We start from the raw sequence: 115,853 nt of genomic DNA, 5'->3' as shown, positions 1-115,853 counted from the left end.
GCTCAGGAAAGCGGGTACCCCTGCAGAGCACTGGGTGGGTGAATTACAGCAGGCCTGGACTCCCTCTCACCAGAGCCAGTGTTGCCAGCTGCCTGGGGAGGAGTGCCAAAACAACTCAGCTGCACTCTCTGCGTGGGGCATAGCACCACACTCTTTAAAGAATGGGCCACATGACCAAGAGAAATAAGCAACTAAAACAAACAGCGAGAGAGACAGTACCTAACATGAGGCACACTCCAGCAGTGGCACAAGAAGGGGGTGCACTGGGTGCAGTCCACCACAAGTGTCATCACTGAGGGGGGTGACAAAATGGCAAAAATATGTGTTTTTAAAATAAAATTTTTAAAATTGGGCTCACGACCTTCTTCCACCCACCACCCACCTCTTCCTATGCCACTGGTAGCTAGGCGAGGCAGAGGACACTGGGTGCCACACCGTGGGGCCTGCAGTGTGTGTGAGCCACGTGTCTCTCTTGAAGGGGAGGCAGAAGGCAGACTGCCTGCAAGCTCTGCGCTGCTTTTTCGAGTAGCACAGGGCTTGTGGCTGCCCACTGCGCCCTACAGCTGAGGAGGAGGCTGCAGAGAGGCTCCAAGCAGTGCGCCCTGCCTTGGCTCGCCCCGCCCCCATGGGCAGCTCGCCCCACCCCTGGCTGCAGGATGCACGTGCCACACCGGGCACCCAAGTGGCTAGCTACACCACTGCACCCCAGTGCATGATTACCTGGGGAATAAATACCATAGGGTTGTAGCAGTGGGCATAGTGTGCATAAACATGTAGCCTAAGTAGCATTTGAAAGTTAGAAGGTATTTAGTTAAAACAGAACCCCTTAGGTTCAAAGCAGGAGGACTGGGATTGAGGGTATTTCCAGATGGGAAGTGTCAGTGAGATATTGCAAACAGGTTTCTGGCAACTGTTTTGTTTTTTTGTTTTGACTTATTAGAATTTGTCTAGAAGGGGTAAATCCACATGAAATGGGGAAAGAAATACAGGATGGCATTTTGAGGCCAACAGTATGTGGATTCTAAGGATTGCTTGGGAAATTGTATATACAGTGGTGCCTCGCAAGACGAAATTAATTCGTTCCGCAAGTCTTTTCGTCTTGCGAGTTTTTCGTCTTGCGAAGCACGGTTTCCCATAGGAATGCATTGAAAATCAATCAATGCGTTCCTATGGAAACCGCCTTCAGACCAGGTCCGGGGACAGTCTGTCCCCCGACCTATTCTGAAGGCTGCTGTCCCCCAGCATTTTAAAAGCCCCTGGGACAGCGGAGGAATTCTCCGCTGTGCCGGGGCGATTTAAAAGCCCCCGGGAAGGCAGGCAGGGGGGACAAAGACTTTTGCGAAGCAAGCCCATAGGGAAATTCGTCTTGCGAAGCCGCTAAAAATCGGAAAACCCTTTCGTCTTGCAGGTTTTTCGTTTAGCGAGGCATTCGTCTTGCGGGGCACCACTGTATTAGTCTAAACTTCATCCAAAAATGTGTTTATTAGAATAGATTTGTTAAAAAGTGCTGGAAAACTTTTATAACTTTTTTTCATTGAAAATTGCAGTTGAAATGTGGAGTAGTGAATTTAAGACTGGAAAAATAGCAACTGAGAGAAACAAATTTGACATTCTTCATCCCAAGATGACACTGCAGAAAACTTGCATGCATGAGGAGCACTGATCCCCCAACAGGTCCCTGTCTGGAAGAAGCACCTTCAGTCTCTGAACAATTCAAGGTAAGGTTTTTTAGAACAAAAAAGACAGTATAAACAGGAACTATGATAACTAATTTGTCTAAACTTGCTGATGTGATCAGAATAAGAACTCCTTCCCTGAAACAAAAAATGTCAACAACACACAGGAAAAAACATCAGGAAATACATAGAAACTGGATTGCAATGGATTTTTTTACCCTTCCAAGTAGATGAGATGCTAAAGATAAGTAATTAATCTTAATGAGCAAGCAAGATTATTATGTTCGCAGAACTGGAGATCAATACAGAAAGCACACCAGATGAGGTGCAGGTTCATGTCAGATCTGATAGTATTTGGTGGATGATAAAAGAACCATCCTTTTTTTTTTTAAAGCAGCAGCTTTAAATACCTCAAAACTGGAGAAGGAGGCACATGCACCATGTGTCATGGGTTGGTATTGTTGGGCACCTGAGAAGGTCTACACCACAACAGGGAACCCACTACCATCCCATGGAGACCCCTAGCTCTACTCCCCTTCCTCCTTCCTATTGCTGCTGCCTGTTAATCTGCCTTCACTTACCTTATTCCTATGTGTGTTTGTGTGGATTGGGTCCAATGGGAGAGAGCAAGTAAATGGGTGGTGCCAATAGCATTAAGGAAGAGGTGGTCCTGTTACATTCCAGTCTAGGAAGATGTGAAAAAAATCAAATGTTTACTTTCTTACAGAACTATTCAAAAGTCTTAGAACACCTTCTCTACTACCCCCCGAGTCCCCAAAGTTCTACCTGGTTTTCACTGAAAGGGGAAATAACATATTAACAAACATATTAACTAACAAGTCTTAGATTAAGGTAACTCTCAATTTCAGATTACCTTTCACAGGCCCACTCAGGGAGGCAGTGCACTGAAGGCATCTTGCCTAAGGGAACCCCAAAACTTGGGGCCAGAGCTGCAAATACATTTAAATGAGTTCATTGCATTACTGTACACTGCAGAAGTTGGTGGACAGATTCCATCTGAAGCTTTTTCTGTGAGGGCATCTGGAGACGCTAAATACAAGCAACAGGAGATTTTGTTCAAGTCCAGGGTAATTGACAAATCAGTTAAAGATTAACAAACGGCCTCGGTCCAGTATATCTGAAGGAGCGTCTCCTCCCCCATCATTCTGCCCGGACACTGAGGTCCAGCTCCGAGGGCCTTCTGGCGGTTCCCTCACTTCGAGAGGCCAAGTTACAGGGAACCAGGCAGAGGGCCTTCTTGGTAGTGGCGCCCGCCCTGTGGAACGCCCTCCCATCAGATGTCAAAGCGATAAATAACTACCTGACATTCAGAAGACATCTTAAGGCAGCCCTGTTCATGGAAGTTTTTAATCTGTGATATTTTAGTGTATTTTTTGTTTCTATGGAAGCTGCCCAGAGTGGCTGGGGAAACCCAGCCAGATGGGCGGGGTACAAATAAATTATTATTATTATTATTATTATTATTATTATTATTATTATTATTATTATTATTATTATTTCAAACAATATATATCCAAATTATTAAATAACTCAAATGCGAAATTCATCTTCCAACAAAAAGATGGGGGATGCCACTAAAATAGACATTCCTATAAGAGAAGAGGAAGGTGGTCAAACTACCATCAATGTTTTAAAAAGGGAAGAGGGGGAAGGACAGAAAATATTAAGCCTCTTAGCCCAACATTTGTTTTAGGTAAACTGGAATAAAGCACTGTTAGATCATTAAATATCTAGAAGAACAAATCATAGTGGATGAATTAAGAAAATCATAAATATGAGGAAAAATGAGGACAATTGAAAACCTTCAAAGAGCTCCTGCAGGCAATCTATTTATTGAGCATTTACCCTGAATTGATTGTGGGGTGTTTACACAACTTTTCAATGCATCTCCACGTCACTTTCCTAGCCATAAAAATAATTTCTTTTTAAAAGTTGATTTGTTGTGCTAGGGCAACAGATCACATTAAACCTAAATTTTCATGTATGCATTTGATTTCATCCTGCAGAGTACTGCCAGTCTGGAGATGTTCTGAATGGCCACTTTCCTAGCAGGCAGGCAAAGCTATTCTTCCCCTCTCTCTCCTTGACACCTTATCTCTGATAGTACTGAATTAAATTGTTTCTCTAGGTAAGGGTGCCTGCAAATTAACCACCCATTTAGCTTATATAATGACAGTTTTCATTTGCCTCATTTATTTCCTGCTTTCAGGGTTGTTGGTTTTTTTTTTTTTTTTTTTGTAAATGGGCCTTAATACGAATGTTCACTAACTGAGAAGTTATTTTATTTTCTGAGTAATACCTTATCTACAATATGCGAATAATCTGATTGGAGCTTCCTTCCTGGGTTAATATGGGCTTCGGGGTGGGAATTATTTTTGTCAGGATGGGGAAAGCGTAAAAGCACCCTTCCCTACTCTTCTAATACTGTTCAGGGGTACGGGACCTCAGCAGGTATTTAAGCATGAAAAACTGTGCGTATTAATTGCTTTGACACAATTAACATCATGTGGAGTTCAGCCCTAAGTTTCCCTGAAATAGAAATGGGTATCAGAAGTGATACTTAGACCAGCCTCAGGCTTGGGGTCTGTCTTGCCCTCTGGACTCTCCCCAGACCACACCTCTCATCCGCTCTGCTTCATGCCCCCCTTGAGTGTTTTGCTTTCCTGCAATGTGCCCTTGAACTCTAATGTGTGTTTTGCATTGACACTTATGCGTAACCAACAGTACAGGAGAGGCTCAGGGTCATTTTTTTAATGTCATGTGCAAAAATGCTCAAAACAGTCAGCAGAACAGGCATCTGCTGGGTTAATCCCTTAATAAGCACCGCTCCTCTCTTTCCCTTTGGAGAGCACTTCTGTGTAAACATAGGGGCAGCTGCCTTGAAAATATAGTTTTGAAAAACCTGCTTGCAGTCTGATAACAATAGCGGCAAAGGCAGGAACTGACCTCTCCTTGACCTAAGTCTAGATTAAGACACAGAAGGAATCTCAGGGTCTCTCTGGCAGAGTACACACATTTGCCTACGTATTTGAAGGCTAAACTCCAAGGAATAAATGAACAGGAATTGCTTCTCATCATCAAGAAGGCTGCTGCTATAACAACAAAGAAGAAACTGAAATATCTTGCTTGGCTGGTTATTATGAACTGTGTATAGTCACAAAAGCCACATAATGGAGAGGAACTACTAATGGTGCCGTGGGAAGGGAGGAGGGAGGCTTGTTGAAGCAGGCAGTTTTTGCATCTCTCCAGGTTGTAAAATTTTTAGCCATTCCCCACAAAGCCAGATTGCTGGGTGCTTCCAGATAGGAGTTTATTGCGAGATTGGTCCTGAAATTGGCGTTGCTCATGTTTTCACACACACACCCTCCCAGAGCCACATACCATCCTCAAAATGCTAGCTTGTACTTTTAAAACCTTTGATCCAGATTTCTGTTTGCCATGGAAAACCCAATAAATAAAAATAACCCATTAAAATCTGCCCTCACTGCCGTCGCTGAATACCACCAGCACACTTTTTTGATGTGTGGCTTGTCACATGTGCAGTGACATTTTGATGGGTAGTCTCTATCCCCACACGCAGCGCCAGCTAGATCAGGGTGGCAGTGTGGAGCTGGCCTCCCTGCAGCGATGCCACTACCATACACTAGACAGGGACGGGTGGTGGTGGTGGTGAGGGCGGGGGAGTATTCCTATTGTGTGCCCATGCTACCCTGAACTAAGCTCCACCCTACAGAAACTTTCCAGCCCTGGTAAGCGGCAGTGATGCTGCTGCCAGAAGGCCACTGCTGAAGTCCAGGGCGCCCTACCAGCACCCCCAACCACATTCCTACTTCAGTTTGCTCCTGAGCACACACTAGCCATTTTGTTTCTGGTGGCCCAGATAAAATGAGCATTTCCAGCAACTGCTGCATGCTGAAAGTACTCCCGAAATATAAACCTAGTTTGTAGGAGTTATCCCCATGCAGTACATGTGAGTGATTATATCATAGATTATAAGTGCAGTATATACACTGGTTTTTTCTTTTTAAACAAATTAATACAGAAAGATTACACAAAACATATTTCTTATTCATGTGCAAGCTTAGGTCAGGCAAATACCACTATGGTACAGGTATTAATAATAATAAAAATCACCCTGCCTCCATTCTGCTCATTGTGAAACATGATAACAAAGTTTGGTATAACTTTCTCTTGCGCTCTTCATACTTCCTGGGAATTATTTAAGGGTGTTTGTCTAAAGGTACAAAAATACCTTTGCGTGTGCCTAGAACAGAAGAAGGCAATGGAGGGCTGGCAAAACCCCGGGACACATTCCATCAGCCTTCACCCACTCGTGTGGATGGCAAGTGGTAGAATAGCAACCCACATCCATGACTGAAAAAATGGGAATGGGTGGAAGACAACATGCCAAATGTTCACATAAAAGAAATGGATCTGAATGATACGTTTACAATATAATATGCAGGGAGTTGGACTAGATGACCCTTGGGGTTCCTTCCAACTATGCAATTCTATGATTGTAGAAGAACCCTTATAGGCCCAAACTATCACAGCTGCACTCTTTAATAGAGTGTTGGATACCGTCCAAGGCAGATCAAGGAGTCCAGTGTGGTTATGGATCCCTCCAGTGGTAGAAACTAGAAATGCTGAATGTATATAGTGTTTACATTTCTGGTCTTGTGTGTGCATATCAACATTTATGCTACAGATTTCACTGTAGTTACTTCTCTCCAGGGAAGCCTGTAAACTGATTCTATTAGATGACAAGGTTAGAGAAATCAGCGTTCTATGCACCACCCCTCACACTACGACTCCCTAGTTTATAAGACTAGTAAACAGGTATGATATTATGATATGTGTATTGGCATTTTTTCTATTAAAAAAACCAAACTCCTTTCCCCCACTTAAATGTTGGGGTGTGGGTGCTTCCAGTCAAACTGTTTATTGAGAATTAAGGTTGATTTGTTTCCAGGCAGATTAAATAACACTGGTTATTTAATGAGCATGCATACTGCTTTGTTTGAGGGGAGGTTAGAAGATACCGTGTAAAAGCACGAGTTATCCAGTGGGCTTCCTTATGTCACTTTATCACAAAAAGTCTGATTTTTTTGAATAAGCAGATTTGTTGTGCAAGATCAACTTTAACTGTGCAACCTGATAAGTGATTGAATTCCACCTGAATAAAGCAACAAGTGAGCATGTTCCTACTCAACCAAATGTTCAACCTATTCAACCAAATGTTTGGAAGGTGAGGGAATTTCTACTGAGTGGGTCATTTATATTGCTGCTGTGCTCTGTGGTTCAAAGTCCCAGAAAATGATGTGAAGAGGTGGCAGCTTAGTCCGCTAGGGCAAATGGGGCATGGCCCCAACAACCTCAGTCTGATCTTAGCCTTCCCTCGTCACCCAAGATGTAGGGCATGCATTTTTATGAATTGAAAATATTTCTGTAGGGCATGAATTTTTATGAATTGAAACTATTTCTGTTCTGCCTTTTGACTGTAGTTTTCAAGATGGCTTTAAATGTCCTGGGTGAATGACCTCCCCACAAACAGATCAGAACAAACACTCAATTAAGAGCAGAATCCTATAACCTCCACATCAGCTTTTGTGCAAGCAAATCAGGATGAACGCTCAATAATGAACAGATTATTTTTACCTGGTGCCTAAAAGACATCAAAGTGGGCATCAGTTAAGTAATGTGAAAAATAAATAATGCAGGGAATGCTTCACCTGTTGAATTTCTGCCACCTGTGCAACAGCTAAAAGCATTGGAGCCCTGCCAGCAGCACAACTGACAACCCCAAGCTAAAAGGTAAAGGTAAAGGGATCCCTGACCATTAGGTCCAGTCGTGTCCAACTCTGGGGTAGCTGCGCTCATCTCACTTTATTGGACAAGGGATCCAGTGTACAGCTTCCGGGTCATGTGGCCGCTTCTGGCGAACCAGAGCAGCGCACGGAAATGCTGTTTACCTTCCCGCCGGAGCAGTACCTATTTATCTTCTTACACTTTGATGTGCTCTCGAACTGCTAGGTTGGCAGGACCCCAAGCTAAAAGGCTGCATCAAATAATCTTTGCTGAAAGAATGCAGAGGGGGTGTGTTTATATATACAGAGAACAGGAACAGATCCTGGCAAAGGGAAGGCTGGTTTGCGTTTGGGAGGAAGCAGAAAGACTGGGGCGGGGAGAATTTTCAGCACACTTCCCTTTTCTAAGAAAGAGTCAGGTGGATCACAACCCTAATAACTCTACATTATTGCTAAGAGGAAGTTAGGAGCTTGGCTGCCAGGTGGCTGCAAGAACATAAAGGGCGCTGACAGGTGCCATTGCCCTCTTCACTTCTTCCTGCTTCTGCTAAGGGCAGGAGAAACCTAATATTTTTCCTGTATCCTTTCCAAAGCAGCAGCCAGTCACTCCCACCAATTCTAATTCCTGGCAAACTGATTATATTCCTTGTTCTCCAACACATTTCGAGCTTGCTGTCCTGGGCTCCTTTGGGAGGAAGGGCAGAATAGAAAAGTAAGTAAGTAAGTAAGTAAGTAAGTAAGTAAGTAAGTAAGCCTACCACAGTCATACCTCTGGTTGCGTTCGCTTCATGTCGCGGACTTTCGGGTTGTGAACGCAGCAAACCCGGAAGTATACACTGCGCGCGCACGCGCAGAAGTGATCTGTTCCCTTCGCACAGTGTGCAGAAGCGCTCTATTGCGCTTCTCACATGCGCAGTAGCGGCTCTCTATTTACGGACTTTTACTATTTATGATTGCGTTTGTAAGTAGAGGTACCACTGCATTCTAGTTGGTTTCAGTATGTGTCTTGTGTGTCGATTGCGGGGGGGGGGGGGTGATACCTCATCCTTCACCTCAGGCAGTAAAATATCTTGGGCCAGCCCTGAAGTGGGGTGTCCACAAAGAAGTGATTTCAAAAACACCAAACATACCCAAATCATGTGGCATGTCTTAAAACCTTCGTTTTCGAACAGCTTAGTTCTTAACGTTTTGGCTCCCTGAAAGCCCCAAACCCGGAAGTGAGTGTTCCAGTTTGTGAACTATTTTTGGAAGCTGAACATCCGAAGGGGCTTCCGATTGGCTGCAGGAACTTCCTTCAATCAATTAGAAGCCGTGCTTTGGTTTCCGAATGTTTTGGAAGTCAAACGGACTTTCGGAATGGATTCTGTTTGACTTCCAAGGTACAGTACGACTGTACTTAGAAACAAACAGGGCTGCTCATACTTTGTTTTGATGAAGTCCCCTGCAGATTATTCTTTGTCACTCTCCAGCCTGATTTTTAGTCTCCTTTCTGGTGTGTGGTTTAAATTAATAATAAACAATTTCTGTTAATTCCCAGAAACACAGTGACAGAAAAATTCAATAACCAACTTGAATGTCATGATTTTGTGGGGCTTTTTTCTTTTTTAAAAATAAAATACATTAAAAATGTAAAAAAAGAAAAGAAAGAAACAACCCTCCATTTTGTACTGGAGGTTCTTTTCCGAGAACTATAGAATAGGCTGCTTCTGCCACTGGCCTGGCAAAATACTAAAGATAAAAACATGGAAAGCAGTTATACAATAAGGGACAACAGGGTAGTTTTAACAGAACCAGAGAACACTCACAGTAAATTGTACTATTGTTAATTAAGGGAACCCGTTTCCTCTCAGACAGCTGGAGAAGCCACCACATCCCTAGACTAGGGGATCCAGCCACAAAGTAATTCCCCACCCATTCCTAATGACACTCTGTGGTCAGCTATTTTGAGAGTGCTCTGTGAACCCTTACAGAGAACACTTCACCCTTGGGGACCCCAGAGGGCAGAGCAAAAGGTGTGAGAGGAATTAAGGGAATGTGCTTCTTGCAACCAGCCTGAGCGGTTCATTTTTTTCTCAAATCCCCACAGCATATAAGACAGGGTGGAGTGTGTTTTATGCTTCCCTTCTTCCACAAAAGTTGGCTCTCCTTTGCACACTGTTTCCTGTTCTCTGCCAGACGGCAGCAGCTTCCTCTACAGCTGGTCTAAAATGGCAGCACTAAAGCAGAAAGCAGGAGCAGGCTATGGGGTGGGGAGAGGAGAGGTTTAACAAAAAAGTCAAATGCTTGGGTGAACTGTACTTTCCCACCCATATGGCTGTGTTAACACAAACTAGTATAGATGGAACACAGTTGGATGTACACAAAGAAAAAGCACAATACCTTCAGGGTGGAATTCTGCTTGCAGATCACCGTGAAATAGCAACATTTGTTTGTAGTGTTAACCCTGCCTGCCGGAAAACCTCCATGGTGTTCAATGGACAGGGCACCTATTTGATATTTTATTATAAGCAGGAACAACCTAGGAGACCCTCACAAGATGTGCAATCTGAATCACACAAGTACAACACAAAAGACATAGGAAGCTTCCAAATACAGAGTCCAGAATATTGATCCATCTGTCTCAGTATTGCCTCTACTGATTGGCAGTAGCTTTCCAGGGTTTCAGGCAATGCGTCTTTGCCAGCCCTACATGCTTGGGTTTGCATCTGAGGCATTATGCATGCAAAACATACAATCCACCACTGAGCTATAGCCCTTCCAAGAATACTGGCCTCTTCCACACAGAAATACCCTTTGTATATCCTTCAGGATTAATGTGTCATTCAGAATTAATGCAGGCATCCATGTAAACAGTTGTACAAGTTTGCACATGACCGTTATGACTTTGTTTCTTGATCTGTGGGCAAACAGTGCCTACTGGGCACCTCCCTTCCTCCTGTCCTAGGACCAGAGCCTTATTTTGGATCCTACCATGTCCCAAAGACAAGAGGTGCCGATTGCAGTTAATATGTAACTGGCTTCCTTTACCTTTCACCTTTTTCACATTCACCCTCCATTTTCTTCAGCACCTGCCACTCCCACAGTGCACAGACCCAGGAAGAGAGAGAGAGCACACACGCAAACTGGCACAATTCCTGAGGTAAATTATTTTTCTGCCTGCAGGGAATATTTGGGGAAGAGTGAGAACCTGGCAAAGGGAGTGAACATTTTAAATTGCAGTAACTCTCCCTCATGGCAGGACTCCCTGTGCTGTTTTGGTGTGGGGGTTCTCGCCTGACTCCGGCAGTGCCAAATTGTCTGTGTGGAGGCAGGGGTGAAGTCGCCTTGGGCGTGGTTCAGAATTCAAACGCCAGTCTTCCTCCTTTTTTAGCACAAGAGAAGCAATAATACGCTTCTGAGATTTTGTATGCCTTGGAAGCAACAGTGTGAACAACTGCTGTTCTCGCCGTGTGTAAATGCAGCCTGCAGAATGAGTGCAGGAATCTAGTCCTGAAGGTTTGGCTGTCTTACAAAGGGCACCTATTAGAATCGGTACAACTGCTGTATCTGTCTAGGCTCTTCTCTTCATTCATTATGATTGCTTTGCTAGTCTTTGAGCTCAGATGCTTGCCATCTGTCCTGTTTCTGTACACTACTTGATTTCCCCGTTTCCTGTTCAGGTCTCTGGCACTTGGCCATTCTCCATTCCAACCTCAATGTGATCTTTCAATGTTCTACTATTCTTCTTAAGGGCAGAGGGTGCCTCCAGGCTGTTAGTATTTTGCAGGAGGTATTGAAGTGCATTCTCAGACTTTAGGGTCTTGTGCACATTTGAGTATTATTTAGCTGTTCGCTTGCTTACAGCCCTGCCCAGTTGGAATTAGACTGGAGTGGTTCACACCTGCACATATTTGAATTTGTGTATCAGGAGTAATTTCAGCCTTTCCCTTTCATACCCTTTTGTGTGCATCCATGCCTTCTAATTTGTTGATTCCATTATATGCCGATTAAGTATTAACAGGGCATGCACACAGATAATTTGTGGTTTTGAAAAAATTCCCTGCCCAAGTAGTGTGCAGAGACACACAGTCAGGCAATTGACGTGTTCCTGAGCTGTGGCTATGCTCCTGAGGCGCTCTTATTAGCTTGCTGGGAAAGAAAAAAAATTGTAAATTCTCAGTGCACTTTTCAGATTGCTGCCAAATACATCTGGTGTAGAATTTTTAAATCTAGTCTGTTTGTGCAGTTTTGTGCAAATCTGGGGGACCAAAAGGGGCAAAAATAATCCATTCAGGAGTGCATTGGAAATAGTTATGAGGACAGCTGGGAAAGAAATGTACGTACTGAGGAAGTAGTAGGCATGGACAGGCGAGCAACGTGTGACAACTGACTCACTCACCCCCCAAACACAGAAAAATACTTTATGTGACCCCAAGTGAATTCTCCCTATATTGAGTAAACCTGGATTTACCAGTGGGGGTGGTGGGGATGCATCAAGTTGTGTGTTGTAAGGTCATACTGTTGTAAACAAAAATTGCCCTTATGGGGTATCCAAGAGCCCATATAGAGTCCTTACATAGGTTCCCTATTGGTAGGAGAGAATAACAGAGGCCAACCAGAGAATATTGAGAAGCAAAGCAGCTAGTAAGCTTGATCTTTATTGATCTGTTGCAACAGGGTGCTCCCTTCACACGCAGGAAAGGAGGAGGACCCAGAAAAATGGTGTGCAACGCCTTATAAAGACTTTTGAAATTCCCATCCTGTAGATCAAGACCACCCCCAGAAACATCATACATACATCACAGAAGGGGTGTAACCTAAGACCACCCCTCAGATACATCACACCTACATCACAAAAAAGGCGGTCCAAAATAGAAATTTTAATATTGTTTTTCTCCTGTTTTTGTTTATCTCCTGTCTGGCAGGTTACTTGATTGGATTTCCTGGGTAGCCTGGCCAGTCTTTTGTAATGATAAATACTTAGTTCCTTGGCCAGGTCACAGGCTCACACCCTATTCAAACAGGGAAAGGATTTGTGAAGGAAAAGACAATGGGGAGGCTTTTCCATTTTGACCTTGCAGAGAAAAGATTTTGTCAGTTTAGGAATCAAAATGGTTCCAGGTTGGCCTTCCTGTGCTGATCTATGTATGTGCTTGGTTGGTACACTTATGAACATTACCATATATCTAAGACCATAAAATTCCTATTACAATACACAAATTAAATGGGAATGCAAAAGGCTGCAAACACACAGTAAGCTCCAGCATGCACAAGCTGTTTGTGCAATTCAAGTGCTCTGTTGCCCTTGTGCAACAAATCCACTTTAAAAAACAACAGACCTCTTGAAATTTGAAAAGTGATGATTAGGAAAGAGTGGGATAAATGAATGATTAACAAGATGTGTGAACATCTCACAAGCAAATCAAAATGACTGCTCATTGTCATATAACCACTCAATAACAAGTCAGAATGAATGCTCAACAAAGACCAGACTACCGTGTAAGCTTTGTGCAAACAAATCAGAGTGAATGTTGAACAAGCACTTTATCTGGAGGAACTCAAAGCTCATGGCTTTTAGATCTTTTATTCATTTTGTACTTCTTCCTTCAGTTTTCCTCTCCAACCTGATGTCTTGGCTTTAACTATGATTCTAATCTGCTAGAATGGACTCCTGATACCAAATTAGTTTCTGAAGGCCAGATATTGCAAAGTCCACCCATACAGTTCATTTCCCCACGTTAACTGCAATACAAAGGAATCTGCATTCACAGCCACGGAGTTGAAAGGCACCAGCATTTCTTAATGATAGAGAAGCACCCTGAAAATTGCTGTGCCATATCCATCCTACCCACATCACCCGCTTCTTACCATAGAGCAGGTCTCCAGGATTCTTGTGTCACCAACTGTGCCATGGCATTCCTCCTTTTCTTTTACAGCTTCCTGAAGCAAAATGAAATATGCCTGGTATTTCTGGGTCTCCAGCATGCTCTGGGTATGGACTGTTGCATCAGGACATCCCTGCAATATTGACAAGCAGGTAAGCAAGATATACATCTGTATATAGTGAAGAATAATCTGAAAATTCTTCATCCTGGAAGATCTTGATCAGTTTATCTGATTAAAGTTTGGCTGTATGTGATAATCTCCAGATTTTTCTGTTCCACTTCCCACTTTTTTAAAAAAGTTATGCATTCTAATAACATTCACAATTAAGGCATACACTATTGTAAAAAGTAAAGGTAAAGGTAAAGGTACCCCTGCCCGTACGGGCCAGTCGTGTCCAACTCTAGGGTTGCGTGCTCATCTCGCTCTAGAGGCCGTGAGCCAGCGCCATCCGAAGACACTTCCGGGTCACGTGATGAAGTTGCAGCTGGTGAGCCAGCACCAGTGCAGCACACGGAAACGCCGTTTACCTTCCCGCTATAAAGCGGTCCCTATTTATCTACTTGCACTTAAGAGTGCTTTTGAACTGCTAGGTGGGCAGAAGCTGGGACCGAACGATGGGAGCTCTCCCCGCCGCGGGGATTCGAACTGCCGACCATACGATCGGCAAGTCCTAGGCACTGAGGTTTTACACTATTGTACAGAGACTTATTCTTCCAATGGTTGTTATTTATATACGATAATGAACACTGTCATGAACTGTGTCCTGTAGCCTGATCCAAGGCTCAGAAGTCAGTGAAAGTGAACTTACTTCCAAGTATGTTTGCACAGGATTGCAATCCTAGTGAAATAACTACTCCAGACATAGCCTGGATTTAACTAAACTGGATCAATATGTGATTTAGCTATTCAGCTTTATCAACACTAATCCCCATACTGATCCCTGCTACTCTAAAGGGCAGATTGGGGAGATTAACAAAGTCAACAGGAGGGCAGCCCTCCTGTTGGTATGCATAATCTCTGCGTAATTGATTTTGCCAGTACTTCTTTATGCATTTCAAGTATGTCACTAACATATGTGCGGGAAATGTCAGCTTGCTTCAGCTTTAGAGCACTCTAGTTCAAATTTAACACTTTAAAAAAAAAAAATACATGAGATGTTGCAACCTGCAAAACATGGTTATTTGCTAACAGTAGCATGCAAAAGCAGCCTTAAATTTGAGCATCTATATACTTGGCAGTCAGTCCCAACCACTTTTAATTGAGGTGAAGGCAAGCTGCAGAAGCTTTTCTGTCACCTAGTAGCTAAATGATTCTGTTAGGGAAAGATCTCAACCCAAACTAAATAATTGATTTGAATGATGATGCTTGAATGTCTTGAGGTTTCATGCTGGTAGTATGATTCTTCACAGGGATGGGCAGCCTGCAGTGGAAAGAGCCTTCTCCGTGCTCCAAAATCTCTTCCCAGACATATCACCAACCTGGACCTGTCTTTTAACTCATTGATAATGCCCAGACATGGAACATTTCTGAGAAACTTCCCTTCTCTGCATTCTCTAAACCTCTCCAGCAATACCATTCCTACTCTCTATCCTGGCCTCTTTTGTAACCTGGGTGCTCTCCACCTCTTGGATTTAAGCAGTTGCGGCATTTCCAACATGCACTCAAAGAGCTTCCTGGGCTTGAAAAACCTTCACATACTGCTCCTGAAAAACAATAAACTTCAGTATCTGGAACCCTCTGTGTTTCCTGTCTCTGGAAACCTCGTCCATCTGGACCTGCAGGACAATGAGCTGTTATATTCAGCTGAACTTGCTCGGTTATTCGTGCAAAGAATCCACCATGTTGAGCTTCAGGGGAATCCCTGGGTGTACAGTGCCTCCATCACTCCTTCCCAACAGGGACTACAACAAACAGAAGGTGAGTCAAGCAATGGGAAGTGGGTTGTCGAGTGGACAGTACTCAGAAACATGGAGCTCCAGATACTCAGTGTTCAAACCAAAACAAAAAAAAAGCAGCAGGTTGCATCCAACTAGAAAGCACTGTGGTTCTCTGGGTATGATAGAAGTTTATAAAAGGGCTAGTTAAAAGAAAAGCAACCCTTCTACCAAGGAAAATGGCAGAGCAGTGGCCTGTCCTCTTCAAGCAGGCCGCTCGCTTGCCTATATGGAACTCTATACTGTATGCCCCTGCTTGAGGCATATAATGGGAAAACATGCACACAGTCTCTGATAATTGGTTTCTAAATAACAACAACAACAATTTATTTATACCCTGCCCATCTGGCTGAGTTTCCCCAGCCACTCTGGGCGGCTCCCAATCAAGTGTTAAAAACAATACAGCATTAAATATTAAAAAACTTCCCTAAACAGGGCTGCCTTCAGATGTCTTTTAAAGAGAAGATAGCTGCTTATTTCCTTCACATCTGAAGGGAGGGAGTTCCACAGGGTGGCCGCCACTACTGAGAAGGCCTTCTGTCTGGTTCCCTGTAACCTCACTTATCGCAATGAGGGAACCGCCAGAAGGCCCTCGGCGCTGGATCTCAGTGTCCGGGATGAACGATGGGGGTGGAGACGCTCCTTCAGGTATACAGGACCAAGGCTGTTTAGGGCTTTAAAGGTCAGCTCCAACACTTTGAATTGTGCTCGGAAACGTACTGGGAGCCAATACAGATCTCTCAGGATTGGTGTTATGTGGTCCCGGCGGCTGCTCCCAGTCACCAGTCTAGCTGCCACATTCTGGATTAATTGCAGTTTCCAGGTCACCTTCAAAGGTAGCCCCACACAGAGCGCATTGCAGTAGTCCAAGCGGGAGATAACTAGGGCATGCACCACTCTGGCAAGACATTCTGCAGGAAGGTAGGGTCTTAGCCTGCGTGCCAGGTGGAGCTGGTAGACAGCCGCCCTGGACACAGAATTAACCTGCGCCTCCATGGACAGCTGTGAGTCCAAAATGACTCCCAGGCTGCGCACCTGATCCCTCAGGGGCACAGTTACCCCATCCAGGACCAGGGAATCCCCCACACCCGCCCGCCCCGTCCCCCAAAAACAGTACTTCTGTCTTGTCAGGATTCAACCTCAATAATAAGATTAAATACTCCTGTTAAAAAAAGAGGATATAAAATAGAATCAATGGAGGGCAGGTTTTAGTGTGTCACTGACTACACCCAATAAGATGTGTTCATGACAAGCTCTCTGCACAACTGCAGTATTTCTGCTTATATTGAGGGAATAGAGGCTTCATATCTGACAAAATGAAGACTGAGGAATAATCCCAGAAAACCAACTCGATTTAGGCAGTCTCAAACCGGGAGGTGGGCAAAAGGTTTTGCCTCTCATAAAACCACCTAAGATTTGTATTATCTCAATGGAATGAACCTAGGATGGAAAATAAACTGTAATCTCTCAGTGTGAATGGGCACTAACAGCTTTTGTGTCCTCTAGCTGAGCTGATCCATGATTCACGCCTAGAGCTCCAGACTAAAGAGACTAGAACTCTGGACTATCAGGACCAGGGACACAGAAGAAAAGTGAGGGCCCCTCCGGATGAACATTCAGCTACTGGCAACCTGACATCTAAAAATTACAGTAAGTGAAGCAAGACAGGCCACTTCCAGAGTGTCACCATTTTCAGGTGGGATTGAATAACATACCAGCAGATTCAGGTTTTAATTGATGTAACCCACCCTGGAATCTTAGGGTAAAGGATAGGCAATAACTAAATAAATAAATGCAGGTTGGGAGGTCTTGAACAACAAATGTGCTTCTCTCCAATACTGGACTTTTGTGGTTAGGAAAGTGATGGGAAAATGCACAGGAAAGCATGGCATAACACAAGCTTCCTCAACCTCGGCCCTCCAGATGTTTTGGGCCTACAACTCCCAAGATCCCTAGCTAGCAGGACCAGTGGTCAGGGATGATGGGAACTGTAGTCTCAAAACACCTGGAGGGCCGAGGTTGAGGAAGCCTGGCATAACACTTGCTTGACCTAATGACATATAACCTCCTTGCAAACAAAACTGTATGAGTGTTCAAGAAATAACCAATGTCATCTAACCTCTCAGCAACCTTGGGGCAAACAAATCACGACAAATGCTCAATAAACTGGGGGTCCTTCTGATGAGCTATAACACCCATTTTGTAATTTTTGCATTTGACATTTTTTCTCCACCGAATCCCAGAACCATCACTCGCTGGTGTTCCCCTAGGAGAACTTTCTGTGAGAATGAATTAGAGTCGCAGTCACCAGTGCAAACAGCATGTGTTAGGGAGGCCAATTCCTGCTCGTTTTTTGCTGATCCAGGCATACTGAGATGATTTGGCAGGGTTGACAGAGGTATCCCATTCTGATTAAAATCATAAAGGGTAACTCTAAACCCTGGTAATGAAAAATGTTTTTAACGACATGCTTCTTTCTGTGTTTCCGGTTTACCAGCATTGTTGCTCATGAGATAATTAGCTGATTCTAGCTACCAGCTTCCACACAGTTATGAGCAGCTTACAATGATGATCCCAAGGCAGGAAAAAAACCTCAAATCAACCCAACCCTAAAAGAGCCAAATCTCTATGAATGCCTTCATCCACAAATGAACAAGGTAGAATTTTAGGCTTTGTTTTGCTCTAGATTAGTTAGCTGGGGCTGGATCTGCAGATTACTCTCAGCAAACTTTCTTCTAGTCACATTGTGCTGTGTTTCATGCCACTATTGTATTAAGCCAATATTAGATAACCTTGTAGAAGGGAAGGATCAGGCACGGAAGGTCAGTGACAGGCTCCACTGTAGTCCCTGACTCAGTGAATGAAATGCTTGCTATACTACTCTGTGTTGACATCAATAACTTCCAATTTCAGCTTGATATGCTTAGCCCAGGAATGGGTGCCATTTGCCAGGGAGAGTGGCTCATATCTCCAATGACCTCTGTCACTGTACTATTTTCATCAAAGGAAGGACATAGAACTATTGTTTCCCCCTGTTCATACCTATTAAGAAAAAAGACAGAGGTGTGCCATGCAATTCAATGCATGCTTACTCACAGGATTTATTCCTGAGTTTTTACATAGGTTTGTAGTCAAATATATTTCATGAATGAGAACATGGGTAGTGAGTGTTTTAATTATACACCAGCTTTCCCTTCCTTTGCAGCCTCTACTACCACACTTCCCCCTGGAAAAGTTGCTCATAGCTGGCCATACTTCGCTGCATTTGTGCTTTCAGCTATCGCCATCTCCATTGTGATTGCGTTGGTTGCTAAATGCAAATTGTTGCAGAGGAACCGTGCCAGCTACAACCATCAACGGCTGCCTGATTCCCGCTCCATTGGAAGCAGCCATGCTGAGGAAGCTGACATGGATGTGGCCTATGGGAGGAACCAAGGCATCCCTAGAGTAGCTGGGTGTCCTGCAGAGGATGATGATGGTTTCATTGAAGATAACTACATTGAACCCAATCAAGGCTTGCAGGAAGAAGAGGAGGAGGAGGTGGCAGAGGAGAAAGAGAATGAATTGGAACCCCATTTCAAACTTTGAGAGCATATCAGGAACCAAGCACCAATTTTGCATATTCTCCAATACCTTATCACCCCATTTTCTAGGAGCTTCCAGTTATCTCTTACTTGTTACAGATTCTCCTACCTGCTCTTTGGCTTCAGACCAATATCTGATCTACAACCCTTAGCTTCTTGCCAACAACTATATTTCCCCCCGTTTTCTGTACACTGAACTGCAGTAGCTTCTCAATACATTTCATTTGTGTAATTTGAGGTTATCCATGGATTACCTCCCACATTATTGTGTACTAGACTGCAGGTTTAGGCTATTGAAAGACAGGCAGAATTTTAATGAACCCAGCCCACTGTGGAAGCAGTTTTTAAGTGTAAAAAACCCCCAATTATGTGGTGGTGTTCTTTAAAGTCCTAGCATACACTTGATCAGATAAATATTCAAGGTACATGAGGAAAGGGGACGCAGGTGGCGCTGTGGGTTAAAGCCTCAGCACCTAGGACTTGCCGATCGAAAGGTCGGCGGTTCGAATCCCTGCGGCGGGGTGCGCTCCCGCTGCTCGGTCCCAGCGCCTGCCAACCTAGCAGTTCGAAAGCACCTCCGGGTGCAAGTAGATAAATAGGGACCGCTTACCAGCGGGAAGGTAAACGGTGTTTCCGTGTGCGGCTCTGGCTCGCCAGAGCAGCGATGTCACGCTGGCCACGTGACCCGGAAGTGTCTCCGGACAGCGCTGGCCCCCGGCCTCTTGAGTGAGATGGGCACACAACCCCAGAGTCTGTCAAGACTGGCCCGTACAGGCAGGGGTACCTTTACCTTTACCTTTTACATGAGGAAAAGCTGCATGTAGTAGAGGTGGGGAGAATGGTGAAGAGCAGCTTTTCCCAAACTGATGCCCTCTAGATATTGTTGGACAACTCCTATTGTACCCAAGCTAGTGAAGAGGAAGAGCTGCACTAATCCACAGAAAGAAGCCAGACTAAAAAGTAAAAAGTCTAGACTAGCACCCATCATTACTGTGTTTATGCATGGCCTCTCTCTAAAACCAGTGTCAAGTTTCTTAATTTTGTAGTGGTTCCAACGTATTTCAAGATGGGAGTGGAAATTGTGAGAAGAGCCTTGCTGTGAGATTTTTGGAAGATATGTTGCCAACATGTGGAAGAGAGATGTGCCTAAACAAAGAAGTTATTCTAAGGATAATACAGGAATGTGCTAGGAGGGACACTTGGTTCATTCACATCTTGCTTGTGGCCAACATTTTTTGAGTGTTGCCTGTGATAAGTGAGAAGTGCACGTAAAGTGCTGCAGGCAAGCGGCTCTAGGATGCAGCTCTTGCAAACTTTGTAGGAATTAGTTCAAAACAGAAGCAGAATTACAAGGAGCATTGCAGCATCTCACTTTCTGCTGCCACTGACATCACTCACACTGAGGCAGAGGTGTGTTTTGCTATCTAGGTTTTGTTCCATACCCTGGGCTGCACATTGTACAACCAGTGTATATAATTCCCTTATACAATCTCTTTTATCTGTGTATCAAATGATATTTATGCTTCCAGGTAAGCCATCCACTCTGTGCTTGGTATAATTGAATTGAGAACTGCCCATTGCAGTGGCTTTAGAAATGTAGCAGCAGTCCTTCCTCTTACTAATTTCTCATTATTCTTCCTTCTGATTGTAGTTTTCTTCAACTACCTGTTGACCACTGGTAGTTTCATCAAGTGTTCAGCTTTAGAACCTCTCCTGTTTGATGCAAGATGTTCAGATGACAGTACATCATAGGCCCTTCAGATTATGTGGGCATGTACACCTCTTCCCTGAAGCTGTGCTTCTGTCAATATAGCTTTTGACCAGTACTGAAACCACAATGGTTTCACTACTGGAGAGTCTCCTGTTTCTCATTTCTGCTATCCTTTTCTGGGGATGACAGCAAGGTTGCTTCCATTGCAGCCAAGAGTTTCTCCCTCCTCCTATGAGAGGGCTTTGTAGCAGGATCAAGCAAAGGAAACAATGGCACATGTTGTAGAATCAGGTATAGCCTCATAAACTCCAAATCCTATGTTAGTGCAAAACAAAAAATCTTGCCCCATTTGCTGTTTCAATTCCTTCCTGATATGGCAATGTCAACCCAGTGTTGTTTTGGGTGAACTGAATAAGGCTTTGGGATCAGAGAAGGCAATATGTTTCCCAGTAGGCGAACATCACCTTTATTACAGTAACTGTATCAATAAGAAATTGCTCATTTAAGTGATATGAAAGTATTTCTATGATGAAATACAAGGGAGACTTGAATGGAAATTATCTCCACCAGAATCTGTGCAGTGGTGTGGCTGTTTCACAATTAAATACACTCCAGTGTTTTTAAACAAATGATAATATTGTGAATTTAACCCTGAAAATGGGATCATTTGGGTGTTTATTCTCAAGGTTTATAAGATTGTACAGTGTTTTCCCTTTAGCCAAACAAAACACTGAGCTGCACCTTCTCTTTACTTCTCTACAGCAAGCGGATTCTGTGCAAATACCAAGACTCCACATTATGCCTTAATCAGATATTTCAGCTAGTCGGGCAGTATTGCCAGAATTATTCATAGCAATAAATGACACTCCTCATTTTTAGCTGTTTTCTCCCTGTTTGCTCAGACTTCTGTCCCTCACTGTAGAGTTATGGTTCAGTTTTGCAGCCTCACATCAGAAGATGAAGAGGTGCTGGAAGCAACCAGCTTGTGTTCAATACAAAAACTGGGATATAAACAAAACAAGGCCTGCAGAAGACATCTATAGCAACACACACAGGCTTCACCCAAAGAAGTCATGAGCTGCAGCTACTTCCATTCCCTGTAAATGTCTACTTCCATCAAGGAAGCAGAAATCTGAAGTGACGGACATCATGATTCTCCAGCAAGAAATTGTCCATGTGCAGACAAGAACAGTGGAACTATGCAAAACTTAATTTAAACATCTAAATAAAGTGGGCTGGGTTAGAGGCTTCCTTTTGCTGCAGGATATCTATAAAAATACATTTGAAGCTTTTTTTAAAAAAAACTTGAGTCAAACTAACCCAATTTCATCTAGTTTGACTGGAGCAAATGCATTACCAAAAGAAAGTCAAAAGAGGTAGGATCAATCAAGACATTTTGTTGCCTGAAGCAAAAGACAAGACAGTGGTTCCCCGTTGTTATTTTCAGGTGGGATTAAATCACCTAACGGGAAATTTAGGTTGCACAATTATAGTTGATTAGAAGCTCTTGCACAACAATCATAAAGGTAAAGGTAAAGGTACCCCTGCCTGTACGGGCCAGTCGTGTCCAACTCTAGGGTTGTGCGCTCATCTCACTTAAGAGGCCGGGAGCCAGCGCTGTCCGAAGACACTTCCGGGTCACGTGGCCAGCGTGACGAAGCTGCTCTGGCAAGCATACTTCCCCCAAAGAGTGGACTTTTTGTGGTAAGGAAAGTGATGGGGAAATGCACTGGAAGGTGTGGAGTAATACTTTGAAATAACATCACCTTACCTCCTTGTAAACAAACCAGGATGAATGCTCAATAAATAGACATCTTTACTCCAGCACTGGTGATGGGACAGCATCCTCCACCACACCTGAGGGCAGCAGGCTAGTTTAGAGGGCACAGGTCATCAGATGGCCACATGACACACGCAGCTCTAAACAGCTTGGTGCCACTACTCTACCCCCTGGAAACAGCTGACGGGTGTAGCACCCTCACTCAACCTAATGATAGCAGGCTCTGAAAAATGGGACAGAGATTTGTATATACTAATGTATACTAAGAGGCACACATGAAGAAATTGCTACTATAAATGAAAATAAAATATATCTCACCACTGTGGCGTAAAGTCTGATCACGTGATCAAGGTGTCAAGCTTGTGTTTACTACTTATGGGCAACTTCTAAGTTCCCTGTTCTCTCTTCTTATATTCTTTATATTTAAAAGGCTTGGACTGAATAGTCCTTCAAAGACAGGCCTCTTTCAAAAGACTCTAAAGCCAGATGTATGGTCAGCATAAGCCCGCCCCATTTTTCTGATAATGGCGCTTCATTTTTCTAACTTCCTGCCATAAGGGGCAGAGGAGTAACAGTTCACTGGCAGAGTACAGGTTTTTTGGCAGAGTACAGGTTTCGCATTCAAAAGGTATCAGCTGAATCCCGAGTAGGGCTGGGTGAAACTGCTCCTAAAACTTTGAAGAACCACGAGCCGCCAATGAAAAAACCGCCAAATAGGCACTGAATTAGGTGGACCAAAGGTCTGGTTTTGTACACGGCAGCTTCCTATGTTTCTACTTGTTACCGAACTTTGCCGAAATAAATTTGCTAGTATTTAAAATGCCGGGACACTAGCAGAGGGAACTCCCCCTCCACGCGCCCGGGAGGCGTGACTGCTCGCAGCCAGTCGCGCTGATTCAACAGTGCAAAATGGAGCCTCTTAACTCAAACAGGAAACCGGAGAGGAGGCGGCTCTGCTACCAAGATGAACGAGGTAGAACGCCTTCCGGAAATGACGCCGCGAAGCGGAAATCGCTCGCGCCCGGTCGAGGGACTGCCCGCTTAGAGGAAGGTGCTGGCAATGTTCTGGGCGTTTGCGCGTGAAGCGCCTGCAGGTGAGTGACTGCCTTGGGTGGGGCGGGGGGGGGGGCGAGGCTGGGGAATGGGAGAGAGGCGCCCGCAAAACAACCCGAAAGGGATAGAAGGAAAAGGATCGGGCCACAAGCAGGCGGTTTCCCGCTAACTGCCCGGTGCTCCGCCCTCCAGCTCTCGAGCTTGGCGAAGCGTCTCCTCCTCGCGCTGGTGCTTTGCAATTTCCCCGATCTCGACCGGCTCGCTTGCTGAGCCAATTCCCTGGCACATTTCTGTAGGGCAAGTTAAATAGGTTGTTCGTTATTCTCTACGAAAATAACTCCACACACACTTATGCCAGCACTTGGAAATTAGACCGAAAACACAAGCTGGAAATTAGGCCTGAAATCCCAAGTATGATCGCTTGAAATTTAACTCCCATCAAAATCCATATCACATATTTCAGAGAATGTTCCTTAGGTTCGGAGCATTAATGTCAGACCATTGTTCCATCTATCACAAGATCTTCTGCACTGACTGGTAGCAATCCCCTCCCCACTCCAGCCCTAACTGGATAGGACAGGGTTTGAACTTGGGACATTCTGTATACAGAGCTCCTCTTTTTATTTGGTGATAACTTAGAGCCGAGTAAGATTGTCTTCCATGAACATGGTCTTAACATTGAGTCCATAAGTGACTGTGGAGGCCAATCCTGGATTCACACATCCACAGTGGGGCCATAGGTTTCTGGGTGGGAAATGAGCATGGTGAGGGTTTGCAAAACGTGTCTTCCTCTTAGCTCGGTTCTCCCTTTCATCCTGAGTTTGAGCGTCTTTGAAGTCCATGACAGCAGCTGCCCAGCCACTGAGCTAGGGCTCTTCCGCATTATTTCCCTTTCAGAGGTCTAACATGGGGCAAAGTTCTCTCCCTGCACCCCCCCCCACCCATATTTTTTTCTGGTTCCATTGTTGTAATCTATGCATGGCTTTCATGCTTTTTCCTAGACTGAAGTTCTACACTGGTGCACAAAATGTACCAGTAGCCCATCTCTGCTTGCTAATGTTTGACCAAGTGTTATTCTCTCCAATCCCTTCTCCAGTTCCCTTGTGCTACAGCACTGAAGGCGGTAATTTTATTTCCAGTTCCTTTGGGGGCAGTTCCTGGCTCCCTAATCACAAATCCTTATTTATATTACTGACTGCAGTCCTAGCTATATCTGTTCAGAAGTAAGCTCCATCCAGCAGGACTTATTTTCTAGCTGAGTGCATAGGGTTGTAGTCTTGAGTTACATTTCCACCTCCCTTTCAACAGGTCTGGTGTGGCTCTCTTGGAATTAGTAGGCAAAGAGCTTGCTAGGTTTATTGACACAACATCTAAACCCACCCAGCTCCGCCTCATAGCTGGTGCAAGACCCAGTTGGGCCATGCTGATTGTCTCTTGTTCTGTTTGTAGACCGACCAGACAAGGTCATGGCAACTCAGAGTTCCACGTCACTGCAGGATTTGATTCGGGAAGATTTTTTGACTTGCAAAATCTGCTATGACCTGTATGTGGTGCCCAAAATCTTGCCATGTCTGCATACCTACTGCCAAAAATGCCTAGAGCCCTTGGTAGAAAATGGGACCATACATTGTCCTGAGTGCCGTCTGCAGTCGGAAGTTCCTGGAGGTTCTGTGGGGCTGAAGACCAATTTCTTCATTAATGGCCTCTTGGAACTGTTCCAGATGAAGCACAACAAGGACCTAGAGTGCACAGTCTGCTCTAGTGCTCAGAAAGTTGTGGCTGCCACTGCCCGTTGCCTGGATTGCAAGGATTTCTTGTGCCAAATATGTTCCCAGGGCCACTGCTGCTCCCGCCTCACTCTGCACCATAAGGTGGTGAACTTGGAAGAGTTCCTTGCTGGGCATTATGACACTGAGGTAAGATTCTTACAGGAATTGTGGTGCCAAGATCACCCACAGGAGGCGCTCCGTTTCTTCTGTGATACCTGCAGCATGTCCATCTGCAGGGATTGTCGCATGCTGGACCATTTCCAGCACAAAGTGGTGTCCATGTCCAGTGCAGTGCAGCGGAAACGACCTTCTGTAGAGCAGTTGATCAAGAGCTTGCAGGGAACAATTACCTGCATCTCTGAACAAGAGAAAGCTGTGGAGGAGGCAATGGACAAACTCAAAGTAGAGAGTGAACGTGTCAAGGAGAAGATCTGCAAGTATGTGGAAGATATCACTACTTACATCTTTGCCCAGAAGGACTGTGCTTTGGCAAAACTGAATGCCTTCCTAACAGAGCAGCTGGAGCGTTTTTGTTTAGCACAGAAGGAGCTGCAGAGTCAGAAGGACAAAGCAATGAACACTCAAGAGTTTTCTCAGCGTATTCTATGTGTTGGGAAGGACTCTGAGATCCTTCACCTGGAAGGAATGATCAGGACTAGAGTTGAGGAGCTTCAGGCGCACAGACTGCCACAACTCCAAAGTCAGATTCCAAAATTAACCATTGCCTGGGATGAACCCCAGCAACTCTCTGAAGCATCAATTTTCAGTCTTGTCTTTCCTGGGGAGCAACCCACAAGAAATGCACAGCCGTTGGAGCTGGGCAGTGAGTCATTGACGTCTCTGGGTGAGGAGAGTGGGGAGGTTACGGGCACTCCTTCTGATTCAGATGAAGACTCCCTCACAAGTGAATCTGACTTTAAAAGCTCTTTTTCCTGCACTGTCTGGAGCAGAAGAGCAGGGTATGCTTTCAGCTTTCAGCTAGATCCATCCCTCACCAAACAAAAGCCTAATATCACTGGGATTGCTGTTGTGCCTCACAGTGGTCAAGTCGTCCTTTTGGATCAGGCAAATGCTGAGATAAAGCAATATAGCGCCTTTGGCCACTTTGAGGGGGTGATTCCTTTGCCTGCATCTAATTCTGTCTTCTGTGGCATCTCTGTGTGTGGAAAGATCCTGGCCTGTTCCTCAGAGACTCATCTTTTTTTCCTGAATCTTGATGGATTATTCCTGCGTAAACTGCAGCTGAGGGGCTCTGAATCGTCCTATCCCCTTGCCTCATATGGAGACTCTTATGTGGCTGTTAGTGAAGGAACTCTCTGTTCCATCTCATTGTATAGCCCATCTGGGGCATGTGTTGGTAGAGTCCAGCCAGACAACTATCATGGGGGGAAATTCCTGTTCATTGCTGTAAATAGCTGGGAGGAGTTTGTTGTCTCAGACTTCATTAAGAAACAAATTGTGGTCATGGAGAAGTCTGGGGTTGTTCTGAATGTGCTTAACCCCTCAACTTCACTGCTGTCCAAGCCATTCAGCATTTGTGTTGATGAAGACAAGAACATTTTTGTGATTGATCAGTTCAAAGTGATACAGTTCTCGCCATATGATAATACTGGGAAGGTTGTGTTCAGTGGCCAGGGTCAGATGGGAAGACCCAGAGTCCTGGCCATTGATAGTAATAACCTCATTTTAGTGAGGGAAGATGGAAACACTCATGTCTTTTACCTATACGGTAAAATTGAGCTATAACTCATTAGAGTATGAATCAAGTGCCTAATTCTGAAATTCTGAGCATCTTTCTGGAAACTGAGCATCTTTCTGGAGACTGGCACTATTGTGTTAACTAGATATTGAGATGGGCTTCAGCCTTTACTAGACCCGAGATCAGACCCTTTGTAAGAAATGCTGTTACACTCAGATGAATATGCATTGCTCAAATCTTCTTGGTATTGTTAGAGCCTGACTTGAGAATAACGGCAGTAGATCAAGATCTTACATGTACCTTTAAACCATGCATTACATTCACACAATTACTATGATCTTGTCTTTGTTCAGACCTCTGGAGTCTGCTGCTTCAATGCAGATCTCAGTCGAAGGACCCATGAGAACAGGTGGCCAGACTTTTATTTGGAACCGACATTCCTACCTTCTCTGACATTGTGGTCATGGCAAATTTTGTAGATGCATCAGCAGGCTTGGTCCTTCATTCAATGAGCAATAGACCAGCTATTCCTTTTTTAATCTGATAATTCAAATTCAGACACCAGGGTTAGTGCTGAGGAGGTCTCGGTCCTACCATTATATTTACAAAGACTATGCTTATAACATTCCACTTCCTTCACCTGCTGCTGTGTGGACCAGGAACTATTGTGCCTTGCCATCAGATTGAATTTTTTTGAGAAGGGGCAGTGTGAACAAGCAACGTAGCTTCTAGTGTAATTTTAACAGAAACATGCATTCAGTGTGTGATTTGTGGAAATGTGGATGTGTTTTCACATACATCTTCTCACAAGCATTTAATGCGCTTGCATAATCCCTGAGTACCCATGGAATTGTAGAAATTCAATAATTCTCCTTGCATACATGTTCCTTACTCAATGCCTACTAAATATGCTGTCTTTGCTAGGGCTTGACAACTGTCACTGGCTCCATAAGCAAACGTGGAGGTGCTGAGACCAGGAATATTGTATTCCAAGCTTTTTACAGGCACACAGCTCAAGGCCCATGTCTTAAGATCCATGCAGATGTCACCTATGAATGGCCATATGCACATGTAGTCGGCACCAAAATCCGTTGTTGGTGAGCTATTGTCTAATCTTCCTGCTGTTCATTTTGGTAGTAAAGTAGTCATCCAGTTCTCTGACTTTCCACATGTATGCCCAAGGATGCACAAATGACTAGTCTTGAAGATGTAGAGCCCAATATCACCTTCTGCAGGCACATGTATTGGACGGTGGCCTTTCTGCTGTCTTTTAACACAAGGCCAAGATTGTTCCTACAGATCATTCCCTTTTTGACCAAGCTATGCTGTAGATTTCCTTTGATAGCCCTGTGCTTGGGAAAGTTGACTAGACATGTATTTTCTGGGGAAAGGAGACCAAAACCTAAAGAGTAAAGGGATCATATGCTGCCTGCAAATCTAGTTCCTGTTACATCTAGTTATCCTCTGATTAAACAGGAAGGAATTTTATCAGCCTCAACATCCTGCACCTATGCTAGGCCCCTGAGCCTCCCTTCGCTCCATTAGTTTTACAGATACTATGGCATTGTTCAAAGAGCAGTGGCCCAGAGTGCTTCAAAGCTGTTGCAGTCACCAACTGGGCTTCTTACCTTTGTCTTTTGGAGTTGTTGTAGCTTGACTTCCTTCCTCTCTTTTTCTGTGCCCTCCTGGAGCAAGGTTGGGGAACCTGTGGTCCTGCAGAGATTGTTTGGACTCCCAACTCCCATCAGCCCCAGTTAGCATGGCCAATGGTCAGGGATATTTGGAGTATCCATCCAACAGCATCTGGAGAGCCACAGGTTCCCCATCCGTGTTCTAAGAAATTGGTAACGGTTGAAGGTATGAAGAGGAGTGCAGGTACCTCTCTGTTGAACGCCATCATGCCTCATGAGTAGCCAGGGTCAAGGGTACCCCATTGTGCATTACTTTATTCTTAAGGAGCTGTTAACATTTCTGCAGTATATGCTTTTGATATTAATAAAATTGAATAAATAACCATTTTGTTGTACATTCTCAAGCCATGTGACTTGGAGCTGGTTTGTAGACAGTAGAAAAGTGCAAGTCTCAAGTTGCCTACTAACTTTTCACAAAGAGAGACACTATGTGCCTCTTTTTGCATATTTACTCAGAAGTAAGTCCCAGTGAGATTACTTCTAAGTAGGCATAGAGGTTTTTGCCATGTTGGAAAAATCTTGAAGGATATACATATAGTTTACTGAGTTTTTGCAGTAGATCCACAGCCTTATATCAAAGCCATGCCTAATTCTTGGAGCATGAAAATGTGTCCTTGGCTTTCACCTTTGTGCGATATAAAGAACAGGAATATGACTTTGAAGCCTTGGATTTGTGGGCTTTTACCTTAAGGTTTAATCACAGATGGTTTCTTTGAGGACATGTGAACACAACTTGGATGGCACTTATAGTGTGGGGGCTGGTAGGGCAGGGGTCATGGGAACATGGTCTGCTTGGGATGCCAACATATTATTCACTAAGGTATCCTAAAGAAATCTGCTATGACAGCACCTGGACCTGAATAGTAGGTGCACTTTTAAGTTTGGGCCTTGAACCAGTTTGGTGAATAACTGCATGTAGCCCACACTCCTAGCAACAAACCCACTACAATTTCTATACTTTATTTCATATTGGTTTTCAGTGCACACATGATCAAATGAGATTTAAAAGGGGGAGGGAGACTGACCCAAGCATCATTATTCCCTAGATACAGCACTGTATCTAGGGAGCTGACAGAGGCATTAATAGATGAGACAAATTTATCCTGCTGCATCGTACTGCAGTAGAATAATAATAAAGGACTGCTTGAGACTTGTATGAGTTAAATCTCTTGCAGCTTATTTCCTCTGTAGGTGACCTCACTACCACCATAACATTTCACACATCTCATTTCCTTACATCTCCTGTAAAGAAACTTGAGATTTTGTATTTGGAATGAAAAAAGCAAACATTAACTTGTTCCTAATTTGTATTATTTACTGTTGAGTGCACAATCTGGAGTTTCTTTGTACAGAATACCTAGATTCTCCAATTGGCATACTGATGGCATACACTTGTATGGTTTGTGTTTGGTATAAGGCCAAATTGTGATGGTGTAGCCTTCTGCCTTGCTGTAGTATATCATGGGAGACATTGCCATGCTTCTGCTTCTATTGTAAGCCTTTCAGTGATCCTGGCCCTTAAAAAAATTATATCAGCTGTTGCAAATACTGCCCTTGCTCTGCCTGTTGAACATCAACTCATTCAGGGCAGAGGCTGTGGATTCTGGGCTCCTTTATAAATCAGGGCTTGGGTCTCACCTCAACTTAAGAATTGATTTAAGCTAAAGAGATATGGTTACACTAGTGTGGGGAAACTCAGTTGGGCACAATTGTGGTCACAAAATAAATTGTACCCACTGATTTTTTTGTATCCTCATGTGAGTCTACTTCAAGACCTTTTGGGAAGGTGCTCTAGATAGAAACTGACAGACAGAGCAAGCCTACTTGGCTGTTAGCTTTGATGATTTCCCTTACAGAGAGGTCTAGAGGTCTCCTGAGTAAGCAAAGTAGTTATTAATTCCTCATACTCTATGAACTAAGTCCCCCAATGCCAGCTGTATTCGCCACTCATACATTGATGCTCATCTTGTATACATGCACACATTCTTGGTATCAATTTCCATGGTCTTGTTTCTAATCCTGAGTACGCAGGAGCATTCAAGCAAGGAAATGTCACTCCCATCCATGTATCCTGCTATCAGGGGCCAGTGCTGGGTAGTAAGGGTGTGTGTGTGCGTGCCTGCCACTGTCTTCACTGTTCTGGCGAGGACAATAAAACTGTTAGGATATATGCTCCATGCAGCTTAGTTCTCCCTCAGCCTCCATGTAACTATCCATTCAAAACAGAACTGTATGCATTCCATGATAATGACAATCACATCACACAAAAACAAGGTTTGGGCACCAAATTTCATTTCCGTATAATTGCATCATTCATTTTTGTAAAAGTAAGTAGACCTTGGGGCTGCAAAGATAAACATTAAGAGGTTGGGAAAATCAATATAAATTATTTTTTAAAAAAGAAAAAGGTTGGGGTAATGCCTGGTGCCACTTCAGAAACGTTGGGGAAACTAATTAGTGAAACGAACATTTGTGTGTGAGAGAAACACTCTATCCAAATTGAACAGCCTCTAGTACCATTTTCACTGTTGTGCTAGAAAAGCCCTTCTTTGGAACGTCGACTATTTCCACACCTTTATCTCCCAGCACTCAGTAGCGAAAACATCTTTATGTGTTGTGGTCTCTGGCCAACAAGCCCAGGCCGCTATCTTGGCAGCACAGCTCTGCAGCAGAAATTCCGGCACATTGCTGAGTGCAGCACAGGAAGACACATCTGGGCCAGGCTGGTTGTCGTAAAGTGCAAATGCCAGTCCAATATTGAGAGTTCAACCCTGTGGTCAAAGGCGGCGGCAGCCACTAGGCGTTTACTTGAGGGTTAAATGAGATTTGCTGTGCTAGAGGTAGGAGCGAGCCGCCGGTCGGCTGAGATGCGTCCCGAGATGGTGAAGAGGGTGCTGTTGTCCCCAGCGTCCCGGTTTGGAGGCACAGCTGAGCAACAAGAAGTCCACATCAAATAGAGCAGCAGGCTGAGCAGGATGATCGCTCCAGAGGCTGTGAGCACAATGCCACTGACAAACATGCTGGCAAGGGGGCGTTGGGCAGTTGGGTTGCTGCCAACGCTGGTGGTGGAAAGCACAGTGAGGACTGTGCCACACACCAGCAGCACCAGGGATGTCACGAGCAACACCGCACAGTCCGAGGCACCACCGCTCTTCAGTAGCGCAACTTGCTCTCGGCTGCGAATGCAATTCATGTCCTGGATGGCCGAGCTCAGCAGCTGCTTCAGTAAGACCAAGAGCGCCAGTAGGCAGAGTGTTGTGCCCACTGCCAGCCTCCATTCCCCAGAGCGGCTGCTTGTACTATAGAGCAGTGCAATGCCACCTACCCCACAGGCAAGGATCAGAGCCACAGCTACCCCATAGCAGACAAATGACTTTCTGGGCTCCTGGAACCACCATAGCTCCACATGTTCCTCCAGGATATTCCTCTGGATCCGGCTGGCGTTGGCTGGGGGTCTGGGCACACCCAGCGGCTCTAATTCAGGCATGCTGGACACTGGATTGGCTCCTACATAAAGGTGGGTTGTGCAGATGGAGCTGCCGCTTCAGCTGGCAAGCCTGGATGGGTGTGACATTTCCCAGCAGGAGAGGGCAGCACCCTTCACTTTTTCTTCCTATGTGAGGGAGCAGTGCCAGAGCCCAAAGCCTGCAGCCGGCGTATTACTGTATGCTGTTGGAAGCGCAGCACAGGAGGAATGTAGGACTCCTCTCTCTTGAAGCCCAAAGTGAAAAGCTGCTTCAGCCTTGTAGCTCATTTGCTTCCAAGCTCACGGGGATCCTGGCACATATCTGAAAAATGAAATGACGGCAAAAGGTTACGAAATGAAGATTGCCTCTAGAGAGGGAAGGGACCCACCTCCTTTCCCTTGAAACTCCACTCCCAGAGTTCCAAAGAAAAAAGAGTCATAAGGAAAATGCCACTCCCTCTGGGGTCAGCTAATGTCCATGCAAGTAAAACCTGCTTTTTATGGGCAGGGCAATAGCCCTGTCCATGCCTTAGGAAAATAAATCAAAATTCTGCACTTTGCCAACCCTAGATCCGCATGCCAAGAAAAGCAGAATTCTGCTTTCATAAGTAAATTGTAATTTGCACTTGAATTATCCATATGAAAACAAACAAACCATTTGGACAGATTTTTCTCGTTTTGCAGAATCAAAATCATTCTGTCATAGAGAAGCTCCAAAACTATACAGGAAATGCGGTTCTCATCTCTGCCTCAGCCTTTATTGATTTTACCATGTGCTGCACACCCATCTTGAGGACAATGTTATCTCCACAGTGCTTAGAATCATTTTGAAAACGATGAATGCTGTTATTCCTCAGGATTCTGAGTTCTACTCTCTGTGTTAACATCTGTGCTGGAGTGAGGCAATTGGGAATTGCACCCAGCTTTGCTTATGACACGAAAAAGAGAGATAGAAAAATAAATAGAATTGGGCAGTTCTTTCATTAGATAATGGTGAAGCGTGAGTAGCCAAAGCAGAAATCCAAGTTTTGTGATTTCTTCCTTTAGTTTATTTTTTCATATTTAAAATATACATGTTATCATATGCTTTTATCATTGGAGACATCCTCCAGTCATATTACTGTCACAGAAGCAATGAAAAAACTGTTCAGAACTTTCCAGTCAATGTTAAATAACTGTCAGAAGACTGCTTCCAGGCCCCTCCATATTTGAACAAAGATAGTCTAGACAAATATGCAGCTCTCTCATGTGTAGCTACACTTAATCTGTTTTAGGGCTATTCTTGCTGTTTCGCATGTACAAAAACCTGCACAGGGTCCTATTGTCTGTGGAGAGAAATAGCAAATGGAGAAATCCACTTTACATGTGTACTGATCAGCACTGGATGCTACTGAACATGGGTACATATCTGCTTTCTTGGTCCAGTGCATTTGGTTATGACGTCATTTTGATAGTTGCATGCAACACCTGGTTATGAACAGCTCTCTGGATCAGGGCCAAAGATGGCCTTGCATTAAATCCAGAACTGCTAAAATCACAATAATAATCATCTTATTTGTATGTTGCCTTTCCACAAAAGAACCATTTTACAAGAAATAAAAATGAACCACATCTGAAAAGCAACCGTCGTAAGAATAATTCCATAATAGCATAATAAACAACAGCATAACTGCAAATCTAAGAACATACAAAACACATTTCAGTACTATAAATATAGCAAGATTACATTAGCAACATTATACCTCCTAGCAATACCAAAAATAACAAGGGATCTTGACAGTTTTGCCTTGCTTCTCCATTCACCTCTCCCAAGATGTTGCTCACAGTTCCTCTCCAGCAGGTTTCCAAAGGCAGGAGGTAGCTGGAAACAGGGGGGAAACTAGGCTTTTCAAAGACTTGGCAAAAAAACCCAACCCATGCAAGTCTGCATACATATGCTTGTACACATACACACAACCTCAACACATTTGATCTTCAAAGGGCAGAAAATGTTCCCATACAGGGTCTTTCTTATCAGGTCTATTATTAAGATTGTGCTGAAATCTTTAAAAAGTTGTACAGTGGTACCTCAGGTTAAGAACTTAATTCGTTCTGGAGGTCCGTGCTTAACCTGAAACTGTTCTTAACCTGAAGCACCACTTTAGCTAATGGGGCCTCCCGCTGCTGCCACACTGCCACCACACAATTTCTGTTCTCATCCTGAAGCAAAGTTGTTAACCCGAGGTACTATTTCTGTGTTAGCAGAGTCTGTAAGCTGAAGCACCACAGTGGTACCTTAGGTTACATACGCTTCAGGTTACATACGCTTCAGGTTACAGACTCCGCTAACCCAGAAATAGTACCTCGGGTTAAGAACTTTGCTTCAGGATGAGAACAGAAATTGCGTGGCGGCAGCAGGAGGCCCCATTAGCTAAAGTGGTGCTTCAGGTTAAGAACAGTTTCAGGTTAAGTACAGACCTCCAGAACGAATTAAGTTCTTAACCAGAGGTACTACTGTATATTGTTGATTCACTTTGCAGTCTATAAATAGATTAACATCCTTATAGCTTTTCACAGCAGTGCAGGAAGGTTCATTAGTACAATAGCACACCTAATGTAATCCAAAGAAGTCATGACCACCAGGGATTCAAGAAAGTAAAGCCTACATGCAGGAGGAGTAGCACTGATGGCTAAGGAGATTTGGGCTTGAAGAGGCAAAGAGAGAGCTGGGTTTCACATACGATTTTTAAATCATCATATCCTACTTTGTCTGCGGGTTTTTAGTTCATTAGCACTCTGGAGAGAATGTGAGGCAAAGTAGCAACATTTACCGTATTTTTTGCTCTATAAGACTCACTTTTTCCCTCCTAAAAAGTAAGGGGAAATGTGTGTGCGTCTTATGGAGCGAATGCAGGCTGCACAGCTATCCCAGAAGCCAGAACAGCAAGAGGGATTGCTGCTTTCACTGCGTAGCGATCCCTCTTGCTGTTCTGGCTTCTGGGATTCAGAATATTTTTTTAATTGTTTTCCTCCTCCAAAAACTAGGTGCGTCTTATGGTCTGATGCATCTTCTGGAGCAAAAAATACGGTATAGATGATGCAAATGGTTTAAGATGATTGTTAATAAACTGATTTTCAAAACAATCTTCAGCCATTGTGGCTTTTCAAAGCTGTTCACAATATCCACGGGAAGCAAGTAATTTAAAACTGCAGGCAAAATCACAACATAAAAAAGCAGATAAAACAACAGCGCAAAGTCAAAAGCTTCAAAAGAGTCAGCAAAAATAAAACCGAGGGGCAAACCCACAATGAGAAGTTAGATTTTTGTAGTGTGCCTACACAACTGCAAATGATTACAAGAAGAGAGTAAAGAGGTCAGTAGCAGCTAAAATTCGCAGTAAAATTCTATGCATATTTAGTTCATCAGCGCTTACTCCCAGGTAAGTAGTTAGAAGACTGCAGCCACAAGGTTGCTTAGGAGCAAAGTTGTGGGAATGGCATGGGGAAGAATACCTTCGTCATGTATCCTACCCTGCTACCATTCAAGTAAGATAAATATTGCTTCTGCACGCTTAACACCTAGAAAAGCAAATCAGTTGCTAGAGATTATTAAGCAAGACAAATCAAAGTAGTCCCCAAATACCAGCATTGCTCCTGTACAAATTCTGCCTACCTCATGAATCTTAGTGGAAGATAACAGGCCTGGTTTACGTGCAGAAAAAAAGCAACCAAAATAAGCAGAAATATGCAATACCTTTCACATGACAGCTTATGAATGTAGGACTACAGCATTCAGAGTAGGCAGCTGGAAAGTTGTAAGTAGTTAGGTTAGAACTTCTTATCAATAAAAATCAAGAATGGTTTGGAAAACAAAAAAAGGAAAGGTGGTATTTTGTATAATACTAGAGCTGGTGATCATTCTGTGAAATAAAAGCACATTTTTTTAAAAAAAACGGCATATCTTATTGGAAAATACATGCAATATGTGCAAAAATAGCTGGTTCCTTAGATGCTCAGGGTATTCAGCATAATGAATAAATAGTAGAAGCTAGCAATCTTCAGAAAAGTATTAGCAGCCCCAGTTGCTACACTTTTTCAACATCTGACCACAAGGGCTAAATTGATGGACCTCATTAAAGCTACCCCTGCAATAAAGCTTCTTCCCAGTGGATACTTAAAATGAGACTCCATCTTCCACAGGGCTGATAAAAGATCCTTCTTTGAAGTGATCTTCCACATGGGGGCCTTCGCAATGACAGCCCACTTCCAATGAGGATTAGGGTTGCCATATTTCAAAAAGTAAAAACCAGGACACGCTGAAGACCCCCAAATCGACTTGCCTAAGATCCAGGACAAAGCGCCGCCTTTTGGAAATTCCCCCCAGATGTCAAATCTGCCTTTGAAATCCCAGTAATGTCTGGGAAAATCTGGACCTATGGCAGCCCTAATGGGGATGGGTCAATGGGCCCTCATAAGCAGCCCCCCCTCCAGGAATTCTAATAGATTCCACTCACTGGTGCTGCAGTCTGGGATCTCCCCTCAGCAAACTTGCCCCTGGTGCTATGGTGCACCTGTCTTGTAGAGTACCTGCCTTGTCTGTCAAAGCTTAGTTGCATTAGGGCTCCTGGATCAGATTGCCACAACATCCCTCAGCTGAGCTGTGCTCGCCTCTGGTGCTGGCAGCAAGGATAGTGGCAGAGGGCAGGGATCCCACACAGTAATAAAGCCCCATTCACAGCACCAGCCTCACATGGTTCCTCATCAGCATCTGCCTCTTGTCACCAACTGGCTCTCCGGCTTGTTGAACAATAGATCCTTGCGTCAAGGCTGCCTTAACCCTTGAGACCCAAGTCTTTGTCTAGGAAGAACGGAGACCTGGATAGGGTGCTAGGACCTTCTGTGTAGTAAGCTCTCCCACCCCTCTGCTCAGATGCAAACCATTTGTCAGTTGTCTCTACATGTAACCACAAGTAAACACCTTGCTCTTCTGACCAGCGGTGTACATTTGGGGGTGTGGCCGGCACACGTCCCAGGGGGCATAGAGCGCCTCCCGTGGGGTGCGTGGCAGGCAGTGGGGGTGCGCAGTGAGCGCCGAGTGTCCCGGGGGGCGGGGTGGCCGCGATGTCACCCCCCTCGGCACAGCACCTGGGCCGGACCACTCCTCATGCCCCCACCTTCGTCCGCCAGTGCTCCTGACGTCTCCCTCCAGGGAATCTCCAGGAAATGGCTGTTAAGTATTCCCATACTTAACAGACAGAAATGCTACTGTCCCAAGCAAGTGCATCCCTGCCAAGGCGACCTTGGAATATCTTTGCAGCCTCTACAGCTACAAACTTTGTTTAGAAGGACATTGAAAATGGCAGGAACAGAACGAAAAAGAGAGTCATTTTCATGAGTAAATGCAGTGCTTGCTAAATCTGCATGCTGCCCCTTAATCTTCTGAAAGCCACTCAGCTTCTTGCTGTCGACCTTTTGCCTAGGACTGACCTGTATTTTACGTACTGTATAGTATAGTACCATTTGTGACTTTATAGCAGGAGTGGGGAGCCGGTGACTCTCAGGATGTTGCGCTACAACTCGCGACATCCCACGAGACTGATGGAAATGGCGAGATCCACAGGCTCCCAATTCCTCTTACAGAGCAGGATAAGGGTTAGGGCCACAAGGGTTAGGGCCTTTACAGCTTGAGGGCCACAAGCCAGAGGTGGGCAAGATCAGAAGCAAAAGTAGGTGGGGCCAGAGGCGTATTACCATTTTAGGATATGTATATTTTTATGTATTTTGTTATGTGAATCATTCAATATGGTTTAACCGTACGTATTCTGTATGTAAACTTCTTTGAGGTGTTTTGGATAGTAAAGCAGTCTATAAATGGAATTTTTAAAAAAAATTTTTAAAGAGTGGACAGAAAATCAAATAAGTAGGCCTCATTCCACATATGAGTAGGCCTTATTCCACACATCTCTCCATCTCCCATCCAGACAAACAAAATCAATCAATCAAGACAGGCCTAGGGCATAGTCCAGCCAAGGCAAAGCACAGAAGGTGTGGGGTAGGACCCATGTGGGGTGTAGCTTAGGGAGAGTCCCAAGGCTGCATTTGGTACCTGGGCCTGAGGTTCCCCGCTCCTGCTATAGAGTATACAGTGGTACCTCGGGTTACATACGCTTCAGGTTACACACTCCGCTAACCCAGAAATAGTGCTTCAGGTTAATAACTTTGCTTCAGGATAAGAACAGAAATCGGGCTACGGCAGCGCGGTGGCAGCAGGAGGCCCCATTAGCTAAAGTGGTGCTTCAGGTTAAGAACAGTTTCAGGTTAAGAATGGACCTCCGGAACGAATTAAGTACTTAACCTGAGCTACCACTGTACAGTAATGTGAATGACTGAAGACAGCCCTTGTGGAGAGGGAGCTTTGTCTCCCACTGTCTAAGCTGGCAGAGTTTAAAGCTTCTTGCACGATAAAGCACCAGCTCACTCTCTTACCATTACACGTCTGCGGTGGAAAAATGCCAAACACTGGTAGGAGGATATGCTAAAAGTAGAGCAACACAATGCTATGATGCATTTTCATTACGATTTTTCACTGTAAAAGCTGCCACTTGAAAGTTTTCACAATAAATAAAATCCCTTACCTTCATCCTCTTTTATCCTTTTTTAAAGGGCCTTTTCACAAATATGGTTTCCCTGTACTGCCACTGGTGTAAGGGGGAGAAACTCCCTCACCTTGAGATGCGCATCCCATTGGAAGCAATGCAGTCCAGAGAAATGACACCTGCATATCTTGTCTCTGCATTGCATTCCTTTCAATGGGAGGCACTTCGTATGTGCATCCCAGCCTGAGGGAACGTTTGCCCTGTTGCTTTGGCAACAGAGGCATGCACACTCTTCCTCCGGCATCCACCTTCTTACAGTTTATTCATCCCCTTTTGCCAAGGATTGTAAAAAAATGGATGAAAAGGCAAGGCATCGTATCAGAGGGGCCAGAGATCTCCACAAAATGCACCACTACCCTGTTTCAGCTCAGCACTAAAGATAACTGCACTTTGGAGATATCAGTCAGGTATCAGGACTGAACATAAGCAGGAAATGTGGCTCATGGGTCAAAGTGAAGTGAGGTCTAATCATACGAACATCTTACTGTTAAAATCCACCACTATCTAAGGCTGCAATCATATGCACACTTACTTAGAAGTCAGTAGGGTCCAGGCTATCTTTAAAAGCCAGTTTAAACTCTTGTTGCTGCGTCAGTTAAGAGATCTGGAAGATGTTCAGTGAAAGTACTACTACTTCACAGGGAACTAAGGGGATAGCTAAAAATCCCTGCTCCTCTTGTAACAGATCCCCTTTATTCTGGCCAATTGCTTAACATCTAGATCAGTGGCTACTTCAGCCTTGCCTTGGCAGAACCAGGTGGTCAGAGAGGGGAGGGGCCTGATCCAGACACAGCCTGACCGTGTCAGGCCAAGCCTGACAGAGCATGAGATCACTGTTAAAACCATAAGGAGAACAGGCTTCTTCAGGGCACGTTGCCAGCTGAGGCTGCATTGATGCAGAAATCAAAGCTCAGTGACTTGTAGGAAGGCCAGGAGGAGTTGAATAAATTCCCCCACCCCCTCTGTGCATCACACAAGCCTTTCCATTCTACCTGTGTGTGAAGTTTGAACTCCTGGAGGAACAACCGATTGTACCCTGTGGATTCATGGGCAGAGGCATCCAAGTCCATGGTTCCATCCACGTCACTTATAGGCCAAGCCGGCAAAAGAGCAGCTGCATGCTCTAAGCGGTACTTGCCTGGGATCTGTGCTGCTGTTGGCACACGATGGCTTCTAACACACTGCTTGCTGTGTTTTGCTGGATTGCCTGCGGCCAGGAAGGGATTACAGCCAGCTTGGATTGTCAGCTATTCAGCATTAACCCATATGGGAAAGGACCTCTCGCACTCCTTCTCATCCCTTCCTGCTTTAGAACCGTAGAATTGTTGAGTTGGATGGGACCCCCACAGTCATCTAGTCCAGCCCTCTGCTGTGCAAGAATCACAGCTAAGTCTATGGGGCTACTGAACAAGGGCAGACATAGCGGAATGCTTCCAGGCACTTTGAGATCATGATATATTAGAATGGTAGAGTTTGAAGGGACCCTGAGGATCATCTAGTCCAACCCTCTGCAATGCAGGAATCTCAACACACAGTCCCCCATCCAATATGAAACCATACCAGACTCAGCTTAGCTCTGCAAATCTGCTAGCAGTTTCACAGGTGCAACAGATGTTTCCTAGGAAGCCATTATTAAATGAAGTTAAAATAATGGTGGTGTTGGTGATCAGAGGAAGAGTTGCATTGAGGAAAGACCCCATCTCCTTCCCACACATCCTCATATCCTGAAGGTATCTGAGCCAAAAGGCGGCACACCAGTCCCTCAGGAATGCCCCTAAATATAGTTGTAGGCTAACAAGGGACGAGCAGCGTGTATGTGTGGAATTTGAAGAGCTTTCAATCCCACGCCAAGCCTTGACTGAAAGGGAAGATGACAGTATGTAGTGGAGACAACCAGGTAATTGCTGGAAGGGACATCAGCTTCACTCACCTAAAGCTGATTCTTCACAGAAGATGCTGTATCAAGTCTTGTTTCTTTTGCCTAAGCTCTTGGACTTGCCAGGATGCTGGTATCGTCTTTTCCTGCTATTATACTTGACGGATGGGACAATTTTCAGGTTGTGGCCCGAGGATAAAATTAAAATAAATCTTCTTCCCTCCCTGCCTGCGTCTACCTGTCAAGCAACAGGTGCAAGTCCCACCTCCTTCCTCAGCCTGTCCTAGCCCAGGTGCCACATCTGATAGGCTCGTAGCATACACTGACCTTTGCCCAGGCAGGTACATTCTCCAGAAGGGTGGGGATGGAGAGACAACCTGCTGTTGTCCTTGGAAGCATTCCAGCCTGGTGACTGTGTGCTTGAGGGAAGCGGAAATAAGAAGGCTGATGGAGCAAGGGAAACAGGAGGATATACAATACAGGTAGAGGTAAGCAAATACAGGTTGAAAGAGTTCTACGTTAACCCTCACCGGACAAGCTCCTTGCCAGACGGGTTCACATTTCCACCCCCTAAGGAGCAGTGCAGTCACATTCTTGACTTTTGCTAAGGGGGAGCAGAGAGGCATGGGGCCATTTAGGATGCAGGGTGGTGCCAGGAAAGAAACACAGCCATTCTGCATTTTTGTGCACCCGTCAGGAAGGTAGGAATCTTCATCAGACTTCTTGAAAAGAGAGCTTTTCTTTTAGCCTAAAGCAAAGCATTTTATTGGCCTTTGGGAGAAAAAGTTCTGACTGGGCAGGATCTTCTGAAGGCCTTGGTGCAGGCATAGGCAAACTCGACCCTCCAGGTGTTTTGGGACTACAACTCCCATCATCCCTGACCACCAGTCCTGTTAGCTAGGGATGATGGGGATTGTAGTCCCAAAACATTTGGAGGGCTGAGTTTGCCTATGCCTGCCTTGGTGTCTAAGTAGTAACGGTATGACTAGGATAGTATGCTATAATCATTTCTAAAAGAGTAGGGACTTGTGGGAATATTGGCTAATGAATGGATCAGACTTTGACTGATGGGCAGCAAACCCCTTACACCCTCAAAGCCTTTCCTCCCATGATAGTTTCATCAAAATAAAGTAAGTGAATAAACAAGATACAGTGGTACCTCGGGTTAAGTACTTAATTTGTTCCGGAGGTCTGTTCTTAACCTGAAACTGCTCTTAACCTGAAGCACCACTTTAGCTAATGGGGCCTCCTGCTGCCGCCACGCCACCGGAGCACGATTTCTGTTCTCATCCTGAAGCAAAGTTCTTAACCTGAGGTACTATTTCTGGGTTAGCGGAGTCTGTTACCTGAAGCGTATGTAATCTGAAGCGTATGTAACCCGAGGTACCACTGTACTTGGTTTTTGGATTAACAAAATAGAGAGACTATGAACCATCTCTCTCCACCCCCCTTCTATCCATTAATTTAAGGTTCCCAAAACCTTTCAATACAGAGGTATATTTAAGTAATACTGAGTGGGTAGGCAAGTACCATTGCTATGGGACACTCAAGATAGTTGGTGCAACACAACATTCAGTTTTTTTGGGGAAGAAGATTGCATATGATATTTTCTAAGACTTGTAAATGCATTGCATTTCATGGGATTGAAGGCTTGACTGAATACATATTTTTATCTCAATACTCCAGTGCTGCCTGTACTTCATTATTGTGGGGGTGGAGAAAGCTTATGATATGTGGTATTGTCATTTCCATTTGATAGAGAAATGTGATAGAAAGAGAACCATGTATATGGTCATCCAGCAAGCTCACGTCAGAGTTCAGCATACCCAACACACGGCCAAGCAAAGTGCCACCAGGGTTTTGAGTGCTAAAAGATTTGTGGTTGATGGTGACAACAGCAGTCTAGGATTGCTTTTCTTCCTTTTTCTCCCCTACCTTGCCATCACAAACCACAAGGCCTGTCTTCCATTGGCTTCACATTTCCTACCTACCTCGTTTCTGACAAAAAGTCACAATTCCAGGTTATGCGATTTCTAAATCATGCTGAGTTATTGGATTCTGTTACTCTTCCCTCTCTTCATTTATTGTGTCTTCCCTTACCCGAGTGTAATACAATAGCACATATTCCTTTCCTATAAATGACAATGGTCATATCTTCAGTTGGAAGGATTTTTTGAACTTCTGGTAGGCTTCTTGCAACATAAACTGTCTGGTGTAATGCCTGATTATGTGCATGACAATTCACATTTCCTTCTATAAATGTGTGGTACTAATTCTCACCCTAACCCTATTTTCAACACCTTTCTTCTGGTTGACTACCAAGTTGCACAACTTATATTACTCTAGAGATACTGTCTGATTTAAACAGGTATGTTTCAGCAGGAGACAATGCTGCTGATACCGTGTGTGAATTGATTCCTGTTAAAAACATGCAAGTTTTATTTGGAAAACACTGGGTGAAATATGAAGACTAAGTGTGCACTGGAATGCAAAGCATGGTTTTCATAGCTATGTTGACACAAAGAAAAATGCTAACATAGCTTCTTGTAAAAAAAGAAAAGAAAAACCTTACCTTGTGATGCAGGTATGACATGAGCACAAAGGATTGTTATGCTGCCTCAGAATCCAAGACATGACTGTAAACATAGCTAAAACATCCAATAAAACCTACATTGCCATTCTGCCTCTGTTCCATGAACTTCCTCTGGTCTAGGAGTAATCTTCCAGCAAGTGCTAGACTCCAAAAGTCCCTTGGTGAGATGGTTTGTCAGCAGTGGGTTGTTCAGCAATCTTTTCTGATCAGGACAACATCCTTATGGTATGCTCTCTATTTACATCTTCTGAAGTGCCTGTGTGTGCATGCACCATGGGGAAAACTTCTCACCTGAGGGCAGCATTGCACCATTGTGGAGCAAAGACTTAACTATTAAGGAGTGTTTTAAGCACCTGTCAGAGGAAGATCACTCCTAGCTACCTAATAATTATCAAGAAAAAGATTGATTCACATCCGCTGCCATTGCCAGAAGAATTAGTGATGGACATACGGAAGAACATGGGATATGAATGATTTAGGAATTGTAGGCATGCATATTATTAATTAGTTCATAGAAAGCATTACATGTAGCTTACTCTGAAGAGCATCTGCCTTGTTAAGGACTCTGCTGATCTTCTAAAAAAGTTTCTAAAGCAGTTATAGCAACTACCCATAACATAGGTTATTGGGGAATTTCAGAAGGCTTTTGATTCGTAAATGCAAATAATTAAGAGAATAGTGAAACTACTTGACCCAGGGTGCTGCAAAGTCTTGTTCTGAGAAGTCAGGGAGGAATAACTTGAAGGGTATAGCTTATCACCAGCGCACCATAAATTGCTGAAGTGCTTTTGCTTTGTTGCCTCATGGAGGACAGAAAACAAATAGTTGTGTTGTGAAAAGGATACGTTACTAAGGAGATTAGATTACAGAACAGTCAGTGTTGGTATCCGAAAAGCAGAAGGCATATTATTGTTGCAAACACAGTCAGCCAGTTTTATTGCATTTTCACTGGCTGTCAATATGCTTCCAACTTCCATTGAAGGCCCTGATGCTTACCTATCAAGTCACCTTACCTACCAACACAAGCGTATCATGGCAAGCATCAGTTGCCCCAAGGTGGAATTCCCCAAGGTCCATTATTCTCCCTCTCTATTGGCATTTGGTGTGCACATGCACATGTGCCTACATATGCAAATATATTACTGTTTAGCCCTCAGTTCAGCCGACAGGTTTGTTGGTTTGTTTAATTAGATATGTTTATTTTGTGCTTTGCAGATTTTGTGTAACTGGTGTATCTATTTTTTTTAACACACACTGCTCTTTGTACAAATGATTTAAATAAATATATTTATCATTACTATCTAACACTCATGGGGATAGTGGGTCCCTTCTTTTCCTTAGTATCTCCCATTTAGCATTATCCACACACTGTCGAAAGGTTTGTCACATTCGTGTTAATAGTTAGTTAGCAAGATATATTTGAGAAGAGAGATATAGGGGTGAGGGGGAAGGATTGAGGACTCCTAGGTTGGGTGTGTGAGTGAGAGAGATATTGCTCAAGTAAGTAGGTTCGCACCTGCAGTCAGCCATGCACAGACTTACTGCTCTGCAAATAGCTGGAAGAGCAACTCAGAACAAAGCATCAATCCAAGTTTTGCTGCCAATGGGAAAAGATGCAGGCAATCGTTTATTTCCCAGACTAGCTCAGGGGACAGAGAATGTGTATTGAGACTTTCTTGCATCAGTGCTAGGCACAAGGGTCCTGTCTCCAACAGGATTTTTGCTTTGAGTTGAAACAGAGCTATGCTGTGCGGTAGAGATATGGCCTCACCTATGAGCAGCCAGCTTTTTCCCTGGTGCTCTGCTTGTTTTTTCACTTGTTTCTCATGTTTGGAGACTTGCAACGTATTAGCAAGAGGCAGACAAATCTGGTCTGACTTGTTTATTGTTTCTTTTCCCTATCCAGAATCAGAGGTGCTAAAACAAAAACAAAGAACCCAAAGGGTCAGGGTAGGAGTGGGTCCTTGCTCTAGAGATGCAGAGAAGATTAGCTAAGTTTGGATGCCTTCTGCACGTGTCAATGTGATTGTTCACGGCTGCTTCTGTCCAGTTCTAGCATGGGAAGTTTCGAACCTGGTGTAGGCCGAACCGCGAGAGTTTTTTCCTGCCCTTGCATTTGATCTTGGAGGTACTTGATTTCCAACCGCTGCATTTCAATGATCCTCTCCGTTTCCTCCTCTGGATTCAACCGTAGGATGGTTGGAGTGTGCCGTTCAGGGGAGGGAGCTGGAGGAAATGGAAAAATCACTTTGCTTGGTTGTAACTGTAGAAAATACCCCAAAGAGATGAGCCAGGATGAGGGTTAGCCATGAACACAACAGAAAGGACAAAAGGAAAACAGGGGTTGGAATTATTGGGCAATTTCCAAGGTCTACAGCAAAGAACAAGGCCCACTGACAGTTCCTGGACACTTCACGACACTGCCTGCCTGGACACTGCCTGTTCACCTGCCCCATAAGCAGTAAGGAAACAGTGAGAGGACTTAAAGAACCTCTGCATGTTTTCATCCTCTCTACCTCTCTCTAGGAGGTGGTATGCTAACTTAGGGAGTGGGAGCTCACTAACAGCATCTTGTTCAATCCTCCTTGCAGAAAAGTAGAACTGAAATTGAATGGGAGTTGGAACACTTAGGCTTTTGCTTTGCTTACAACCAGTTGTTTTGCAAAGACAACTGTTACTGTGTTAATCCCAGAGCAATATGACTGTAAAGTACGTAAGGTGCCTTTTTTAATTGGATCAGCATCTACAATAGCAGCAGAACATAATCTTTTAGATAATCAAAATACCAAAGTGAGTCTAGAACATGAGGGCCAACTTTTGATCAACCCCTCCCACTGGCAATACAGCACCACCAACAGCTGCATGTTGCCCTTGGGAACAAAACGGTTGCCCACCCCTGTTCTAGGGAAAAGGGGCCAAAAGGAAAGAAATGGAAACATATTCTGGGAAAGAGTAGAAGGGGAAAGTGAGCTGAATAACAACATAGTTACCTAAGGATTGCGCCGGTTGCTTCTTGCGTTTCATAAGGAGCCCCAAGGTTGACTGGAGGTCAAGAACTTGAGTGCGGGTGACCTTCAGTTCTCTCCGCAGCTCATTTATTTCCTTGATGAGGCTCACATTTTCCTACAGAAACAAGATGTAGCATAGCTAAGGTGATAGGAAATTTACTCTCTATACACCAAAAAGAGATCGCTGACATTGTGGAAAAGTATACCGATATGCAGAACAAGACCAAGAGCTAAACAATATGTTCTCCATATTTGCCAGGTAAGCATTGTCTATCTATTAAAACAAAACAGGGGTTCTCCTGAGCTCTGCAGAGCCAATTTAGGGGGGCACATGGGAAAGCCCAGTTGTGCCAGTAGAAGTTCTTGTGTTTTGTGTTTGTCCCATCTTCTGCTGATGGGACTCGTTAGGTGAATCCCACCCACAGTACTTTTCAAATCCACATTTGAAATTCATTATTTAAACTGAATTTTCTGGACCTTCTGGACCTGGGAATGGAGCAAATAGAACATTTTTCTTATAGCGGTTTAGAAGAGTGGACCTGCCCGCTTCCCCTCACAGTGCTAGTACCTGCATGATGCGCACATAGTCTGCACGATGTACCTCGCCTTCTTTTATCACCTTCTTTTTCAGTGTTGCCAGGTTGCGCTCAAGATGCTCTCGCTGCCGTGTGTACTCTTGATGCAAGTCTGTGTCAACGCCAACAATTTCCACCTGATGGAGCAAATGAAGTGAGCTCAAAGGAAATATGGTGGGTATCTGCTGCTGAGAGAGAAGAACTTTCACTTACCATATCTGCCTTCTGCACATACTTTTCATAGATATCCCGGATGCTCTCCTTCAGTTTCTTGGGTTCCTGGATGAGGCCTACACAGTTGTGAAGATCTGTTTTAAATCGCTTGACAAGTGCTTCCATGTCTCGTTCCTGCAGTCAGAGGAACACCAAAGCTTGATGCAGCAGAATACATTGCCTGTTGGTGAGGCTTCCTTGCTCTGGCTCAAATTACATCTCACAAATTGTCTGTGGGACAAATACTGGCCAGAGGGTACCCAATCTATCTGGACAGTGGTAGGATGGACCCCGTTAAACATTTCAAATCCCACAATACTTCTTCATCACTTGAATTTCCAGCTCTACATAGCTTGTTAACTGACAGCTGAATGTATAAGTTGTCTTCAGGAAAAAGCAGAGCATTCAGTTTTAGGAGATACAAAATAATGTGAAAGCCTGAAATGAAATGGTTGTTTTACATATGCAAGTCATCAAGTCATGGACAGGCATGTGCAGAGTCACCTATTAAATTATTATTTAGAGCAGCCCCAACACATTTGTCATTACCTTGCTTTAATGTGAAATTTAAACACTAGATTCAGTGGAAGAAAATTTCAATTACCATTACAGAATCATAAAGATGGAAGGAAACTTTAGAGCTCATCTTAGTCTGTATACGACACCCTAAAGAAGGACCAGTTATAATTTGGTGTATCACTTTTTTCAGCTGCCATTTGACACACCTTTTGCATCTCTTTGTGCATCTCCCGGTCTGTGGCTTTCAGTTTTAGCCGTAGCTCCGATATGTTCAGTTCCAGTTGTGTGTTCTGCTTGTGGAAACGTTCCAGCTCTCCTTCCATCTGCACAGATGCATGAGAAGAGAAGAGGTTTTAAAGGAGGCCTGTGGCCTGCTATGGTCTTCAAGTTGGTCCAGCTTCAGGGCTGGGAGTGGGCTGCCTAATCTACTTCTCACCTCCTGGATCTGCTCCTTCATAGCTTTGATATCATTCTCACGCGGCTCTATTTGCTTCTTCAACTCCTTTATTTTATAATCTAGTACAAATTTGAACTTCTCCAGTTCCTGGTTTTTTTTCTTTAGATCGTAAATTCGCTTCTCCTGGGACAAATAAAATAGAGACATGAGGTGAGCGGTGTCTAAAGAGACAGAGGGATCTCTTACAACTTCAGCCCTACATCAGTGGAGTCAAGAGACAATGTGTGGGATGGTAGTGTATGAGAAGGAAAAAGGGAAAGTGCCAGAAATATCAGAGAAGGGATAATGAATTCTAAGCTCCATCCTTCAGACTGGGATTCAGACACACAGAGCCATTGCTTAGTGGGTCAGAGCCTTTGTAGATTTGGACAACAAAATCCAGCTGGGGGTAGAGGGGTGGGAAAGGAGCATAGATCCAAGCACCTCACCTTGTCTTGAATGGTCTCATCTCTTTCTTGAATCTCTCTCTTCAGTCCCTGGATGTCCTTCTCTAAGGCTTTAATGATTCCTTGCAACTTTTGCTGCTCCACCTTCATTGCCTCAATGTCACTGCAGCGCTCTTCAATCTCTTTCTGCAGACTGTTGAACTAGAGAAAAAAGCATAAGGTATCTTTCAGTCTGAAGCCAGTGTCTCACCCAGCAACAGTTCCATGAGAACTGCTGACAGGAATCAGTGAAAGCTGCATGGTGGGCATCTTCATATCTCTGTACAGCTGATGCCTTCAGGAAGCAGAGTTGATCATGGCCCATCAACTGATGGACAGTGAGTTCAAACCTGCAGGATTGGCTGTGCAACCAAATCTCTAATGGGAATCTCGGTCAAACAGCTGATTCTTGCAGAAAGGAGCTTTGCCAACCCTATACTGGGTGCTTGGAAAACGCTGAGCATGCCAAGTACTTTACACAGAACTTCCCAAACACCTAATAGGCAGCTGGATATTGGGAAGTGCTGCATAAGGGAGTTGGACAGGTGGGTGGGATGACCCACCTGTCAATCATCTGACAATTAAAGAAAACAAGCATGCAAGGCCCATTTGTACAATTAATATAACATTTAATTTGGCCCTTTGCTAGCATTCCAGCCTTTAGATAAAACCTTGCATTTTAGGAAATAATTTTACATTAGATGTAAAATTGATTTTTGTTGACATTTCTGTAACACTGTTTCAATAGACAGTTGGGTATTAAAATTTGTGTTGCTTTTTATAATTTTGTTATCTATTTTATTGTCATTTTGTTGACAGAGAAAGTGGTATATACATCTTGAAATAAATGATCACAAACCAGAAGTCTGATAGCCTGAAACAGGCGAGCATACCTTCTTCCTCATGATTCCTGTCTCCCCTTTTAGCCGCAAATTTGATTCTCTTTCCTCACGAAGTCGCCTCTCATACTTAATTTTTATGTCCTGGATTTCTCGATCCTCATCTTCTTCAATTTGTTTCTTAGTTTCCTCAAATTCTCGGAGCTGAGTTCTTGATTCATCTTGAGCCTGAAAGTTAGAAAGGAGAAAGGTAAAAAGGAGGAGTTAAAGGAGCCACACTGTTAAGGGACCAGACTGAAATGATTGCCTGGGAGAGGCAAGACCCTGGGCTAGTTTGGAGATGAGGCAAATTGACACAAGCTCTCCGGGGATGACAATGCAGCAACATGATGTTACAGTGCTGGAGGCTTAATTACATGTTACAAAAGCACTGAATGCCCCAGTTCATAAATTAGTGGTGGGTAAGTGGATCTGACCAGTGCACCAGATTTTTACCTCCACCAACCTTGCAGGTGAACTCTGACAGGTGGGCAAGTCTGGATATAAAAAAGTATATGTATGGAAAGGTGAATGATAGAAACATCCAGCTACTTATGTCACTCTGAGTACAGTAAGGATAGAAAAATGAGAGTTTGGAGCTGTCATTGACTTCAGCCAGAAAGGACAGGTGAAAAGGGTTGAGCATAATCTACTTGAAGAGTACTTTAAACTAGAATCTCTGTAGTTGTGAAATTGCTTAGTAGGATCCCTCTCCAGTAGAGTGGCTCTTTTTTAGGGGGGGTAGTGTTATTGGAATGTTGTTTTTATTTTTATTATATATTTTGTGGTTTTTGTGTTGATCTTTTCTGTGAACCGGCCTGAGACCTCCGGGTATAGGGCAGTATATAAATCCAATAAATAACCTGCCATATACAAGCTTCAATATACAAGCTTCTGGACAATGATTAAAGAATAGTGTTCCTTTTGTTTAAAGTTCTGTATTTTCCGCTCTACAGGACGCACCAGACCATAAGACGCACCTAGTTTTTGGAAGAAGAAAAAATGAAAAAAAATATTCTGAATCCCAGAAGCCAGGACAACAAGCAGGATCACTGCGCAGTGATCCCACTTGCTGTCCTGGCTTATGGGATAGCCGTGCGTAGCCTCTCCTGGCCTTCATCCCCTGCCCAGGCTCCCCCAAGAGAAGCACTCCCTTTAAAGAGCGCACGGAGTGTGTGTGTGGCTCTTGGGGGCTTTTCCCCAAGGAGGGAGAAGGGCAACCCGAAGAGCCCCGAAGAGCCGCACACACGCTCCACATGGCTCTTTAAAGGGAACGCTGAGCAGAGCTTCCCGCCTGCATTCGCTCCATAAGACGCTTTCCCCTTACTTTTTAGGAGGGGGAAAGTGTGTTTTATAGAGCGAAAAATACGGTATGAATGTTGTCATACAGAGACTTTTTGTTGGTGTGGTTTACTTTTACTTTTTGAAATATGGCAATCCTATCTAAGCCAGAAACAGGTCAGCCTGCCTAGGGGTTTTATCTGTCAGAACTGTAAGTTAAACGCACTAACATGTAGCACTCAGGGAAGAAGAAGACTGGAAAGATCTGTGTTTGGGATGGGTGATGGTTGCCTAATCAGGAGGGGCAAGGACAAAAGTGTACACAGATCAGAGCTCAACTTCAGAGCACAGCTAGTGGAAGTCAGAAGAGTGATGAAGGGCTGAATCAGGAGTAACTTCAAGCATAGTAGAACTGTGCCCATCCTTAAAAATAAATAAAAATGAAACCATCACAGCTCATACCTCTTCCAGCTGAGTGGTTTTCTCAAGCAGCTTTGCCTCATAATATTCTGTCAGCTCCTCCAGCGCCTGGTTTTTGTGCTCTTCCATTTCATGAAGCTGCTTCTCATAGTCCTCCTGCATGCGTTGGGATTTCATCTGAAGCTCCTGGTACTTCTCAAACTCTAGCAGAAGCTTCTGGTTATTGCCAGATTCTGACCCAAAGACAGAGTAAAAAACAAATTAATGTGTGGGGTGGGGGTGGGGGATGTATTACAGAGTAAGGTATGTCTTGTCCTCTCCCAGTTATCCTTAGTCTTAGGGAGCTGTTTTAGACCCACATCTTGGTGCCTGCTCACATCTCTCTCCTCTAGCTCATACTATTCCTCGATCACTAGCTTTGAAGCCCCATTTGCACACTCTTTACAGGTGCATCTACATCAGAACTCCATACTCAGTAGTTCTGGCTCTTTAGGCACAAAAGAAAATACTGGGGGATTAACTTCTGTATGCCATCCCCCCAAAAGTGGGAATGATGTGACGTGCATAACGCTGTGCAGATGCTAAGATGATACAGACTACTCCACTTGTGGTGGATTTGCAATGACAGTAATATACTGATGGCCATGGAAGAAGTGTGCAGTAAAACCTTGTTTCTTGGTGGCTTGCAGAGATAAGATGCTTTAAAAAGGTATTCTCAGTTTTCAGAAAGTTACCTATCTTACTATGCCCTGCTTATCTATTGCCCCTTTATGTTCTTCTTTATTAGGTTTACTCATTTCTTCCTGCCTTTATTGGCAGGGAGATATAATTATAATTAAAAAGATGAGTTAATTCCAGTTACATTCAAGCAAATTATTGTCAATATGCCTATGTACTCAGTCCTCTAAGTTGCCCCTTTGCCATGACCGACAAACACTCAGCATGGGAAAGGTTTTCTTTCTTCATCTTTCACCATAGGGACTGAAGCCCTTTCTTACAGTCTGCAGGAAAGTGTGACTTAAAGTCCTCCTAACCTAGGTCTTGCACCTCTCTTGCCTGCTTCTCTGTTAGTTCTGCAACTTGTTCCTGGTGCTGTGCTTCCTGCTTTTCTTTATCTGCTTTCAAAACCTGAAATACATAGAGATGAGAATTACACCTGAAACTAGGCATACCAACCTTCAAATCCCTCAGGTGACTGCATGATGGGAAAAAGAAGACACAATAATGCTGAGAGTTGTAGTTATTGCTGGACCCTCACCTGGTTTTTGGTTTTCAGTGATTCCATTTCCTGGATGAATTTCTCAGTTAGTTCTTTAATTTTTTCATTATAATTCATGTCCTTGAGGCGCAGCTGGTACTCATTTTCCATCTTCAGTTCCTCTACACGTGTTTTTAGTTCTAACATTATCTGAGTCTGCAGGGTAAGGAATCATAAGAAAAGAAATTGGTGGAAAAACATTCAGATATCCAAATTAAATAAAAATCTACTGTACATAGTATCTTGCCAGATCTATATTTTAGGGCTGTTTCATATGTTAAATTTGTCATGGATACACACAAGGCATTTCAGGTGGAATTCAAAATGGTGGCCTTCAAATCGTTCCATTAGTGCAAGCATTCTAGCACGCCAGGCAGAACAATGCCCCCTCTCTTCACCCAGAATGCTATTCTGGGGGTTCTCCGAACCCCCACCGAGCCCATTTCAAGCAGGTGGGGGAAGAAGCCCTACTGCGCAAGCAAAAGTCCTTGCACAGGGCTTCCACTGATGGGTGCCAGGTGAATCCTGCCCTTCACGTTTATCTGAAAAACTATCATATATAAAGACAGCATATATTGTATCTGGCCATATATATGCATTTCCTATAACATGTGAAGTACGTTTCAGGACAGGGAGCAATGTAGCTCATGAGCTACATTTTAAGTGTACAATGTTTGATTCTTGTATTATAAGGCTAATTCAAACCTGCTGTCACCTCTCTACTAGGGCCATGATATGTACTGGGTAAGTGCTGCCCCCATGGAGATAAAGCGCATTTGGGTTAGTTGATACAACGTCTTCTGATGTGTTCTCTTCCCACTTCAAAACTCATCCGTACTGACCTTCTCTTCCATGTCTGTTCTAGTGATCAATACTTCATCAGAGTATGGCACATCTCTCTCCCTTTTCAACCCCCGCCCTTCTTTGTCATAAACTTTCCAGATAAATATACAGCCATCCTCTGCAGATGTTAGTAGGAACTGATCATCAGCTGTTATGGACATCTGTGGAGAAAAAAAGGCATACTGAACTCCAATAAAACACAAATGGAGAGTCAGAGAAAAGAAAGGGCAGTTGGCAGAATCAGAAGATGATGCTGGAGTAATAAGGATCAATTATTTTTAAAATATATCCATCTCTTTGCCTCTAGTGATATCTCTTCTCTTCTTCTCCACTTTCCCCATTATGCTCCAAACATTCCCCTTGCCATTTGTCAGGCTGTTGTCCATTCCTCAGAATCCATTTAATTAACAACTTGCCCTTGTTTTCAGTGGCTTTTCCATTCGCTCTCATTATCAATCTCAGTCTTATCTTTTTAATGAGGCACAGTAGTAGACTGATTTTAAACATGACACCAAGAAGCACAGTCACCCTCACACCCTTGCTCTCAACATTACTGGAACCTATGGTGAAAGTATAAGTGATAAACAAGCCTTCTGGATGAAATAACATTTTAAAAATAGTACTGTACAGCAACAATGTTGTAAAGCACTCCAGCGTCTGAGAAGTTAGCAACCCAGAGAGATTTCCCCTACACTCTCCCAGCTACATACACTCAGCTACATACACTCAGCTTGGAAGAGAATGAGGCTGATGGGTGTACTGTTTAGGTAGAACTCATTCTCATTATTTTCCCCATTACTGTGATTAGAGACTCTGTTGTCTATTGTCATTCTTATTAAGCTACTTTGATACACAATAAATATATCATATTTAGATATGCCCATTTGTGGCTCTTTGCATGATATAAGGTGTGCCTCCTTTCATTATTTGTTGTTGCAGACTCAGAAAAAGAAGGGATAAATAAAGGCTTTGGCAATTAAGTTGACCTGGAGACTGACTTGGCCTTTACCTTGGTGACTGGACCAGCATGGGCTTGGTATTCATTGTATTCCTTGTGCACAGGTAGTGGGTATTTCATGGACCGAATGGTCCCTGCAGAGGTTCCGGCGAACACCATGCGTCCAGAATGAGATACCACTATGAAAGTGTAGGCAACTTCAAAAGTGGGCACTTCTCGCAGTATCTGAAAGAAAGGACACCCACCATGCTTTTAGCAAGTCACTCAGCAAGGATTAAATTTGCACTGGAAAGTGGCAGAGGATACACAAATCCATCATTCATTCTCTCCACTGTGAATGTCCTGTTATCCTCTCAACGCCTCAAGAGTCATGAATTTCCTTCTCAACTTCATAACTGGGAAGAAACCCTCAATTTTTGGCAACCAAGGCAAGGTATAGATTCCATAGATGGCTATACTCTTATAGAGAAGAAGAAGGAAACTATGAACACAACTGTCACTACATGGCATAGGCAACCACTGGTGTTAAAAGCTGGAGGGGGGGATGGAACTGCAAGCCACAGCCACTGGCGGAGGAAGAGGAGTGCGGGGGGAGTGCACCATCCCTGGCAGCGCAATCCCAGTAGGGTGCCATTGCGGCTGCTACCCCCCCGCCCCAGCTGGGCACCCCGCCCCCACCTGCTCTCCGCCCCCCGTTGCCGGAGTATGAAGCTCCGCCACTGGCTACAGCACTGGGTTCACTGAGCTTCACTTTCTTCTGCATTGTTTGCTGCACTTTGATCAGCTCCATAAGTGTCTGCACATGAGCTCACCGCAGAATCACAGATCTCCTTGATGCTATGATCAGATCCGACAGCAAATATGACTTTTGCATCGGGTGATATTGCCACTCCATTGTAGCTGCAGGACTTGAGCACGCACTCGGATTCTCTCTTGCCATTCTGGAGGTTCCATTCATATACTGCCCCATCTGTGCCACAGGAGACCAGTTTATAGTCATCCATGCTCCACGCCACTGCGCGTACCTGGAGGGGCGAGTGAGAATATATATAGAATGCTCAGGCAATCCTTACTTAGGCACAAGAGACAGGTTGCTGCTTGGTACTCTGCCTGTTTACCTGGTGTCATTGCATCAAACCTTTTACATAAGAAACTCACAGAACACAGCCCCTTTTCACCCTGTGTCCTTTGTGCTCACAGTTTACCTGTAAGCAGTTAAGATAAAGATTCCCATTATAATCCAGCAGGTCAGGCTAAGAGGGTCAGGAATTATGTTCATGAACTGAATCCAGAGTTATAACAGCTCACACATTTGGTCTCCAAACACATCATAGCTAATAGCCAGCGGCAAGGAAAGGCCTGCAGATTACTATCTGTCCTTGTAGCTCCTCAGGTTTTGTCCTCCCCTGCTCAAAGTTCTATGCCTTTTTTGACAAATCAATAAAAAGTGAACAACAAAAAACATGCTCTGTAGTTTTTGAACCCATACATATTTCTAATAACTCAGTTAAAAAGGTATTCGCTTCATTTTCACATTCACCTTGCTCTCGTGTATATTGTAGTAACTTAAAAATGTTTATAAATACTGGAGTCAATTATAAAATTATTTATGAAACTCTCCCAAATTATAATAAATTATCTGCCTAGTTGCCTGGAGGCAATTCTCATCACATAAGAGTGGCTGTTTACAAACTTGCTTTATTCTGTTTAACCTTTTCCCTTATCGCTAATAAGTCTTATCTCATTCCATCCCAGATAGTTCCCTTGCTTTCCTTAGCAAAGCTTCAGCTTCTTTCACTATAAACTGGACTCACGAGCACAAAATGGTGAGATAAGAGGGCACTGAACTGCTGTAGGTAATCATGGGTGGAACTTATGGAGCTATCTCAAAACATTTCATAAGCTTGGAATTTACCTATTTGTGATCAATAGGGCATCAAAGCAGGGCTGATGACAGTTCCAGAGGAATCCACTTGCTCCTTAAAATTCATTGGGTCAAAGTTCTTAAATTCAGGGTATTTCAAGTCTTTTTTGCACTGATATTTGGGAGGCCAATTACAGCAAGGGAGGTGGAGGGAATGTCGTCTCCACAGTCATCTAACAGGTTGTTGGCAATTCAGTAAACAAACATTAAATAATATATCTGTTTTCTTGATAAGCCGAGCCCAGACAAACAAAAGTACTTTTAAGCCCTACTATTTCAGCAAGAGAAATTTAAGCACATTCCTATTAAAATCAGTAGTAAGTCCCACTGAGTTCAGTTGGACTTACTCCCAGCTATGTGTGTATAGGATTACAAAGTACTGTAAAAATGCTGGCTTTCTTTTAACCTAAGCTATTGCACATAACAGAGGAGAAAGTTGATTCCACTGTTCGTAAAAAGTGATCCAAATTATATCTGCACTGCCAGAGAACTATACTCAGGAGCACCTTGGAGTATTTTTAATCCTTCACTCCTATTCTTTAGTTTCTAGTGCCTTTGTAATAAAAAAAAGAATTAAATCATAGGCAGAGCCTCAAAACCAGCTTCTTGAGAAATCCTGTTCTTTTGGCATTTCAAATATATTCAGTTTAATGTACTATTTTACTTGTATTGTAGGCATTACTTACTGACCTTCCCATTGTGTCCTTTCAAGTTAATGATGTTTTCAAAACTTATGGCAGAATAAATGTGAATCACATTTCCATTTACTGCTGCAAACAGATGACCTCCTGTACTGAAGGCACACTGTAGACAGAAGCAGGAGACAGCACGAAGCAATGAGACTTCACATAGGTAACCTCTTTGTGAAGGTACCAGATATCCATAATTTGGAGGCCATGCAGAAAACAGCCTCTAATCATCCTTCATCACAACCAGATGCATCTGTTGTCAGAGAGTGGTATTCTGCTATTTTTGCTCCTCCTTTGGCTCCAGATTTTGTCTGGGAAAGTGAGCTATTAAGGACCTACCAAACTAGGACAAAGTTACTTGAGGGTCCCACAGAACTCTATTGAAATGGAAAAAGGGGTATCCGCACACTATATAGTGGAATTATACCTTTAGGTAATGTAACTTTAGGGTTGCGAACACGGCAAACCCGGAAATGTATACTTCCAGGTTTCGCTGCGCGTGCATGCGCAGAAGTGCTCTGCACACCGTGTGTGTGCAGAAGCGCTCAATCGCGCCGTGTGCGCAGAAGGTAGCCTCCGGCTACAAAGATTTCAGGATACAGCCGGGTCTCCGGAACGGATCCCATTTGTAACTGGAGGTACCACTCTATACTGGCATAAGACCTTCTGAAATGCTTAAATGTTGAATCTTCCTTCAAATCCTAGCCTAATTGATTCGCAACAGAGAACCCTGAGACTTCAGGTGTCTGTACAAGAAGTATCCTAAACTCTACCTAACTCGAAGACTCTCCTTATTCCATAGGAAGAAGGCAATAGTCTTTTTGTATGTACCTGGAAATGACCCTTCTGGAATCACACCCTACTCTGTATTCCAGCAGAATGTGGGGAAATTCCTCTAGCATATTTGAGCAAAATCTCCCCCAGAAATTGTGTTCTGGTATGGGTTATTTCCTGAACACAGAAAAATAGTCTGTCGATGTGTAGGGAGAGACCTGTTCCAAGCAAACGTGGTAACACAACTTACTAGTCATAAAATGCCTGTGCCACCTCCCAATCTGGTGTTCCCCATTCAAGCTCCTCCACCAGTTCCTTCCCTTGCACTGCTCACCTCTCTGCACCCTCGTACAGTGAAGTCCTTGAAAGTTCGGATGTCATCAATAAGCAGATTCATAAGTCGGAGTTTGTCAGCAAAACCAACCAACACATACAGCCCACTAGGGTGAAGGGAAAGTGCATATGCCTCTTCTTGGTATTCCTTGTACAGGTCCAGTGTGCTGCAGCAAGAGCAACCATTGCAATCAAAGCACAGATCACGCTTCTGTGCAACAAAGTTGTACCTAGTGCTATTTTTGGTCACAGTTCCCCCAAGAAGGTCAAATGCTGGGGAACAGGGAACAAAGGGGAACAAAGACAACTTGACAGCGTCATACATATACCAGTCCCTTTCAATGCATACATCAGGGCAGCAAAAATAATTTTTCACATGACAGGCAGTTCATACTGTCAGGCAACCAAATTAATTCAGCATCACATGAGAATCAATTTGTATAACCAGAACTATCAATAAAATTGCCATTTTTTAAACCTAAAGTTGATAAAAGAAATAGGCTTTCTAATTTTGATAGCTCCAGATTTTTAATGGATTTTTCTGTATTTAGAACTAGGATTATGTTTCTGTTACATACACAGGAGTCCCATGAAGAAGTACAATTATGTATCTGAACCTTGCCTATCAACTGATTTCTAGAGCAACCACCATCTCTTAATATTATTTTCTTCTCTGAGTAAATATAAGCAGTTTCTTTTTATCAGAATAGGACTGACACTTGCCCTGATGATTGCCTGGGGCTCTGTAGTGAATTGCCACTCACTCATGGTCTGAGTACAATTCATAGTCCGAGTACAAATCAAAAGGCTGTGCAACAGATCATGTCCCCTTACTTGTTTTCATAATTCCAGATGCGGACAGATTTGTCCAGTGAACAGGTAGCAACGAGGGGCTTGCGAATGCAGGTATCCAAGCCAGTAATGGAAGCAGAATGTATTGGGTGGTTCAGGTATTCAAAGTGAGCTGTCTCCCCCTAGTGAAATATCATAAACATGTTAGCTAGAGCTGCTCATGTGATGGTGTAACACCAGGCAACACTGAACTTCTCTCCATAGCAAAAAGGAGGCATTTGATATGTACTAAATTTATCAAAGCACTGGAAAGTCTAGTGACAAATAGGGCATTTGTAGAGAAGTACACCAGTGACTATAGAAAAGTACTCTGAAGAGGTCCAAACAGAAACAGCCACTACTGGAAATTTGACTGGAGAACAGACCTTACAAATCTTGGGGAGATTTTCCGCAAGAGGTATTTAAGATAGCTGAAATGTGTCCTTGCTGTCTCGCAGGAGAACATGACATTTTGAATTGTTTTGATGACGATTGCACCAACACGTCTATGCACCAGGGCAAAGGAGGTTGCAACAGGAAAGGCTGCCACTCTCAATATCCATAAATTGATACTGGCTATGGTCCGGATGGAAATACCAATGAAAGGCCTAAGTGCCGTGAGTTGTGTGGTCATGATATTGCTGCATGGTTATTGGTGCTTTCAATGTGAAGTTGCTATAGGAGTTAATTCAGTGGTGATATCATGACTGGTGAAGGAACTGTGCAATTGAGAGTATTCTTTATGTTGCTGGTTCTCCTTTCAACACTTTTTTTTAGGGTTGCTGAGTAACTGACTTGATGCAGTCATATTACCAGACTGTCTTGGTTTCTTGTTTTTGTTCTGTTCTTTGCAGCACAAGAATATAAAATTACTTTGAACACCACATTTCCAAGTCGTTGCTCAGAACACAGTGCTCTTAATGAACTCACCTTGCTTATCTCAGCTGCTGATATGGAGAGGAGATAGAGCTGATTCTTAGTTGTGCTGATCAGAAGTGTTTCCTCTGCAGGACTGAAGGCAATACAAACAACATCCTGTTTGTCCGACTGGTTTGGATCATTGCTGCACTGGTCTTGTGGAATCTATGAAATAAAGCAGCTTAGTTAACTACTTTCCTAGATACATACTTTCTAGTCCAGTACAATGGCAGCAAGATTACCTTAATAAAGATTTTCACCTTTAAAAGCACAGACCCAAAATGGCACATGGACCAAAAATGGGCAGTTCCAGGGAAGAAAGGGCTTAGTCCACAACCTAAATTCCCTCAAACCCCAATCCTGACCCCTGTGCTCACAATGTTATGCTGGTAAAATAGGGGATATAAAAGAACATTTTGAACCGAACATAATATCCACCCCTACCTTACATTGTCAAACGCTCTTCAGCCCTTGTGTTTTGAGGGATCATAGAATCTTAGAGTTGGAAGAGACCAAAGGGTCATCTAGTCCAACCCCCTGCAATGCAAGAATCTCTGCTAAAGCATCCATGACAGATGGCCATCCAACCCCTGCTTAAAAACGTCCAAGGAAGGAGACCTCTTGTGGGGGTCTGTTCCACTGCTGAACAGCTCTCACCATCAGCCTGGGCAGTGGAGCAGAAGAAATAGTGGGGCAGTGATGTCCTTCCAGCAGCAGCAGGATGAAGTGGTGGTGGTGAGGTTGGGGAAGCATTGGGTTGGTGCCATTGGCCCTGCAGATAGGTGTACACCTACAAGGGTATTTCCACCATGGAGCTCTCCCAACCTCACTGCTGCCACCTAGCGTCATCCTGATGATCTCATCACTGCAGCTGCTGCAAGGATGTCCCCACCCCATGATTCATAAGGGCTAATGAAGATTACAGTCAACACAATCTCTTATTCAAGGCTCTTTCTTAGCTCATCAGAACCCTCTGTAGGGTGGAGGGGGCTGGAGCTGGGGATGGAGAATGGGCTGTTTAGCTGGAACCATGTACTCCATTTTTGCTATTATGACTCAGCAACATTCTCTTCCATCTATGAGCTCCAGTGAAGGGTGGGGGCAGGCTCCTTGCAGCTCACAAGCTCACTACTGCTACAATGATAATTCAGACGGCATAGGGTGGGCAAATAACAAGGTCTGCTGCAGCAATAACCTGCAGGACTGGCAATCAATTAAACAAGCAGAGCAGGGAACAAGTACAGCAAGGTGGGATGATAGTGGCTGCAAGATGCAAACAGCAACCTGGGTGTGTGAGAGCAGCCAACTGGAATGTGAATGCTTCCCCTGATTGCCTTTGGCATCTGTAGGTGTGTGAGGACTTTCTCCAGCAGTCCTCACAATATCATATCCAAAGCCTGAACCTGAGACTTCCTGTATGCAAGACTTGTGATGCACCACAGGGTAGGGTTTGTCATTTAGCCACCTTGGATCTCATTGATATGGCTGGGTCTGTTGGTTGAGGATCAGCAAATGCCTCATCATGTGTTTGTCTCCTACCTGCGGCTGGGGTTGAGTGGTGTCTGGCGCAGTGTGGGTTCTACTTCTGCTGAATCTCCTCCTTTTGCCTCGAACATTTATATTGTTGGTGAGCTATGCAATAAATCAAGCATTCCATGTCTCAGACATCTTACCTACCCGTATCTCTCGGCTTTCTCTGTAACCTTCCTTCTCATCTGACTTTTCAAACAGTAGAACAATCCCGGGACCAGCTGAACAAGCAAATCCCTTGGAATATGCAGCAATAGCAGAGACCCGAGGTAAAAATGCTTGCTGCTGTGCTTCAGTTTCACAAACCACCTCAGTGGAAATCTCAGGGGAATTGTGAGCAGGAAACTCAATAAGGCTTTAAAAAGAAATTCATCAATCAATCAATCAATCAATCAATCAATCAGGAACAAACAGAGAAGTCTAACAAGTTCCAAATGTCAGTTGCATGAGGCATAAAAAAATGATTGTTGTTCATTTTAAACTTGTTTTTTTCATTTCAGAGACACCACATAGTCCTAGTATCAACATAAAGTTTCCCCTATTTGAAATTTTGTACACATATATTAGGACATACGTCTCATTGAACTTGGTATAACATTTCGAAGTCAGCATGCTGAAGGGTTTAGGGAAGATACTAAAGCTGTGCACACACTCACATTTACTCTGCATTCAGTGCACTCTCACTACTGGTTTCTGAAGCCATGTCCATGCAATGTTAGCCACAATTGACATCTGTCCTGTAGTTGTTTGTGAAATACTGTGTTTTCATGTTTCTTGCCTCAATCCGGTGTCAATCTGGATTGAATGCACCCATGAATGCACCATGTCCCCCTCTGCCCACTAATGTGGGCAGACGGCATGTGACTTGGAAACATATCCAACAGTACTGAGGTATACAAGGGCATGCCTATGCAATTCAACATGCAGCAGAGGGGCAATGACCTTGCTGCATTTTAAGCCAGTAATGTATACAAAGCCTAACACTCCAATCCTAAGCATGCTTCTTAAATTTAATTAGCACTTTACACAAGCTTTTAAACAATATCTTATAAATTTCAGTTATTCATCCTCCAACAAGTGTGGCAGATCATGATTAGTCCCATATGACAGTGGGACAAACGGTACAATCCTGTGCATGTCTATGCAGAAGTTAAGTCCCACTGCGTTCAATGGGACTCACATTCTGGAAAGTATGTATAAAATGGGTGGACAACCTTTTCAAGCCTGAGAGCTGCCTCAGAGGAAATAACTTTTCTCAGAGAGGCAATACAGTCATGACCATGATACCATTTGTAGATCATAGTAAAACACATTATCTGCTGGAGCGCATTGACCACTCTAGTGTCAATAGTTTGAAGGCAGTCTCACCTCTCTGAATCCTGCTGTGGTTCCTCCTTATCTACTTCAGAGACTATCTCTTTGCGCTCAATACTTGTCTCCCAGCGAAGATCACCGGAGTCAAATAAGTAGATCTTGCCTGTGTCAGTGCCCACAATCACCTTCTCTTCAGAAAGCCAGGCATGAGACAGGTAGTTTTGAGGTTCCCCTCGCAAGAAGTTGGTCTGTTTTAAGGTTCCTTCTGTGTATCTAAATAGCTTAAAAATGCCATATCCTGTAACACAGACTTGGGTGTTATCCTGTGGATTGAAGCTCACCTGGAAAGGAAAGCAACATAAAATAAATGATTACTTGATGAGCAACATGAACAATTGATTTAAAAAATTAAGAGCAAAGGTCACCAGTGTTACAATATAAAATGTGTAAAAAATAAAGGAAACAAACAGGAACAAAAATCATAAATATTTAAACATAATACTTCAGAAAAAAGGCCTCCATGATAAAACAAGGAGTAGGGAATTTGTCCCGCCCTTCTTTGTAACTCCACAGTTCTGCCTAAGCAACCTAAATAAGAAACTTGACTCTAGCTAGGAGCCACGTTTAGGACACACAGTTTGTGAAATAAATAAGGATGTTACACTGCAGTACAATTCTCAACCACTTGTTGAGACAAGAGAAAATGGAGTGCGCCTTCAGAGGTGAAGTCAAACTGCTGTGTTAACAGCACTGAAGTGACCTCCCCAGGGCACAAGCCTGGACAGTGTGTATGGAGGTCCTGGGCTGCCCAAACAAGATCCCCTTCTTGGTCTTGCTGATGTGGTTCAAAGAAAAGCAGAGCAATACGTTTGGCACCAGCCTGGCTGAAGGAGTTGCCAGAATGAGAAGCACAAAGTGCCATACAACCATCTTAGAGACTCCACCCTGGATTTGTGTAGGGTTTACTCCTTAGCCTTTTCTTCACCCAAAGATACCACCCAAAAGGCAGCAGGGGTTTAAGATCTCCTAGATGGGCTACTTTCCCAGGTTGACAAACCCCATCTACCCCTCATTTCCCTCTACAGCATGTGCAGAAAACACCTTCTTGACTGTAGGACCCACTATTGGTCTCATCTGCTCTGACCTGTCTTCACATACAGAGGAAGCTCCTACCTGACCAAGCTTTTGAGACCCATCACCTGGTTTAGCCAGCCAGTTGAAGACATTTCCCGGGGCGTGGCTGCTATCACATGCTGACGGCTTCTAGGAGCCAGAGGTGACAGGGTGGGGACCAAAGGTAGACAAACTACCTCAGAAGGAGCACAATATGTTCCCCACCAGAAGTACTACCCCTCCCCTGACACTCCATACACCTTAACCACCAAGGTCAAGAAAAAGACAAAAGTATAATTGCAGAGCTGCAATGCTTATATACCCATTCAATCATGCAAGTTCTGTGTCTCAGACGTATATGTAAATGTGTGAATGTGAACAGAAGATCTGAGATTTCACACTGAGTCTATCTCCATATGGCAACTTTTCTCACTGAGGTCTCCAATGGTGGAGGCAGAGCCTCTCTCTTTGAGGCAATGACAAGTGGTGATAATTACCTCATGTACCCAAGTACTATACTGCTGCATGTGGTGCTTCTCTTCTATGTTACCTGATAAAGAGGATTGTTCTGGACATCAACCTTGATAATTGCCATTGTTCTTTGCTTTTCCCACATCCAGTAGGCAAGGTTTGATTCTGGAGGTCCTGTCTGTGCCACTAGATATTTGGAATCAGGGGAAAAAGCTACACTAATAAATTCTTGGACCGCAAAATCAAAACTGTTCAAGATCTTCCGCTTCTTGCATGGGACAGATGACAGTTCATAGATTGTGATGGTAGGTTTATCCTGCAGTATCTCTGAAATAGCCAGATAGCGTCGATTTGGACTAATTGCCAGTGCTAGCATCCCTTGGCTCTTTTCTGAGCCTATAAAGCACAGAGAAAAAGCTTATGTGAGCTTCATGTAGGAACATTACATTTTCAGGAGCCAAGTCCAATATCAAGGTTGCCCATGTGGGCTTCAACTTTTTTCAAAGACTTCAGGAAATAACTACATATTACTGAGATGATTATAGAGATGATAATCCAGGAAACTGAAATCCCAATAATTTCATTGTTGTAGAGACACTGGCTCAGTTCACACATAACATTAAGCCAAACTATGTATTAGCATAGTTGAATCTATGTATTAGCATGAATGTGTGACCATGCAGGTTCTCAGAGAGGGGATTGCAGTCACTTTTCTCCTTTACTAAAACAAGCCAAGCTTCAAACATTGGTTTACAAACTTGGCTTGTTTCAATAAACAATAATTAAATGTCAGGTAACTGGTAACATAGGCTAGCGCTTCCAATCTCCTCAACACAGCCACCCTAGAGGAGAGAGAAGCCCATGGAATCATAGAATCATAGAGTTGGAAGGAACCTCAAGGGTCATCTAGTCCAACCCCCTGCAATGAAGGAATCACATGACAGGTGGCCATTCAACCTCTGCTTAAAAATCTCAGCCAGGTTCATTCACATGATGCTAAACTATAGTTTCCTGAACATCTGTTTTGTTTATTTATGACATTTTAATGCCACTTAATATAATCAATATCTAAGCAGTTTATACAAAAACATTCCAAGGAAACTCAGATGAATTGGTCAGCAATGCTTGAATGTAACCATCTCTAAAATATACACCTAATGGGAAGTTGCATTTTAAAACAGCATAAACAAGAAGCGAAAATGTTTATATTTCACCTAAATGTAGACAGAACATAACAATGGGCAGAAGCCACTTTGCAACCAAATGTCAATGACATTGTTGTGAAAGCATATAAAAACAAATACTGTAATTATTTTTTTGGAAAACAACTTTAATGTGATATGTGGGTTCTGAGCATAGCTGTCAACTTTCCCCTTTTTTGCGGGAAATTCCCTTATTCCAGCGCCACTTCCCACTGCTATCCCAGATTGTTAGATATCCCGTAGACTGTCTCCAGGACAGGTTAGGCTGCTGATCCCTTATTTTCAAATCCGAGAGTTGACACCTGTGGTTCCGAGCCTGAATCTAACACTGCAACTATTTAAACCCAGGTGGCTACTTTATTAGTAAGAAATAGCACAAGTATCATGTCTAAAACCTGAAAGGGAAGTTTCAGCAGCTAGGAATGCAGACGAGGCATTGCCTATTTAGAAGACTGATATTTTAGGTGGGTGGCTGCACCTTCCCGCTTCCTTTCCTGAATTTCAGCCTTGGCAGTGAGGGGACATGGGAGAACGGGGTGGGATGGGGAGGAGCAAGAGGAGAAAGCTGATTTACCTGGGATGAACTTCTGCCATTTCTGCTCAATGTGATATTTCACACAGCTATTCCCCGCAGGGTACACTATGATCTGTTCATCGAAGAAGCAAATATTATTTGCCACCCGAGACTGGAAGCCAAAGATGTGGAGGGCTTGCGCCACAATCACCGACATGGCGCCTGAGATTCAGCAAACTTTGCTGGAAAAGGAGAAAGAAACGTCAGGGAGATTTCCCAGGTGGGGTTGTCGTGCTCCTTCCCCAACAGGCGCCCAGGGATGGGGCCCCGACCCGCCAAGTCGTTTTGCTTGCTCGTCCCAGGTCTTGCTCTTCCCTAACCACCCAGACCTCTCTCCCCTCTGGGGTCCTGCTCGCTCAGCTGTCTCTCGGCTTCTCTCTCTGGCCTTTAGGTAAAAAGAGCAGAAGAAAAAAAGAAGCCGAGACTGGTTGCTATGGAGACGGCGTCCTGGTCGCATGGCGAGCGGGCGGGGGAGGTGGAGAACTCTAACCGGAAGAGGAAAGACACAGAAACCGGAAGTAGCTCTGTGCCGTTCCGCGTGGTTTCTGAACCAGCGTCTGGCTGGAGTTGTGGAAGGGGCCTCCAGAAGAGGACTCGTGGTAAGACCAAGTCTGTAGTCGCATGTACGGTTTACGTGGGAGTAAGCGCTGTTGAATACAGCGGGGGCTCCTTCCGAGCAGGATTATAAAACGCGAGGCGGTTTGTAGGGAGGGAAGAAGCCCTAGGTTCGGCTTAATGCAATGTTAGGAATGTGTTGGGGCGGCAGGTGGAAGTTCAACAGGTGAAGCAATTCCGGAATTTAAATGTATGCCGTTTCTCCGTCTTTTACCAACCTGGCCGCGGGGAGGCGGGGGAAGCAATACCAATCTCTCCAGTGGAGAAATTGAAGGTGGAGCTCACTTTCTGTTTTTTTTGTTTTTAAAAATCATTCTTCGTGTAGCTCGGTGGATTCGAGGCACCCCAAAGCACAGTGTGCAATGCCTCACGTAGAGATGGAGGAAGGCTTCTCGTCATCGGATTCGGAAGAGTCTCTTGTCACTGACCGAGAGGTAAGTTTAGTGTTGTGATCATGCTGCGCTGGAGTGTGGGCAGGATGTTTGTTATGGCTGGTGATGTTTAGCTCATTTCTCTGTAGCCTGCTGTGGAGGGCTACACTTCATTTCTTACAAAGGTTGTAGACAGGACTATATTTATGTAATAGCAATACCTTAAAAAATAAAATTTATATAGGGCATTTTCCTATATAAATATCTTTACTTGCATGTAGAAGCAACACGGGGGCAGCAGGGCTAATCCATGTTAGCTAGAGCTGCTCATGTGATGGTGTAACACCAGGCAACACCGAACGTCTCTCCATAGTGAATTGTGTAGGGAACTTCCACAACCCATTTCATGGGTTCATCATGCATCACATACATTTTTTGGTGTTTTAAGTAATAGCCCTATATTATTGTTCATATTGTAAGTAAGCAGCTGAGGTGGAAAGAATAGCAGCTTGCCTAGTTGGTTTATGACTAGAGTGAAATTTGAGTTAGTAGCTTACCGACTCACACTCCTAGCCACCAATACCTGTTCACAGTAGCACGTCACAGTACAGTGTCAATTCAGCATCGAAAGCAAAGCATGCTTACATAGGGCAGATAGAGAGCTGCTTTGTCTAATCACTTGCAATTTGAGCGCTTAATTTTAGGTTTCCTCTCACTTGTGCTCCTGTGTGCTTTGTTTCTTACTTTTTCCAAGGTTTCTATTATTAAGGGTTTGGGGTGGGTGAGCTAACATCCTTCTGTTTCAGCAATCTGGGATGGTGCTGATTTTATAACTTTTCTTCCATATAGCTTCAAGACGCATTTTCTAAAGGTTCAATCAAGCCAGGCCTAAACGTTGTGCTAGAGGGACAGCCGAAAGCTTTCAACAACGTGGTGAGTGCTGTACGAACATGACCTTTGTGGGATTAATTTATGTGGGCAGATTGAGCTTCATTTGGATGGGTATACCATTTAGCCAGAATAAAATTGTTCAGCCACTCAGTTCAGTCTATCTGCTGAACTAAACCTTTAAACTGAATTCCTGGCATCTATAGTCCTTTTCTATTTTTGGAATGGCTTGGGCTTATTTATCTGCATGCTTAATGAGTCTCACCTTTTAGATTGGGCATCATCCACCACTTACATGGTAACTTGATGCTTTACTCATTTGGACCATCAAGACATGTTGGAGGTGGGGCAAGAAAAAAAGTTGACACTTATTTGACTACACTCTATCAAACTAAGAGTGGTACCATGTTCTGCAGGCTGATAAAATCCCTTAAGCTATTCAGTTTCTTTCCAATTTATAGGAGAAATTCTGTATTGGCCTCTGTTTGTGTTGTCATTGTTAAGACTGAAGTACTAGGAGGAGTTTGAGGCTCAAAAACCTCTGGCATCTGAGCAGAAGACAATGCATCTTTTTGGGGTGGGAGTATCAGGACATGGTCTGTTTGGGGAGGAGAGATTCTAACATGGTTGGCATGTTAGTTATCGTGTAGATTTTGTGTTGCATTTAATACACAATTAATATGTTCTTTTCTAGGATGGATTGAAGCAGTGCTTGTCTGAATTCCAGAAACACCTGGCCTGGATTGAAAGGCTTGATGTTACCTCTCATTTGGAAACAAGTGCCACAAATGCAGCTTCTAGTCAAACACTTGACAAAGATGATGTTGACCCTGAGGATGACTTCAAGAGAGAGATGAGCTTGTAAGTCTGTGTATAGAAAGTAGAGCTGCTTCTTATCAGCCTGGTGTGTTGAGCTTTTAGCTTTTTTCAGCCATATGCACAATGGAACAATATGTTAGTAGTTCAAGAGTTTTTTATTGTCCAATGGAAAAAGTAACAATTTACTAATGGTCCAATGGCTGCTTACATATAACATCTTAATACATTATCCTGTGTTTCCAGCTATCGTCAAGCCCAAGCATCTGTTTTAGAAGCTTTGCCTCGGCTGCATAAGTTCAAAATCCCTACTAGGCGGCCTGATGACTATTTTGCAGAGATGGCAAAATCTGATCAGCAGATGCAGAAGGTAAGGTGCATGGTTCCTCTTCTTTTCTCATCTGGCTGCTATAATGGATATGTTAACAGTTGCTGGTCATATACAAAATTGTGGCTCATTGGGTCAGGTATTTTGATGGTGCCTGATTGTAATGCATCAGCAAATGGAGAAAAAGAGCTCTAGCAAAGTTCTTCTCAGTGCATAATGCTACAGATCATGAAATGTTAATTAAAAATTTGTTAATAAAAGGCCATAAAAAGCTTGCTTGTGAGCATTTTCAGTTTGTACTGAACTCTTAAGAAAGAGGGACTATAATGAAGATTGATTTTGTGTGGAACATAATGCTGCTATCACATACAACATTGGGTATGGGGCAAATGTGTGTAGTTTAGGGAAACAGGTCTTGCAGACTCAGTTGGGACCTGTGTCAGGCCTAGTTAAGCCTTTGGGTCAGAGGTTCCCATCCCTGCTGCATATTGTCTTGGGCCTTCGGAATAAAGAATTAGCCTTGGATTCTGTAGCAATTCTTTGGCAGCAATACATCCTTATCAAGCTCTTTAGAAAACTGTCATTTTTTCCTGTATTAACAGAATGATGCATCTAAGGCCATGGATGCATTTTGAGGCATTAATAGTGAACTTGTGCATCTGCTCTTGCCTCTCTCTTTGGTCATTATGTATCCAACAAATAATGGTGGGTTATGAGTTTCTGGCATGATGCTTTTTCTTGTCTTGTGTGACCTTGCTGGAGAAAGACAACAACTTTTGCCCAACAGTTATAGAGTCTGAGTAGTCCTAAACAGTTGAAGCAATTGTCAAAATTCACGTTTAGGAGTGCAGCACACTAAGCTGCTTTGCTTTTCATTTCTGAAACTAAAAAGAGCATCATTGCCACAAACAAGCAGATTTCCATAGTCACAAATTCAAGGAACCTGCCTTCATCTGCATAAAAAGCACTTCGGTTGCTCTCTCTCAATTAGATTCGGCATAAGCTGAAGAGTAAACAAGAAGCAATGGAAAAGTCTGAAAGAGCCAAACAGCTCCGTGCCCTGAGAAAATACGGCAAAAAGGTGAGAAAAATGGTGACAAAAACATAGAAGCCCCCTTGGAATGGAGGAAGCGGGAAAGACACACCCATTGTTTTGATTGGCAGTCTCAGCATTGGAATCCTTTGGCCTAAGTATCTAGAAATATCATAAACAGGACTCCTAGGGTGTGGGAAGGATACATGTGTGTGCAAAAAAGGGAGCATTTTGGAAAGGACTGGGGTACTGTGGAAGGAAAGCCTCACTTTTTATTTCTTGTTGGTAGGTCCAAACTGAGGTGCTGCAGAAGAGGCAGAAGGAGAAATCCACAATGCTGAATGCAATCAAGAAATACCAGAAAGGCGAGGCACTCCACTTCCACTTTATCCTTCACTACTCCCTCCCCCAACCCTTACTACAGCAGTAGAAAATTGTATCCCTCTTCAGGCATTCCACTTGCATGTAAAAGCAACATGAGAGAGGGACTAAGTATGCTCAGCTCCATCACAGTCCCTCCACAACTTGGGAGGGCACACTTCTGAAGCAGAGAGCTTCCTGGGTTGTGGAAGCTCCCTGCATGATTCAGAGCCCTGCTGTTGCTGTGTTGCTTTTGCATGAAAGTAGAATACCTAAAGGAAGGCTTATGTGTAGTCCATGTTGCAAGAACTTGGTTTGTGGAAAAGCTTGTTGATACCTCCAGCCACTGCTGCATAGAAAATATAGAAATTATAATCTAGTACTTGAGAGTCTAAATCAGGGGTCAGCAAACATTTTTGGCAGGGGGCTGGTCCACTGTCCCTCAGACCTTGTGGGGGGGGGCAGACTATATTTTGAGGGGGGGAAATGAATGAATATCTATGCCCCACAAATAACCCAGAGATGCATTTTAAATAAAAGGACACATTCTACTCCTGTAAAAACATGCTGATTCCCAGACCGTCCGCAGGCCGGATTTAGAAGGCGATTGGGCTGGATCCGGCCCCCAGGCCTTAGTTCTAAATGCTGCACAATATTCCTGTGCATAGATATACCCCTTTGGGCGATAAAGCAAGCCTTCCTGCAGTGTTTGTCCTGGAGTTTCTTTTCTGGCTTGGCATGCAGCTCATTTATTCTGTCTTTTATGCAGGTCTTTCCGACAAGCTGGACTTCTTGGAAGGTGAAAAAGCACCAGCAACTCAGGGAAAGAAGGCAGGGGCTGGAGGCCAGCATAAAAATAAAGGGTAAGGCCTGTGAAGTGCCAGGATGTCTACTAAAACTTGCATTTCTTTTGCTTTACCATGAATAAGTCTTTTATTGGATCAGTTTTGTTTTGTTTCGTGTTTAAGTTCTAAGTCCTTCTAATAACAAAAGTCGATCCATTAGCAGAGCACTGGAGGGGGAGCGAGGCGGCAGCGATGGGGTTGGATTGGCCAAAGGTGTCCCTCTGCCCAGCTCTCTCAGCTAAAGCAGCCTCCTGATGGCAGCTGAGTGGCATGTCATTCCATTGATGTGGCACTGCCCCTTTCATTTGCAAATGCATGTGCACAAGTGTTGTCAGTGAGGTGCCTGCTGGTGACAGTCACTGAAATTCTCCAAAACGGTGTTTTGGAGGTGGGGAGGGGCTGAGCTGGCCAGTTGGATCCCAAGTTGATCTCACTGCCATCACACCGACAGCATTGGAGCCCAAGATAAAAATTTAACTTCTTTTATACCTAACACCTAAGACTAATGCTCTCAGGGTGCTTGATTGCTACAGCAAAACTAGCCTAGTAAGATCGAACTGTCTGAGACCTACAGCCTTAGAACTGCTGCTGTTTGGGTGCACAGAAAAAGCAAACTGACTACTGGCTTCCAGTGTTTCTGTTTGATGCTGAATGAGTAGTCTTTGCCGTTAGGTGTCTGGCAAAATGGGAAGCGGGTTGCGAAGTGTCAGGATGGGCTGTGGGGTGCTCCTTAAAATAATGGTTTACTGAAGTTGGAATAATTCCTTTTGAGGGCAGGGAGAGAAAGGTAAAAATGTGTGCTGAGGAGCCGGACAGTTTTTGGGGGGAGAGATGGTTAAGTACCCAGCCATAATTAGCTGGTTGTTTTTCTTTCAGACCGAGTGCCAAACGACGCTACAAGAATCAGAAGTTTGGTTTTGGTGGCAAGAAGAAAGGGTCAAAATGGAACACTCGAGAAAGTCACAATGATACATCCAACTTCCGTGCTAGTGTGGCCCACCACAAGGGTCCTGGGAAAGCAGGGAAAAAGGGTGCCAATGTGAGTACCTGCCATGATTTTTTTTTATTTAGACATTTAATGTTAATGGACAGAAGTGGCTTATAGTAATTTACCAATGCATTCATATAATTTGGAGGGATTTTAATCAGGCTACACTTCTTATGGTTTAGAGTGGGCTCTTAGTATTTATTTATGGCTGCTGTTCATATTGTGGGTGTGTGTTTGAGTTTTACTTACATTGCATTATATATTGCTATCTTCTTTTTTAGTGAACTTTGTAAGGCAGGGTATAAATTCATTAAATTTGTAAGTGCATAAATTAAATGATTAAAATTTATCAGCGTGTCTTCTGCTGGCATAAATAAAAATTAGCTAACAGCTGCCAACTGGGAAAATCTTGCTGTAATCTGGCTGCTAGTGGAGCATTCACTGAGCGGGTTCACACCTCACATTAAGCCACAGTAACAAGTAAACCATGGTGTTCTGTGAATGAGCAACAAGCAGGACTGTTCAGTCACTCTGCCCTGCGCCTGGACCCAGAAAAGCAACCCACAAGGCTTGGCTTGCCATTACATGTGAAACAGCCCATTGTGGTACACAGCTCCCCCTCTCCCTCCCTGCTGTCACCCTTTCCCTTGTACAGTATAGCTAAGGTAGTAAAATGATAACATCCAACTTGTATCTCATTTTAGAAGAGGCCTGGGAAGAAGGTGAGGCAGAAAATGAAGAACCGTTCCCGATAACGAGTAAAATGGGTGACCTTCTTCGCGAAGTGTGACTCCCTACGGAACGTTGGGCGTGAAGTGATGCTGACCTGGACAACATAGCCGTTCAGATTGCCATTCAGAGTCAGCAAGTGGTACTGCCTGACACAGGGTGTACACACCCATCGTACATAAATAACAAGCAGATGCTTCTGGTTGCCTATATTTCATACTGATTTGTTCTTTCTTGATCCTCCTTGTGCAAGATTGTGAATTAAAAAGTCTTGATAGCTTGATCATCCGTGTCAGATTGGGGGAGATCCTTTCTGGTTTGCATTGGGTCTCACTAAATCCTTCAATTTTTTTGGTACATAACATCATCCTGTGTGCTCCTCCTTGTCACCCAGCAGTGGTGCATGCAGAGTACTAAGCAACAGCTTTTGTATTTCTGCCACTTTATGACTTTCTTTGCTAAGGGCATTGGGTCCTCCTCTTCCATTCAACAGCAGAAGCTGGTGGTTTACCAGCAAACAATCACATGAACTACTGTTGCTGCTCATACCACAACTTCTGGTTGAGAAACAGATTGTCCTATCCACCCACTATAAAAACTGATGACTTGTACAAAATGAATATGGTGGCAGAAAGGATAGCAGGCACTTTCAGGTCAGGTTTATTGTAATATTAAATGTTCACATAACACAGGACTTTCCTATACCCACTGCCTTGCACCCTGTGTCAGGCCTCAGTCTTATGCTTTGCACTAATTAAAAGATGGAGACCATGGAAGTCTGGAAGCCTAAATTTATGTCTACAGTCCTTCCCTTAAAGTCCTGCAATGCTGTGTTCCTTTATCGCTTATCTTTTGTCATCCCCTTCAGGCGCCACATAGCAGCCATATATCTGGTGATTTCAGTGCTCCGACTTGGGAAGTATAGCCTGTTGTCATTCCGGTTTACACTGATCTGTGAAGGAGAATATTACCATAGTATAAGAACATTTGGCATAAGGGAGGAGCTAGGATTTGAATATTTCCCCCAAACTATCTCCCCATTTGGTGAAATGTCTAGATTCTGATAGCCAACCAGGTACTCCCTACAAACTTTCAAAGCTTTCTCCATAGCTATAACAGCTTAAAATTATTTTCTTGTAAAGTCTGGATTCTTAAAATTCCAGGCAACTACACACACTTCCCCAAAAGCTCCTTAAAAACCCACTTACCAAAGGTGAGGAAAACCAGCCGATTTCTTGGCTTTCTGTTTGTGGTTCTGTGTATTTCTTGTTTGGTTCAAGTGCAGCATGATGAATTAGTTTCAGGAACTTAGCTATAGGGTTAAAGCATTGGCAATGAGACTTGCTTAGTGTAGACGGGGTGCAAGGCACTTAGATTGCACTGAAATTTTTAGATGTGACAATGCTACAGTGCTCTATTAAATAATAATAATAATAATAATAATAATAATAATAATAATAATAATAATAATAATTTATTATTTATACCCCGCCCATCTGGCTGGGCCTCCCCAGCCACTCTGGGCGGCTTCCATAAAAACCAAAAATACAGTAAAATATCACACGTTAAAAACTTCCCTGAACAGGGCTGCCTTAAGATGTCTTCTGAATGTCAGGTAGTTGTTTATCGCTTTGACATCTGCTGGAAGGGCGTTCCACAGGGTGGGCGCCACTACCGAGAAGGCCCTCTGCCTGGTTCCCTGTAGCTTTGCTTCTCGCAATGAGGGAACCGCTAGAAGGCCCTCGGCACTGGACCTCAGCATCCGGGCAGAATGATGGGGGTGGAGACGCTCCTTCAGGTATACTGGACCGAGGCCGTTTAGGGCTTTAAAGGTCAGCACCAACACTTTGAATTGTGCTCGGAAACATACTGGGAGCCAATGTAGGTCTTTCAAGACCGGTGTTATATGGTCTCGGCGGCCGCTCCCAGTCACCAGTCTAGCTGCCGCATTCTGGATTAGTTGTAGTTTCCGAGTCACCTTCAAAGGTAGCCCCATGTAGAGTGCATTGCAGTAGTCCAAGCAGGAGATAACCAGAGCATGCACCACTCTGGCAAGACAGTCCGCAGGCAGATAGGGTCTCAGCCTACGTACCAGATGGAGCTGGTAAACAGCTGCCCTGGACACAGATTTGACCTATGCCTCCATGGACAGCTGTGAGTCCAAAATGACTCCCAGGCTGCGCACCTGGTCCTTTAGGGGCGCAGTTACCCCATTCAGGACCAGGGAATCCTCCACACCTGCCCGCCTCCTGTCCGCCAGAAACAGTACTTCTGTCTTGTCAGGATTCAACCTCAATCTGTTAGCCGCCATCCATCCTCCAACCGCCTCCAGACACTCACACAGGACCTTCACTGCCCTCACTGGTTCTGATTTAAAAGAGAGGTAGAGCTGGGTATCATCTGCATACTGATGAACACCCAGCCCAAACCTCCTGATGATCTCTCCCAGCGGCTGCATGTAAATGTTGAAAAGCATGGGGGAGAGGACAGAACCCTGAGGCACCCCACAAGTGAGAGCCCAGGGGTCTGAACACTCATCCCCCACCACCACTTTCTGAACATGGCCCAGGAGGAAGGAGCGGAACCACTGTAGGACAGTGCCCCCAGCTCCCAGCCCCTCAAGACAGTCCAGAAGGATGTTATGGTCGATGGTATCAAACGCCGCTGAGAGATCCAGCAGAACTAGGAAACAGCTCTCACCTTATGCTTATATACTATTGATTTCAATGTTTGTTCTGCTTGCATAACTTATTAGCTTGCACCTGAAGTTTTTACATACTTCATTTATTTCACAATGCATATGCTGCCTTTCATGGTCAATTCTCTCAAGCTGGCTTGCATCAAAACAACAAAACGATACAACAAAATCATATACTAATAATACCCACCACCTACCCCCTCAAAAAATGTTAGAGGAGTTGAACATGCTGTTGGTTCCTGCTGTGAATGAGGAAGGACAGCTGCTTTGCCTGTTCTGTGAGCAGCATTGCAAAAAAGTTGGTATCTTTCGTTCTGTGTGTGTGTCAAATATCTAAAAAAACTGGCAAACCTAGTAAAAATGCAATTGAATTTTCTTTGTATTTAATGACCAGGTCATAGGATAGGATAGCCCACCCTTTGGCAACCTGGTGCCCTCTAGATGCTTGGGACCACAACTTCCATCAGCCCCAGCCAGTACAATTGTCCTGGTTGGAGCTGATGAAGAGTTGTCATTCAAAACAGCTGGAGGGCATGAGCTTTGTGAAGGCTGGGAAAGCAGGTACTAAATCTTTCCGAAGAACACACTCTTAGCTTGTGTTATGGCTTTGTCTTGCCTATGCTGCCATGCTCTCACTCTGTAGATGCATGACAGGAGAATGAGGCTGGGAAAAGATTTTCAGTGAAGTTCACATCTTCTCTAAGGCAGACAGGAGGCCTGCATTGTTCTGGTAAAATGGGATGACTGCAGTATTTTGTATAAAGAGGTTGCAGAAAACCTCATTTCCTAAAGACATGTCCTCTTGGCTGCTCTACATTTTACCCTTCCAAAAAGGTTAGCTGTCACTGGCCTTAAGCTAACTTCATTGTTGTTCCAAAAGGCTTAACTATATTACAACAGTATTTGCTGGCAAGAATTCAATTTACAAAAAGGCCACAAACCAGTGTCCATCCTGAAACCAATATCCTGGATAAAGGCATTTCAACATAACAAGCACCATTTAGGTCTCTCAGAACCCTTAGAAAGGTAAAGAATTAAAAAGATAAAATGGGAACTAATCTAGTGAAATATTAAGTTGGAAGTTTGATAGTATCACTGCGTGGCTAGGTAAGTTAGGGTTTGTTGCTTTGAATATTGAAGCTTGTGCTTTTAAATATTTATTTGCAAAAATATATCATTAAGAAAAAAACATAATGGCAGTGACTTTTTTCTTAACTTGAAAGTTTCAGCACTCCAACATACATGGAAAGGAATTGATCCAATAAAAGATTGATCCCTAAAATGTAACTGTTTAAAAGCATGTGCTTACCATCTGCAGGTTCCTCTAAGTTATCATGCCAAGAGGTAGGCTTTCGAGTTATGGTGTAAACTAAAGGTAAAAGCAAAATAAGGCAAATTAATTACTAGATAACCTTAAGCAAGGGCAGAGGAAAACTAACAAAGCTTAGAAATTTATCATTCTTCTTTCCCCACACCACCCGTCTTTGGCAGGAATTTAGGCCTTTTTCTTAAATGCAGGTTTTCAAAGAACCACAAGGATATTTGGGGGGCAACTGTTGCATAACCTTTGGGGGTCCCACAGATAGGCATGGGAGACACTACAAAGCCAGTGCATCATTTTAGAGGAAAATACTGGCACTTGGGATCAAAACTATTAGAGAGATTTGTGTAATATGTTAGTTTCCAGAGGGGTAGGCCTGTTAGGGTATGTTTACATTAGTGGCTTAAAATGCAGCAAGGCCTTGCCCCTGCTTCTGTGTTTCAAGCTGCATTTGCACAGTGGTGGTCACATCGGAGACAGGGCAGGGTTGTCTTCCCGCATGTGAGATCTTTTCAATTTCTTGCCCCTGCAATCCCCACCTTCCAACTCCTATTCATGAAGCTGTCATCTGTATAAGTGTGCTCATCTGGGCATGTGAGATAGCTGTCTCAAATGTTCACATTGCTGTTTACTCCCCACCCAGTTTTCCAGCTAGATTAAAGCTAAGTTGGGGGGTGGATGGGAAATGCATCAAACAATAGTATTTGTCAAGATCAGTATGGATTGTGGCTAACGTAGTGTCAATGCGGCTTCAAAAAGCAGTGGGTGCCCTGATGGGGAGTAAGCAGTAATGTGGAGTACGTGGAGGCAAAAGGATATTGTAACAAGCTTTTTTGATGTGTTTATGAAACGGCTCTTCATAAGTCTTATTGAGTTTTAGGACTGCAAATCCACACACACAGAAAACTGCAAAGATGTTACCAACAAATGGCTCTATTCTATGAATCCCTCCTGAATTCAGTTTGGCACTGAGAATGTACCGTAGTTTAGGAATATAGGAAGCTTATACCGAGTCAGACTATTGGTCCATGTAACGCAGTATGGTCCACACCGGCTGGCAACAGCTCTCCAGGATTTCAGGCAGGATTTTCTCCCAGCCTCACCTAGAGATGCTGAGGTTGAACTTGAGATCTTCCGCTTGCACTGAGCTACAGCCCCTCCCCTTTAGTTATTGCACCTAAACGACTCTGATACTATGGAGATCTAACCACTCGTATTGCAGCTCATATTTCTGCTTGGGCATTTAAAGTGCAATTTATGTGATAACACAAATTGCTATTGCTGTGAGGGTCAGTCTGCAAACATTTAAGGTCTAACTCAACTACCAATACTGCTTTTGCATTCCTTTCCTACTTGTTTCCAACCTTCAACTTTCCCTCCGTTACACAGATGTGTGTGTATGTGCGCCACAAACCTGTGGATCACACTCTTTAAAGTGCCACAAACCCCTCTGGTGGTGGTTTTTTGTTTCAGTTTGCAGCAGGTGACTTGATCTTCTAGAAACGTATGACAACCAGCACCCAAACACGGTGCATTCGTGGAAAGGGGGAAAACTAGAGCTGGAGTCAAGAGACAGGGGACTGGGAAGCTCCGTCTGCCCATGAGAAGGGGAGAAGTCTCTCCCCTCCCCCCGGTACCCCCGTACCCGTCATGAGGGGGTTCATCGCGTATTCCGTCTGCAGGCGCTGGCATCGTAGCTCCTTCCGGACCGTCTCGCAGAAGATCTTGTTCTGGCTTACTGGGTCCAATGGTTCCTTTGGGACCCGCACGGCTCCTGCCATCTGCCGCTATCTGGGTGGGAGGCTATTTAGAACGTGCCCGGAGCGCCCCAAAATGCCCTTCGTGTATGTTGCGGGCGGCGTTTCCCCACCTTTTCGTATCCTAGCAACCGAGCGGAACGTCGCAGCCGAAAGTTGCGCCGGGATTCTGACCGCGCCCCTTCTCTTTTTCATTGGCCGAGGAGTTAAATCTCCCGCAGCGCTGATTGGCTGCTGCGACCCCGTTAAAGGTTTGAATCAGCTTGCAGCAGAAGCTAAGGCACGGCTGGAAGAGTTACTTAGGCACATGGGAGAAATAAGTGGCTGTCGAAATCAACGCGAAAGGGAAAGGCAGCAAGAAGTCGGCGTCTTTTCAGTACAAACATTTTAGCAGGTCTCGACTTTTGCGTTGCCTCCTCGTTTTCAGTCGGACGGAATGCAACCAGGCTCCGAAGCGGACGGTCGGGTTCGCTGCACCGTAGCGATCGAGCACCTGGGTGCTGCAGCAGCCCCGAATCGTGTGCTTCTCCGCGATGCTTGGGTCACGCTGGGCCGGGACGAGTTCCAGGAGCTGGTTCTGCAAGTGGCCAGCGCCAGCGGTCCGGGGCGCCCCCAGAACTTCCCCTTGCGGCGGGGTGAAGTGCGGCTGTTTACACGCTTCGTGAAGGAGGGGAAGAGCTCGGTGCAGCTCGGTGCAAACCACAATCACGTGCAGCTGCTGCTCTCTAATTGTCCTCCGGATCGGCTGCGCCGCTTCGTCCACACGCTGCGCATCAAGCACGCAGCCGCCCAGAGGGGGACCAAGCCTGTGGCCGAGCGAACGCGGCTTCTCGCTGGCCTCCCGCGGACGTTCGACACGGTGAGCCCGGTGCAGACTCGCGACTTGCAGCAGGCGAGCGGCCGGCAGGCTCTGACTGACGTGACAAGCACCCCGCGGAAAGGTCAGCCCTTACGCTGCGTGTCTCGGAAGCGGATCCGAAGTGAGTCCATCGATGGGAAACAGGTGAGCCGGCTTCTGCCGGAAAGCATGATCTAGCTGGGAGCTGCCCATAACAAAAAGATCTCTGGCCGTCCAGGTATTGTTGGACTCCAACCCCCATCACCCATGGTCTGGCAGTGCTGGCTGGGACTGCTGGGAGTTGGAGTCCAAGGATACCCGGAGGTTCCCCATCCTTGGCATAAGAGTGGTGGCTAGTTTCTGAAAAGTGGACATACTCAACTGCTAATCCCATATGCTGAAGTTGTGGTTATGCAAAGTGACAGATTCATGCACTCCTTAAGCACTTCAGAAACTCACTTAGCAAGTTCCATAACTGAGGCCACCACAGAGTAGGCCCTTTCTCCAATGCATGCTGGTCTTACTGGCGGATACCTGAGCAGAACTTCCATAGTAGTATGGGCAAGGTCAAATTATTATTTTATTTGAACGTAAGGCTTCTTTGGTCCAATTGAAATTCAAAGAACTATCCCTCTGGATAAGAGAGGCATTCTCCTTTCTGGCTGCTGTAATCAAGAGAGATGGGGTGGAAAATTCTCATGAGCACTTAGGATTCAGAGGAGTTTGCCTTTTGGGGAATGTATTAACTTCTGTTATGCAGGCAGAATGTCATAGGCTCAACCCACATAATCTCCAGGTGGGGCTAAAAACACCCCTGTCTGAAGCTGCTCCCAGTCAGTGGATACAGTACTGAACAAAAATGAGCCACTGGTCTGACTCAGCATAAGGCAGGTTTCTGTGCTCTTTTCAGGTGGCTGAAAAGCAGCAGGTGAAGAAGACTTGGTCCATGTGCTCCCGAGCAAAACTCTCCCAGGAACAGTCAATGGTGTTGAATGCAGTGCTGAGTGGGAAGAATGTTTTCTTCACAGGCAGTGCTGGTGAGAGAAGAGGGTCAAGGAGGGTCTATGTGTTTGCAGGTTAGAGGTTGTAGTGGCTTCATCTACTATGGTGGGAATCTCGCATTCCTTCCAGGACTGAACAAACCTGGAATTTAAGGTATGTAAAGTTGGTGATTCTGATGTCTCTCTTTTTGGGGGTAGTGGCATGGGGCAGGTGGAGATTTATGAGAGATACATACCATTGAGTCGACTTTGATTTACAATCTAGGTGTCACTTCTAAAACTGATCAAGTTTTGCATCTGCCTCTTGCCATTTAAATAGTTCCGCTTTGAAGGGAAGTATGAATGGTGCTGGAGTAATTGTAAAACTGAAATTTAGATTGTGTGCCTCTAAATACAAGGGCTCTCTTTGTAGGGACTGGGAAATCCTACCTGCTGAAAAAGATCATAGCCTCGCTGCCTCCAAACAGCACTTATGCCACAGCCAGCACAGGGGTGGCAGCATGTCAGATTGGTGGCACTACTCTCCATGCCTTTGCAGGTAACTGGGATCCTGGGAAAGGAGGGAAGCGGAAAAGAGCCTAGTGATGGGTTACTGCTGACATACTCTTTCCCCTCTCCTTTGATAGGTATCGGGTCAGGAAAGGCCTCCCTACATCAGTGCATTGAGCTGGCTCAGAGACCCGGAATTCGGCAACAATGGCTGAACAGCCGCCATCTGATCATAGATGAAATCTCTATGGTGGAGGGGGATTTCTTTGATAAACTGGAGGCAGTAGCTAGGTGGGTGGAGTCTTCCTTTTGGGGGATATTGCTGCACTTGCATTAATCCTGTGTGTACATGGCTTTGGGGAGGGTATTAATAGGGCAGAAGACAAAACATTGCATAGTTGTTCTAAAGTTTTGCCTAAGCAGGCACTTGATGCAATTCTGCAGCAAACAGTCTCACACTCACAGCTTTGCCCGTGTATTCTCTTCAGTCCCACATCTAGTTTTGGTAATGCTGTGGCCAGTGTCCACCCAGAGCCACCAGTCAGCATTGCCATCTCTGTGCTTCAGTCCTGTCTGTTTCCCATGCTCCTGTCCATGCACAATAGTTTTAAAATGACTGCTTAAGTATAATGTGGTCCTAGAAGGGGGGTTTGCAGCCACAGAGAGAAGCAGAACTGAATTATATTTGTTACTCTGTCTTAGCATATGCAGAGCATGTGTTAGAGTTGCAAGGGAAACAGGAACAGGGAATCTTCCAGATGCATTTGGATTACAATTCCCATCAGTCCCAAGCAGCATGACCAACAGCCAGGCATCATGGGAACTGCAGTAGAACAACATCTGGAGGGCCATAGGCTTCCCATCCTTGGTCTAGGACATTGCATTTCTTTTCTCTTGGATCAGAATAAAATCAGCTCCCTGAAGGTGTCTCCATTCTCTTTTGGTAGAGCGGTCAGGAAATGTGAGGATCCATTTGGAGGAATCCAACTCATCGTATGTGGAGACTTTTTGCAGCTGCCTCCTGTCAGCAAATCCTCCGAGCAGCCCAGGTTCTGTTTCCAGGTGTGCTGCTGTTGCTCTTTGTCACTGCATGCTCTTGTCACAGGCTGAGCTATAGTTTGATCAAAGGGTTTCCTTCACAGGCAAAGAGCTGGCGCAAGTGTATCCACCTGAACATGGAGCTGACAGAGGTGCGGAGGCAGACTGACAGGGACTTCATTTCTCTTCTGCATACTGTCCGCCTGGGCAGGTGAGATGCCATCCTCCCCCAGCAGAATATCTGGCTGGGGAGATTCTAATCTCTTGGGGTGGAAGTCCTATGTCTAGAGAGACATCACCAAACATTTGAATGCTGATATAGCTGCTTCTGTCAAGTTGGCTGGCCTGCTCCAATACTTCCTTTAAACTCATTGCACTGTTTGAAATTTGGGTCAAGTACTCTTTGAGGAACCATGGAGAAATGCTGGGAGACACTGGGTGTGGAGGAATGGGGAATTTAGAGGTACTGTGCTTGCTGGGGTATTCCTTCAGCTGCAAGCATCCTCGCTCATATACTAGCGATGCAGAGTTGATCTCCATGTTTTGGTGCTGGTTACGGCCTCATGTTCTCATGGAAAGTAATTTGAATGGGCGCAGTAGCAAGCTTGATAGTTCTTCTTGGTCTTCAATGTTTCTCATCAGATACAAATGTCTTCTTAATTTTAATTGTCCCCATTCAGATGCACAGAGGAGGTTACCAGACAGCTAACTCTAACAGCTACCCATCGGGTGGAGAAAGATGGAATCTTGGCTACCCGGTTGTGCACGCACAAGGATGATGTGGAGCTCACAAATGCTAGAAGGCTGGATGAGTTGCCTGGTGAGAATGCTGCAATGACTCCAACTGTGGCAAGTAGCCCTTTCCTTTTAGAGACAGACTTTCAGCTAAGAGCTGGGAACCAACACTTGGGAACTTGCCCTGCCCCTCTTCTTTCTGAATAAAACAACATGAGACCATTATAAAATTAGGCAATACTGACACCAATAGTTAAGTTTTCCAGTCCGGATATTCTTGCCACCGCTTTTTGATAGGTGAATACAAGGACACATTTATTTATTTTATAATATTTTCTTCTGTTGCTGATATCTGCAGAAGTGGGAAACATATTATGATATGTATTGTATGGAATTCTGGAATTTTACAGAATTATGCTTTCAGAATAGTGTGCAGAGCCTAATACTTGGAGCTCACAACACCTGGGGCTGTGGAAGGATGAAACAGAGCCTCCTACATGCAGCTCAGCTATTGGGAAGAAACCCTTTCAAAACACATCAGGTAGGAGGGATGCAAGTTTTTTACATCTTGTCTGTCTTCTAGGAGAACGAAGGTCCTTCAAGGCAGTGGATAGTGACCCTGTACTGGTGAAAACTCTTGATGCACAGTGTCCAGTAAGCAGCAACATTGAACTTAAGCAAGGTGCCCAGGTGAGCATTGCCCAAGCGAGAGGCGGTTCTTTAGTAGGCAATGGAATTTTGCTTTTTTTTTGGGGGGGGGGGAAGAAAGGTTTTTATGTTATCTGCTTCTCACACTAGCGCCACAGTCCTGTATTCTCCACCTTTCCCATGGGGTCTCACAAAAGGGGGTCCCCAACCCTAGGATACTGGAGTCCTCTTGATGCAGAATATGACAGCATAAAGAGTTACAGGCAAATGCTGACTGGATGTTACAGGAGCAGGCAAGCAGAGTAATCATAAAATGAATGGTTTCTATAACAAATATCTATTATATAAACAAAAAAAATTCTTTCCAGTAGCACCTTAAAGACCAACTAAGTCAGTTCTTGGTATGAGCTTTCGTGTGCATGCACACTTCTTCAGATACACTCATGAACTATTATATAGTTCATTTGAGGGAGTCATGGTGGCAGTTACAGGTAATTGTTGACCTTAGCTTGGAATGTCAGAGCTATAGGCTTGGACACATCTGCAAGCTATTTATATGTGCTCAGTGTTTTGCCTGCTGAGCAATTCAGTTACTCCTTGCATTCTATTAATACAGTACTGATTTCTCCCTTACAAATGCGTGGCTGGCTAGCACTGATTATAGCTTCTCAGGAATTGTTACCTGCACTGCCATGGCTAGGTTGGACAGATCGTCACATGACAGAACCTAGAGTATCAGCTGAGTGAAATGATACTCTTATGGACCCTAGTGGCTCCCATTTGCTTTCTTTGAGTTGGTTGTGCACTGCTTTTGATAACTTTTAAACCTTAAAACTGGGAAGTCAGGCCATGCCAAATGCCACAGTCCTTGTCTTTTAAGAGCTGCACCCAGCTGTTAAATATGGGTGGCAAATCTGTCATGCTGTTTAACTGAGATTGTATTGTAACATTAAAGTTTAACTGAGGCCAGTTACCATTTTCAACACATTATTCACTTTATTAGATGGATTACTGTTTTCCCCCCGGTCTCATATATATGTGTTTAATATTTCACTGTATGTTTGGTTATCTACCTTGTGTGCTGCCTTCTTGAAAAGCAGGATAAAAGTGTATACAGTGAATAACATCCAAACAAGTATGAGGCTTTCCCTACCCGAGGAACAGGGTGGGGACATTCTTGTTTGTTTTCAGTGGCAGTTCTTGAGACTCTACTGTTAATGCTGACTGTGTACAATAAAGTCGACTGACTGGACAGGTGAAAGCTGTTTTTCTTCATTAGTAATTTTTACATTCTTTCACTAGGTGATGCTTACTAAGAATCTTGATGTGTCCCAAGGTCTTGTGAATGGGGCTCGTGGAGTTGTGATTGGATTTGAAACAGAAGGAAAAGGTTAGTTTCTGACAGATGCACTTATCACCCATGACTGGGTGTTCTTCGGACTGTGTCTGAACTCTTATAGATTCACAATGAAACTATGGTGGGTGCCTCTGCACTGTGCCAGAGGTGGTGGATTTTTTGAGACACAGTTGCTGTTCTTTGCCATCCAGTTTTTTGTATATGAGCTGTTATTCTACTAGCATCCCATTTGCATGAACTCAAGTGGATGAGTTCTAGGCTGCCTTGCAGTATCTCCTTAAAGACAATAGATATTTGGGAGGTTACCTGCCCCTGACTCCTGGGCATAGGAGATCAGAGTTCTGACTTGACTCTCTTTCTACAGGGCTACCGAAAGTGAGATTTCTGTGTGGCGTCACTAATGTTGTTGGGTTGGAACGATGGGTTTTAAAGGGACCAGCAGGAATTTATCTGAGTCGCCAGCAGCTACCGCTAAAACTTGCCTGGGCCATTTCCATCCATAAGAGCCAGGTTAGTGATAGATTGTGTGATATTCTGTACAAGAACTCAAGACAGTAAAAATGGTCCATAATGGGACGTCTGTAAGGAACTTGTGTTTAACTAGGTTTATCTGTACTAAGGCTCCCACCAAAGTTACTATGGTTCTGGGATGTTTCCACTTGGGCTCCACATCTATGCAGGATCTGTAAGAATCTGCTCATTTGTCTTGTCCCCCGATAAGTCAGTGGAATCTAGGCAGACCAATCCTGTACACCAATCAAACTCAAGCTGTTTTCCTTGCAACATGTGGCTATTCTAGAAACACTGGAAAATCACACCACCCTGCAAACAAAAATATAAAGGGTGAGGGAACTGTGGAAATGCTGTTCAGCAGTGTTAATTCTTCCTATTTGCCTGGTACCCATTTTGTGGAATCAAGCATCATACATAAAATATATAGGTACTTTACTGTACTGGGGGTGCACATACTTATCAGAATAACTAGGGAGTATCTGCTTCCTGACTTTTTCTCTTTTCTTAGGGTATGTCTCTGGACTGCGTTGAGATTTCCTTGGCTCGTGTTTTTGAATTTGGCCAGGCTTATGTAGCACTTTCTCGAGCACGTAGCCTTGCAGGTCTTCGTGTTCTGGATTTTGATCCCAAGGTAGTGAGAGCCAATCCATATGTGTTGCAGTTCTACAAGCACTTGAAGAGAGAAAAATTTCTAAGCCAGGTAAAGTGATAATCTGCCACTAGGCTACCATAACCATCTGCAACTTAAGACATTCTGATTTTGTGTTGTATAAACTGCAAAGGGAGGAGGGTGGGAGAAGGGCAATAAAGAAACCTGGAACAAGGGCCACAGGTTACTAATGGCATTGTGAATTAGGGATATCTGGCCACCATTCCTCTGTAACCCTGAAATAGACACAATGCTCTTGAGTGATTATCTGTCTGCAGCCCTAATTGCAAAATGTATCTTCCCTACATTTCCCTCTCCAAAGAAAAATATACTGTTACAAGCCCATACTTTATTAAAGAAAAAAGTAGTGGAAGGTCATAGTGAATCCTTGCCCCTTCCTTCCATATGGCAGAAATCCCCCCCCCCCCCAGTGGATCACAGTGGCGGAGCAAGCTGATTGGGTGCCTGGGGAGGCACACATGCCCTGTGCCCAGGGGTGGGGCCACCCAAGCCGGGGCAGGACGCTCTGTGGGGCCTCCAAGGAGTCTGCCTGCCTCCTCCCACTCAGCCGCCCTACAGCTGAGAGGTGGCAGGCGGACCGTTTGGGGCAGTGTGGAGCCTGTGGGCGCCCAAGCCATTGTGTCACTCCCAGGAGAGACACATGGCTCAGGTTTGTTGCAGGCCCCACGGTGAGTGCCGCCCAGCATTTTGTCACCCCCCTCAGTGGCGACACCTTCCTCCACCCCTGGGGGAATCATACAAAGTGTGAGTTGCTGTGTATGATTTGTTACTTTTGTTCTTTAGGCTTTGCTGCACTCCTCTATTCAAGCCAATAAAGAAAATGAAGAAGCTGCCTGAACTTTACATATTTTATTGCTCCTTGTACTTTTATTGAATCTACACCACTAAGTGGCAAACTTCTTCCATGGAGAATCAGCTCGTGGATTTTCTGCACTGCAGCTCCTGATACTTCCAGGATCATTCTGTTTTCTAGCAGTAGAACAACATCCTGGAAACATTTTCCACAGGCTATCAATTTTTTAACCAAACTCTGTTATTAGGATGGTAGTAAGATGTTCTGCTATCACACCTTCATGAAGTCTTTTAATTCAAACATCAGCATTGACAGTATTGTACCTATGGCAAGAGTTTGACACACTGAATAATAAAGAATGCACTTTATTTTTAAAGGACATAAAAGTGAATGAAATTGCTGCTCTCAGTGCAGCACATAATGCGTGTACGACATGCCAAGAGTCTGAGTTTACAAAGATGGCACACTAGTCTTCTAGGACTTGCCTGTTACTTACATTCTCTACAGGAGGCCTCTTCAAATAAAATAAATAAAGCAAAGATGCTAAATTGTAGTAATTTGTTAAACTATATATGCATGTTGCCAATTTAGGAACTCCTTCCCAAGTTAACATGGGTCAGTTAAAATTCAGATTTTGAGAAGTGCATTTAATCTATGTTTGAAGTAATATTTACTTAAGGTGCTAGTTATGTTATGTTACAAAGTATGCTTTCTTTCCCCAGTCCCACCAGTTTATGACAAATACTGCTATGAGCTGTTATGAGTCCAAGTATATCCATACTAATATCTCCTTAATAAAATAAGTACTAATGCTACATGGAGGGTTTACGTTTTGACACAGGCTGCTGTAGCATTTATGCTTCTATGCTATAACATAGTAACTTCATCTTTGTATTCTTCAGTGCCTACAACTATAACAGTTCAGTATTGTGTTAGTGGTAGATGGGGGGCATTTCTTCCAAGAAGATATACTACATCATCAAGCATTGCTTAACAGTAACATTCCTAAGCGTGTTATAAGTTAACTTTCCCTAGTTTATTTCAGTTAAAGCCTTCATGGCTTCTATAGCTCCTCAAAACTTATTGAAGGTAACCCCTGGTGAGCATGTTACAGGTAGAAGGCAAAAGGCACTTGGCAAGTAATATGAGATTATTACAGCTTTGCAACTGATATTTTTCAGGTCCATATATATTTTTTTAAAAACGGTTATTACAAAATAATTTGACTATTCTGTGACTCAGGGATGATATCCAACATCACTTATTTTACTAACCGCAATGATCTGTAGAAGACGAAGGTCAAGATTAACACTCAAGGCCATCTCTGAGCTGCTTCATAGCAACTGGCCAAATAAGATCTAGCAGCTGTCGTGGAGTAGTAAGACCAGACTTCAGTGTACATATAATATTAATACAAAACAAGTATCATACTCATGAGCCAAGGTGTAAAAGAGCAGGTCAGGCTGCTTAACCCCCATGCTACGATGAGGGGGATCATGGCTAAGGAAAGCTCAGCAAGCTTGTTTAGTCTTCCCTCACATGTTATGAGAGGACATAGTTCATTACTGGGCAGCACAGAATCGAGTTCCCTCAGTCAAAGCTTTCTTCTTTACGTGCAAGGATAGCTAAAGGAAACAAGAATGGATTCAAAGGGCAGATACCCAGAGTCTTCCAGTCCATGGCAGAGGCAGAAGTTGCATCATCTTTGGAAGTGGTAGGAGAACAACTACTCTCCTCTTGTTCTGGTAAGCCACTAGTAGCTGGCTGCACATGCGGAAATAGCTCCCCATTATTGTTTACAGGCTGGTTGCCCTCTTTCATTCTGCTTCTTTCACCTGTGTAGTGGGTGTTCAACTCTGTGTAACATTTGTGCATGTGACTCTTCAGCTTCTTAAAGTCCAGAAAGCCCAGCTCTTCTGGCAGTGACAGTAGCAAATCTAGGACCACAGCTGACTCTGCAGAAAGCAAGCAAAATGTATGAGGAGAGTGGCTACACTCACTTTGGCAGAAACATAGGTAGGATTTTTTTATCTCCTGTTCTCCAGTTACAGATTCTGAAACTTCACCCTGCCTCCAACATGTGTAACAAATGTAGTAAATTTTCTCACATTAACAGCTAAGCTATTTTAGATTTTTAAAAATTATGTCTTAGACGTTAAGGATAACTTTCTATATAAGAAGTTTTATTTTAAAAACTGGAAATCTGATGAGAACCTTTTATCTGTTTTACATTATATGACAAGTTGCTGCTTCCTCTCACCTAGGAAAACTCTCCCTGTCTCCACGCTCACGGGCCACTCATATTTTCACTGGGGGGGTGGGGAGAAACATAACAAACAATTCCCTTCTGAAATGTTTTCCTTAGTCCCCCAAATCCCACCCATCATCCACAACAGTAAACTCAAAAGTTACCCAACTATGCCCAGCAAGGTGGTTCCAGCAAGGTGGTTGTTGCTTTTAGTAGCACTAAATCTGTTGGAAGTTTTGGCAGAAGGAGTACAGTTTTTGGCAGGACACATAGTGTTTCCAGTCCTAGGGGATGCTCCATTTCTGGGAAGCATTTTTAAGATTTAGTGTCGAGCCCTTCAGCTGAAATAGAACTCCAAAGCAGATGACAAAAATGGCACAATAAAGAAAAAGCAACAGAATAAAAAGGAAGGGATGGAATGATTGCAAATAAAACTCAATAAGGCAGCTTCCATAAGGAGAAATGTTTTTGCTTGGCACCAAGAATACAGTAGGCATGATGTAATAGATGTCTTGGTTACCTGGAGTCACATTCCAATGCAGAAACATTTCTTCCAGTAGCTGCCTGTTATTTAAATTCATCTTGGTCCAACACAAACACCGACTTACCACCTGGTGGGAGTTCAGGTGCCTTACAGCCACGTGAGATCACAGAAAGGTACTTGTAGATCTTTTCAAAGTCCACATGGAACCCACTGTTTTCTGCAGGGGCTATTTCCTCTACATCTGATGATACAGTTGGTTCATGAGATTCTTCGTTGGATTTCCTACTCTCACTATGAAGATTTTGGGATGTACATTGAGAATTCTTTATCACCACTGACTTTGGAGGCACGGAATGGAGCAAGGTGAGTGGCTCAGTAGATGCAATTGTCCAAACCTAATGAGTAGAGAAAAAGTCACAATCAAGTATGGACTTTGTATGCCAAGCAGTCAGGGATTCTCTAGTAAACCAAATACATTTCCCAGCATTAAATCTGTCTGAAAAGTTATACAAGAACCAAAAGAACCAGGACAGAGCCATGTATTTCAGAGACATTTTGTCAGATGGAGACATACAGATATCTTAAATTACTACACCAAGAACAATATCTATCTTATTAAGATCATGGGAAAGGTTACCTGGGAAAAAGCAGTTGCCACAGCATCCTCAAGGGGACCTGTCAATTTCTCAGCTAACTCTGTCCATATCTAAAAAAAAAGGAAGTGTCAGTTGTATGAATAGCCCTTAGCTTATGTTGTGCCATATCACATTACCTACACTTTAAAAACTCTCATACCTCAATAGGTGCTGGAATAGGAGCATCCTTCTGTTTACGCTGGCGATATTGATATTGTTCCTTGACTGCTTCCTTTGCCACACGCTCTTTCAGGTGCTCCACAAATGCTATGATCTGCAAGAGCAGCACAACTTAGGGGACATACATGTTTTGGGAAAGACAGTATCCTACTTTCTGAAGACATAAAAACTGGGTATTTCTTCAAGTCAGAAAGTTTGCAATTACTCCCCTTTAACTACGATTTGCCAGGATTAAAAAAGCAGCATAGGTCTCTCCCAATTCATCCCTTATGATTTATCTGCCAAGGCCACCTAGCTCTCGTGGCTGACCAGAGATGGAGTCCTCATCTCCAAACCCTGCATGCTGGCCATCAGTCCGCCAACTCGTGGGGTTGTTAGTAAGTTCACAGCCCGGCCAAGTTCGAATGTTGCCCTCCACCACGTGGCCACGCCTCAACCCACCTCTTCTTCATCCCTCGAAGGCAGGTACTTCTTCAACAGCTCGGGTCGCAGCGGACCCTGGCCGTGAGCTCTCAAGGCCCGAAGAAGGCGTCGCTTTTCTGGGTCCGTCCAAGCCTGGCTCGTGGGGGCCGTCCTGTAGCGAGCAGGGGCTGAACGCTGCCTGGAAGGCGGCTTCATGGCGCTGAGAAGAGAAAACAAGAAAAAGCTAAGAGCCTAAGAGGAGAAAACACGCCCAGGGGTGTCAATTGCCACCCGCCCAGCACCTATTCTCTTTAGCGCCTCACCTCTAGCCACCCGTTCCTGGCTTCTAAGGCGACACAACGCTGCTCGTTACCTTCCGGTAGTCCTCAGTCCTCAAACACAACGCCGCCTAGTTTGCGAAAAGCCGTTGCTTCCAGGTTGTCGCAATCGGATGACGTATAAAAACGCGCGGACGGCGGCCGCCGAGGACCAGAAACAATCAGAGGCGTAAGCAACCTTAGCAGCGTCTTCCGCTGGGACGGTGGCGGAGATGGGTTTCTAGAACGCCTCGACGTCACGAAGGAGCTCTAGGTTGCGTAGCAACCGCATGGCTCTTGCAGGGATTCCGGAGACCCCTCCGTTCTCATGGGGGCTCTAGAATGGGACAGATCGCCCTTAAGTCTGGCTACATGTCTTGCTGGTCGGCCGGCGTCGCTTTGGGGATCCTAGTCCTATTGCTGTGCGATGGGCCCGGTACGGAGAAGGGTGCTATCGAGGGGCTCGGCTGCAGCCGGGTGTCTCCTCGAGGATGTGGTGGTAGCACATCAGAGCTGCAGTCGCCTGTGAAAAGAGCCAAGGGCACGGTCTCCTAAACGCCTGCCTGTTATACGAGTTTCTTAATTCAATTAACACTCGAATTTGCCCACAAAAACGGATGGAATCGCCTCGCAGGCAGCTCAAAAACACAATATTCTGGACCGAAATGGCTCCTTGCATGGAGCAAGAGAGCTGGAGTGAAGTTCAATTTGAGACTTCTGAAACCGACTTTGTATATTGCTATCATCCTGAGGTCTACCAAATGGTGTCAGGAGCAAGATCCTGGCCGGGGTGGGTGGACAGTACAGAGCCACATTGTACAAAGGTGGCGGTGGGAACAGGATTGGCACCCCATGGAAAAGGGTGGTTCAGCAGGCAGAATTATCTGTTCCACCCTACAAACCATACACTGGAATAAACTACATACACAAATGAAAATGTATTGTAACAATAACTACGGTACATCAATCAATCAATAGATATATAATTAATAATTCAACATCTAAGTTACTGCTGTTTAGGGATTTTAACACAGAACTCTAAAACTGGCCAGTGGCAGCCAATAATACAATCCTATGTGTACTCAGAAGAAAGTTCTGTTGAATTTACTAGGGCTTCTTCTTGGGTATGGTGTTAAGATTGCTGCCTACTTTCCAGGTGAGGAACCATGAGGCTGTGAGATAAGTGATTTCTACAAAGTCAGCAATGGCAGATACAGTCATACCTCGGGTTACAGACGCTTCAGGTTGTGCGTTTTTGGGTTGCGTACTGCGCCGAACCTGGAAGTACCGGAATGGGTTACTTCTGAGTTCAGCGCTTGCGCATGTGCAGAACCACTATATCATGTTTTGCGCATGCACAGAAGTGCCAAATCGCAACCCATGCGTGCGCAGACGTGGTGCTGTGGGTTGCGAACGTGCCTCCTGCACGGATCACGTTCGCAACCCAAGTGTCCACTGTATATATCAGTTTTAGTTGCTGTTGTGGAAATACTCTGTGTCATCCAGGGATTTGCCAGTATATCCCAATTTAACTTCCGACTCCCTGGTCAAAACATGGGAGCTCTGGGGTGGGTTTCAGACCGCACAATGTACTGTGAAGCTGGGAACTACCGCTTTATGAACACACAGATACAGCAGACAAGTCTGTAATGATACTTTCCAACGGAGGCATCATGCTGAAGTCTTTGCTCCTTTTCAGGCTGTGGACTTCACCTTGACTTGTCTGACAATGGAACTCCTGCAGGACTGGCACGTGTTAGAAAGACAGCTGGAGAGATGGGTGAGAATGTAATAAAGATCAGTTCCATTTAGCTGACACTGCACATAAACAAGCAGTAAATGGGGACATCATCTGATCAGCTCGATCCACTGTGGCCTTCCACAGTGTTTCATCCATCTTCAATGGCCATCTGATCTGTGCCTTGAATCCATGGCCTTGGCACTGCACTCTGGCCACCTGAGCTAGCCAAGTGATAGATGATCATTAGATGATTTGAGCCCATTAACACAAAGCCCAACCAAGAACCTTGTTTTCCCATTGCCCTATCTCCAATGCCAAATTGATTCTTCTGATTTATTCATTATTTACTAAATTTAGTAAAAAGCCTAAGACAGAGTACACAGCTCTCCTACCTTCCATTTTATCTTCACGGCAACCCTATGAGGTAGATTAGGCTGAGAGGTAGTGGCTGGCTCAAGGTCATCTAGGGAGCTTCATGGTCAAGGGAGGATTTGAACGCGGGTCTTCCTGGTTCTAGTCAGACATGCAAACCACTATATCTGCCTATTTTTTCAGACACCATCTTTGTCCACATTGGTGCCAAGGAAATGACTATCCCCTGCAAGTCTTCAGAGATGGATGTTGTGATTGGTATGAATCCCACCTACAACTGGAGCCTGGAAAATGAAGGTTAGGCCTTATTGCTTGGGACTCTAGGATCTCTCAGTAGATGTTAGGGACAGATGTGTGAGGGAAAGAAGAGGATGGGTTACTTGGGAAAAGGCACCTGTTGGTGTTCCAGGGCTGCCAATGTTTTTTCTAGAATGATCATCAACAGAGATTTTTTTGCACCTCAGACTGATTTGAACTTTAGCACCCAAGATAATATTTCCCAAGCATTTTGTGTTGAGAATTAGTTTAGTCTTGCCTGTGCCCTCTGTGTCCTTGTGCCTTGGGCAAGAGCCCATGTTATGTCACTCCTCCTCCTAACGACTGCTACAGAGAGGCCATTATGTGGCTAAAATTGGAGTGAGTGGGGATTGGGCCCTGTGGATTTCATTAAGGAGCCCATCTTTGCCTCTTATACCAGTTCAATCACTGCTTGGGGTGAGGCCTGAAGATGCATGGAAAGGTAACTCGCAAACACATTGATGCATTTGTTAAGCTTCCCAGATGTGAAACCAAGTTGACCTGAAATTGCCTGCCCAAATTAAAGTCTGGAGAGTTCAGCAGATTATTCTTCACAACAGGCATATTGGCAAAAACATCAGAACTACTGGAAGTGAAATAGACTCAGAGCTCAGCTTTTAAAAGTTCCTGTTACTTAAAAGTTATAACTGAAGCAAGCTGTGAGACAACTTGCTTTTCCAAACCCAAAACTTGGTTGTAAAATAGTATCAGCATGTCACAAAATATTGACTAACTGTACCTGCCAGTCTCAGCTACCCAGTGCATGGTTCCTATAATAAGAAAATACGGTGTAGAATGTCGGGATTCAAGAAAGGTATTTTGTATGGGCATTCATTGGCACAAGGGCAGCAGAAAATAATTAGACTCTCTCAATGCATCCATGTACCAATGAGCCGAGAGCCACATGAAGCTATAGAAATATTAAAAGGCAGGGGGTTTCTCTTGACCTCAGTATTGGTGCCTAAGCTGGTTGTAACAGAACATTGTTCTTCTTAGGCTGATTCTGCCCTCTACTTTCAGGAACCCATCCCCTCAGTGGTGATGCTTCCCTGACTCTGCATGATTTTCATACTGATGACAGTGGACTGTATACCTGCACAGTTTCCTACACCACGGATGGCCAACTCCATACTAAAACTTTCTATCACACAGTGGTGGGTGAGTGGATTTGACTAGATAGGTGATTGGCTGGAACCAGGAGGAAGATAGTTGGGGGGGGGGGACATATCTTGGGAGAAATGTGGGAGAAATTTTGGCCTGTGGCCAGATGCTGTGGCCAAACATAGGTAGTTTCTCTCTGTTCTCCTGAGGATCCACTGTCTTTCTTAGGTGTTTACAATTTCTTTCCGTCCTCTTGAACTTCTTCATGGTGGACATGATGTGGAAGATGTGACTTTTGCCGTCTTTTGAGCTCCTGTTTCTGTAGGAGAATCTGCCTTCCATATTCCCCTTCCTCTGCCTCTTTCCCCAGGCTACCACATACGTGCAGAGCTGCACGTCCTACTGCTTTTTCAGTGCAACTCTTGCGATGAGGAATTGACGCACGGGTTCCTGAAGACCCTGCGAGAGCATCTGAGCGAGGTGGTGCACCACCTCCACTGTGAACTTCTGCTTGGCGCCATCAGCTGCTTCCCCACCATGGAGAAACCCTTGGATGAGTTCAACTTCCAGGTAGAGCTTGAAGGTCAGAGCCAAGAAATTCAGGGTGTTTCTAGAGGATGGCAGAGGAAGTCAGGATGGCTGGGTTCAGTCACAGTTTGGGGAGGAAGTGAAGTTTGGAGCAGGAGAGGCTCGTGCAGAAAGGCAGGATTTCACCAGCTAGGACTGCCTACTGAAAACACCAGAAGTAAGTGTAGCCTCAGTGTGTGTCTTTGCTGAGAACAGACAGATTTTGGGTAAAGGTACATTCCCTTGGATTGGCTGGAGGAACATTTCTTAAGCAGCAAGGGTGGCAATGGATATGTATCATGATCTGGAGGGTTGCACTAAGTTAAATTAACATAATTAACTGCATTCATGCAAGCAACATATAGTGGATCTATTTTGCCATATCCTGGAATGAGGGTTTGGACTCTGTGTGCACTGATGGAAGAGCGAGCCTATTGGCAAAGGGACCGTAACATATTTGCCATTGTTTTCTAGTATCTCCTTTTGGGAAGGGCTGGGATAAGTTCTGCTCCCCCAAGGCTGATGCACTGGAATTTGATTGTTATAATGGAGCTGTCTTGAGCAATCTGCAGCAGGTACGTCACCAAACCTCATCTCTCCCCTACCAGGAAATAAGTTTGCTGGGGTTTTGTACCTACATATGTTGTTGAGCTGCAAAGAGCAACCATGTCTTTTATCTTCTGGAACAAGATTATTGTGCTTTGCTGCACATGGAATGGCTGGGGCTATTTACTTTGAAGCAATAAAAGCAAGAACCTCATGGTTATGCATATTCTGAAGAAAGGATGGGTGCTTGCATTCTAGGCATTTACTATGGAATTGCCACATTTTGTTCACTCATTCTTGTGATGACCCTGTCATCAGATTCTTATCCTTCTCTGTTTTCCCTGCACTCCTGTTTTCCTTCCTTTTTCAGAAAAAAAGATCAGTAACAAAAAGCAGACCTCCCAGTCTTCCTTCCCCCACTCTTCAACCACCCTATGCATCTCCCTACAGGCCGAGGAAGCAATAACCATATTCATGGAGAACAACAAACGTTTCCCCTTGGGAGAGTCGCCCACCTCCCGCACCTCCTTTGTCAACACCTTTGTCAACTTCCTGGAGGGTGGAACATGCCTGGAAGGTTATGGACAGACCCCGGAGCTACAGGCACGCTGTCCCGACTGCTGTAGTGAGTGGAGCAGGTGATCCATGAGCTGCTGCCTCATCCTCCCCAGACGCTGCCTCTGGTCCCATAGGCTGCAGTGTTTGTTCCCGCCACTGGGAAGCCTCTCGCCACATTTGTTCTTAGCTGTCACCCCAGCCTTTGCAAACCCAGTGCCTTCCAGATGTTTTGGAACACAACTCCCACCAGCCCCAAAGCATCTGGAGAGCACTGGGTTTGTAATGGCTCTCTTCTTTCTACCTTCCCTTCCTCTAGAGCAGTGTTTCGCAACCTTGGGTCTCCAGCTGTTTTTGGACTACAACTCCCATCATCCCTAGCTAGCAAGACCGGTGGTCAGGGATGATGGGAACTGTTGTCTGAAAACAGCTGGAGACCCAAGGTTGGGAAACACTGCTCTAGGGTTTCACTGTAGCTCTGCCAGGTGCCCTTGGGCTGTGTACACTTTAGTTTTCACCCCTTATGGAGCTATATTTCTCAGCCCCCTTAACAAACTACAGTTCCCAATATATTTTTTTGGGAAGTCACATGCTTTAAATGCATGGTGTGTACACAGCCCTTGGATCTGATCTGCAATTCCATCCAGTCAGAGCTATTTTGTCCACCTGTTTAGCACATTGCGCTAAGCATGACTCCCTTGACTCCAGGAAGAGACACCATCTCCACAACTCGTTTGAGGAGCACAATTGAAAAAACAATGCCCCTTGGGTAGGGCTCACATGGCCAGCTTTGAAATCCCTCTCTCCCTAATCCCTCCCCACCCCTCCAGCTTAGCTGATGGACAGTGGCGTAGCGTGGGTTGTCAGCACCCGGGGCAAGGCAAGTAATTTGTGCCCCCTAACCCGTGGATTTGCACCCCTAACCCTAACCCCCAGATGTTGCGCCCGGTGTGGCCGGCCCTCCCCTGCATCCCCACGCTACGCCACTGCTGATGGAGGAATGAAACCTGTGTGCTGTCTATATTTCAGGCTCTGCTCCTTTCGCTCCCCCCTCCATGCCTTTATCTGCCATTTTGCTTGACAGCTGCGTGCCCTCCTGGAACATATAGTGTGGCTGCAGCTGGAAATTGTGTTCCCTGCCCAAACGGATCATACAGCCTGCGCTATGGGGCAACTGTGTGCATTCAGTGCTACCACAACGGGTCAACCTTGCATCCTGCTGCCAGAACAGCTGCGGAATGCATGAGCCCAGAAGGTATGTATCAGGTGGGTGACATGAGGAAGGGCTTCCTGAGATACCTCTCTGGATTTTCCAGCACTGGTTCTTGGACTTAGCATACTGAGAGTCAAGCTAGACACAACATAAAATATGTTCAAGGTTTTAAAAAAATGCACATAGCATCAACTGTGTGGCTGGAGCTGATAAGTATCATGATTGTAGGGGGTGATGGGGGAGGGGATTTTAACTCTTTCCTTGCCACAGTCCTGAGAAAAATCCCTCCTCTGAAGTTGGGAAGATTTGCTGCAATGGGGAATTTCTTCCCAATAGAAATACTTTTTAGTGTATCTTTCATCTTTGTTGGAAGCCGCCCAGAGTGGCTGGGGAAACCCAAATAATAAACAAATAATAAATTATTATTATTATTACTAGCTCCAGAGGAGGATTTACTTCAGTCCTGGATGCTGGACTTGAATTAGTTTCCTTGGTTCTGTATTTTACTTAAAAGGTGGCCCCTCATCTGGGTAACAGACAGAGTGATGTAGAAGTAAATTCTTACCACAAGACTCACAACAGGAGAGTTAAATTTCACCTCCTGTGATCGTGTTAATTATCCATCTTCCCTAAGGTGATGCTCTGTATACTTAATGGCCCCTCAAACCTGTATGTTAAATCCAAAGACAGATTTATCTTCAGATGGCTATGTTCCACCTCCACTATTGGCTGTTGCACTCATGTCCTGCTTGCAGGCTTCCTGCAGACTTCAGTGTGAACAAGATGCTGAAGGAGGTGGTCCTTTGGCCTGATCTAGCAAGGCTTTTCTTGTGTTCTTAGGTACCTAAGAAACAGCGCTCCTAGACTGCAACCATATATACGAGCATCTAGTGAGGGAACAGTTCTGTGCATGTGTGAATTTGGTCCAAACAGTGTTTGTTTGGCTGCCTATTTCCCTTTGGCCTTTCTTTCCACTGTGATACTTAAGCTGTGATCCTGTTTAACTTAATTGAGGCAGGTGCTACTGCTGGATAGGCAGCTTGGCTCTGGGTGCTGAGGAGAACTGGCACTCTTGAGTGATCTGTGTCTCTTTCCACGCAGTTCCTCCAACACATGGATTTCCTGCTCTGTTGGTGATCTTTCTCGTCCTGCTGCTTACTTGCCTCTGTATCATTGTGCTGTGAGTTCTGGGTTTTCTTCTTTCCTATCTAAGCCCACTTCTGTAAAATTTGGTGGGCCAAAGAGATGTGTGGCTGGTCATTAAGTGAGGGCAGGATCCCAAGAGATTCTGAGAAATGACAGTGTCTGTGCAACAAGTTATCACAGATAATTGGGGGTGGGGGTGCCCAGGGAATGCCTCCACTACGGGGTCATATATCTGCACCACCAGTGCAGTGCAACTACCAAACTTTTAGAAGACATCTGAAGCCCTGTTTAGGGAAGCTTTTAATATTTAATAGGTTATTGTATTTTAGTGTTTTGTTGGAAGCCGCCCAGAGTGGCTGGGGAAACCCAGCCAGATGGGCGGGGTATAAATAATAAATTATTATTATTATTATTATTATTATTATTATTATTATTATTATTATTATTATTATTATTATTATTATTTTCCCTGGCTTCTGGGATTAGAGTGCACCAAACAGGTATTGCTTTCATTCCACCTTTGCCCTTCCTCTGAATACAGCCCCCTTGCATAGTTTCCCCACATGCCTTCTACAATTTGATTATTATCACTTTTCAGTAACCACCACCTGATCCTGGCCAAGGTACCCCAACCAGCATACCCTAACCCAGGGGTCAGCAACCTTTTTCAGCCATGGGCCGGTCCACCGTCCCTCAGACCACGTGGTTGGCCGGACTATATTTTGAAAAAAATAATAATGAATGAATTCCTATGCCCCACAAATAACACAGAGATGCATTTTAAATAAAAGCACACATTCCACTCATATAAAAACACCAGGCAGGCCCCACTAATAACCCAGATATGCATTTAAAATAAAAGGACACATTCTACTCATGTAAAAACACGCTGATTCCCAGACCGTACATGAGAAGGCGATTGGGCCGCATCCGGCCCACGGGCCTTAGGTTGCCTACCCCTGGCCTAACCCAACAGAGGTCTTGGGCAAGGTGGATGTTACCACTTTCCTATGAATCTGGCTTCCATATTCCTTATATGTGTCCCTCCCTGTATTTTGCTCATGGGGTTCTGGGCAACCAGAGCTGTATGGGAGGGGTGCCTACTAAGATCCACATGCCTTATGGTAATAAAGATTCCCTGTCTCTGTGCAGCTGCTGCTGGTACTTCCGCCGTAGAAGGAAGAAGAAACAGGATTCTTTTCCTAAAGGCGATGGCGAGACCAAGCAGGAAAAAGAAGTCACAGTCCTTGCTGTTCCGGACTCCCCAAAAGATGACTCTCCCCTGTTGCCTTCTATCACCTTGGAGAATGCTGAAAAAGATGACTCTCCCTTCTTGCCTTCTTCCACTTTGGAGAATGCTGAAAAAGAGGATTCTCCCCTCTTGCCTTCTCCCACTTTGGAGAATGCTGAAAAAGATGACTCTCCCCTGTTGCCTTCTCCTGACCAAGAAGGTGTCATGTTTCCAACTCCTCCCAATCCAGAGGAAGAGCCAGGTGGGGCTGTTTTGCCACCCCTTTTTGAGCTAGAAGAGCAGCCTGTTATTGAAAATGTTGTGTTCCCATCATCCTCGCCTATCTCAGATTTTGAAAGTACATGACTCCCAGTAAATTCATGTCCAACAAACAGACCTGCTTCACATGTTCTTAAAGGTTGCTGATAATACTAAGCACTTGTTCCCTTGCTCAAGGTCTGGGCCCTACAAGGCCTCCTATTTTCTTGATTGGGTTCTGCATCTAGAAGATCATGGGAAAACTGAAAACTTCTTCATCACTAGCCATAACGCACTGCACCCCAGTCTCCTAACAAAACCAGTGTTGGAAGTGAGCAGCCTGAAAGGAAACTGAGCTAATCTTTAATTTCTAGAGGGCATGGAGGGTTATGCTCAGACTGGGCAAGCAACTGCAGTGAAGCGGCTGAAGGCTCTAACCTAACAGTACCACAAATGAAGCAGCAAATGCTGCAGTAATTGTTTTGTGCTTCTGGCTATTACCCAACCAAGAAGATGTCAATATGTGGTGGCAGCACTGTGGGCTGACCTTTACGAATGGAAGTTGAAAAACCAAGCCAGTTCATTTTGACTGAAAGGTCAAAAACAGCAGACTCAAACTCCTCTCCTCCCAGCTACCAAAGGCCTGAACAGATGCACGACTCCTTTATTATTTATGGAGGTGAATTTAATTCAATTCAAAAGCCTCAGGGCCACTACTAAGAAGGCCCTGCTCCATCCCACAGCAGTCCTGTTGAGCATTGGATACACGGGGGGCGGGAGGGCTTTCCTGATCATCTTAATAGGTGAGGGAGCTCATATGTGGAAGAGCACTCTCTGAAATATTCTAGAGCCTTTCCCTTGTCATTCCCTCCTGTAGTTAAATAACAGATTTATGATTGGGGATTGCCAGGCTATAGGGAGAGCAGCCACGGTTCTAACTTTTACAACTGTTCAACTGTGTGGTGGGGTTTCTACTTCTTATAAGAACATCTCAGAGTGCCCACAAGTTTTCAGATATTTACAACTCCCATGGAATGGGTAAATTGGCTTAAAGTCAAATACATCTACTTAATGCAATCTGATTAAGCAGATGTCAAGTCAATTCATTTTCTGTAGGTCACACACAGAAGAAATCTGTTGCAATGCAAAATTCAAAACAAAAGCAAAGCCTGAAAATTGCTGCTGTTTTTCCAATGTTTTGTGAGGGCCCTGATTTCCCATAGCCTTATAACCCCAACTCTAGGTATCTCCTCCCCACTTGTATTCCTTAGCAAATACCTGTTATCATTCTAGCTCCCCTGTTAGTAGTTTTCACTATGATCTGGGTATGCTCTCTGGGCTCATCCCTATGTTTTCGTATTTGTTCAGCATAAACAAAGCAGTTCCATTTTATATTGGTTGATATAAAACATAATCTCAGCTCAAAGGAGTTCAAAACCTTGGACATTATGTACTGCGACGTATGTGGGTTTAGCTGAGGTAATCAATTTCAGGCACCGGCAAAGCAAATCAAGAGAAAATGCCAAACCTCAAGATGGAGAGATACCGTACTCCTCATCAAGTGACATGAACACATCTTCAGGTGAATGCATCAAGTAATCTGAAATGCTACTCGACTGAATGGTACTTGTCATTAATGGTGCACACACTCCAGGCAGTTAGGGCATTACCCAACACAGCCCCATTGGGTTCTTACAAATGAGAAAAGTCACGTTGAAGGTAGACACGTACATGTGCACTGGAGTTTTAAGAGTACTCTTTTTACACTTGTATCATCGCTAATCAGATTGCTCAAAAGTGTGCCCCAGAGTTTTTTGTGGGGCTCACTGTCTTAATCCAGAAATTATCCTCAGGTCTCCTGCCCCTTTGTCCTTTTGTTGGCAACAATACTTTTTATTTTTATTTTTTATGGCAGCAATAATTTGAAGCACATCTCTCCCCGTCCTCCCCCAAAGAGTCCTGGGAACAGTAGTTTGAGGGTGCTGCAAATTGTAGCTCTTTGAGACGTAAACTACAGTTTCTAGAATTCTTTGGAGGAAGTCATTTGGGGATGGGAATCTTGGAGGTAAAAAAACTACTGGGGGAGGGGGGGTAATAAATGGCCCACAGGTTTCCACCCCTGCCTTAGATCATTTGAAAATGAAATGAAAGCAATTGTGCAATCCATTGCGGTAAGAGATTATTAATTTAAAACATATTAATGTTTCAAAGCAAGGACTCATTAGTGCTTTCCATTAGGGAGCAAGTTTAAAAATAATAATACATGCCATCAATATCAAGCTAACACAAGTCAGTTCTGTTTTCTAAAGGCTTATGTAAAAGATCTGTCTTGTGGCCACAGTGGACAGTGGGGAGACTCACAATGTGACAGCCTCAATACTTATAAGCTGTACATCTGAAAGATATGGTTGACTTGGCTGGGGAGCAATCACTTCAGAGAGGCTGTTTTCAATGTTACATCCATGACAAATGTAAACTGCTCTTTCCTTTTGTGTGGCTTGAATAAAGCCCAATTCAGGCTTACTATAGCTTGGGAAGACGGCTGTTTTTAAGTGCAAAGGTGTCCTAATGGGCCTGCCCACCTGGTTCCAAATTCTAGTTCAAAATGGTCCTGGAGTGGCATAGGATGAAGCCCACCAAGCAGGTAATTGTGCTTCAAGGCCAAGTGGATGCACACAGGTAAGGCAACAGTGACATCTTGTGGCTGTGACCATTCAAGTCTGACCTTGGTTTGGTACATAGTTCACTGTGGAAGATTGCCCTTTGTGAACGGAATGGATGAAGTTAATTCTGTTGTCTCTCCATACGCAGGACAACCACAGTATTGGGGCTGACCGTGCCTGTTCTCCGCTGCAAAATGCAGATTGACATTGCAGAGATAGCAGTGCATATGTGTTGTACATAGGCAGTATTAATGGAGGTTTGTCTCCCTGGAGACATTGCTTCAACAACAGGACTCAAATCCTTTTCATGAGAAGACTCTAGACTCCATGCAAGACTCTTACCCATTCATTGATTTATTTACAGCTGTTTCCTGTGCATGTGTGTGTGCATAACTGGCATAACACACACACACACACACACACACACAGAGAGAGAGAGAGAGAGAGAGAGGGAGGGAGGGAGGGAGCTCACATCTCTTTCCTTGCAGCATAAGCTTATCAACAGAGCCTCCCTTTGCAGGAGTAGTCTACCCCTCCAACAACATGTTTCATTCCTATCAGTTTCCTTACTGCTCTTCACATGTAGACACAGGCAGAGACAAAGCAGGAGCTGTGCTGTATCCTATTCCGAATAGCATACAGCTCCCTGCCCCACCTCTCTTTTGGTGAGTCAGTAAAAAGCCAGCTGCACAGTCAGCTCCATAAATTATATGTACACACAGAGAGATGCATGCTTAGGGGAGGAAAGTTTGGGGTGCGGGTGGGGAAATCAGCAAGTACCTTTAAAAGAATACATTTCATGCCAGTTTCTTTGTCTCAAAAGGTATCATTTTTGGCATCATCGTTAAGTTATTGGGTGTAAAAATAATAACAACGCAGGGGTGTATGCATATATATATTTATCTAACTTGTGTAGGTGTTTGATATGTGATGCCTATGTTGGGTATCAGCTGCTGTATTCCTAAATAAGTAAGAAGTGGGGAGGGAATGCAGTTAGTTGTTTCCTAAAAATTGAGATGATAGGGCCATGGGATTTCCACCAAAGAAGGGATCAGAAAAATGCAGCTACCCAGACAGAATATGGGCAATTGGAGGACATTCTGCACTCATGCTACACAGTCTACTCTGCCATCTCACTCTGCTGCATGCACAACCTTGGGCTCCTCTTCATTCCAGGGATGGGACCCTGGTTCCAGCGGGCATTGCTAGTAGCTACTTAAAGGACTTGGGGCACAAGACCAAGACACATTTTTAAAAAAAATAACATTCACATGTTAATTTATATGTATAGACACCACCGGGCAAATTAAGATGATGAGCACTGTGCTTTAGTGTAAGCAAAGTTATATATATGCAGAACTGGGATTCAGGCCCACTGTCCTACCATCTTACAAAGAGGTGGGGGAACTGTTTGGCTTCGAGCAGGACAGGTTAACTTAACAGGTGGATGGAATTTGAGACAACTCATCTGTCAGTTACATGGTGTCATTATGACATCACATGGTTGATGGGGGGGATGTTGGGTGCTTGGGAACCACTGCGCAATGGGTGTTGCCAGCCCTATGCTTGCTGCATTGGGAAGAGCCTAACACCCCACCCCAAGTCAGGCTCAGTGCCAGTTGCTCGCTCCCACTGATCATTTGTTCAGCCTACTCACCAGATGTTTGACTTTGGGTGCTTGGCTGGCTCAAGTACCACTATGGGATTTTCTTTTCTTTTTTTGCATGTGCGTGCATTTTACTTTTCTAGGAGAAGAAACCGAGCACACCTGTAGTTAGGCTGAATCTGACAGGCTCTGCTATTTCCCCCAAAGCTGACTGAGTTTCTGGGCAGCCATGATAAATACAGCCCCCATCTGCCAGCTCCTGATAAAGAGCTCACAGAATGTCTTGCTAATGGGAAAGAGGATAAATGGGCCTGAACTGAGGCTCCATTTCAGACAAAATGCCCGATATTAATCTTGTCAACAAGGATAAGAAGGGAGGCAGGTTAACTGAGTGCATTGCTGGCAGACAATCAAGCAGCAGTAGTGTTTTGCACCACTGTTGTTTGTTCTGATCACAGCCGGCGCTTAGATGTTAAACAAAATCTCAGTTTTGGTAATATGATGATGACCCAGGCATTGGCCAACAACAGGGATGCAGAGGTCTCAGTAGATGACAATTTCATAATTGGAATCACAGATCCCCAAAATTCATCTTTTAAGTTTGCCAGCTTCTTTGATGGGCTGCTGTCTCCCTAACACAGGGACGGGACACCTATGGCCCAACTCCCACCAACCCTCGGCAATACTGGTAACTATGATGGCTGGGGCTGAAGGAAGTTGGAGTCCAACAACATCCACAGGGCCATAGGTTCCCCATCCCTCCTTTGACAGCAGTTTGATGTGCAGAGAGCAGCAGGTACTATTGATTTCTTTCTCCCAATGAAAGCCTTCCCTGCTGATTTCTGCAGATCAAGTGGCTGTTGAAAGCACACGAGCAAGCAAAGCTGTTTTATCTGGCCAGCTGGCAACCCGGTCAGCACCCTCAGTATTGGAGAGTGGCTCATTGAGGGTCTGAGTGGAATCATCAGTGATGTCCCCCAAAGAAAAGCTCCATGGAGAAGTTGCTGTTGAGTTCAGCACAGCAAGACAGATCCCATCTTGCACGGAGGTTGGCACAAAAAACCCCTGAGTTGCTGGGATTGTTACAGCAGCTCACTGGAAAAATATGCATGTGAAGTGACCAAGGCCCCTGGTAATGACTATGTTAAAATACAGTCTGGATCAGATTGAGCTGGACTGTGCATGTCTAATAACTATTAGGTTGAATTCAATGGCAGTTTTGTGGTAATAGAAAACACTTCTGCTTATGCAAGGCAGGAAAAACACCAAAAAACCATGAAACCCTCTCCAACCTGCCAACCACCCAGCTTATATCACCGTGTTGAAGTGTTGGTTATGATAGGACTTTGTGTGGTCTCACCTGCTCCTGAACAGGGCAAGAGTGGGCTTTCACAACTGTTTGTGTAGGTGTAGCAGCAGCATCTCCCTGCCCCCCCAAATGATGTATAGGATGCTCAGTTAAAGTCTCATTTAGTTCAACACGAATGGTAAGCGTGTGCTTAAAATATCTTCCATTACAAATCTCTTCCACTGAAATCAGCGGGACTTTAAAATGTAGCTGCTGGATGATGCAATGGTTGCAAGCTCATAGCCTCATTTTTGTTGCTAAAAGTGATGCCAGTTGTGAAAACAAATACTTTACAGCATGAAACACAGCAGCAAAGAAAGCCATTTATATGCATATGACAGTAATGCTATTTTTCACAAGGCCCGAGGTGAGGCAAGAATAGATTTCTGTCTTAACCAAGGGTGTGCAAGGTTAAGGAAGGCTCAGAAAGAAGGGGGTGGAGGGCTTGGAAGTAGACTTGTTATTTTTAGAATCTCATGTCTCTAAGCTTCAGGATCTATCAGTGCAAACTGTGCTAGAGGCCAGATTTATTATTATTAACATGACCCATGCGATAAAGAATCCTGACTTATCAGCAGTTGTCCAATCCACATTTCCTGCTTAGGGTCAAACTGCACACATTATGTAGGAGGAGATAAGCTCTCTCAGTGTTTTGCAGTGCTAAAAAAACAGCTGCAGGGTATGGGGTGGTGGTGGTCTGAACTGCATGAGAGCAGTGGAGTGGGGGAAGAGAGGTGAACATTTTCCCCAGTGCCGTTTTCCTGATCTAAATCCCACCCCCAGTTGCTATTTGCCACTTTTGAAACTATGTAGATTCCCTGCAAGGCAAATAGCAGCCTAAGGAGTGAGGGGAGACATTCAGATAGCAGGAAATGGTGTTGCTGGAAAGGGCTAAGTCCCTCCTGCTCTCATCATTGGAAGCTGCCCTACACCACGGCAGACCATTGGTTCATCTAGATCAGTATTATTTATACTGATGGGCAAAAGCTCTCCAGAGTTTCAGACAGGGATCTTTCCCAATCCTACCAGGGCAGAAGATGCCAGAGATTAAATCTCAGACTTTTTGAAGACAAAATAGGTGCTCTGCCACTGAGCTTTGGTCCACTCAGTCCTTTCCTCACGCAACTGCTTTTAAGTGAAAATAAAAACTTTGGGAGATCTAGCCTGTGTTAACATGTAGCGTCATCCTCAAATGTGGGTCAAACTTTGGCATTCAAAATCAACCAGCTCCAAGCAGGGTCGACACCTCTTTCTGTGGTACTTCCTATGTCTTTATCAGCTGCGAAACAAGTCGGTCAGCTGGACTTTTTATGAAACGTACCTGCAGTGATGAAGGTTCACAGTCAATCAGCAGCTGACAGTCTGGACCGGTCTAGCTGTAGTGGCTGCAGTTCTGTGTCTTTAATCGGGAACCACCACCTGACCCTCACAATATAGAAATAAGGGTGGCAAAGGGTGTGGACTTAAAAAGCAAAAAAAAGGCGCATATATATATATATATATATATGCTTTCGTAGATTTTATATATATGAATGAAGAATAGAGTGGCCATGTATGCATCAGTGGAAAAGAGGAAATGCAAAAAAGAGGACAGATATTTCTGTGAAATTTGCGTAGGTTTATAGATGCAAGCTTAGATAGTTACAGTAATTGAAACAGAAATCTCACCATGGAGGGGAAGACTGCGACCAAGAGACCTGGGTGCCTGCTCAGTCTCTTGTTCAGGTGCTAATGTTGATGGGCAGTTTCAAGGACTTCTCAGGAGGCCTTCTCGTGGCTCTTTAAAACAGAACTGAAGGAGTAAAAGTCTTTCAAAACAGAAGTAGAGCACATGACCACCATCCTCCCTCGCCCATGTCTTGTCTTCCTACAGTCCATCATCCCATTTACTTTTCTCATAGCTGGAGAGCTCCCATACAGAAGTAAGCTCAGCAGAGTGCGCTTTTCAGATCATGATGTGGACAAGCCTATATATGGACAGTTTGTACATAGACAAGTTTTTATCTGCCACTGTGAGCAGAGTTATGTTTCTGTAGTGGGGCTCAAATCTGCTCTGCAGGGTCCCTCAGTGCTCTGAAGTAGATTTGGAAGGGTGAATAGGGGGTGCAGAGAAGAAGAGAGGGTTGTTCTGTTGTGCAAATGGATGTCTGCTACATGAGTGGAATAGCAGCATACCACCCAGAGGGTTTGTGCAGATTATGTGTATAAGGTCAAGGTCAAGGACCCGTGGACAATTAAGACCAGGCAAAGGTGACTATGGGGTGCGGTGCTCATCTCGCTTTTCAGGCTGAGGGAGCCAGCGTTTGTCCACAGACAGCTTCCCGGGTCATGTGGCCAGCATGACTAAACCACTTTTGGCGCAACTGGACACTGTGACCAGAGTGCACAGAAACACCGTTTACCTTCCTGCCACAGTGGTACCCATTTATTTACTTGTACTAGTATGCTTTTGAACTGCTAGGTTGGCAGAAGCTGGGACAGAGCAATGGGAGCTCAGCCGGTCACGTGGATACAAACCACCGACCTTCCACTCAGTGGTTTACACCACAGCGCCACCCCCTGTGTACAGAAGAGGGGTGCTATTGCCTTCCACCCCCTTCCTCAGAGTACACACAATAAAAATTATGAGCACAACCTTTGGGCAAGGATGTGGCAACTTTTCATTCTCTCTATCACTGCACCTGCATGCTAAAAAAAGCTTTACCTGTTGAATTCCTGCTTTTTATGCATATATTAATGGAATAGGAGCCCTGCCAGAAAGAGTTGGCAACCACATTCTAGAGAAGAGCTAGAGCAGAGTTAGTCGATAATAAGCTCTTGCCAAGAAATGCCAGCATTCCTTACTCCTGAACAGGAGTTTTTATCCTGCTAGTTTATTGTCAAATGATATTAACAGTACCTTAAAGAGAAACTGTACAGCAAATGGAAGGATTAAATGAGATAGGAGGTAATTGCAATGATCTTTGATATGACATTATCTATCCACCAGGTGGTGTTCTACTCTCAGTCAGGATATACCAACTATTTTTCTGTTTGAGCCTTCTAATATGTTGCTATTTTTTTTAGTCTATGGCTGATAAATTTCATCAGGAATACGGACAGCATCAATGCGAAAGGAATTTCATTCTCATTTAGAAAAGCCTAACCCAGATGGCTGGGAAGTAGCCACAAATCTCTAAATGTGCCTACAGATCACTACAATTTGCCTGCCCCAGAGGTAAGTCCATCAGGAAAAGGTAGTGGGGTCTTTAGGTAATGGTTTCTGCTGCCACACTGCTATCTTTCCATTCTATTTCATTTTGACAGGCACCTCATATGTACACAAGTCTAAGCTACCTCTCAAATGTTGAGGGGTTGATGTGTCATGGGTGTCACTGGTAACAGTAAACAGGGTTTAACAAAATACAGTGGTACCTCTGGTTACATATGCTTCAGGTTACATACACTTCAGGTTACAGACTCCGCTAACCCAGAAATAGTGCTTCAGGTTAAGAACTTTGCTTCAGGATGAGAACAGAAATCGTGCTCCGGCGGCGTGGCAGCAGCAGGAGGCCCCATTAGCTAAAGTGGTGCTTCAGGTTAAGAACAGTTTCAGGTTAAGTATGGACCTCCGGAACAAATTAAGTACTTAACCTGAGGTACCACTGTACGCACACACACAAAACCAAGTGTCAAATACAATGCTTTTCACAATGTGAAATCCTGGCTTAGCAACACTGAAAATGAGAGCCAGCTTATCTTTCTTCTGTTGGTTTCCACAGAGCAAGATGCTTTTAAAGAAAGCAGAGCAGGCTAGTCTGTCTTGGGTTCCCTGCCCCCCCCGTCAGGTGACCGCTCGTGTGCTTTGAACAAAAGAAGTGATTTCACACTTTGACTTCTGAGTGAAGATGGCGACAAATAAGACTGCTTGCCCTTGAGTGCTGTGGTCTGTTGTAGTTTAATTTGTTTTTCTCTTGAACAGTTTTAAATGTTTAAAGTCAGTTGGATCAGCAATTAATGCTAACTGTTTCATGTAGGCAAGGCGCACACAGTGGTACCTTGGGTTACAAACACCTTGGGTTACAAACACTTCGGGTTACAGACTCTGCTAACCCGGAAGTAGTACCTCGGGTTAAGAACTTTACCTCAGGATGAGAAGAGAAATTGTGTGGCGGCGGGAGGCCCCTTTAGCTAAAGTGGTACCTCAGGTTAAGAATGGTTTCAGGTTAAGAACGGACCTCTGGAACGAATTAAGTTCATAACCAGAGGTACCACCGTATCAGTTTTATCTGTTTTACTTCTATGTGGGCTTAAAAGCCATATATTTTCACTGGAGGACAGGAGCTGGAAGAGCAGCTGTTTTGGCTCAGCGTTTTTAACTGATAAGGAACACTTAGAAGACCATATCGACCAAAGGATACTCAGCACATTTAACAGTTCTTAACATGGTTATTACAAGAGCACAGACCTGCAGTACTTCAGAACTCCATTAGTCCAAAAATCTATGCTGGACTATTGTGACTCGGCAAGGGAGGCAGAGGTAAAAGCAATGACAAACCTAGACAGCATCTTAAAAAGCAGAGACATCACCTTGCCAACAAAGGTCCACATAGTTAAAGCTATGGTTTTCCCAGTAGTGATGTATGGAAGTGAGAGCTGGACCATAAAGAAGGCTGATTGCCGAAGAATTGATGCTTTTGAATTATGGTGCTGGAGGAGACTCTTGAGAGTCCCACGGATTGCAAGAAGATCAAACCTATCCATTCTTAAGGAAATCAGCCCTGAGTGCTCACTGGAAGGACAGATCGTGAAGCTGAGGCTCCAATACTTTGGCCACCTCATGAGAAGAGAAGACTCCCTGGAAAAGACCCTGATGTTGGAGGGCACAAGGAGAAGGGGACGACAGAGGATGAGATGGTTGGATAGTGTTCTCGAAGCTACCAGCATGAGTTTGCCCAAACTGCGGGAGGCAGTGGAAGACAGGAGTGCCTGGCGTGCTCTGGTCCATGGGGTCACGAAGAGTCGGACACGACTAAATGACTAAACAACAACATGGACAAGCCCGGTCCTTTACATTGTGAGAGTGCAAGTAATGGGGCTGGAAAAGCCTTAACCCAAGTGAGAGGTTTTGCTACATATTCCTCTAATGAAAGCTTAGCTAACTGGCCAATTCATCTGGGCATGTTAGGCACTGATAGATATGCTCCAAGGCAATCTCACCTTCTTCCATATAATGAAACCTCAGCTAGGTGTAATAGCAATCTTGGTGTGATAGACTCAGCCACAACACAGACTGAAACTTATTCCCTGTGGGAACTTTTACATGACCAATGTCTCCTGTCTAGACAACAGCAAAGGGAATCTTTAGCAGAATTAACACACTGGAAAAGGAAGTTTTGGATTTGAATGCTATAACTGGTACACTGGTCAGGATAGTGGAGACAGAAATTCTGACTGTAGCCCTACAGATAAGACCTATCAGCAAAGAAACTGAGGTTACTGATGGTGTGAAGGTACATCAATGCAGGGATGGGTCTGAATACACTAAGTCCCTACACATCCAGCAATCAAACAATTAAATGGCATATATCAAGATTGGAACTCAGAAACCTGCTTTTACACCAATATGAATGCTCAAGAGATGGAGGAGTCATTTTCCATTCTCAACTTAACCTTTTCGGATCCAAGGCTGCTGATAGTGCATGAGTATGCTGATAACCCACTTGCTATGTTCTAATTCTGGGACGCGGGTGGCGCTGTGGGTTAAACCACTGAGCCTAGGACTTGCCAATCAGAAGGTCGGCGGTTCGAATCCCTGCAACGGGGTGAGCTCCCATTGCTCGGTCCCTGCTCCTGCCAACCTAGCAGTTCGAAAGCATGTCAAAGTGCAAGTAGATAAATAGGTACCGCTCCGGCAGGAAGGTAAATGGCGTTTTCGTGCACTGCTCTGGTTCGCCAGAAGCGGCTTAGTCATGCTGGCCACATGACCTGGAAGCTGTACGCCGGCTCCCTCGGCCAATAAAGCGAGATTAGCACCGCAACCCCAGAGTCGGCCACAACTTGACCTTTACTTTACCCTTCAGTGGTCCCTTTACCTTTATGTTCTAATTCCACTGTTGGGGGCAGTATACTTCTGAATACAACTTGCTGGAAACTGAAGCAGGGGAGAGTGCCTCAGATCCTCATAGCCTGCTTGTGGGCTTCTGATTGGCATCTGGTTGACCACTGTGAAAACAGAATGCTGGACTGGACGGACCACTGGGTTGATCCAACAAGTTATTCTTATATTTTTAAAAAGGTAAAGGTAAAGGACCCCTGAGAGTTAAGTCCAGTTGCAGATGACTCTGGGGTTGCGGTGCTCATCTTGCTTTACTGGCCGAGGGAGCCAGCGTTTGTCCGCAGACAGTTTTTCCGGGTCATGTGGCCAGCATGACTAAGCCGCTTCTGGTGCAACAGAACACTAAAACCAGAGCAGTGCGCGGAAACGTCGTCTACCTTCCTGTGGTGTGGTACCTATTTATCTCCTTGCACTTTTTGGCGTGCTTTCAAACTGCTAGGTTGGCAGATTTCAGGCACTATTACATACATCTAAAAAATAAGAGAACCCAAAACATTATACTGCTTTTACTCTCTGCTGCTGAAATTTTTATGCTGTTATATTTTTTTTTGCTTTTTTATGTCTTATAGTTGTATTTTAAATATTTTTATTAGTACCCCAAACCTGCTATATTAGTATAGCAAACAATTAGACAACTGCTCAGAGCATACACACAAACATAAAAGCAAGTCCATCACACAACACACACATACATTATAACTTTCCTTCAAAAACCATTCTCTCTTAATACTTGCTACACTACAGTAATATGTGAATCCATATTATTCTAATTTTGAGTTCAAGTGCTCCTGCTTCACCACCAGCCCATAGGAACTTTCCCAGCCTCCATGGGAAATTATTTGTTACTATGACCATTTCTGGGTGGTGCTGTGGGTAAAAGCCTCAGCGCCTAGGGCTTGCCCATCGCATGGTTGGCGGTTCGAATCCCCGCGGCGGGGTGCGCTCCCGTTGCTCGGTCCCAGCGCCTGCCAACCTAGCAGTTCGAAAGCACCCCCGGGTGCAAGTAGATAAATAGGGACCGCTTACTAGCGGGAAGGTAAACGCCGTTTCCGTGTGCAGCTCTGGCTCGCCAGAGCAGCGATGTCACGCTGGCCACGTGACCCGGAAGTGTCTCCGGACAGCGCTGGCCCCTGGCCTCTTAAGTGAGATGGGCGCACAACCCCAGAGTCTGTCAAGACTGGCCCGTACGGGCAGGGGTACCTTTACCTTTACCTTTATGACCATTTCTGTAGCCAAACAATTATTGGACAGACCCCCAGTCTGCTATTCAGAGGGAGCAAAACAGGAATAAGCTTCCCATCCATTTTTAACAAAACCACTTAATCTTGCATATGAATATGGCATTAACCTAATTGTTCTTTCTGTCCTTTGATGATTAGGAATAATGAAGAAAGGTTATTCTTATTCCTAATCAGCCAGCGTTTCTGTACTAACTGTAATGATGTGAAATACTTGTGGGCTAAAGTGCCATTAAACTTCAGCAGTGAGCAAACTTCTGAACCCAGTTCCTTCACTATATACCATGAACATCAAATGTTTTTATGAGTTGTTCTAGCACTTTCTATCATGGGACTTCTGCTTAAGATAGAATCCTTCTCTAGAAGATTCCTCTATAAACTGAATTATTTTTAATTCATCTTACAAATGTGTGGTTCTGAGGAACAAATCTCTTCTAATCTGATTTGCTTTTATGTCAGCATCTGCTATCACAGAACATAATACTCACAGGAGGCCATTATTGGCTCCAATCAACTTTTAGACAAGTTGAAAGGGGATGCTGAAGATGTGCAGTAGAAATGTCAAGCCAGCAAACTATTCTAATCATAAATTACTCAGTCAAGTTTCCCATATTTGGGGAACTTGCAGGGGTCAGTGCACCCAGAGTGCAACCGATGAGCCTCATCCTGGGAAAACTCCACTTTAATGAGTAGTGTGAAGTTTTAGGGGTGCTGCTAACCCGGGTTTAGTTTTCTTTTGGAAGTCACCGGAGATAAAATATTACATTTACAGTGTTTACAAATGTACAAGTTGAGCAGAGTTGGAGAGATGCAGCTTAAACATTCAGAACAGATAGGCTTGAAGTCCACTGGTCCTACACAAGATCTCTGTGGAGACTGCCAGAAACCTGTGATGCATACAGATATTAAACTCAGCTCTCTGTCCCTTCACTTATTTCCAACTCAAACTTCTGTCTGTCCTGTATAGACAGGCACCTGGATTACTGTGCCCTTTGCTGGGAAGGAGTGCCCTGCCTTGATTCGTCAAGGGCCTGGCATTGTTTCTCTGGAGATGCTGGAAGTGGCTGGTGCAGTGCTAGAGTCAGGAGCCTCCATAGGCTCTTCAGATGTTGTGTCATGGGGTCTTCATTGGAGGAGAAGTTGTCATGGCTCAGACCTGAGTCAGGCATGACAAAGAGGAAGACCTGCCCCCTTCTCTTCTCAGTTTTTCCTACTCAGAACATTCCTAAAATGATCCTACTTCAAGAAGTAGCTGGTGAAACATTTCATTTCCATGGCAACATATTGATTGTAGTTAATCTAACAAAAGGATGTGCCCTGCTAGATCTGGCCCATGAACCATGTCCTGTACCACTCCAGAGACTCACAACAATGTATGCCGACTTCATACAGAAAGCTATGGCTTGGTATGCCTTCTCTATCTCACCGTAGAACTGGAGCACATGGGTTGGCACAATGGATGAAGAAGGGGATGTAAGTAATTTTTGGCACAGTGCTTCTGTGTGGCTATGGAAGGATCTCTTTTTTGTCACCTAAGATGGCAGAGAGTCTTCTGAATGATTTCTTGAGCTGGTGTGAATCAGCATCGCTCAGCTGATTTCAGTGAAGTGACACAAATAGATACCATCTTGGGATATGGCCCTCTTTGTTTTGAACAGCAGATATCTGTAAGTGACTCCTTTGACATTTTGGTTGCTGCAAGGCATACATAAAGCAGAACAAGAGCAAGTTTATAGGTTGTCACATGACTCTCCTGCTGTTTTAAGAAATATGTAGGACACACATACTCCAAGGAGGTGTTATCCTCAATTTAAAGTTGGCAAGTTACTGGTCTTCCCTTTGTGATACTTTCATTCTTAGACAGTTCTTCACTGAGTTCTATACTTGGTTTATTCATGATGTCTCGTCATTGATAGACCAGAAAACATTCCACCTCTCTTTCAGTCCTGAAGCTGAAAACATCAGGTGGAATTGAAAGAAGAGACAAGAACAAAAGAGATGGAAACTGCAGCCGCTGAAGCAACTGAACACTTGACAGGTGTGGTAGCTGCAGGTGAATGGTTGTGACTACCTGTCTATGCAATTGACCTATATGTGTTCAGTTAGGTTAAGGCAATTAATAAGACAAATTTGAAGGTTGGATCAGGGGAGAAGGCTAAATAAATACAGTGATCCAGTAAATAAATCCCCACATTTCCATATTTGACAGCAATTGTTTTCTTTTAATCAGTGTTACGAATTTATTCTAATGTACACATTTTTGCATGCAGCTTTGCCCTACACAATATAGTTTGGAATGTTATGTTCACTAATATATGCATTTCTGTGCACACGTTACCATATAATATGCCTTTTTTTGTATGGATTACTTGACAGGGGAACGGCATTGAAAAATTCAGAGAACTATGAATTTTGAAGGACTGCTGTGTTTTGGTTTGTGCATTGTTTCCAAAGTGTGAATTGCATAGGCTCAAAGGCAAACTAAACTGAATTCTACCTCCATCTCTATCCACATCCCACAAGAGACTGTTTACTCACCTCACTCAGTTCCTGTTTGCACTGGCTCAGTCTCTCCTTCAGACCCGTGTTTCATTGGATAACCACTCTCCCATTGATTCTGAACAGAGGAGAGGTGCAAAGAGGAAGCATGGCAGTGGCTGAAGCAGGTCTTTCCCCCATTGGTGGTGTGGCCAATGTGATGTGTGTGTGTGTGTGTGTGTGTAATTTCCTTTTCAGCTGTTTTGGATGTGACAGCCATTTTGTGCTATGCCATGCCCCCATTGTTTTTTACAGGCCGTCAACAATGCAAATCCCCACACTGCACTTCCACTCAAAGCAGGAGGTCAGCAGCAGCAGCAGAGTGATGGTGGCATCCCTCTGCAGGCAGTGGTTGGCAGAAGCCTGTTGGGGGCTGGCAGGGCTGTGTGGAGGGTACCTCTGCCCAATCCAAGCCCCAGTGCCCCTGGCTGTGGCAAAGGGGATTTGGGTTCCTCGGCTGATTAAGCACCTTGTCCATATTCAAAATTGACACATCCAGCTCAGGCTCCTTCATACATACAAGCTGATGCCCAGTTAGAGAGAAAGTACTTAGAACTGATGTATGGTTGCA

The 115,853-nt window shown here is 44.3% G+C and overlaps 9 protein-coding genes across 20 annotated transcripts; 5 read left to right on the top strand and 4 right to left on the bottom strand.

Moving 5' to 3' along the window:
* The first annotated feature begins 10,436 nt into the window (after positions 1-10,436).
* LOC310846162 (type III endosome membrane protein TEMP) lies at positions 10,437-21,476 on the top strand. The gene is made up of 6 exons (XM_083742269.1): positions 10,437-10,643; positions 13,420-13,520; positions 14,779-15,286; positions 16,810-16,953; positions 18,509-19,332; positions 19,702-21,476. The coding sequence occupies exons 2-5, from the start codon at positions 13,434-13,436 to the stop codon at positions 18,889-18,891; spliced, it is 1,122 nt and encodes a 373-aa protein (XP_083598395.1). The 5' UTR covers positions 10,437-10,643; positions 13,420-13,433; the 3' UTR covers positions 18,892-19,332; positions 19,702-21,476.
* Positions 21,477-22,710: 1,234 nt separating this feature from the next.
* On the top strand, positions 22,711-28,915 carry LOC310846152 (E3 ubiquitin-protein ligase TRIM56-like). Of its 2 annotated transcripts, none has more exons than XM_083742245.1 (2): positions 22,711-23,429; positions 24,881-28,915. In XM_083742245.1, the coding sequence occupies exons 1-2, from the start codon at positions 23,288-23,290 to the stop codon at positions 26,944-26,946; spliced, it is 2,208 nt and encodes a 735-aa protein (XP_083598371.1). In that variant the 5' UTR covers positions 22,711-23,287; the 3' UTR covers positions 26,947-28,915. The 2 variants fall into 2 exon arrangements, with proteins under 2 accessions (XP_083598371.1, XP_083598372.1); XM_083742246.1 differs by having other exon boundaries at positions 23,366-23,472.
* A 1,950-nt stretch (positions 28,916-30,865) lies between these two features.
* TMEM125 (transmembrane protein 125) lies at positions 30,866-43,357 on the bottom strand. Of its 7 annotated transcripts, none has more exons than XM_083742287.1 (2): positions 43,239-43,357; positions 30,866-32,378 (listed from the first exon to the last, which is right to left on the bottom strand). In XM_083742287.1, exon 2 carries the CDS (start codon positions 32,075-32,077, stop codon positions 31,406-31,408), a length of 672 nt encoding a protein of 223 aa, XP_083598413.1. In that variant the 5' UTR covers positions 32,078-32,378; positions 43,239-43,357; the 3' UTR covers positions 30,866-31,405. The 7 variants fall into 7 exon arrangements, with proteins under 7 accessions (XP_083598413.1, XP_083598410.1, XP_083598411.1 ...); XM_083742284.1 differs by having other exon boundaries at positions 43,140-43,296; XM_083742285.1 differs by lacking the exon at positions 43,239-43,357 and adding an exon at positions 40,622-40,828.
* A 1,670-nt stretch (positions 43,358-45,027) lies between these two features.
* CFAP57 (cilia and flagella associated protein 57) lies at positions 45,028-66,522 on the bottom strand. The gene is made up of 22 exons (XM_083742235.1): positions 65,669-66,522; positions 63,972-64,288; positions 62,363-62,649; positions 61,142-61,349; positions 59,477-59,629; positions 58,550-58,689; positions 57,717-57,882; positions 56,610-56,723; positions 54,808-55,020; positions 54,047-54,220; positions 53,037-53,198; positions 52,195-52,350; positions 51,971-52,064; positions 50,979-51,169; positions 49,251-49,424; positions 48,361-48,519; positions 47,912-48,055; positions 47,682-47,798; positions 46,957-47,091; positions 46,737-46,880; positions 46,151-46,283; positions 45,028-45,386 (listed from the first exon to the last, which is right to left on the bottom strand). The coding sequence occupies exons 1-22, from the start codon at positions 65,823-65,825 to the stop codon at positions 45,178-45,180; spliced, it is 3,747 nt and encodes a 1,248-aa protein (XP_083598361.1). The 5' UTR covers positions 65,826-66,522; the 3' UTR covers positions 45,028-45,177.
* An 80-nt stretch (positions 66,523-66,602) lies between these two features.
* On the top strand, positions 66,603-72,924 carry EBNA1BP2 (EBNA1 binding protein 2). Its single transcript, XM_083742293.1, has 9 exons — positions 66,603-66,717; positions 67,504-67,587; positions 68,237-68,403; positions 68,605-68,728; positions 69,678-69,767; positions 70,009-70,084; positions 70,849-70,942; positions 71,801-71,963; positions 72,617-72,924. The coding sequence occupies exons 1-9, from the start codon at positions 66,646-66,648 to the stop codon at positions 72,665-72,667; spliced, it is 921 nt and encodes a 306-aa protein (XP_083598419.1). The 5' UTR covers positions 66,603-66,645; the 3' UTR covers positions 72,668-72,924.
* Positions 72,925-73,283: 359 nt separating this feature from the next.
* On the bottom strand, positions 73,284-78,545 carry CFAP144 (cilia and flagella associated protein 144). The gene is made up of 4 exons (XM_083742292.1): positions 78,306-78,545; positions 76,649-76,708; positions 73,850-73,953; positions 73,284-73,593 (listed from the first exon to the last, which is right to left on the bottom strand). The coding sequence occupies exons 1-4, from the start codon at positions 78,439-78,441 to the stop codon at positions 73,480-73,482; spliced, it is 414 nt and encodes a 137-aa protein (XP_083598418.1). The 5' UTR covers positions 78,442-78,545; the 3' UTR covers positions 73,284-73,479.
* Positions 78,546-78,627: 82 nt separating this feature from the next.
* PIF1 (PIF1 5'-to-3' DNA helicase) lies at positions 78,628-87,095 on the top strand. Its single transcript, XM_083742249.1, has 12 exons — positions 78,628-79,420; positions 80,166-80,292; positions 80,669-80,794; positions 80,883-81,036; positions 81,693-81,807; positions 81,888-81,994; positions 82,464-82,603; positions 83,102-83,208; positions 84,469-84,556; positions 84,888-85,033; positions 85,545-85,736; positions 86,490-87,095. Exons 1-12 carry the CDS (start codon positions 78,854-78,856, stop codon positions 86,541-86,543), a joined length of 1,923 nt encoding a protein of 640 aa, XP_083598375.1. The 5' UTR covers positions 78,628-78,853; the 3' UTR covers positions 86,544-87,095.
* On the bottom strand, positions 86,849-90,924 carry SNAPC2 (small nuclear RNA activating complex polypeptide 2). 3 transcript variants are annotated; one of them, XM_083742271.1, is made up of 6 exons: positions 90,822-90,924; positions 90,488-90,668; positions 90,027-90,140; positions 89,869-89,937; positions 89,356-89,626; positions 86,849-88,454 (listed from the first exon to the last, which is right to left on the bottom strand). In XM_083742271.1, the coding sequence occupies exons 2-6, from the start codon at positions 90,662-90,664 to the stop codon at positions 88,090-88,092; spliced, it is 996 nt and encodes a 331-aa protein (XP_083598397.1). In that variant the 5' UTR covers positions 90,665-90,668; positions 90,822-90,924; the 3' UTR covers positions 86,849-88,089. The 3 variants fall into 3 exon arrangements, with proteins under 3 accessions (XP_083598397.1, XP_083598398.1, XP_083598396.1); XM_083742272.1 differs by having other exon boundaries at positions 89,443-89,626; positions 90,772-90,917; XM_083742270.1 differs by having other exon boundaries at positions 90,772-90,915.
* A 13-nt stretch (positions 90,925-90,937) lies between these two features.
* Positions 90,938-99,928, top strand: LOC310846156 (zona pellucida-binding protein 2-like). 3 transcript variants are annotated; one of them, XM_083742250.1, is made up of 10 exons: positions 90,938-91,201; positions 92,465-92,545; positions 93,062-93,175; positions 94,196-94,333; positions 94,647-94,859; positions 95,318-95,418; positions 95,840-96,014; positions 97,029-97,199; positions 98,259-98,337; positions 99,456-99,928. In XM_083742250.1, exons 1-10 carry the CDS (start codon positions 91,108-91,110, stop codon positions 99,898-99,900), a joined length of 1,611 nt encoding a protein of 536 aa, XP_083598376.1. In that variant the 5' UTR covers positions 90,938-91,107; the 3' UTR covers positions 99,901-99,928. The 3 variants fall into 3 exon arrangements, with proteins under 3 accessions (XP_083598376.1, XP_083598377.1, XP_083598378.1); XM_083742251.1 differs by lacking the exon at positions 94,196-94,333; XM_083742252.1 differs by lacking the exon at positions 98,259-98,337.
* The last annotated feature ends 15,925 nt before the right edge of the window (positions 99,929-115,853 follow it).

This window comes from Podarcis gaigeae, assembly GCF_964106915.1.
Source record: "Podarcis gaigeae genome assembly, chromosome: 6".
In the NCBI taxonomy this organism is placed as follows: Eukaryota; Metazoa; Chordata; class Lepidosauria; order Squamata; family Lacertidae; genus Podarcis; species Podarcis gaigeae.
This window is presented reverse-complemented; position numbering and strand designations above follow the sequence as displayed.

Coding starts and splice junctions, on each gene's coding strand:
- SNAPC2 (XM_083742271.1), bottom strand. CDS start 90,664: ATGAAGCCGCCTTCCAGGCAGCGTTCAGCCCCTGCTCGCTACAGGACG. Junction 90,141..90,487: donor CTTCGAGGGATGAAGAAGAG/GTGGGTTGAGGC, acceptor CTGCTCTTGCAG/ATCATAGCATTTGTGGAGCA. Junction 89,627..89,868: donor TGGCAACTGCTTTTTCCCAG/GTAACCTTTCCC, acceptor TCTACTCATTAG/GTTTGGACAATTGCATCTAC.
- LOC310846162 (XM_083742269.1), top strand. CDS start 13,434: ATGAAATATGCCTGGTATTTCTGGGTCTCCAGCATGCTCTGGGTATGG. Junction 13,521..14,778: donor CCTGCAATATTGACAAGCAG/GTAAGCAAGATA, acceptor GATTCTTCACAG/GGATGGGCAGCCTGCAGTGG. Junction 16,954..18,508: donor CCTGACATCTAAAAATTACA/GTAAGTGAAGCA, acceptor CTTCCTTTGCAG/CCTCTACTACCACACTTCCC.
- EBNA1BP2 (XM_083742293.1), top strand. CDS start 66,646: ATGCCTCACGTAGAGATGGAGGAAGGCTTCTCGTCATCGGATTCGGAA. Junction 67,588..68,236: donor CGAAAGCTTTCAACAACGTG/GTGAGTGCTGTA, acceptor GTTCTTTTCTAG/GATGGATTGAAGCAGTGCTT. Junction 68,729..69,677: donor CTGATCAGCAGATGCAGAAG/GTAAGGTGCATG, acceptor TCTCTCAATTAG/ATTCGGCATAAGCTGAAGAG.
- LOC310846152 (XM_083742245.1), top strand. CDS start 23,288: ATGGAGCCTCTTAACTCAAACAGGAAACCGGAGAGGAGGCGGCTCTGC. Junction 23,430..24,880: donor GACTGCCCGCTTAGAGGAAG/GTGCTGGCAATG, acceptor TTCTGTTTGTAG/ACCGACCAGACAAGGTCATG.
- CFAP57 (XM_083742235.1), bottom strand. CDS start 65,825: ATGTCGGTGATTGTGGCGCAAGCCCTCCACATCTTTGGCTTCCAGTCT. Junction 54,221..54,807: donor AGGAGATCTGTGATTCTGCG/GTGAGCTCATGT, acceptor CCTTTCTTTCAG/ATACTGCGAGAAGTGCCCAC. Junction 53,199..54,046: donor ATGCTGGTCCAGTCACCAAG/GTAAAGGCCAAG, acceptor TTTTCTCCACAG/ATGTCCATAACAGCTGATGA.
- TMEM125 (XM_083742287.1), bottom strand. CDS start 32,077: ATGCCTGAATTAGAGCCGCTGGGTGTGCCCAGACCCCCAGCCAACGCC.
- CFAP144 (XM_083742292.1), bottom strand. CDS start 78,441: ATGGCAGGAGCCGTGCGGGTCCCAAAGGAACCATTGGACCCAGTAAGC. Junction 76,709..78,305: donor GATGAACCCCCTCATGACGG/GTACGGGGGTAC, acceptor TTTTACCTTTAG/TTTACACCATAACTCGAAAG. Junction 73,594..73,849: donor GCTGGTTTTCCTCACCTTTG/GTAAGTGGGTTT, acceptor TCTCCTTCACAG/ATCAGTGTAAACCGGAATGA.
- LOC310846156 (XM_083742250.1), top strand. CDS start 91,108: ATGGGACAGATCGCCCTTAAGTCTGGCTACATGTCTTGCTGGTCGGCC. Junction 94,334..94,646: donor TTTCTATCACACAGTGGTGG/GTGAGTGGATTT, acceptor CTCTTTCCCCAG/GCTACCACATACGTGCAGAG. Junction 98,338..99,455: donor TGCCTCTGTATCATTGTGCT/GTGAGTTCTGGG, acceptor GTCTCTGTGCAG/CTGCTGCTGGTACTTCCGCC.
- PIF1 (XM_083742249.1), top strand. CDS start 78,854: ATGCAACCAGGCTCCGAAGCGGACGGTCGGGTTCGCTGCACCGTAGCG. Junction 81,037..81,692: donor AAACTGGAGGCAGTAGCTAG/GTGGGTGGAGTC, acceptor CTCTTTTGGTAG/AGCGGTCAGGAAATGTGAGG. Junction 84,557..84,887: donor ATTTGAAACAGAAGGAAAAG/GTTAGTTTCTGA, acceptor CTCTTTCTACAG/GGCTACCGAAAGTGAGATTT.